Source organism: Chrysemys picta, chromosome 24 (assembly GCF_011386835.1).
Source record: "Chrysemys picta bellii isolate R12L10 chromosome 24, ASM1138683v2, whole genome shotgun sequence".
Lineage (NCBI taxonomy): Eukaryota > Metazoa > Chordata > Testudines > Emydidae > Chrysemys > Chrysemys picta.
The window spans coordinates 7,526,661-7,666,490 of NC_088814.1; the positions used below are offsets into that span (position 1 = coordinate 7,526,661).

Sequence of the window (139,830 nt, forward strand, 5' to 3'; positions counted from 1 at the left end):
CAAATTCCCTGGGAGAGGTGGGTTGTGAGGGAGGAGTGGGGGATTCGCTCCTTTATCTGCCTCAAACAATCGCCGGGCCTGCCCCAGCCAGGCAGCCGCAAACCAGTTGTGGCCTTCTCCCTGAGGTGCTGATCGCGGGAAAGCACTCGTCAGCAGCAGCTGTTGGATGGCAGACAGGGCTGGCTGTGAAGTTCGGAGCTGGGGTCCAGACACCCCACGTTTCAGGGGAGTGGCTGAGCCTGGGGGGATCGGTGCCGGCTGAGTTTTGGTATCATTTGAATTATGGTCCAGGAGTGTCTAAAAGCCTCCCCCCCGTGGCAGGCGCTGTGTGCACCCCTAGAAAGGGGCGGTCCCACCCAAAAGGGGTCACAGTGTGAATAGGCAGGAGGTGGGAAGGGTCATGCGGCAAGACCAGAGTGCTCCTGACTGCCAGCGGCTTTGCTTTTGAAAGCTGACCAGCCCCCGCCCCGGGCTCCGAAGAGCGAAGCAGGGTGCAGGATTTGGGCCCCCCTCGGGGGATCGGGAACCGGGCAGAAGGGTTGGGAAGGGGTGTCACTAGGCCATGACCCCCCCGCTTGTTCCATGTTGCTGAGTGGGAGGGGTTCTTGGCCAGGTGGGAAGAGGGTCCCACGCTGAGTAGGTTGAGACCCACCAACGCCGGGAACAGGGCCGGATTAACATTTTGTGGGCCCCTGTAGCAGGGTGGTCACCCCGCTCATGCCCTGAAGGGCTGGGCTGGGGCAGGGGAAAAGCTAGGCTGATTGGGGGAAACAGCCACAGGTGGGGGCACACCCCAATCAGGCCACAGCCGGCTCTATAAGAGGGCTGAGGGCCAGAGTCTAGAAGACCCACTCTCTCTCTCTCGCTTTTTGGAGAAAGGAGGGTCTGGCTGCCTGGGAGCTGAGGAGGGGCAGAGGGAGCTGGGGAGCTCCAGCCTAGCAAAGCCCCAGGCTGCAGGCCTAGTTAAAGGCCTACAAAAGGGTACCTGGGCTGCAGAGGGGCAGTCCAGAGAGAGGCAGAGGCAGCCGGTCCTAACCCCCTTGCCGATGACGAGTGGTTTACAGACTGCAGTTGGCCGCAGGGAACGGGGGCTAGGTGATGACTGGCAGCAGCCACTGAGGCAAGGTGGGGTTAGACGGTTGGGGGTTCCCCTGGGAGGGGAGACCCAGAGACGGTGGGTTGCTGCTGGGGGCAGAACCCTGAAGTAGAGGGGCACCGGGGTCCGGGAGGGACACGGGGGCCAGCGGCAGGCGAGTCACCGGCCTGCAGAGGGCGCTCCGGGCTGGAAATAGCTAATTCCTGAGGTGACCAGCAGGAGGCACTGCGCCAGTGAGTCTTTGCCCCGCCACAGCCCCCATGGAGGCAATGGAGCATGGCGCGGGGAGGTCAGTCCCCACAGTGAGGGGCCGGCCAGGGGCATGGCTTGGCAGGGGCGGCCCCCTCCGCCCAGCCCAGGGCGAGGGCACTAGTTACAAACCGGCAGTTGCCAGATGCACAGTGGCCCGCCCAGCCCTGTGCTGCCAACATGCCCCTTCCCCTCGGGGGCGGGCCCTTGTCGCACCACACACCCCCACCCCCTGCCCAACATGAACCCCCCTGACTCCCTATGGCCAGAGGCCCCCGAATCCGCTATACCCAGCACCCGCCCCGACCCCCTCCACAAATGCACAGCGCCCTGCACACCACCACCCCTGCCCGGCGCCCCCTGTCCACAGCTCCACCACAACTGCCCAGCACCCCCCACAGAACCCCCACTCCCTAGTGCCCCAACACACACATCTTCCCCGCCCCCTCACAGCCCAGCACCTCCCCCCCCCAGACCACCCACAGACCCACTCCCCCACACCCTGCCTCCCGGCCGCACTCGCCGGCCCTCTGGGAGGCGGCTGTTTCTGCTGGGCTGAGCAGTCAGGGCTGGTCCCAGGGCCGGGAATCGCTCCGGCCACTCGGGAGTGGCGCGATCAGCCAGGCCAGAGCCTGCCCCAGCCAGGCTCCCTCAGGACCCCCTTGCCTGGAGGGGCCCAGCCCCCCCTCTTCTGTCCACCCCCCAACTGGCCAGGCTTCTGCCCCAGTCCCAGGCGGCCCAGGTCCGGGGAGACAGGTGGGGGGAAGCAGAGCCGGCCCAGAGCCGGAGGTGCACTGGGGTCCGGCCGGGGGGCACAGAGGAGCCGGCGGGTGGGGCCAGGGGGCGGAGAGGAGCCCTTGGCCGGTGGGTGGGCAGGCCGAGAGGAGGGTGGGGGGCAGCAGGCTGGCGGGGTCTCAGGGCAAGCAGACCAGGCCGGGGCCCCTTTCTGAGCGTGGGCCTGGTGCCATTGTAAACTACCCAGCATTGGCCGGGATCACCCCTGCAGCCCAGCCCAGGGGCCTCTCCGGGCCCATCTCTGGTTCCTTCAGCATGTAGGACTCTTGGCCCAGGCGAAGCAGCTGCCGCCTTCCTCCCCTGCCCACCACCCGCCCTCTTTGGGAGCTGGGCGAGCTGGGTGGTTTTCACGGCTCCCTGCTCCCCCTGCAGCCTCCCCGGGACAGCGCCAGGCAGCAGCGTAGACTCAGGCTGAGAAAAACCCCTTTGGAGACTCCGGGGGGGAGGGCGAGGGTCGCTGTGGGGTCCTGTCCCAGCCGCACCTCCTGGGCGCAGGTCAGCGACAGGCCTGGCTAGCTGGGGTGAAGGCGCTTATGTTAGTGATGGACGGGACTTGAAAGGCTCAAATGGGCTATGCTTCGAGGGGGCAGCGTAGCCCGGTGGATAGCGCGCCGCCCCAGAGGATGGGGCTTCTGTTCTTGGCTCAGCCACCGGCCTGCCGGGTGACCTTGGGCAAGTCACTGCCCTGTCCTGTGCCTCAGTTTCCCCAGTGTAACAGGGGGCTTGTGATACTACAGTAGCAGAGCCAGCAATGGAACCAGCTGCTGTGTCCCAAGTAAGTCCCTTGACCCCCAGCCACCCCTCCTCTGCAGGGCCCAGGCTGACAGAGGTGGTAGCAATGGCTGTATTAATTATCAGCTGGCGCTCTGTGCCTGCCCGCCACAGACCCACCCCATGCCCACTGAATTGATTGGCAGGGGACCAGGGAAAGCCCCTTCCTGAGTGGGCCCAACAAAATCCAGTTTGGGTTTTGCCCCCTTCTTCCAAGCGGATTCATCCCAATTCTACCTGCCCCACATCCCCATGGAGAGACAGGGAAATCCCGGACTGGACTTTCATTCCCGCCAGGCACGGATTCAAAGAGGCGGAAGTCTCCTGGTGTGGCCGAGGGCAGTCGCTAAAGGGGAGGGAGAGGGAAAGGAGCGACCGTGGGCCGTGCCAAACTGGGATGTACCAGCCTAAGCACAGCCTCTCCCCCTCCTCCTGCCCGGTCCCTCCCCCCAAAAAGCGTTGTGCTTTCTCCATGGGAGTGGGAGGGGGAAGACCTGTATTCGAATCCTGGCCCTGCCCCTCACCCGGTGCATCCCCTTGAGCACCAAGTTCCCTGAAGGTGGCATTAAAAGATACCCATTCTCCAAGCCCCACAAGGGTCTCACAGGACAAGGGTGATTTCCTCGGGGTAGGGGCTGGCTTTCTGCTCAGCGTTTGTGCAGCGCCTTGCACGCTGTGGGGGCCGGGCCGTGACTGGAGCTCCTAGGGGCTACCGCAAGGCACCTAACGACAAGGAACCAAAGGGTGCGTCAGCCCCAGCCCCGCAGGGCAGCCGAGCGGCTCTTACACTGGTCTGCCCCGCTGGGAGGATCTCCCACGGCTGGTGAAGCTTTAGAGCACCTCTGCGCTGCAAGTCGAGATGTGATGGCAATGTGGGCGCTACCCGGGCCAGCTCCAGTCCCCCTAGCCAGGGTGCCCGGCACGCTGCTGCGCTTTGCCGCTATGGAGTGAGTGAGATCAAAGCCGGCTCGGGTCTGTCTCCCATCGCAGCGCAGACAGACCCTCCGGGCAGGATCTGGAGCAGGCGAGAGGCCTGGGAACCAGCCGGTCTCCCGCTGTTTCCTGTCCGCCTGAGAGCGAGACAGGCCAGGCTCGCTGCAGCCGGCCCGTGGCTTCCCACCAGGGCCGATTTTGCTTACGTAAAACGACGAACTGTCTTTGTATGTTGCTGTTGTTTTGGGTAAAGGGGAAGAAAAGCCCAGCCCTGGACACCGAACCCATCTGACCTGCAGGAACCCCGGATCCCATTCCCAAAGGGACGGTCCCAGCCTCTCGCCTGCATTGCTTATCTCACTAGCCAGGGACGCCAGCCACAGGGCACGTGCGGGGTGCACTATGGAGGCGAGGAGGAGGGGTTCTGTTGCCTCTGACAGAGACCACCCGAAACTCATTGCGCCGGTGGGCCGGGGGCCAGCTGCGCCCTCCTCTCCGCACACGCTCTGGGGCTCCCGGTTCGATGGGTGGGGCATTCGCCAAGCAGCAGAGAGAGGTCCCGAGCCTGCCCGGTGCTGCCAACCTAGGGCCTGATCCAAACCCCCTAGTGACTGCGAGGCAGATTTGGTGCAGTGAGTGGTTGCTTTCGCTGCCCTGTGGAGGGGCTGCGGGGCCTGGGGCTGCCCTACCTCGCACGCTTCCTTCAGTGGCCCCTATGGGGCTTTGCATGGGTGCAGAAAAGCCAGGGTACAGGTCTACCTTGGCCATGCTCCCTTTCCTCTGTGCTACCCACTCGGCCCCAGCTCCATCCTGGAACTCCCCAGCACCCAGGCCTGCTGGGTACAGCCACCTGCCCTAGGACCCCTGTGTCCCAGCCTGGCTGGAGCAAAGGGCACGCTGGGCAGTGAGGATCCGGCCTCTTTGCTGGCAGCAGAAAACACTCAGCTTCCCCCAGGATTGGGCCCCTGGAGATGCAGCGCGAGAACTCGCTTTGCTTGGCAAACGGGCCGCAGGGCAGCGTCTTCAGGTGCTAGGGGGCCTGACCGCGGCTCCGGCCCCTCGTTCCCAGCACGGGGGGGACGGGTGTTAAGACACCGTGTAACACGGGCAAAGTGCTCTTCGTGCGCCTGTCCTGGCTGGGCTCTAGAGCAGGGATGGGCAAACTTTTTGGCCCGAGGGTCACATCGGGGTTGTGAAACTGTATGGAGGGCTGGGTAGGGAAGGCTGTGCCCCCGCCCCCTAGCCGCCCCTCCAACTTGCTGCCCCCTGACTGCTCCCCTCAGACCCTCACCCATCCAACCCTCCCTGCTCCTTGTGCCCTGACTGTCCCCTCCCAGGACCCCCCTGCCCCTTATCCAACCCCTCCACTCCCTGCCCCCTTACCATGCTGCTTAGAGCAGCAGGCGCTCACAGCCCCGCCGCCCGGCCGGAGCCAGCCACGCGCTGCACTGCCCAGGAGGAGCAGCGGGCCAGAGCGCTGGGAGAGCGGCAAAACGAGGCTGCGGGGGAGGGGGATCAGCCGGGGAGGGGGGCCAGTGGGGAGCATCCCCGGCCGGGAGCTCAGGGGCCAGGCAGGACAGTCCGGTGGGCCATAGTTTGCCCACCTCTGCTCTAGAGGATAACAGCCTATTGCTGCTGCACGCTGAGGGAGGTACCCTTTTAGGCGTACGTGGTAGAGCTTGACGTTGTGGCACTGGAAATCCCGGGTTCCAATCCCGCTGCTGCCCCTTGCCAGGGTTATTAGAAGAAGGTCATCTAGTGTCACCCCTTCAGATAGCCCCGAGCACAAGGGCCTGGCTAGGGCAATACGAATGGGGCTTCATTAGAACTTCAGTCTTGGATTAGAAAAGGGGAAATTGGCCACATTTCCGCCATCCCCATCCGCCCCAGGGGGGTAAGGAGCCTGCCCGCCTTTGGCGACACGCTGCAGAAGAACCCAGGATTTGTTCTTTGGTTCATTCTCCCCCCTGGTTTTCTACCCGCTGGGCTCGCTGCCTTGCAGCGTCGTCTTCCCACCATCCTCTGCCCCCCGCGACTCCTCACCCCCGAGGGACTGGGCGGCGAGTGCCCGATTGGTGAGCTGTGCGATCCAAACACAGAACCCGACCAGGCCCGGAGCACCAACGCCCCCGGTGACTGACCAGCCGCCCAGCCAACGTGAACAGGGCCAGGGGTGCAGAGGGGAGCTGGGCTGGCAAGTTACAATGGCGGATTTTGAGCGGGCTGCCTGGGGGGGGGACACGTCAGGGCACCCAATCCCCCAACTCTTGGGAGTTTCCTTCCAGCCACCAGCCAAATCATAGGACGTTGCAGCTTCGGGAGCCCCCCAGCCAGCCTGGGGGTGGGTCAGGAAACTGGGCCCAGAGCACCATCCTCGGCTAACGTTCTGGAGCCCCCCGCCCCAGCCACCGACCGAGGGCAGTCCCCACGCAGAGTGCCGGCTCCTCCGTCCCAGCCCAGCGCATTCCGATCAGCTGAGTGATGGAACAGGAGAGTCACAGGCCCATAAATCAGGGGGGCTGCTGGCCAAGGGAATGTGCCGGCCTCCTCCCCGGCCCCCTTCGCGCACGCCCCTCTCCCCCCTTCCTCACTCTAGCGTGCCTTTAGCTTTCCTTCTTTTCCTGCCTCTCTCTGTCTCCTCCTCCCCTCCCTTTCTGTGCCTGTCTCTTTCTCTCTATCTAGGCATTTTCCCTATCACCTTTCCTTCTTTCCTTCCTTTTTTCATTCCTCCCTCCTTGCTGTTTTCCCCCCTCTCTCCCCCCACCCAGAGAACCCCCAGCGGAGCGCTGTCCCTCCCCCCTCCGCTGACGTCCCTTTGGAATCAGGGCTTAGTGGCAGATTCCCACAGAGCAGAAAAAAAACCCACTAAGGCCACCACTAAGTAATCAGCTGCAAAAGCCATCAGCCACCGCTGAGCCAGCCCCAGCATGCGTTCACGTGGCAGTCACAAATAATGCCATATAAGTAGGGGCATTGCCAGCAGATCGAGGGACGTGATCATTCCCCTCTAGTCGGCATTGGTGAGACCTCATCTGGAGGACGGTGTCCAGTTTTGGACCACACACCACAAGAAGGATGTGGAAAAATTGGAGAGAGTCCAGCGGAGGGCAACAAAAATGATTAGAGGGCTGGAGCACATGATTTATGAGGAGAGGCTGAGGGGACTGGGATTGTTTAGTCTGCAGAAGAGAAGAGTGAGGGGGGATTTGATAGCTGCTTTCAACTACCTGAAGGGGGGTTCCAAAGAGGATGGATCTAGACTGTTCTCAGTGGTGGCAGATGACAGAACAAGGAGTAATGGTCTCAAGTTGCAGTGGGGGAGGTTTAGGTTGGATATTAGGAAACACTTTTTCACTAGGAGGGTGGTGAAGCACTGGAATGGGTTACCTGGAGAGGTGGTGGAATCTCCTTCCTTAGAGGTTTTTAAGGCCTGGCTTGACAAAGCCCTGGCTGGGATGATTTAGTTGGGGTTGGTCCTGCTTTGAGCAGGGGGTTGGACTAGATACCTCCTGAGGTCCCTTCCAACCCTGATATTCTATGATGTCTGCTAATGACAAGGTCAACAGTGATTCGAGGATCTGCAGGATTTCAGGGAAGGGATGAATTACTCAGCGTGGGGTTAAGTGACGCAGAATGTGATTTTTTTTCACTTTCACCCAAAGACAGAAAGAAATGATAGGTGCTCATCGAAAACAAAAGGGAAAGTTTCCTCTTAATGAGTCATACATTGGCTGTGGCGGAAAACGGTATGAGGCGTTGAGCTTTTTCCTAACTGCAGAAATATTTTTGGTCCGGTACTTTGAAAAACACTGAAAAATACGTAGCAGAAGCGGGGCCACTTCTGCATTTTCTCCACGTGCCACCAGAGGGCAACTCATCCAGCAAAACCAAAGAGCTGTTTGGAGATTGGGGGGGGGGGGGAACCTCACCAAAGAAGAACATTTGAAAATGTTTTCATGCAAAAATAGGTGGTCCAAATTTTGAATTTTGCAGAAAATTTCAGCCAGTTTTAATGCCCGAAGGGTGGCTTGGGGATTTGGTCGACATTCAAAATTTCAGCAAAAAAATCATGGAACCTGTGAAATTCTCCAACTCGATCTGCTCCCAACTCCCCTCTTCTATAACCTCCAACTGCAAACAAAGCTATTCTTCCGAGGGCTCACATTGCTAGCGATTTCTGGGCACTGATCAACGAAGACACAAATTTGAGCCCATATTATCACTAGGCCATTTATACTTGATTTCCTTTGTTGAAGAATGCAGATTTATCTAGTGGGATCCCGCAGGGGCTAGTCCTGCGTCTGGTACTAGTCAATCCTTTCATTAATGACTTGGATAACGGAGTGGAGAGGATGCTTATTAAATTTGCAGATGACGCCAGGCCGGGAGGGGGCGCTTTTGCACTTTGGAGGGCAGGATTCGAATGCAAAACCACCTGGACAAATTTGAGAATTGGTCTGAAAACAAGAAGATGCAAGTCAATAAAGAGAAGGGCAAAGTACTTCGTTTACAAAGGAAAAATCAAATGCAAAATGGGGAATGATTAGCTATGTGTCGCACTGCTGAAAAGGTCATAGTGGAGCACAAATTGAATATGTGTCACCTGTGTGCTGCAGTTGTGAAAAAGGCGAATATATTCTGGGGTTTATTAACAGCAGCGTCGTATGTAAGACACGGGAGGTCATTGTCCCGCTCTGCTCGGCGCTGGAGTATTGTGTCCAGTTCTGGGTACCGCACTGTAGGAAAGATGTGGCCAAACTGGAGACAGTCCAGAGGAGAGTAACAAAAACGCTCGAAGGTTTAGAAAACTTGACCTGTGAGGAAAGGTTAAAAAAACGTGGCACATTTAGTCTTGAGAAAAAAAGACTGACCGGGAACCTGATCCGTCTTCACATATGTTAAGGGCTGTTACAAAGAGGACCGTGATCGATTTATCTCGCTGTGCACTGGAGGTGGGACAAGAAGTAATGGACTTGATCTGCAGGAAGGGAGATTTCGGTTCGATATTAGGAAAATCTTTCTAACACTCAGGAGAGCTGAGCTCTGGGACAGTGGAGGTTTTTAAGAACAGACTGGACAGTCCCGTTCAGGGATGCTCTAGGATTATTTGGACAACGTCCTTCGCAGCGCTGCGTCTCTGATTCTGCGCTGTGACAGGCATTGACGAGTGAGTTCCCATACAAGCAGCAAACAGCTCCCCCTAGGAGCACTGGGTGAAAACGGGGGCAGGTTAAAAAAATATTCACTAGAAGAGATTTCCATTGAAAAATGCCATTGTGTGGAATAATAATAAAAATAATAATATATGGAGATATCCTATCTCCTAGAACTGGAAGAGATTTCAAAAGGTCACCGAGTCCAGCCCCCTGCCTTCACTAGCAGGACCAACTACTGATTTTGCCCCAGATCCCTAAGTGGCCCCCTCAAGGATTGAACTCACAACCCTGGGTTTAGCAGGCCAATGCTCAAACCACTGAGCTATCCCTCCCCAAACTTTTCCAGATTTTTGTTTCATGGGAAATTTTGGCTTTTTGTTCCGATGGGGAACAAATTGTTTTCTTCGGGACGTTGGCATTTCCTAGGGCGAGGAATTCTGCTTCCCAACCAGCGCTGACGAAGACCAATATTTCGTGGCGTCAGCCGTGACTCAGTGAAGCATTTCTGGACGTGCTCAACTTTCAACCCAGGGGGCAGCCCCAGGCAATCCACTGCTGGGGCCTGGCGGGAAGTGGCCACGCTTCAGATTGCAGGATTGCGGACTGTAAGCACTGCTGAGGACAGCTTAGTCCCCCCCCGGGCACCCAGAGGGCACTGCCATGACTGGTGTTGCTAAATCGCCCACTCCCGCACCACCCTGAGTCAGAAGTGTGTGGGGCACTGGGGGCCCAGCCGAGGGTCAGGGTGTAAGCAAAGCAGAGGAGTTCTGCCTGCAGCCCCAGCACGCGTCCCCCCCCTTGTGGTGCTGCGCCCACTGGAGCTGTGGGAGCTGTGCCGAGGTGAGCAGGCCTGGCCCCTGCTCGAGCAGGTGAGACCATTCGAGGGGAGCCCGGACCTGCTGGTTTTCCTTTCTCCGCAATCTGTTTTCCCTCCTTGCCGGCCCAGACGCTCCCTGGAGCCCTTCTGACATCTCCCGCCCACGCTTCCCATGCCGGGATACTGAGGCCTGTGGGGGGAGCCCCCCCATGTACCCAGGCTGTCAGGCCCCCTCCAGCCCATGCCCCAGCCCCTGCCACCCAGCTAACACGTGGGCGTCTGGAGATGCTCCAGTGTCCTGGCCGGCGTATGTGCCTCTAGGGGGCGCCACCAAAGCTGCTGCAGCCACAGACCCAGGAGGGGCAGAGCAAAGTACGGAGGGGGGAAACCTTGGCACTTAAGGAGCACCTGTGGGGGGGCTAGGCCCAGGCCCCCCATCTACCATGATCTTGTAGCATTTCCAGCCCACCGGTTCTTGGGTCTCCGGGGCCCCTCGGGAACCAAGCTGAGACCCCGGCCTGGCTCTTGCAGGGATCGGCGGGGGGAAAAAATGGCGGCTCCCCCCCCACACACCATGCGTGTGCAGCGAACTCCAGCTCCCCTGAGAGCAAAGGGCTGAGGACACCCACAACCCTCCTCCACCCCCCACCAGTCCAGTCCTGGGATCCCCACCGCCCAGAACTCTGCCGATGCCCCTCAGTCCGGCCCCGCAGCCCCCCGGCTATCCCAGTCCTGGGGGCTAACACACACTGATCTCTGCCGATGATCCTCAGTCCGGCCAAGGGGTCCCACTCACATTCACACCCCGGAATTGAGGCTTCCCAGCTGGATCTGGCCCCGGCCCAGGCACCGGCTCGACTCGGGCTTTGGGGGAGTCCAGCTCCTTTGCCCTGAGGGTGAACCCCCCCATCCCAGGGTGGGCACAGAGACCCCGCCAGCCCTGCCTCCCACTGCCAGGCCGACGCTGACACCTTGTGGGGAGCCCCTGGAACTGCCACACATGTAGGGTCAGAGCTCAGAATTGTGTTCCCAGCGCTTAAAGGATCCCTGCTCACGGATCCCTGCTGGGGGCGGTGGTGGAGGGGTCGCTGACCCTTGGCTTGAACCCGAGCACTCAGCTTGGCTTGCACAGGAACTCACCGGCATCCTCTCTGCTGCCCCCACTCCGGATCCGCAGTGAGAACAAACTGGACTGGCCGGGGAAGCCGAGAGGCCGCACCCCGGGGCAACCAAAGGGACCAGGGACATAGACCCGGCAAGGAAGAGGCCCGTGCGCGTCTGATGGAGCAAGATCAGCAGCCGGCTCAGGCTGGAGGCCCCCACGCGCTCTGCCAAAGCACCTCAGCCCTGCCCCGGACAGAGCCCCCGCCGGCAAAGCGGGCAGCTCTGCCCCCAAGACCCATCAGTCCTTGGCTGAGCCCACTGAGAGGAGCTGCGTGCTCCCGTGCCGCAGCGGCTGTTTGTTTTCCTTCGCTGCCGTTCCTCCCCCGCTGCCGAGATGCCAAGGGGAGTTTGGGAGCCGGGCCAGGCTGGGAGCCTCGCGCAGTGTGTTCGTGTAAACACAGCCGGTCGGTCCGGGATGTTTAATAACAAGGGATCAGTGGCAGGGCTGGGGGATAAGGCACCGGGCCGGGACTCAGGAGAACCGTAGTCATGTCCCTGCTCCGCCACAGACTTGCTGTGTGACCTTGGTCAAGTCACTTACTTCCTATGGCAATTGGGTTTTGCTGCGCTCTTTGGAAAGCTCAGCCTTGATCTCCCCACATCCTTTGATTTGTATTACTAGAGCCCCCGGGAGTCTCCATCCTGGCCCAGGCCTCCGTGGTGTTAGGTGCTGTACAAACCCAACACAAAAAGATGATCCCTGCTTTATCATAAGGTCTTTAGGCCCTTGGTTAGCTCCTGCTCCATTTATGGCCCTTGGTGCGTGTCTCTAGGTGCAGGAGCTCGCCAGGGATGTTTCATTGAAACGTTTTCAGTCGAAAAATTCTGATTCATTGCAACCGAAACTGACGCAAAACGGGGTCGGTTCCACCCTGGCACCCGACTGGAAAAATAAAGCTTTGAAATGAAAAATGGGGGTTTCCTGGTTTGGCAGCACGTTTCGGTTCGAATGGTTAAGCTAAGGAGGCCAAAGACAGGTTTGAAACCAAAGGCCAACGCGAACGAAGTGTTTCAGACTGAGCCAAGCGAAGCCCTTCATCGGCCCAAACCAAAAACAATCGCTCGGGTTTCTTCCAGTTTGCAAAAATTGCTGCCATTTGAACTTTTCGGCCTGATTCACGGTGTCTCCCGTAACGTCCACCCAGTGCCCCGCGCAACGGAGCCCGGAGCTCACCCAGGCCTGCTCGGTGCTGCCGTCAGCGAGATGGGGACACTGAGTCTGAGGCCTGTAAATGTGCCTGCTGATTGGGGGGGGGGGGGGGGGAACAGCTTGAGCGCAGGCGATGGGCCGAGTCGCTGCCCGAGGCCTTTGCTAGGACGTAGTGACCCCAACCCTCCTGCTGCCCCCACAGCCGGGGGCCTGGAAGGATCTTGGGTCACTCCCAGCCCCTCCCGGGGCCAGATTCTCTGCTGGTGGAAATGACGCTGCTTCCTGGCCGTCAGGGGAGTTGCTGCTATTTACTTCTGCAAGGCATTTGTCCCATTCGCATCACGTGAGAGATTTTTTTTCGTCACCCCCAGGTGTCCCCAAAGCAGGAGACGCAGTTACCCAGCCCGTGCCCGTCCCCCAGTACAGTTTGCCCAGTCCCTGGGTTACTGCGGCTTTAAGAGGATTGATCTGCACCCAGGCACTCCGGGGATAGCGGGGGGGGTAGCAAACCCTGCCCGGCTGACTCACTGCCAGGGCCCTGGCAGCTTTGCTGGGTGTTGAGTGAAGTGGGGATTTGGCCCGTCCCCGGAGCAAAGGTTGCAGAGGAGCGAACGCAGCGGCTGTGTCTGAGCGGGCTGGGACCGGCCGCCTGACTGCGGGGAGGATGCCCCTGCCCCGGAGACCCCCGGCCCACCTGCTCCTGGTTTGCCTCTTTGCCAGCTTCCAGCAGGTAAGACGATGGCAGAGGCAGCTGGCGAGAGATCGCAGCATGGGGTATCTGTTCGCTTCTGCACCTGAGACCGGGGCGTCTCCAGACGCGGCCTGGGGCCCGTGGGTTTGGTGCCTTCTTCACCCCGGCTTTGTTATTGCCTTGAGAAGGCATGTGGTCTAGCGGTTAGAGCGAGGGGGGTATGGGCATCAGGACTCCTGGGTTCTATTTCTCACTCTGGGGAGAATGTAGTTTGGTGATTGCGGTGGGGATGGGGGACAAGGGGCATCCGGACTCCTGGGTTCTATTTCCCGCTCTGGGGAGGATGTAGGGTGGGGAAGGGGGTTCAGGGCTCCTAGGTGCTATGTCCCACTCTGGGGAGGAGTATGGTGGGGATCCAAGCAGGACCCTGGGAATCTGATGGAGTCTGGGACCCTGGTGCATCTGATGAAGTGGGTTCTAGCCCACGAAAGCTTATGCCCAAATAAATTTGTTAGTCTCTAAGGTGCCCCAAGGACTCCTCGTTGTTTTTGCTGATACAGACTAACACGGCTCCCCCTCTGAAACCTGGGAGTTAAGATTCCTGGATTGTTTCCAGCTCCAGATAAGGAGTGTGGTCTAGTGGTTAGCGCCAGGGGCCAGGACTCCTGGGTTCTACTCTTGGTTCTGCCCCGATTTGCTCTGAGACGTAGATCTGGTGACAGTTTCTCTGTGGCTCCGTTTCCTCCCCAGTGGTTAGCAGCCCTCAAACTGCGCAGGGCTTCCCAGATGCAGCCGGGCCCCAGAAATCTCCCTGCCCGTGGGCTGCTGGGAGCAGCCTCCGCCTGGTTTCGATTCTGTCTCACAAAGTGGCGTATGGTCAGAGAAATGACGGCTGCGATGTCGCCACCTCCCCCACCTCTGCCCCCCAAGTGCCACCCGCTCACCAGCGCCGCCAGCTCCTCGCTCACTGAGCCTTGGCACTGCTGAGTCTGCTCCAGTCCCCGCAGGGGCGAAATCCTTCCGCTGGGGAACTCGGAGCGACCCCGGGGAAAGCCCGGAGCAGCCACCGCAGCGCAGCTCTGCTGCCCCCGGCTACTCCACGCTAGCTCCCCAAGGGGGCGCTCTCGTGCGTCTACACTGCCTCCGGGGCTGGGAAGGGTCATGCGTGCGGACGGAGCCGCGCCAGCTGTGCTCAGCGAGCTCGCTACGGCCTGGTCCACGCCAGAGTGAGGTCCTCGCTCGCCGCCTTAATAACACCACCCCGGGTAGCGAGGTCAGTGGAGACGCTGCGTTACAGACCGCGACGGTCAGTGGCTGTCGGGAGCTGCCCCACGCTGACAGCACGATCGGCACAAGCACTGCCAGTGAGGACGCGCCCCGCCGCCCCACAGAGCGAAGCGTGGCCACGAACACGCGCTAGCTAGGGCCCGCGCCTTGGGAGAACGACATCCGCACGAGCAGGGCTTTGCCAGTCCAGCTGCTAACCCAACACTAGCCCAAAGGCGCTGATCTGGGCCCCGTCGGGGGCTCACAACATTCAATGCAGTCAGCCACCCAGCCAGTGCAATTATCCCTATTGTACAGACAGGGAAACTGAGGCACAGCGAGACTGAGTGACTTGCCCAAGGTCACCCGGAGTAGCTGTGGCAGAGCCTAGCTAATGCCCCAACCCCGAGCTACCCTCCCTCTGCCCAGGCGTTTCCAGCACTTGGCAACTGAGCAGATGTGGCCTCAGTGAGGGGGACTCAACAGGGCCCCTTGAGCCCCTGATCTCTGTGAGGAGCCCTCCCCCACTACAGGTTAGCAGTAGGGGGTCTGCAGCTGGTTCGGCGCCAGCCCGTGTGCAGAGCGAATACCCTGCACCCCACAGTGTCTCAGGCTCCGGGGCCTGGGTAGCTGGAAGTCCATGGCTTGAGTCATCCTCCAATCCAACCCCTGACGCCCCCTGCTAATGCCCGGCCTGGCTCTGTTCCCAGTCTCCAGCCTCGGCCCGCGGAGAGGCCAGGCGTCCGTCACGGGATCCCCGCAGCCCAGCACCCATGCTGCGGTACATGATGGGGCAGAGGGGGGATAAACCCTGCCACTCACCACCAGTGCCAGGACCGAGTCAGGGGCTAGTGAATCATTTACGACGCGTCACGTTCTTCCGGGACAGCGCTCACGCCCTGATGACGAAGCCCAGAGGCAATTTAGCCCAAGGGATCCCACATCCCAGGACGGGCAGGGTCTTGGCGGAGAGGGGTCCGTGCTCTTCGCGTCTGCTCCATCAGGAAGGGTTCCAGCGTGGTGCATGTATCTGGGGATCGCTCCCAGCACTGAAATGCAGCCACCTCTGGGCCGGATCGCAGCAGTACTTTAACAACCTGCCGCTACACAATTAAGGCCAGAAAGGCAAGGGGGAATTAGAGGAACTAGAAGGGAATTACCCATGTTGGAATTTGGCCAAGACACCAGGGTTTGGGCTCTTATTCACATGAGACGTGCCAGGGAGCTGTAATGGCCAGACGCACTACAACCTCCATGGTACGGCTCATCTCAAAGAAGTCAGATCACATCAGGGTGGGGGGGGGCAAATGGTAAAATGGGCTCCAAAATTAATAATAACTAAATAATCCAGCCTCGTTCTTAACTTGGCCTCCTCCTCTGAGGCCCTCAATGCGTTTTCCAAGCAGCGGGGGCCTCACTGCCATTGCACAGATGGGGAAACTGAGGCACAGAGCGCCCACCTGGCCTGCTCTCACTGATGCTTTCTCTCCCTCTGCAGGTCTCGCCAAAGATTTTTCTCCTCTGCGGGATCTCCTTGTAAGTTCTGTGCGTCCCGGTCCTGCCACTCGGCCCCGTCCCGCCGGCTGGTGCTGCCCCATCTCACTACTGCCCCCGCCTACGGGGCATTATCCTTCCCAGGCAGTATCACTGTGCCCAGCTGTCAAACCACCCGCCGTTACCCCCCCCAGCCACCACGCCACGGTCACAGCCCTGCCCCAGGGGGCCTGCAGAGCTGTTAGCCATAGCCCGGGTGGCTAGCAATCCGGGGTGCTGAGTCCCCGTTCTACTGGGACCCCCTTCACACCACTCTGACAGAGGGAAATGAAAGGGGGCAGAAATTCGCATCGGGATTGCCCCCCTCCGCAGGCCCCTCCCAGGCGCGTGGTGGTGTTGCCTGCACAAAATTCCCTGTTACTCACACACTCTAGGGGCACCCACCCTTACTCAGGGCGTAACCCTCACCCCTTCCTGGATCCTAGCGCGCCGGGTGAAAGGCACCCACCCTTACCCAATTCCTAGGGCTCAGGACGTACTCCTCTGCGGGGTCTTTTACCAGCAAAAGATCCTTACACAGCACTCTCCTACATAACCTCTATTTACTACAATCACCCAAACCAGATGGCACACGCTACACAGACGGTGCTCACCACGCCCAGTAAGACAGATGGACTTTTCTCGCTGGCCGGTCAGCATCAGGTCCACCCGGGGGCCTCCAGTTTCTGCCCGGTGTCGTTGGCAGCGTGTTGAGATCTGGCAGCTCTGGTCTTTGGGGCTGTGTCCTGGAGTTGGTTCCCAAAGAGCTTCCTTTTGGTCCCCAGTTTATATAGTGAAACTTGAGTCCAACTTCGCTATACCTGAACCAACCATTTTACTAACCAATCCTAACAAAATTCTCTAACCAATCCTACCCCACCACCTTAATGAATTGACACCTAGCAAAATGAATTATATAATAGGAACAATCAAAGATCCAGCCAGATCAGACAGACAAATAGGGAAGTGGGGACCCTAATCACAAAACAATAAAGAAATGAGGATTTCACAACCACAACTATAGATGAGTGATTCCTTGCCAGACAGGACGCTATCAAACTAAGTTTTCTTTAACCAGCTTAAGCTCTGTTTCTTTATCTGGTGATAGTGGGTGCCATTAGGACGGGGTCCAGGGGCAGCGCCGGGCACCAGCGCACCAAGCGCGGCAAGCCACGTGGGGCGGCCTGCCGGTCGCCGTGAGGGCGGCAGTCAGGGTGCCTTCGGCGGCATGCCTGCGGGAGGTCCGCCAGTCCCGCGGTTTGGCAGCAATTTGGCGGCGGGTACGCCGAAGGCGCGGGACCGGCGGACCTCCCGCAGGCATGCCGCCGAAGGCAGCCTCAGTGCCGTGCTTGGGGCAGCAAAATACATAGAGCCGCCCCTGACGGGGTGGGGGGGTCTCCTTCTTAATAGCCCGCTATTACAGTGTTTTAATGTCATTTAGATGGACTGTGAGGATGTGACTTCCTGCTTCTTAGCGAACAGCTGCTGCTCGTCTAATCTGGCTGCAAATGAAGGCTTTAGGCCTTACCAGATGGCTCCAGGAAAAGGCCTTAGCCTTGCAGTGGACGGGCGCCACACCCAGCCACTGGCACACACGGTGGATGGGTGGCATGTTGGGAGCATGCTGCCCTGCGGCGATTCGCTGCTTCCCAGGCCAATGGGACAATGAAGGTGATTTACAGCAGCCCTGGGGCTGCTCTAAATTACACCTGGGACCGGGCAGCCCCCTGCTCGGCCCCAGAATAGGGAGACTGCCGAGTGGGCACAAAACCAGCGCTTCCTCTGGCACCGCCACAGATCGCAGACCTGGGGTCACCGGGAATCAGCCTTGGCCCCCTCTCTCTGCTAGGTGTTCAGGAGAGCGCTGCTGTGATGGTCGGTGCTGTAGCCTACGCCCAGGATTCAAGGAGGGGACGACTAACGGGTTCGGGTAAGAGTTAGAGGAGTCCAGGTCTCTCAATCCGCATCGACTCCGGGCCTTCCAGCCCCTGGAGCGGCAGGTGCATGGGGCAGGGGAGCAGAGATCTGGCTGACCACATGGATGGCCCGGGGAAGGGCAGGGATTGCTGGGTCACTTGGGCCCAGCGCTGTGGGAGGGGCCGTATTTCGGGGACTCTGTCCTCCAGAGAGGGGCGGGTTAGGGACCAGACCCAAAGCCCCCGGATGCCAGTGGCCGTCTCACCCCGCAGCCCGTGACCGCACCTGGCCCTGCCCTCTGCAGCCACGTGTCTCTCTCCCCGCAGACTTATCTTCATCATCATGGGCGTGATGATTGGGGGCGGGGTCCTCTTCGTGGTGTACAAGTGCTGCAAGAACTGGGCTGGGCTGGACGAGACGGAGGGCATCGAACCAGCGCAGCCCCACGTCCCACCTGCCCCCAGGACGGCCCCTCCCAGGTCCCCCTCCCTGCAGCCCCAGGGGGATCCCCCGCCCTACAGCGAGGTGGGTTCCGGCTGTCTGCCCGTGGAGCAGTGGGCACAGGCTGTTTGCTACACCCGTTGCCAGCCCTCCACCAGCTGGTGCAGAACTGATTGCCCTAGGGCCCAGCCCTCTGTGCCCCAGCCAGGACTCGCGCGGCTCCCCCTGGCTCTCTACGGCTCGGAGCCCATCAGTGCCCGCTGGCCGGTGGGGGCGTGAGCCCAGGCTAGCATCACGGGAGATGGGGGAGCAGGGCTCGGCTGGCAGAGTTGGCCACTGTCTGGTGCATTGCTGGCTCCCCTGTGCAGCGCTGAGCAAGCCGGCTTGATTGGCTCTGGCCCCGAGTCAGTTTGTTGGCCTTAATAACGTGGCCCATTTCTAGCACCTTCCCTCGCCGGATCCTGCTCTGGCCGGCCCCCTGCTCCGATCCCTGGCCTCAACTCCCCTTCCCGAGCTGGGGATAGAACCCAGGTCTCCCAGTCCACCGCTCCGCTCTACCCACTAGATCATCCTCCCCGGTGACCCCAAACTTCTCTCGGCTGCGGGCTCGTCGGGGCGCCGGGCAGAGCTGTCTGACACTCTTCCGTTCCTAGGTGGCGTTGAAGCCGTTCCTGTACCCGCTCCCTGCCATCCCGCCGCCCTGTTACAGCAACGTCGTCATGGCAGACCCTCCGGCAACAGGCGTTAACCACCAGACCACGCTCTAGGGGGCGCCGCGGAGCTCGCCACCTTCTGGTGTCACCTTGGGGTGGTGGCCATTAACAAAACCACCCCCCCTTCCCGCCAATCTCTCTCCAATGACTGCCATGATAAGCCACCCCCTGCCATGGGGGCACCAGCCGGGCAGGGGCAAGGGCACCGTTGCAGGACATTCCCCAGCAAGGCTGGAGACAAGAGACCGGTGCTAAAGCAGGAGCCCCTCCCCATGGACTCCACCCTGTGCCGCTGACCCCAATAGGGTGGGGGTGGGCGTGAGGTTGGGGGCTGCCGGGGCTGGGCTGGGAGGGTCCTTTGATGCAGTGTTGCAGGGGACAGAGCTCAGGCTGGTTGAAATACGGGCTCCAAGAGGATGCTGACGGAGGGGGCGGCTAGGCCTGCTTTGAGTGGCGTTGTGACCCCGCTTGCCGGGGCCCAACACCACTCAATTATGGCCCGGCTGCCACTCGAATATGGCCTGGCCGCCCGTTTGATGCAGGGGCTGTTGGGCCAAATTTGAATGATGTTGGAACCTGGCACGTAGGGTGGCAACGCCGCTCACATCTGACCCCGGGGCCCCTCTGTCACGCTCAGCCCATCGTTTTTGAAGCCAATGTTGGCAACCCTAATTCAACCCCACAGCTTGGCACCATCGATCATGTGTGGTTTCGGGGGGCGGCAGCAGGGCGGGGACTGTGAACTCACAAATTCTTCTGAGCCCTCCGCAGTGGGTCTTTTGCGTCATGAAAGGCCAGTGGCAGCAGAGCTCCGTGGCCAGTGCTGGATGCTTCAGAGGGCTGAATGCCACCCCTGGGGTATTGTATTGTGCATCAGGCGGGGAGATTCCTTCCTGACCCCCAACAGGGACTCAGCCCAGGCCTTGAAGCATGGGGATCACTGGTCCTCATCTTAGCAAGAATCACTGGGGCAGATGCGCTTCACAAGATTATCACCTGGTGATTCACGTGGGGCACCCAAAAATGGCCGTCAGCATCTGCAACTTCAGCCAGGGAGAGGTCGGGGGTGAGGCAGGCGCTTCCCCATGACTGCCTCCTGCGGGGGTCTTGCATCTTCCTCAGATGGTCCTGCCCACCACCCCCCGCCAGAGACAGGGGCCCGGGCTGGCCTTACCTTGGCACTGGCTGAAGCTGCGGATGCTGACGTCCATTTTTGCGTGCCCCGCTTGACTCACCGGGCGATACGCTTGATAATCAAGCCGTGGGGTTGAACCTCGTTGTCTTTCAAAAATACGGGCTGTGCGTGACAGAGGGGCACCAGGGCCAGGCATGAGCAACGTCACAACCCTGTGTGCCGGGCTGTAACAGCCTTCAAATTGGCTGCATCAAAAGGACAGCCGGGCCCAACTGGAGTGCTGTTGGGACCTGGCCCGTGGGGGTCACAACCCCACTCACATCAGGCCCCTCCCTGTATTTGAAATGGGCTGTTAGCCCCCGGCGGCTGCTCCCGTTGGCTGTTTGCTTGTTCAGTTGCTTGCCCTGTGTAGTCAGCCAACGGGCCAAACCGAGCTTTTATTTATACGTCAAAAACCTGCCTGCGTCTTGCTTGTTGTGTGCGTGCGAGGGCCTGGTCCCACGAGGACCCAGATCAATCCCGTGAACTGCTGGCGTGCAGTTCCTGCGGTGGAGTCTGCAGGGGGCGCCGGTGAGCTGAGGCTCGGCTCCCCCACTGGAGTAGGGGCTGGCCTGTTAAGGGGCAGTGCAAGCGAGCACTGTTGTTGGGGGGGGGGTATAACTGGTGTGGGGCTGAACCTTCCCATAGGGGAGCTGGGCGGTGGAGGGGGGTGGGGAGTGGAAGGCGGCAGAGGTGGGGGCTGGAGGGCAGGTAAGAGGCTCGGGTAGAGGGAGATGAAGCTGGAGAAGAGAGCTCCAGCAGGGTGGGGTCAGTGGGGCAGGGCGGGGGCACAGGGAGGGGACAGGCGCCCACTGCGCCAATGGGAGACAAGGTGCCCAGGAGGTGCTGCCGTCCTTTGGCCCCAGCATTTGCCCCGCCCCGGGCCGGTCCAGAGAGCAGCGCCCGGCTCCTCACGGGAGGGCAATAAAAGCAGCGCCCGGCCCAGGCAATCACGTGGCGAGTTGCTACACTCTGGACTTTGCTAAGTTCCACGGGCCGAGCCCCTGAGCACCCGCTGGCCCTGCGAGGTGGGGGAGGGGGTGAGTCCCAGCCTGGTACGTGGGGCAGGGACAATATAGAGGCGGCTTTAAATCTCCTTTGCCATCGCCACACTGTGGGGCCCAGCTCAGCCCCCGGCAGCAAGGCCGCAGCGGGCAGACCCTGGCCAGACGTGGCGCTCCCCTGCCAGGCCCGGCCAGATGCTCCCCTCAGCCCCCTGGAAGCTGGTGCTGCAGGCCAGGTCAGCGTCGGCGCGAACACCTCTCTAGCGTCCCACCTGTCCGCCAAGCACCGGCCCGTGGGATGCTCTGGTTCCAGGGACCTCATCAGTGCAACCTCGTCTCCCTCGGGGCCAGACTCAGAGCTCTTCAGAGCATTCACCCTGGCGGCGTTTCAAGTGTGGGCTCGTCCGGGATTTCAACTGGGAAGTCTCTGAAAGTCGGGACGGGCTTCCTCAGCTAGGGGAATTATGTAACTCACACACACCCTGGGTGTGGTGTTGTGGCACTGAAACCACATAGAGAGATTCATGAGTTTGCCTACCAGCCAGGTGGCTTTTAGCTCATGCACTACGCTCCAGAGGTCCCTGGTTCGATCCCACCTGCGGACGGACGGGGTCTGTCGGCGTTACACGTGCGTCTAGCTTTTTCTCATGTGAGCTTAGCTCCCCCTGGGATCCCCAAAGTGCCAGCTGAGCCCGCGTCCTTGCTGAGCAGAACATTTTGTGCCGTACTGCCGAGAAACATGGCGCGTCGGGACATAAGCCAACAGCCAGCAGGGCGGAAAGGGAGATCCAGGACCAGACAGTGCCAGGCTACACCCCACAGAGAGGGTGGGGAGTAACCCAGCTGGGACCAGCAGCAGACAACTGGCATGAGCTGTGGCAAGGGCGCTGGTCTCTCTTCCACTTGTACCCACCCAAGGGTGCTGGCACCACCCTCAGCTTTGCCCCCTTTGTTTTTCAGCAGCCCCGAGCTCAGACCTAGCGTGGGTTCCATGCTGGGCAGCTGATGCTCGGTTAGCCATAGACGGGATGGTGAGTCCGAGCTGCAGGTTCCAGGTTGGGCAGCTGGGCTGGCACCAATCTGCCCTACTGTTACTGCAGCCGCAGGACTGGACATGCACACAGGCATCGCCGCCTCCGATTCGGGCATCAAACCAAGCGTTGCAACCTCCGGACCAAGCGCCCGGCCCGGACGCAGCGTTGCAGCCTGAGCTGGGTACCCCCGCCCTCCGGCCCCTGCCACGGGCTGGAATATTGGGGGGGCAGGTGGGAGGAAGGCACCACCCCATAGTCCATCCTTGCTGTGCCGCCCTGGCTCAGGGACGCCATTCCCAGCTGGGGGCCGTGCGACCGAATGCACCCCGTATTCACACCCTACCCACCATTGTCATAATCATTGTACACAATAGGCCTTGTGCGGTATCCTCTGAACGCTAACAACTCGCTGGTCAGTAACGTCCTGGTGAAAGGGGCGGAGCGACTATCGGTACAGTGATGAACGTCAGCTGAAATCAGGATGGAGGCGTGTTGACCAGCCAGGGCTGGGGACGGGGTAAACCAGTTTCTCCAAGCCACAGGACCCGCTGACGCCAGATGTCCTCAAAGCTAATGGGGGCGTGTAGGCAGCAGGTGGCCATTCTTTGGCAAGGAAAGGGGGGCAGCCTGGACCCTCTACCCCCAACAGCTTTTGGTGTCCGTGCTCCGAGAATGACCTTTATCTAGGGGTGACCCTCAGGAAAATGCATTTCAAAGGGTGGCTGAACTATAAAAATGAGGGGCAAAAACACCCCAAGGGATCGCTCCCCAGCCAGCCATGTCCTGCGCTCTTGCACCGAAGACAACCTTTGGGAGCAGATCCTGGCCTGAGAACGTGGTCAGCAGCGTTACAGGGAACCTGGGGTGCGAATTTCCCCTTGAACCCAGCCCAGTTTCAGTCTAGAAAGCGTTTTACCTTTCTTTCTCCTGTAACCATTTCTGGCTTTAATGCCTTCTACTCGTACTCATTTCAAATCTCGCTCTGGTCGTTCAATACACTTATTGGATTCTTTAATCCAAACGAATCCAGGGTTGTGAACTGTTTGAAGGTGGCAAACGGTTGTATACTGAGCCACTCAGAGGGGCAACAGACCAGATCTATCTGGACTGTGCAGGCGAGGGCTGGACAGTGCAGAACGCACGTTTTGGGGGGGAATCGGGGACCGGGAATGTGCTGAGGCCACCCGGCGCGTGGTAACCCAGGCTGGTGTAGCCAGAGTGTGACTGGCGAGGGCTGGCCTCAGAGCTGCTGGACCAGGGCTGTGGCTTTACTCAGACACTCAGGGTGGTGATTGCAATGCACCCAAGGCAGCAGGGCAGGGGTGGCACAGCCCCTCACCGGTCTGGGCTGTCATAGGCCGAAAGCCAGGCTGGGTTTTGTCTCCTCACTCCAGGGCAATGGCCCAGCAGTTGGAGACACAGATGTTCAGGCCTGGGCTGCCACCCGAGCTCTGGGCCCCTCCCACCGCACAAGGTCCTAGGACCCAGGCCCCAGGCCGTGCCCAAATGTCCACCCCGCAATGAAGCAGCCCCTTAGCCCAAGCCCCGTGAGACTGAATCAGCTGGCATGGGCCAGCCGCCGGGGTCTAACTGCCATGTAGACGGATCCACAGAGCCAGCGGCCGGGGGGGAATCCCAGACTGGGGATGGAGAAGCGGGTTTGGGGGTGAGAACGTGTGTGTAGATGAGGCTCTGATCTTCCTTCTCCGGCACGTTCCCGGCCTCAGGGAAAGCGCTGGGGCACGGCGAGGCTGAGCACCAAAGGCCGGAGGTGGGGCAGCTAGTCCATGGGTCATGTGAGCAGGGATGGGGTCTACTCCCCGGGGCCCCTAGGCTGCTTTCTTGCCGCGCTCTCTCTTGAGTCTCTTCTTCAGGAGCAGCAGGTCCACGTAGAGGATGCGGTTGAGGACAGCGGAGGCGCAGATGAGGCCGCCGTGCAAGGCCCCGGCCAGGCCGCAGCTGAAGACATCCTGCCCTGGGATGGGGGACACAAGCGAGGGCGTCGGAGAGCGGAGCAGCCACGCTGCCCCTGGGCCCTCCCGCCACCCAGACACCCCCCACCCCCCGCTCCTGTGACGTCAGGGCTCAACCCAAGAGTAGGGGGTGGGACCCCAGCAGCTCTGGCTGGATCGCCAACCTGCCAGGCCCCCGCCAAGGCCCGCTGGGCCACCCCAATGCCTAGGCCGAGCGGGGTGAGTGCCACCGGCCGGGGCGGGGGGGTGCCGGTGCCGGGAAGGGAGGCTGCCCTTACCCGTGAGGTAGAGGTTCCGGACGGGCGTCTCCGCCCGCATGGTGGCCACGACGGCCGGCGCGAAGCGGCTCACGTGGTGCTCGGCCCCGTACATCTCCCCGCGGGGCGCCCCCAGGTAGTGCTGGTTGGTGAGAGGGGAGGCCGCCTCCAAGAACTCCACCTGCCCACAGGGAGGGTGAGAAAAGGCAGGCCAGGGAGAAACATGGGGCTACAGAACCCCCCGCCGCCAGCCCTTCCAGCCCCCCGCCCTGCCCCTCAACCCACCCCCGCAGCATGGACTCTAGGGCCCAAGTCCTTCCAGGTCAGGGTCCTTGTCCCATTGCCCTTGGACCCCCACTCCACCCGCCTGCTCGCCCGCCCGCTCTCAGGCCGTGGCTTCGCTGGGAAGAGGGGGCTAAAAAGCTGTTAACACGTGAACATCCCAATGCCGACACAGCAAGCTGTGCCTCCCACGTGTTCGCTGCGTGAGGCGGGCCCTCGGCTCCCTGCTATGTACATACGTGTGTGTGCGTGTACGTGTGCAGTGATCTCTTCACAAGCCGGGGGGCTTTGCCTGGGTCCAATGGCTCCCCTGCAGCTATCAAAGGGGTCTCAGGTTGCTTTTCCAAACCGGGCTTTCGGGTCGGGGTTAAGCCTGGGCTCGCCACTAAAGGGGCCCTGGACCGGCTAGTCCACGTTCAAACGACAGCTCGCCTTGTCTAGGTTAGGGCTCTAACACGGGTTCCAGTGTGGACATGGCTTCTGGCCGCCACCCGTCCTTGGGACACGCCTTGAACGGGCTCTAGCAACGTCCCCTCTGCGCCGGCTAATCGCGGTTATCACGAGGTGGCAAACTAGCCTTCGCAGGACCGTCGCTCCCACAATCCCTTGTGGCTTTTCCCCCATCCCATCGAGCTGAGTACGAATCCTCCGCGGCAGTCCCAGGCCCAGAGACCAAGAGATTGATCTGAGAACCTGGACCTGCCCTCACCCACTACGTGCAGGGCCCTGCCTATTTCAACTTGAGCTTTGGGTCCGCCTGAGACCTTCTGGCAGCTAATCCTTGGGCATAGAGCAATGGAGCTGTGGGGCTAATGCTTCCAGGGGCCACTGGTCACAGAGCTACTGGCACTCCAGTAGAAGCCAGCACAGGCCAACTGGAGGAGTCTACTGGGACGTCACCTTGCCACGGAGCTGAGGGAACCTCTCCAAGGCCATGTCCAGCAGCCGCTGGGCGATCTCCATCTTGTAGGCGTGGTAGTCTTCCCCTCTGTTCTTCACACCGGCCCCTGACCACTCTTCGAACCATTCGTAGCGAGCCATGGTCAGGATGGTCATGCAGGACCGGCCTGGAACACCGCCACCAGGGAGAGGACAGGGGAAAGAGCTCTGGTCTCAAACCTCTGGAGACCCTCCTGAACAGGCCCCTGCCCCCACCAACACTCCCCCACTCTGTGATGTTGGGCCAGCCCCCCAAAATGGGAGAAGGACATCTGGAGCCCCCTGAAACGTGCTCAGGGGTGGGGGGGGGAGGCTGGCCGTCCTAGCTGAGCACGTGTGGCCAGGGCGACATATCGCTGGGAGCCACTGCGCTAGGACAGAGCATCGGCCTGAACGAGATGGGACCGGGTCTTCAGCCGGCGTGAACCAGGAACGTGCTTTCTAGCTTAGCCCTGAGCGACTGGGTTCCACCGCGTCACCTGCTGAGCAGGGAGCAGCGCCTCCCGGCTTCCCGGCCCGCGGAGCCAGACGTGCACGAGCCGGGCTCCTCTAGCGTCCTGAAAACCAGAGGGGGAATGCTGGGGCTGGCGCTTGGGCTCTCCTGCCTAGGAGGTCGGGAGATCACCAGAGCCCGAGCACAACACCCCATCTGACGTTTTCTCCAGCCCTCGAATGGTTTGGGTTTGTCCCCAGGACATTTCACCATTGGCCAGGGGCCGGCATGATCCTTAGATCCAGGGGCACCATACGGAGGGTAGCAGGGCTTTAAAGATGGGGCAACAGGTCTGTGTGAGAAGTGTGACCCGTTGGCTACTGGGCAGGGTGGCCAGCAGGTACACAGACGGCTCGGTTTTGCTGGTCCTCGGCCAGGCGGCATCTCCTTGACCTTCCATGAACAGGAACCTCCTAAGTCCTCATTTCTGCCCTGCTGTGTCCTACTCCCCTATGTTTGGGGCATCTCAAGGTTGTGCCATCCCGGCACGGCCCCCCTCTCTTCCCCTCACCCGGCACGCTGCCCCCTGCCCCACTTCCAAGGGCAGATATCCCCCCTGCCCCACCCCCCAATGGTTCCCGGTCTCCGGGTGGGTACCTGGGTGCCTCTGCTGGTACGTGGGGTCCTTGGCTGATGGGAAGGTGATGAACATCATGGGCACGTTCTCACTGACCTCCTCCCTGCTGAGGGCAGCGTAGCGGGTCATCCTGAAAGGACCAGAAAGGGCACAAATGGCACAGCAGGATGACAGACCTCCTGGGGAGGAGGGGAAGTGGGGGGCTGCACCCCATCCCTCTGCACCCATGAGCTGCCCTCGCCACCTACCCCCGCCCCCTCCTGTGCATGGAGTAACAGTGCTGCCCAGTGGGCGAACGTACAGCACCAAGATCCACGGGGCCCTGATCTCAGCTGCGTTCTGTGTTCTGCCAGGGGGCAATTCCCATCACCTCCCGCTTACAAGTGAACTCAGCCGCCAACCGCTCCCCTGGGCCCTGTCCTCCAGGTCTGACCTTGACCCCTGGCATGCGAGCAGCTCTGGGTCACAGCACATGGTAGGGTGAGGGGCTGAGGTCACAGGCACCGGCTGAGCCGGGACACATCTAGCTCTCGCCCTGTCCCGCCACCACCTCCATCTAGTACGGCCGACAAGTCCGCCCAGGCAGAGGGCTGGTCTGCACGACGGAGTTAGCCCCTGCGCCTTGCCCTGGGCGGTGTAATTAATCCACCCCGACCCCCATGCCTAGGTCACCCCTCCTGCCCCCCAGAGCCACCACCTCTCCTGCAACAGAAAAACCCTTCCATCGCTGCAGGGCGTGTCGACACTACAGCGCCACAGCTTGGCTGCTGTCACGTTTCCAGAGCGGTTGTCCCCTAGCGGACGTCTCTACCGCAATCACCCCCCACCACGACCATGTGGACAGACCCTTCGAGCCAGAAGGGAAGCAAAGCGCTTGAAAAGCCAGCGTGGTTTAGTGGGTAGGCTCTGCCACTGACCTCCTGGGTGACCTTGGGCTAGTTGCTTCCCCGCCCCATGCCTCAGTTTCCCCTCCCTCTCTTTGTCTCTCAACTATTTATATCATAAACTCATCGGAGCCCGGACAGTCTCCTCTTACTTGTTTGTACAGCGCCTAGCACAATGGGCCCTTCAGCTGCTATTCTAACATCAACAATAACCACTGGAACATAGAGAGGACAAGGCCTAGTAACGTTCTATGGCTCCGTCCATCTGCCACACTTTAAAGTACAGACCCTGTCTGTCGAATTCAGTCATTAACAGTGCTCCGCTCAGTGTCTTCGGATGAACGTGGGCATTTTTCATTTGCATCATGTTTTCCATGACTACTTCGGTTTCCCCTTCACCTCCCCAAGGGTGCGGCAGGTAAGGGACGCGCAGGGATCCCATCACTCGCCCTTGAAATGCAGCTACCTCTGGGGCGGGGCACTGTTTGCCAGCTCAGCCGCACCGGGCAGGAGAGGAGGAAAAATCCCACCTGGGAGTCTAGGCGGGCGGCTTGAGGGTGGGCAGAATGGAACCAGCCGAGGGTTGTTTCCAATGTAAGCGCCTCTGTTATTCTGTGCCCAGCACTAGGGCCGAGCTCTCGGCTGGGGTCCCTCAGCGCTACCATAACGCAAATTAAAGGCTAGACTCTACCACGACCTGATCCCTTTTGGCCTTAAGATGCTCTACGGTGAAGAGCACCACAGGATCTGTACTGACCGAGGCCTGGGGCCAGGACCCGGGTGTCAGAGATGGGACAGACGGAGAAGCACACCTAGTCCGAGGGACCTTTGGCCTGTCACTTACATCTCGTCCAGATCGTTGTGCAGGTAGATCCAGTAGTTGGTGGATTTGATGCCCAGCTCCTCGGCGGTCCCCTGGAGGCCCACGAAGACCAGGAAGGAGCCCATGCCGTGCTGTACCATGCCGAGCACAGACTGGATCCCTGTAAGAGAGAGCGAGGGGTCGTTAGCCATTGTACCCCAGGCTAACACAGTCTGGTTCTCCCGCACCTGCTAGTGTCTGGGGCACAAGGGGTTCAGAGCCAGCTCCTGCCCCTGTGGTCTTGCTCCCGCTCTTTCGCTTTGGGGTCTGGAGGCCCAGGCTTCAGTTCCACGGGGCCGCCCTAGGACATCCCAGATGTGCCAGGAGCGCAGGACAGCAGCCGCGCCCATCCGTTCTCTCTGTCACCCCACGGACCGCTCATTTGCAGGGGCCAGTCGTCTGCAAGACTGGGCCCTTGCCTGGGCGCCTGGAGAGGGGTGGGGCAGACCCACCTCTGCTGAGATCCCAGGGGGCTGCTCCCCTTTACCTGCTTTGCTCCTGATCTCGGGGGGCAGCAGCGTCCCAAAGGTGTTGAATATCCCAGCATCCGAGATCACTACGGGGGCATAAACCTTCTCCTCCTGGCCCCGCTTCTGCACCGTCACTCCTGCCAGGAGACAAGGACACCAGACCCTAGGAGACGCACTTCCGCCGTCTGGGGAGGGGGTAACCCAGGTGCCCCTGGGGACTTACCCACAGCCGCGCCGCCCTCGGACAGCAGGATTCTTCCCACACGGGCTCTCACCAGCACAGCACCTCCAGCCCGCTGGATCACCGGGATGGCGTGGAAGGCGATCTCGCTGGCGCCCCCACGTGGATACCAGGCGCCGCGCTTGTAGTGGTGCACCATGAGGGCGTTGATGAGGAAGCTGGAGTCCCGGGGGGGAACGCCTGGCGGGGAGGGAAAGTGTCACAAAAAGTAACCACTCCCTCCGCGGATTTCACTCCAACCCCAGAGGCCACGTCCTTGCCCTGGAATGACCCAGACATCGCAAGGCCTGAACCTGGGGTTGCCCTGGATTTGAAGGGAGTAGATATGTGCTCCAACTAATTGCAACCCTATTAGTGAAGAGTTCATTTGGAGACAGGCATTTAGAAGCGAAGTCATAACTGTTGGCAGTTTTGCTAATCAGAATGGGAGGAGAGGAGGAAAAGTAAGTAACTGAGAATGTGGAGATATGTGGATGGACGGCCGTGAATCTAGACAGCGCTGATAGTACAAGTTGATTGAAAGTTAGAAAAGTGCCGATTTAGTAGCGGGTCATTCTCTATGTGTTCTGTAGAAGTTAGTTATCAAAAGTTTAGATGATCCGAGTGTACTTTGGGAGCCGTCCCGGGAAGCTATCCTGGGAGAGACATTTTCCTGACACCTTTACTCCCCGGCAGGGAGGCGTTTGACCAGCGCTGATCTGTCGTGGATGACTCAATACTGGCTCCGAATATTGGTAAATAGCTGGGATGTTCTAAACCAGGGGTAGGCAACCTATGGCACAGGTGCCGAAGGCGGCCCGCGAGCGGATTTTCAGTGGCACTCACACTGCCCGGGTCCTGGCCACCGGTCTGGGGGGCTCTGCATTTTAATTGAATTTTAAATGAAGCTTCTTAAACATTTTAAAAACCTTATTTACTTTACATACAACAATAGTTTAGTTATATATTATAGACTTATAGAAAGAGACCTTCTAAAAACGTTAAAATGTATGACTGGCCTGCGAAACCTTAACTCAGAGTGAATAAATGAAGACTCGGCACATCACTTCCGAAAGGTTGCCGACCCCTGTTCTAAACCTATTGTTTATGTCTGTGTGCGCTTCAATCTAATAAAGTGCGGTGTTAGACAAGAGGACATTTAATCCTTGATCAGACAGAATCGCTGAGTTGGTTTGTTCCTGGAGTGAAATAGTTAAGTTGCCCCTGTTGGGCGTTCTGACAACCCCGGGTAACACTGGTACCCTCAACGCACGCGCCTACCCACTGAGCTAAGGGAGTATCTCCACCAGCTGTAAGGCAGTAGGAGGCTGTTATATTACACCATTGAGGGTATTATATATAACGACACGTTCATTAATCATAACATCACACAACAAATGAATAATAAACGAAACAAACTGTAAAGTAAAATCATAAATAATGCTTATAATAAATGAATAATAAACGAAAATCATTGGCTACATACTCCAGGACAACGGCTCCCCCGTCCCCCTACCCCGCTCAGTCAGTGTATTACACAACCCCACTGACTTCCATGGAGCGGCACCAGTACGGTCAAGAGCTCACCAGGGCCTGGAGAGCTCCTCTGCCATCCAGCGACCCCTGGCGTGGCTCAGCAGTCAGTGGGCACCGCGGTTCCAAGCCCGCTGACCTGGGGCACCCTGCCTCGTTGGGGGGGACCCCTGGGAGCAGGCGGCTGGGGCCCACCTCACCGTAGAAGAAGTAGCTGAGGACCACCTGCAGGTCCTTGTTGGCCGTCAGCCGCTCCACGACCTGGCTGTGGCTGGTGTCCGCCATCTTGAAGACGGGGGAGACCCAGTGAACGAGGCCCGTGCGGATCAGCAGCGTGGCCAGCCAGAGGGGGATCATCTTGAGCATGGCGATGAGGGGCACCCGTGTCGCCGCCACCTGTGGGAAAGGCGAGAGCAACCCACAGTAACGGGCCTGGCAGAGCCTTCTGCCTCCCCCAGGAAGGGAGGGAGAGGGCCCCAGCCATCCCAGAGCCTGAGCGGGAGACTCTCGAGCACAATGGCACCTGTGCATCACAAGGCAGAATGGCCCAGTGGTCAGAGCATCAGACTGGGCCTCAGGGCTCTGTTCCCTGCTCTGAGTGACCCTGGGCAAGTCACCTCCCCCTCTGTGTCTCTGTTTTCCCCACCCAGGCAAGGCCAGGTTCTGTCGCTGGGCGCACGTACAGCACCAAGCACCATGGGGCCCCGATCTCAGCTGGGGCTGCTGCAGCCAGGAGGCCGTTCCGCAACCTCGGCTCTCACCTTGGACAGCCTCATGAACTCCCGGATGGCCTCCTTCTCCGCCGGGAACTGCTTCTCCAGCTCCTCCGCAAAGGTCCGTTTCCCCGAGCGCAAGTGGTAGTCCCGGTCCCCTACCGTCACGCAGTCATAGGGGTCCTCCAGCCGCACCCACTCCAGCTGCCCGTCCGTGAGCTGGTCCAAAGCCACCCGCAGCATGCCCATCGGGTGCATCTGACCCACGTAGTGGATGCCTGCCGGACCAGGAGGGCAAGAGAAAGGGTTAGCCCCGGTGATATGGAGGGGGGCGGGGCTTGGAAGGCGAGATCTTTGGGGGTGGGGCTTGGAGAAAAGCGGGAGATCCGGGCCAGAGCCATAACCCGCTGGGGCTAGCCAGAGGAAGCATGCCCGGGTGCCACGTACTGCACACACGCCACCTCTGTGGCTGGCAGCCGAGCCCACCTACCCCGATGGCGGTAGCCACCTCGGCAGCCTCCCATCCAATTACCGGTCAGACCCCACGCTGCTTAGCTTATGAGATCTGACATGAATCTGGCGGCCCACAGGGGTTAGAGCGGCAGGACAAAAGCGACAGCTGCTAGGGAATTAAGTAAACCAATTAGCCGCCATCCTGCTCTTGGAGTCACCTTCAGAGAGGTGGAGCTGGGGGGTTTTGGTTTGGTTTTGACCTCAGCTAACCTTGTTGTTAGGCCCCGTGTCCCCCACGACACACTGCAGAGAGGGTGTGCCAGCACCGGGGTTGGGGGAATCTTCGCACAACCATCCCCTAGAGAAATCAGACCACCTTCCGACCTGGTACCGATATTACTGCCCACTTGTGGGGCAGGTCCTTATCATGACCTCCCATTTTACAAATGGGGAAACTGAGGCACAGAGCAGGGACGGGACTTGTCCCCCGCCCCCAGGTCATGCAGTGAGACCTTTCCCGCTTTCAAATCCCGCCTTCCAACTCTCCTTTGCTGCGATGCCCACAAAACCCATGACAGAGGTGAGGCAGGCGGTGCCCACTGTGCCAGCCAGTATGGGTCATCAATCCCTTCTGCTCCCCTGTCTGCTCACCCCGGCCAATTGGGGGGGTCCCCGGAAAAATAGGTGCCCCCACGTCTCCGACCCGCTCCGCCTGCCCAGCACTCCTGCTGGGGAGCGGGGGAAGCCCCCGCACCCTGACCCCATTTCCCCAGCAGGTGTGCTGGGCAGGGGAGGGACTGCCCTCCACCCAGGCAAGAAGCTGTAGGGGGGGCCCACAGGCCAAGCCTTGCCCCAAGGAATCCAGCGTCTCCTTTGACGTCATCAAGCAGGCTCCTCCCACCGCTTACCCACGTCAAACTCAAAGCCTTTCTCCTGGAAGGTGTGGCAGCAGCCCCCCGCCTGGTCGTGCTGCTCCAGCACCAGGACCCGCTTGCCGGCCTTTGCCAAGGCAGCTGCCGCGGCCAGGCCTCCGATCCCGCTGCCGATCACGATGGCGTCCAGGTCGGGCGGCACCTTCTCCAGGGCGAAACCTGGCAAGGGATGGCAAAGGGTGAACAACGCCAGAGCCCGCAGGATCCCGGGGGCGTGGGAGGGGAGACCCGTGCCACGGCCCTACTCTGGGGGGACATGGGGTCGCTGCCACCCAGCCCGAAACCCTCTGTCTCATTCTCCTGGCCCCGCTGCGGCTTCTCACCCCAGGCACCCAGGACGATGGGACCCCCCAGTGGCTCTGGTGCCTCTTGCGGGGGGCTGTGATGAATCCAAAGGGGGTTTCTTCACCGAGGCTGCAGGACACAGGCAGAACCGGCGGGTCCCTCTGCTCACCAGAACGCCTGGCAGGGTCTCCCTGGCGGAGACAGCTGGCTACAGCCCAGCGACACAGCCCCGAGGGCCAGATTCCCTCTCCCCAGTGCCGGGGGGGTGTCATTCCTACCAGGGAATCTGAGCCGTAGGGCCGCAGGACCACCCTGCCCTGGTGTGAATGGCTGCAGGGGCCGGAGGGGGGGGGGGCAGGTATGTTCATCTAGGGCCGAGCAACTCAACCTTGCACCGGACGGGGGCAGGTACCCACATAACTTTCGCTAAGTCTCTCTCGCTGGGGTTCCTCCCTTGGGGCTGGCTGGGGCTACGGTGAAAGGATTGCCCTAGTGGGAAGGGGGGCGCTGACCCCGGGATTAACACTTGATCTCCCCGAAAGGGGGTCGGGGCTTCGGCAGGGACGGCGAGCCAGTCTGCTGATGCCGGGGCCCTCCGACGGGTGTCACAAATGAGATTTGGGGACCACGTCAGAGCAGCTACCCCAACAAAGGGCAGCTCCATGACCCCAGTGATTATAAAATACCACATAGAGGCTCCTTGGCTGCCTCAGTTTACCAGGGCTGACCAGACAACCCTGGCAGCTTTCCGAGAGGGGCTGGGCTCCACGCGCTGAGTAGACAGCTTCCCAGAGAGCTGGGGTCTTGCTGGGCCAGCTGGGGGGAGCTGCCCCGAACGAAGTAGGTGCGTGGCCAGCAGAACCAAAGGGCGGAGTGGAAAACGTTTTGCAGCGACCGGAGGTGTGTGGGTCCCCGAGCGCCGGCCAGGGCATGAGGCAGTGCTACTCTCGGCCCCAGCAATCCCGGGAGAGGCTCGGGGAGTCTGCCAGCAGCCTCCGGCTCATCCTACAGTCCCGCTACAAGCCCCACACCCACAGCTGGACTTCAAGGCCTGACGACTGGGTCACAAAAGCCCAAAGCAACCCAGGGCTGGGCGGCCACCTGCTACCGACGACCTCTGACACTTGCGGCCTGGCCCGGGACAGATCAAGACTCCCAGGTAAGACCCACGACCCCGCCGGCCAGAGAGCAGCATCGTAGAGAGACGGCGCTGGGGTTGGACTAGTTGACTGGGCTGTTCCTGGGTGAACTCCTGCCGCCCCCACGGCGGGAGGGCTGGTCTTCTCCCCCAGGCAAGAGCTGATGGGGACCCCCCTGCTAGCCAGGGAACCCCCCGCACCGGACCCAAGCCCCAGACCGACCCAGAGAGAGAGGATTTGATTCGCATTGCCACCAAGGCCCCCTTGCATTGCCAGAGCGTGGCCTCTCGCTCTCTGTGTCTGGGTCCGATTCTAACCCAGGACGAGGCCCAGAGCCAGCCCGACGCGTGAGCTGGAGGGAACACCCAACTCCAGCACGGGAGCGGAGGGAGATGGGAAAAGCCCAGCCCCGGCGGACCGGAATAGACGCAGATTAAACCGAAAAACACAGGCCGAGAAGGGCTCGGTCCATCTGCCGCGGCAGACGAGGGGGATTATCGTGCTGCTGGATAACGAGAAAATAGGGGGCCGGGTTGAGTCAAAGCCACAACGCCAGGGGGCGGGGAGGGAGCGGAGGAAGGAGCAGATGGAAACAAAGGTTCAAAATGAAACGGGGATCGGGGCAGGGAGGAGGGGAGCGAGCACGGGGCGCCCGCAGGACTGTCCGGATGGGCTGTTCGCCCAGACACCGCGAGGCACGAGGGGAGAGCCTGTCGTTCCTCAAACTAGTCAGTGCCTTGGAGAAGTGATGCGGCCCGGCTGAGGTCAGGGCATGCCCTGTCTCTCACCTTGGCTGCCTTGCGCCAGGCTTAGGGGACATTGGAGGACGTCCCTGTGCCAATCTGGTGTCCTGGGCCAGCTCCTGCTTCCATGGCTGGGCAGGTTTCAAACAAAGCGTCTGGCTCTGGGGAGCAGGTCTTTAGGGTCGGTTACCTGAGTAATACTGACTCACACAACTAGCACCTTTCAGCCCGGGGGGACTCGCCGAATTTTACCTGTGGGAACAGTGAATCCATTCGAACAAACACACACTCTGGGGGAAACTGAGGCACGGCGAGGGGGAGTGACTTGCCCGAGGTCACAGAGCGGTGCAGCCGGGAATGGAACCCAGGAGTCCTGATTCCTAGTCCCCTGCTTCGTGAGCTCTTTGGAGCAGGGCCCACCTTTTGGTTCTGGGTCCTTTCTTTGGTGCCCACCCAGCCCGTGCCGGTCCCGCACACGACAAGGGCGAGTGGGTGGAGATGGTGTTGCCCCACATACGGGGGGACAGTCCCTCCGTCCTGGGCTGAGACTGCGCCCCCCCCCCAGACGCCAGCTCTGGGCAATGACTGCAGCACCCCAGAGAGCAGGGGTGCGGTGCGAGAAGTGATCGGGTCAGACCCGCACAGACGTGAGGTGTTTCAGAAGCAGGTTCCTATTGTCTAGATTTACTCACAACTTTGAATATTTGTTTCCTGTTATTAGCGACACACATTTTATACAAAGAGAAATGGGCGCGGCCCCTTTAAGAAAAGACAGGGTGGGGGCACAGTGAGTGAGCTCTTGCGGGGGTCTGAAGCAGGCAGAGGGGGGACTGCTGCCAGAAAAAAGCAGGGCTAGGGGTGGGGCTCAGCCTGCAAGAACCTCCTAAGGACAAAAAGTTTCGCTTCCCAGCGGGAACAAGGTTCTCCTTTGCAAAACTGGGTCTTGTGATTAAAGGGGTGACAAATGCGGAGATTTGTTCTGGGCCCCAGGCTGCAAAACGGAGCTTGCAAATTCTCCCAGGATCTCCTGACTGGGACAGAGTGGCTGTGCGTGGCATGGGCCGATCCAACAAATCTGAGGGGCACGGGCCAGGGAAGTTAGAAAGGGAACGTGTTCGGTGAGTGGGGAGGAAGGTACTGTCCCTGACGTTCCATCTCAGTGATCAAAGTCAGGAAAGGGAAGGGGGCAAACCTGACCCAGAAAAGGCTAACCAGGAAAAAAAAAAACCCACGCAAGAACCGAAAGAAGCTTGTCGGAAGTAGGGCGACCAGATGTCCCGATTTTATAGGGACAGTCCCGGTTTTGGGGTCTTTTTCTTATATAGTCTCCTATTACCCCCCACCCCATCCTGATTTTTCACACTTGCTGTCTGGTCACCCTCGTCGGAAGATGGAGCAGGCAATGCGGCAGCGACACAAGACAAGAGAGTGACTTGGAGCAGATGAAAACGGAACCGTTGAACACGAGGGGACTAAGGGGGGAGAGTCTCGGATCCAGCAGAACCCGCCATCCGTGTTTAGGAACGATTTCACAACAACTCACCAGACCGGTGATTCCGTGCAACAGGCCAGTTCAGTTCCAGACGTCTGGCAACCAAACTGATCATGGATAAAGAGGGGTTATCCCGGGCCGGCAATTCTAGAAGGTGGGCTCCGTGCGCTCAGCCCAGAACTAAACCTCCAAAGTTTTACGGAGAGTCAGAGCGATCTCCCATTGCCCAAAAGGCCGTGTCTACACTGCGAATGCTTTGTTGGTATAACTTTAGACCCAGCATATGCCACCAGAAGGAGTTTTTTCTGCCAGCACAGCCACACCACTTCCCCGAACGACACATTAGCTATGCCCACAGATGCAGGGGCGGCTCTATGCTTTTTGCCGCCCCAAGCACGGCAGTCAGGCGGCCTTCGGCGGCATGCCTGCGGGCGGTCCACGGTCACGCGGATTCAGCGGCGTTTCTGTGGGTGATCTGCTGGTGCCGCGGCTTCAGTGTGCCCGCTGCCCGAATTGCCACCGAAACAGGACCAGCGGACCTCCCCCGCAGGCACGCAGCCGAAGGCCGCCTGACAGCCGCCCCCCACAGCTTGCCGCCCCAGGCACGCGCTTGCTGCGCTGGTGCCTGGAGCCGCCCCTGCACAGAAGCACTCTTCCGCTGCGTCTACACTGGGGTTTTGCTGGCACAGCATGTGGTTTTATCACACCCCTGACCAACACAGCTACCAACCAACCGGTGTAGTGTAGACGTGGCCTAAGGCAGACCCTAGGGACACATTACCTACAAAAGTGCCACCAATCTCTGTCAAACATTAACAAAGGCGGTTCAAGAACTCAGCGAGGGACACCGCTGGATTTCCCGGAGAGTGCAATGGATCTTGATCCCAAAAAAATGGCCTTTGCATCCGAGAAAGCAGAGTCTGCGTTAAAACACCCATCTGGAGTGGCTCGAAGGCAGTCGATTTGGACCAGAATATCAGAGCTGACCTAAAACGGCACTTATGGGATTTAAACGGAGCTGACTTCGGTTGGAAAAAGCCCGTCGCTTGGAAGTGAAGCACCGGCAAAAATTAAGGGCATCTGAGCAACCGAGGCTACTACAAAGAAACGCCTGTTGTGGAGGAAGGAGAAACTAGCAATCTCCCCCCGTTAAAGAGCATAATTGGATACCCCTACATTCACTAGCTTCTCAGGTGGAGCGGGACACTAAAGCAACCGGACGGCTAGAAACTGCCGTGGCAGCTCTCACCCAGAGCGTAAATTCAGGGAATCCCTAAACTAATCCCGCAATAGCCACCAGAAAGGACAAATGCAGCGGAATGATCGGTCAAAACTGCCCACATCAGCGGACAGATGTGATCGCTGCTACCCCAGGCACGTCGGGAAACAGGAGAGGGTCACAACCGGGAGGGGCAGGGAGTGAGCAACCCCCCGGGGAAGTCCGAGGATACGTGCGCCTACTGCCAGCCAGAAGGCGACGGGGGACAGGCGCCCGTGGGACGGTGTCAGAGCCGCCCAGGTGCCACTTAGAGCTCATGCCCTCCCCGTCCCCCGCCCTTGGCACTCTCCCTGGCTCACACTCTACACTTACCCTGCTTCAGGACCTTGTCCCTGACCTTCTGATCCGTGACCAGCGGCCTGGGGGGCTGCAGGGGCCCCCCGGCAAAGGGGTTCCCCGGCCGGCCGAAGAGCCAGGCGCCCAGCAGCCCCAAGGCCAGCAGGCAGAGGCCGAGGACAAGCGCAGGCCACATTGCTGCGGGCTGCGGAGCTCAGCACAAATCCCAGCAAAGGAGGCCGACTGGAGTCTATGTGCTGGGAGGGGAGGCTGGGAGCAGCATGTGGGCGGGGAGCCGGCTTGGCCTCAGTCCCAGCGGATAAGCCAAGGGCTGTTAACCCTTTGCTCAGCGCTGCCTGGGGAGGCCCTGCGGATCCGGCCTGCCCACCCAGTGCCTCCGCTGCTCTCGGATAAACTGATGCAGTGCTCCAGACCAACTTACCCTGAAGACAGGCTGATCCCCCTGTGACGAAGTGGGGGGGTTTCTTGTTTTCTGTGGAGTTTCAATGGTTTGCATGCGGAGGGGGTGGGACTCAGTTTCCCTGGGTGTTACTGGTTTAACGAGGTGAGGGGAGAGGGAGTTTGTTGTTGCAGAGGACCAGAGAGAGAACTTGGGGACCCAGCCGATGGCCGGGAGGATAGATACCCCAGCGACCGGTGACCTGGCGACCTGGTGACCCGGAGCCCCAGCTGAGGAGACACAGCCGGTTCTGGCCGGTGGGCGGACAATGGGCTGCAGAGTGAGGACCCAGTGACCCAACCAGCCGGTTCCAGCCAGAGGACAGAAGCGGGGAGAGGAGGCCCCGGTTTACGACCCTGTTTACCTGGAGAGAAGACAATGGACCGAGGTGGGGCCTGGAGCTCAGATGCCCAGCTGGGAGCAGGGGGGCTCTGGGCTGAAGAGGGGGAGTAGGCAGAGCCCACCTGGATGCAGAGAGACTGGGATGTGCTGGGCTGAGGGAGGCCAGGCCTGAGGCCCTGAGAGTTTCTTGTGCTGTGTTCAACTCTCAATAAACCCTCCTGTTTTATGCTGGCTGAGAGTCCCTCCGGTCTAGAGAACAGGGTGGCATCAACCCCTTCGGGGGTGAAGGCCTGGGGGGTCCAGAGCGAGTGGACTCCCTGAGGGGGCCCATGGCGAGAAACAGGTGTGCTAGGGCTCCGAGAGGTTCGGCTCCAGGAGGTGGAGGGGCCTGACCCCGAGAGAGAGTGGACCCCCGAGAAGGGCTGTCTCACTAACAGGGGCACCCCCCACGGACCGCACGGGGCCAAGAGTGGGCACGATCTGTGAGTCCGTGACACCCCACACACACCCCTTTACTCCTTCAGATACAGTGACACACACACACGCGGCACCGCTGCAGACACTGGCTGTAAGGCGAGCGTGGAGCAGAACAAACCGCGTTCAGCACAGCTGCTCCTTGGCCGAGTTGGGTTTCACCAGGGTCCCCACCTCAGCCCGGGGACTGGTTTGCACCTGTCCACAGGTGCCACTGGCTCTTGGCACCTGCTCACCTCCATGCGGCTGACACGCGTCAACATCAGGCATGAGACCAATGCCCTAGTGTAGCCAAGGCCACGTTCACACACACCTGGCTCCACACCTACTGATGCGCACACACAGCAAGCCCATGCGCACGACTCACTCACACACACACACACACACACACTCCCCTCACCTCCATTCATTCAGTTCCACCCAGCGGCAAACACACACTCTTCCACACATACACACACTCATCAGGTACTCACTAGCAAATGGCTCCGCACAATAACCACCTGCCCCTCTCCAGTGCCTTCCCACTGTAGATCTCCAGGCCTTTTACAGACACGAATATTCATTCAAACCCTTTCCAGTCTCACCTCCCCAGGAGATGAGCCCGAATTATTAACACCGATGGGGAAACTGAGGCACAGAATGCCCAAGTCTCCTCTCACACCAATTTTACAACAGTGGCACTCACTTGGCTTCCTTGGAGGATGCCCCTGAAATGCCTGTGCCAAGGAGGACAAGATGAAAACAACACAGCCATCATGCGTGAGGGGTTTGGTTTTTTTTTAATTTAATAAAAGTAACTGAAAAGTAACAAAAGGAGTTGTTCACTGGCAGGTACATTGGATCAGCTCACACGACCGTAAAAGAAATGTACAGCATCAGGGCTCCGAGCGTCTAGCAACACAGCTCAGAAAGTAACTAGGAATAGAAAAGAGTCTGTACAAAAAAGTCGCTGTCGTTCAATCAATCAGACGAGAAGGGACAGACAGACAGGGGAGGCCGTGGGGACTTAACATTTTAAATTAGGGGCCAGCTCCTCCCCTGGTGTCAAACGCCATTGCTGGCCAAGCCCATCACAGCCCACGGCTACAGGGAACGAGTGGCGCCCGGCCTGTCCACGAGGCACAGCCTGGCAGAAAGCACCACGGGGCCATGCCCACCCCGGAGAGAAACATGTTCTCACAGGGGCATCTACACCCAAGCCAGGGCCCTCAGCCTGCCTGGGCTGGAAGCATCGAGGGGGTGGGGGGCACCTGTGTAACTTCCCCTCCCGCCCTTACCCCATAGCCCTAAAAATGGTCCTTTTGGGGGCACAATCAGGCCTGATGTCATATGCCTCATGGACTGGTCGCCCCCCTCCCATACCAAACCAGCCATCTTGGCATGGCACCCCCATCAGAAGGGGCATTTCAGACCAATGACCCCTCCCTCTGTCAGGATCCAATGCTGCCAGAGGCTAAGCCCCTCTCGCCAGCCCCCCTCGACCCCATGGAGGGGCAAGTGCCTCCCGCCTGCAGCTCCCAGGATCGGGCCCTTTGACCTGCTGGGTGGGAGCGTTGTGGGTCCTGCTGCAAAAAGAGGCTGCCTGGCGAAGTGTGGGGGGGTCTCTTGCCCCCGCAGCACAACCTGGCCAAGCGCTGGTCCAGAATCGTCACACGCCCCTTGGGTCAGGGTCACAGAGGGGACCAGGCCGCAGAGAGGGCTGGCAGGACCCCCGCAGGCTCAGAGAGTCCACCATAAAGCACGGCAGCTCCAACGCTGTAAACACAGCACGAACCATCCAAATTGGCCGGCTTCTAACACGCACGCACACGGCAACGCCGACCCGACACGGACACCACACCGCTCAGCTCTCTAACAAACACGAGTCTAAGACACGGACAGTTCCAGGGAGGGGAAGGGGAACTATCACCACTCTCCAAAAACAAAGAGAAGGGGGGGGGAAAACTTTCCACCTTGCGGTTGTTCAGTAGTTACATCGAATCATTATGAACATGTGTGTTTCAAGGAGTCTAATGGAGACGCTCAGAGCCGGGAGCGGACTAGGAGAGACCGGTGGAAATCAGAGATGGAACACGTCCATTTCTCTTGGGGGTGGGGACAGTGCAGGATAATTCGCTACAGTGTATTTTAGTGACACATCCAGTGGTACATCGTCTTTAAATCCAGTTATTCCCACCCTTCAGTAGGAAACAGAGCTTGGGATAGAAAAGGGGTTAAGGTAAAAACTGTTAGCCGCCGTCCCTGGCTAAGCCCCGCAGAGCAAATGTAAAATTAACACGTGAGTGAGTCGTCATCAGAAGCGACATTCACACGCATTGGTGCCCATTTGCATGCACACGTACTCACGCATGCGCACACACGGAGGGGGAGGAGAGGGCCTCAGTGTCACCAACCTCAACTGTTCAAAAATCATCAGTCCAGCCCCCCCCCCCCCCCCACCGCCAAAAATCAGGAGATTGTTTTTAAAATCTCACGACTTACGACTTTAAAGCCAATCATTTTTAGTTGCCCAAAGGTGTCGGAGCCTTTCAGGGTGGTGTTTCCCCACAAACATGAGGGATAGACACTTACTTGAGAAAAAGCTAAGAGTCTCATAGAATCACCTGACTCCGGGAGCTGGGGATTTGACTAATAAACAAACCATGTGATAAAATGGCGAGAATTGGCAATTGTTTGACAGACACACACACACATACACAAACATGCCCCCGTGGGTACAGACACAAACTCACAGGGACAGACACACACACACACACCCCTGCATACAGACACAGGGAAACAAACTTACCCCCCACCGCCCCATTCTCTCATATAACCCCACAGTCACCTACAGATGCAAACCAGTCCCTGGGGCAAAAAGTCCCGCTGATTCACCCCAAACAAACCAGAACTTTCTGGGCCCGGGCCCGGGGGCCAAATCAACCAACTTGCCCAGCATGCCAGGTTTCTGCTGGGTGCTGAGTCCTTTGGATAATCTAATTGCCAGGCTGTAAAGCCTTCAAGCAAAACATTAAAAACCAACCACAAATAACCCCACCAAAACGCTCCGATTTCAGAGCCTGGTGTTTTCTCTTCTTTACACAGATGGCATTTTTTTAAACTAGGGACATAAACCCTCTCCGCCGTGTTATTGCTACTGTCTTCCAACGGAAATACACCCGGTGGACCGGGTTCTTGGCAAGAGACCTGGGGGTCACTCGCCCAATGGAGGTGGGAACAGAAAGGGGGGTACAGCTCAGGGGGCGCATTTTAATAGCAAGGAAGGGCCGGGGGAGGGACAGTTTGGAGAGCGCCCTCCCAAAGGGGGTCTGCATTGGAATTGGGGGGGTATCACCCCTTCCCAATGGGTGTCTCGCCCTGGCTCCCTCTGTCCCCCCCACACACACACACCATGATGGCCAGCCGGGGAGACCCTAGCAACAACTGCTTTTAAAGGGGCACTCCAGCCATTTGAGAAACAAGAACTTAAGGCCCAAATTTTTACAAAGGGGCCCCAAATTTGGGGTGCCTGACTTGCGATAAATACAGTAAGTCTGGGGAGGGGTCTGGCACCAGAGTAAGGGGGGCCACGGTCAAATCGGGGGGAGGGGAGGTCAGAACTAACACTGACAGCAGTGAATGCTCCACCCCCGTGGAAACCAGGCTCCAGGCATCCCAAGTCAGGCACCCAAAACTGGAAGCATCCCAGCTCCACGGGCAGCCACGGGGCCTGTGCGTGAACTCCCCTGGGTCTGGCTTGCCAGGGGCACACTGCAGCCAGGCCGGTTAGAAACAGGAGACGGAGTTTTGCCTTACGATAAAAAACTCAGCAAATAAAGCAACTGCAAACAGCCCCTTCTTCGTTTGCCTGCCCGAGCCAAGGCCAGGGCTCGGCCTTTGCCCTGCTGCAGCTGAGGCCTGAGGTAGTTGTGGAGACACAGAAACCTGCACTCCAGAGCGGAGGGAAGGACTTGTGGGCAGGGGCCGTGTGGATGGGAGTCAGAAGACCCAGCCACCACTGAAGCCAAGAGGAGACAGCATGGCTCACTGGACCAGGTACCCAGAGATTCTACCCCCCCCAGTCACCTTGGGCAAGTCACTTCCCCATCCCGTTGTGCCTCAGTTTCCCCTCCTGCCACTTGTGTATTGAGAGTGGAAGCCCTTCAGGGCAGGAACTCTCTGTGCATATACAGCACCTTGCACAACAGGCCCCTGATCTCACTTGAGGCCTCTTACGGCTTCAAGAATAATAACGATGTCGTGAGGTTCCCAGGGACTGCGGTGACGTACTGGCCAGCTGTTAGCTAGCGCTTTGCACCGGTCGATCTCAAAGCACTTGACCAAGGAGGGCAACAGCATCGCCATTATCGCAAGGGGAAACTGAGGCCCGGGGCTAAAATCACCTGGGGCAGGTCAGGAAAAGGAGGGCAGGACCAGTTAGCTTTAATATTTGATGGGGACAGTTAAGTCTGCACGTGGATTCGGCTAAAGAAATATGCAAGACGAAAGTCATTACCAAGAAAATAAATAAAGAACCTCCCGCCCCTTGCCGGGTTACTAACAAACCCGTCTGGTGATCAGATCAGAAGGCACCTGTCCTTCCCGCCTCGGCTCTCACACCCACGCAGGCAGACCAGGCTGTACGCTGTCCACACACAACCGCTGCCCCCCTCCTATTTTTACGGATCTTTTTTCGAATGGTTTTTGAGCAACAAACCCGACCCTAAACCGCAGAGCCAGCTGGCCCCCCATTTTCAGGATTACCGCCTCCCCTCCTCCTGCATTTGGCTGAGCGTCTCCGGGGCACCGGTTCAGAAAAATTCCACGAGCAGGGCAAAGTTGCGTTAGTATATAGAACGTCAGACGTGTTCGTTTCTATCTTGCAAAGCTGGGGCGGGGGGCAAAAAGTGGAGCCTACAGCCCTGTGAAAAGTTGGGGTGGGCAAACCGAGGTCTAGGGGTGGCAATTACTCCCCTTATCTGATAGCTTGTGATGCCCCTGGCTGGCTCCATCTATCCAATCATTATGGTCTTTATTTAATGCCATGAGTATTTTGCTGTCACTTTATAAATCCTAAAACCTACAGCTGGGGAATATGGTCTCAAAAGTCTTTATGTTACTTAACTCTCTAGGTTCCACCACATCCCCAAAGCATCTGAGAGCCTCACCTACATTAACAGATGGATTCTCAGCTTGCTCGTGTGGGGGAGTATTAACTTTACCTCATTGGACAGGTGGGGAAACTGAATCACTGAGCCATTAAGTGACTTGCTCAGGCGGCTGGAGCAGAGCCGGGAATCAAACCCAGATGTCCTGTGTCCTACACCAGTGATGTAACAACAAGACCCTCCTCAAGGGTTCTGCCTTCAACCATTTGGACCTTAATGCTATTGATTTTCAGAGATGCCGCAATTCCCCTTCCATAGCCCCACAATCACATACTCTAAGCTGGGGGCGGGGGAGACAGGGCAGCATTTCGGACCGTCGCTGGGACATTTGCAAACGTTCAGATTGGGAGGGGGGAATAATCCATCCGGCTCAGAGCCGGGGGCTTGGTCTGGAAAGTGAGCTGAATTGTCGGCAGTGAGACAGCTGTGCAGTTGCTTGGTGCAGATCTCCCCAGAAGATTCCTTCTGTGCTTCTGCCCCGGGGCTCTGGGTCATCCAGAGCAGGGGCCCACTCCGGACGAATCCATCACGGGTTTTCGGTGGGAGCAGGTGAGGCAGGGCATGGGGTGGCTTCGTCTCTTTCAGGTAGGGCATCGGAACCCTGCTGATTTTTGTATTGTGCTCCGGTGGTCCTGGGAGGGGCCTGATCTACCGCGGCACCAAACTTGCCAGTCGTTTCCTCCGAAATTCTCCCCCCCTCCTCCCCCGGCCAGCCAGCCCCGAAATAACAAATCAGTCTTTGCTGGGGAGCAGCTGTGGATTCTCGGTGGGGAATTAGTGAGTTAGTCTCTAAGGTTTATCCAAGAAGCCCACTGAGCCCATCAGTGGACACGCCTCCTGCCCCGAACCCCAGAGACGGGTTAAGGGAGAATCTGATGCTCTAGCCCAGGGAGGTGATGGGCTCCGAACCCCCCCACACCCTCGTCCCCACCCCGCTGGCCTTGTGGGGAACGATGAAGAAAGCTGGCCAGGAACGCCTCTGTTCCTGAGCCAGTTGGTCCCTGTCGAGATTTCCCCTGGCCTAGGCCAGTGGGGACAGACGCCCCGAGCTGCCTCCAGGCTGCAAAGGGGTCTTGCAGGTTGCTGCTGGAGGCGGTGGCAGGCACCTCTCAGCTCAGGCTGGACCGGGAAGGCGGATGCAGCCTGGGCATGGAGCGGGCAGCTGGGTGAGGAAGGGAGAAATGCGCAGGGATGGAGGGAGGTGCCAGCTGCCATCCCCAGATCTGTGCACCTCCGGCGGCGTGCTTCACGCTGCCCTCCTCATGCCCACCTCCCTCTGCCGGCTGCCGGGATCTGGCCCCAGGCACAGCCCTGGGGCTGGCTTGAAGGGGGACCTGGTGCCCACTCTGGGCACTAAAGTGGCTGTGCTTGGTATCCTGTGCACTGCCCTGCCTTGGGCTGCTCTCTCAACCCTCCCCATGGCCACCCTAACCCTTCCTGGGAGGAAATGGAGGGTCACTGCCCCCCAGCCATGTGTCCAGGGCAGAGAAGGGTCCTCCACTGGGGGTGCCCCTCAGGAATGCCTGCAAGAAACTCTCTAACTCTGGCAAAGTTGGGTAAAACTCTGGGGGAGGGGGGAGGGGACGTTCAACAAGCACCCAGTTCCCTGCCTCACCGCCCCCTACTCTCCCGAAGACAGGACTGGAACGCAGGCAGGGGATCCGGGTTCCTTGGCTTTGAGATGTTGTGGCTTGTGCAGGAGGGAGGGCGGAGGGGAGGCGGGTCAGCAGTGCCCTCTGCGTGGGGGCAGGGTGGGGAGGCCTTCCCTCCCAGCATGTCGTCCTAGTAAACCCAGCTGACGGGGACCCACTGGGGCTCTGCCCGCAGCCTCTCCAGGGCCTCCTGCAGCTGCTGGAATGTCCACTCCAGGTTGTCGTTGACCAGGCTGAGGTCAAAGTAGTGCCCGTAGCCACGCTGGATGCGGCAGCTCTCATCCACCGTCCGCTTCAGATCCGCCTCCTGCCCAGACACAAGCCCGGATGCCACCCGTTAGCCTTGCCCCGGAGCTCTGGGCACAGGGGAGGCTGGGTAATGAGCACACGCCTCCAGGAAGCCCGGGGTCCCGAAAGAGCTTTGCAAAGGTAGGCAGAGGTGCAAATGAGGCAGAGTTCGCTTCACCCACCACTGGGATGCAGCCACCTTTGGTGAGGAGCACAGCTACAGGGATCCCAGTGCTAAGAGGCATCTACCTCTGGGGTGGAGCGTGGCAGCCTTTTATACAGAAATCCTAGAGCTGAGATGCAGCTACCTGTGGGGAGGGGCACGGCAGCCTTTTGAACGCCCCCCCAGAAATGCTACTCAGCCCTTTGGGACAGGAGGTGAAGACGGATCCTGTAATCAACTGAAGACAGATGGGGGACTGAGGGAGGCAGAATAGGATGAATTATAAGCCAGGAAAGGTTCTAGGGGCAGGGACAGCGCCAGGCACAATGGGGCCCATGTGCAGAAAGCATCCGTGGGAAATGTAATGATTGGCAGCTGGAGCGGCACAGCGCCCTCTAGTGCCATGCTGTGGCACTGCACGCAGCACAGGCTGGCGAATCCCAACCTCGTTCTGTCTTCCCCCAGGGGCTGCCCACGCCAGCCCGCCCCTGCTTCGCCACAGCCTGGGTCAGTGCAGCCTGGCTGGTGGGAGCAGGTGGGGCCAGTCTGCCATTCCCTGGAGGCCAGCGGCAGGAGCTGCGTGGGACCACCCGCCGTGCCAGCCATCAGAGCGGGGGTAACAGCCCAGCTCTCCTGGGTGGCTCTGGGAACGGACCGCACCGTGCACTTGGCGAGGAGATCGCCCTGCCGACCCCTCCGGATGGAGAGTCCGACCTGCGGCCACGTTCAGGGAGGCGCTGGAGGGGGAAGCGCTGAGCACCTGCCTCTAAAGGGGCCATGAAGGCCACCAGGAAGCACCAGCGGGGAGGAGCACGCCCTGATCCCAGTGCATGCCGCACATGTGCTTGTGGACAGAGCCATGTGCATACCTGGGCACGCCCCGTGGAACCCGAGCCTGCCCCAGCTCAGCCATCCTGGGTCATGTGGGCCAAGGACAGAGATGAAAGTAAGCCGGTCCAGTCCGATCCGGCGTACCGGCAAGAACCGGTACACAGCCGTCCCGGCAGCAGCCTTTCAATCGCTGCCCGAGCCCCGGGGCTCCCAGCCACCGCCACATCTACCGCTACCATGAGGCTCCGGCAGTGATTTAAAGGGCCCGGGGCTCCCAGCCACCACTACCGCAGCCAGAGCCCCAGGCCCTTTAAATCTCGATTGAAAGGGCCCGGGGATTTAAAGGCCCCGCCTCTTCTGGTTGAGGCCCCACCCCTTCTGGTTGAGGTCCCGCCCCTGCTCAGGACTCCAGCGTACCGGTAAGTCCTTTAAGTTATTTTCACCCCTGGCCAAGGACATGGCGTGGGCCAGGTGATCGGGGAAGGCCCTGTGACCCCAATGTCTCATGGCACCACGTGAGGGAAGGGGGGCTGGACCCCCTGCTCTCGTGGCACCATGTGGGGCTGGCGTGGACTCACCGTGAGCTGCTTCGTGGCCACGCCGCTCTCCAGTGCCGCCTTGTTCATGGCTCGGAGCGTCTCATAGTCCGGGGCTTCGATGAAGACCACGTAGGGGACGAATTCGGCTGTTCTCAGCACTTTCACCGCCTGGATAACACAGAGCCAGGCTGTCAATGTGGGCCTAGGACCAGGGACAGGTGTGAAGGGGGACCATGCAGCCGGGGGGCTGGGAATGGGACCCAGAGCTTTTTCCTGCTGCTCAGAGCCAGCCCTGGCGAGTAGCGACCAATAACTGTTACCAGCTATGGCCATGGGGAGACAGCGTTTCCCGATGGTTAGGCACTAGGCTGGGAACCAGGAGACCTGGGTTCTACCCCTGGATCTGTCACTGACCTGCTCTGTGCCTCAGTTCCCCCTCCCACCGTTTGTCTTGTCAGCTGCATTATAGGGCAGGGACCCTTCCCCTGCGTGTGGGCACCGCCCACTAGGTGTGTGCCCAGGCTCAGCAGAGAGGCCGGGTACTCAGTGGGCCCCGGACTGCGCTCCCCTCCCAGTCAGGGCTGGGGCAGGTGGCTGGGGTGGGTACAAGAGAAGCTTGCCTCGTCTTTGCTCAAGCTGTGGCCATTCTCCAGAGCTTCAAGCCCGAGCTCTAACCTCCCCTCCAGTATAACTAGGAGCTTCCCAGCGGGGCCTGTCCCCGTAGCGCGAACCTGCGGGTTCACATCCAGGATGCACATCTTGCCGGACTCCACCACCTCATGGATGGAGTCGATCTTGGTGCCGTAGAGGTTCCCCTCATACTCCCCGTGCTCCAGGTAGCGGCCAGCCTTGATGTCCGCCTCCATCTCCCCCCGCGACACGAAGCAGTAGACCTGGCCGATCCTCTCCTGGTCCTTGGGCTTCCGCGAAGTGTCTGCCAAGGGGCACGGTAAGCGCGAGTTACAGAACGAGCGGAGAGGGGACCGGACCGGAACCTCAGACCCAAACACCCCCCAACTCCGGGAACCCAGAGAGCCAGTGCCACGCCCTGGGACCCTCCCTGTAATGGGCAGAACCAGAAGCCCAGCTCCAGACACCCCCCAACTCTGGGATCAAGCCGGGGGATCAGCTTGAATCAAAATCGTCATCCAAAACTTGGGAACCAGTCCCCAGCCCTCGCTGTGCGGCTGCTCCGTCTCCCTACACTGGGCTGAGCCAGAACCACACGCCCAAACACCCCCAAACTTTGGGAAACGGTAGATCTAGCTGCCACCTGGCTGAACGGCGTGACAGGGTCGGAAGCCGCCAAGTCCTGCCTTGCGATCTCAGGGACAGCTCGCTGGATTTCAAAGCACTTCCGGGGAGCGGCCCGTCCCACTGCACCCCTCTTGGGGGACTTTGTCGCCTGCAGCCCATCTGGCAGCAGATGCACCCCACGTTCCACAAGTGGAGGATTCATGGCCTGCCTGCGACGGGGGAGGTATCATGCCCCCACCCCTCCAATGACAACAGGCAGAGGGTTTGGAGATCGGGTCAGCAACCTGCCAAGTATCTGGCTGCTTCTTGGATCCCCCTCGGGCCCGGCCACCCTCATTTGCAGTCTCAGCACGGCCTGCTTCCCTTGTTCAGGCCGGGACTGGCACCAGAGCCGGCCGACTCAGAGACTCCGTTCCATGGGCACATGGGGGCTGGGAGGACAGGGTGGGGGGGGTGATTAACCAACCAGATCTCTCTACGGTTCAGTGTTCGGGATCAGATTCGGTCTGACTCTGGTTTCATCCTTATTTAGCACACACACATCCTGGCTCAGTTACAGAGGGATAGCTCAGTGGTTTGCGCATTGGCCTGCTAAACCCAGGGTTGTGAGTTCAATCCTTGAGGGGGCCATTTAGGAATCTAGGGCAAAAATCTGTCAGGGATGGTACTTGGTCCTGCTAGTGAAGGCAGAGGGCTGGACTCAATGACCTTTCAAGGTCCCTTCCAGCTCTATGAGATAGGTATATCTCCATATTAAATAAAAACATCTCACCTCACACAGCCTCCTGCCACAGAGCCCAGGGATGTAGATGGAAGGCAGATGAGGTGCAGGGTGGACTTTTCCCCACCATGGGGTGCTGCTCCATTACAAACAGGCCTACCTGAGCCCTCACCTCCCAGGCGATTCTCCATAGGACCCCCCCGCCCATGCCCATCACACCCACAAGCAGTGGCACAGCGGCAAGCCAATTCCGATGAGCCTGGAGGGCTGGAAAAACCTTGCTGTGCAGGACACGCTGTCCTGGCTCCTAGCCAGGCCCTGGGCCAGCGTCAGTCTGCCTGGCTGGCTCTCCAGACCCTGTGCTGAAGGACGGGGCAGGGGCTTTTCGTCCCCAGGGTCTGACAGCTGCCCTGCCCGGTGCTCCGGGCGCCTTCATTCCAAACCTCCGAGTGCATCCCCCAAGGGCCGGCCGTGCGTGGGGAAGGGATGCCCACACCGGCCGGCCGCAGGGCACGCTAAGAGGACCCAGGGGCGCAAGTCACATGAGGCCAGGCCACGCATCACACTCAGCACCAGCCCCCTCTGGAGCAGGGGTCAGATTAGGGAAAAGAGATCAGGGTTAGCACTGGCTCCAGGGGGCAGAGCGCCCCTCCCCTGCTCCCGGCAGGGGTGGGGGAGGCAGTCTTTACTCACACGGGATGGTGGTCCCGTAGCGCGCCTGGTCCGACATGATGAGCTTGTTCTTCAGGCTGCGCCGCCCGACGCCCTGGGCCCCGATCAGCACCAGGGTTTTCCTGCGGAACGGGGGCATGCGGGCCACCTCCTCGTAGATCAGCAGCTCGTGCCGGTCAAACTCTGGGCAGGAGAAAACAGTCAGCACCGGTCGGGGGACGGGGCAGCATGCAGTGGAAGGGGGAAGGATAATTTTGGGATTCGGAGCAAGATCCGGACTAGGAGGCAGGAGGAGGGGGAAGCCCGCCCAGGGCGTGGGCAGCCTGGGGCCCTCACCTGCATTTTTCGTGGTCAGGTACATCATCCTCTTCTTCTTCTTCCCGCTGATGCTGCCGCACAGGGCACCTGCGGAGAGCAGAACGGACTCGTTCAGCCCGGCGGGAAGCAGATGCTGCCACAGACAACCCCAGCAAGGATCGGGGTGCTGGCCTGGCTGGAGATATTCCCCGGGTTTGGGGTGTCAGGGCAGTGCCACTGCAAACCCCTAGGAAGCAGCCAGGGTTTGTGGGGGCTCATCACCCCCCTGCGGGCACTGGGCACCAGGCTGGGCGCTGGCCTGGCTCAGGGCCCTGCCGTAGGAGACAGGGAGGGTTTGGGCAGCAGGGCACCCCCGCAGCATTCTGGGGATGGGGAGCAGGGCCCTGCGTGCACTGGGGCTGGCCTGGGGCATCCCTGGGCGCCTCCTACCGGATGTGGGGGGGACTTCGAGGTCGCGCTTCACAAACGCCTTCCGCTTCTCCTCCAGCAGCTGGCTTGGGATGAGGCCGGCGCTGCCGCCCTCCACGTGGCAGGCCTGAAACGGCACCCGGGCATGGTGAGCCAGCCAGGGTCCCCACAGCCACCACCCATCATACGGGGGCCCCTTACGGGCCCCACCCCCAGAGCCCCATGCCGGGGGCCCACCAGGGCCTCCACCCTCTGGAGCACCCCTGCCCTAGGGCCACCCACAGCCCAATTTCCAACCCCCTCCAGGGGCGACCCACAGCCCCATCACCACAGCCTCCCTCCCCCGCCCTGGGGCCACCCACAGCTCCCTTCCAGGGAGCCCCACCCACCCACAGCCCCCATCCCCAAACCCTCACCCTCCATACGGCTGCTGTTGAGCTCCATGGCCGCCCTCAGCGCCATCCCTCGATCAAACCAGCAATGACCATGGGGTCCCCTCGTCAGCCCCTCCGTGCCTTGGGGATGGGGGGTGTTCCATGTGGCATGACTCTCCCCACCTCCGTAACCCGTCCCTCCCATCCAAGCCATCCCAGGGTGCAAGGCAGTACCCAGTCACACCAAGCGGTGGGGGATTCGGGACCACCCGGCGGTCCTCACCTGCCACCAGTTGGGGTCGTCCTGGTTGACGATCTGCAGCAGGTCCCCGGCCGTGAATTTTAACCCTGCCTCCTTGCAGGGGATGAGGTTATCGCTGGCCGGGTCGTAGTCAAAGTGGGACTTCACAAACACCTACGGGGAGAGCGGGGCGGGGGGGGGGGGGTCAGCCCCAGGCAGGGAGAGCAGAGGGGCCGAGCTCTTTGGAAAATCCAGGCCCCGCTGGGCTGGGCCGAGCACCTGGAAATCCATTTCCCCACTCCCTGGGACGGGTTGGAGCCGGGAGCGGCTGTGACAACCGGCCCTGCTTGTGAGCTCTGCTGTGAAAAGCCAGGGAAAGCGCGTGACAGAGACCAGCGGGTCTCAGACTGTGGGTCGGGGCCCTGTTGTAATGGGGTCACCAGGGCTGCTGTTAAACTTGCTGGGGCCCAGGGCTGAAGCCAAAATCCAAGACCCACCGCCCAGGGCTGAAGCCGTAGGCACCGACTTCCCATCTTCCCAGTGGGTGCTCGACCCATCCCCTCGCCCTGCCCCAGCCCCACCTCTTCCCGTACCACCCCCATTCCACCCCTTCCCCAAAGTCCCCTCCCCACCCCGCCTTTTCCCACCCCAGCCCTGCCCCCACTCCACCCCCTTCCCCCAAGTTCCCGCCCATGCCCTCCCTCTTCTCTGCCTCCTCCCCCTCCCTCCCAGAAAGTCCTAAGCGCCGCCAAACAGCTGTTAGGCGGCGGGGGGGGGGGGCAGGAAGCGCTGAGAGGGAGGGGGAGGAGAAGGAGGCAAGGCGGGGGGAGCTTGGCTGCCAGTGGATGCGGAGCCTCACAGCACCCACGGAGTTGGCGCCTATGGCTGAAGCCCTCAAACTTCGGGGCCCCCCCAAAGCGGGGGTCTCAGGCTTCAGTTCCCCTTCCTGGGGTCTTGTAGTAATTTTGGTTGTCAGAAAGGGGTCGCGGTGCAATGAAGTTTGAGAACCCCTGACCCAGCCCAAGGAACAGAGCTGGGAGAGACACACCGACTTAGACCGGATGAAACAGCCTCCGGCTCTCACTCAACGACGGGGTCACGGTTATGCCTGGTACACGAGAGGAGCCGAGGACCAGAAATCAGTGACCCAAAATCGGGGTGTCGGATATGAGGCCTAATTGGTGGACCCAATAATGAGGGGGTGAGATAGTCCACCCACCGCTCCCTCTCTCATAAGAGATTGGCTTAGCCAGCCAAGACTGCGCTGCTGTGATCAGAAAAGCAATGCCCTAAACAGCCCCACATGGCTACAAGCGTGCCAGGCCTCGTAGCACCTGGCCAGGCCTCGTACCGGGTTTTTCTCCAGTCATGAGGTTGCAAGTGAAGTCGACCCCACAGAGAGAAGCTGCATTTTCCAGCTTTGCTGTGCGTTCCTCTCTCCTTTTGTGTTTGTCTCGGCTTGTCATCTGAGAAAGGGGAGCGGATTTTATCCAGCCCATCCCCACCAACTTCTCCTGTTGGCCCCGCACGGGACGCTAATCACCACCTTGAACACCGTCCAGGAGACTGTCGGACCTGGGGTAGACTCTCCCCAGCTCGAGGGAACGCTGGAGGGTGTCACAATGAAAGCCTGACTTCAAACCTTACTCTTCAAATACTTCTTTTCTGCACCTTTGCTAAAGGGGGCCCAGGGTTTCCAGCGGGGGTTCGCCCTGGGACTGGCCGGCTGATGTCTTGGTACACCAAACCCTGTCCGAGTCTGACGCTGTTTGATGTTGGGCAGTGACTGGGTTACAGTAACGCCTTGGGCCCACAGTGTCCATCTAGATACCTAGGACAGACCTCAGGGTAAAGCCTCCGTCAACTCCCCATGTGCGGGCCCAGCCGGGCCCCTCCATCGCTCCCCAGACTCTCAGCTATTGATAACAAAGAGTCTCAGTCCAGGGCCGCCCAGAGGATTCAGGGGGCCTGGGGTCTTCGGCGGCAGGGGGCCCCCGTCGCCGAATTGCTGCCGAACCCTTCGGCGGCAGGTCCCGGAGCAGAAGGACCCCCCACCGCCGAACTGCCGCCAAAGACCCAGAGCAGAAGAAGCTCCGGGGGCCCAGGCCCCGCGAGAGTTTTCCGGGGCCCCCAGAGCGAGTGAAGGACCCCGCTCCAGGGGCCCCGAAAAACTCTCGTGGGGGCCCCTGCGGGGCCTAGGGCAAATTGCTCCACTTGCCTCCCCCTCTGGGCGGCCCTGTCTCAGTCTAGCTGTTATGGCTGCAAAGAAAACCTTGGACAGGCGAAAGCCAAGCGGAACTGATTCCTGAGCTTGCCCCGCCGGGAGCAGCGGCCGAGGGGGGGCCCCCACGGAGAGCAAATGTGAAGGGGGACCGGGGGAGCCCCATCGGGAGTAGGAGTGGAGGGGGTGGCTGGGGGGGCCCCACCTGGATCAGGGGTTAAGGGGGGGCTGGGGAGCCCCTCCAGGATCAGGGGTGAAGGGGGGCCCACAGGGAGCAAATGTGAAGGGAGACCGGGGGAGTCCCATTGGGAGTAGGGGTGGAGGGGGTGGATGGGGGGGGCCTGCCTGGATCAGGAGTAAAGGGGGGGCCCCCACAGGGAGATGTGGAGGAGGACTGGGGGAGTCCCATTGGAAGTAGGGGTGGAGGGGGTGGCTGGGGGGGCCTGCCTGGATCAGGGGTAAAGGGGGGGCCCCACAGGGAGATGTGGAGGGGGACTGGGGGAGTCCCATTGGAAGTAGGGGTGGAGGGGGTGGTTGGGCGGGCCCCGCCTGGAGCAGGGCTGGAGGGGGTGGTTGGGGGGGCCCCGCTGGAACGGGGGGGGGCTGGGGAAGATGGGGGAGGACTCTGCCCTGCTCTCCGCTGTGAGGTAACAAGCCGAGACAAGCTCCAAATAGCAAATGGAGACACGGGGGCCGGAGCTCAGTCCATCTCCCGCTCGCCCCTCGCTGCCAGGTGCCTTCCGGTGCCCAGGCCCCGCAACGTATGACGCTGAGGGAGCAGATGCCAGGGCCGGCTGACAGGCCCCCCTTTGTCCTCAGCCGGGGGCGGGGGGAGAGAAACGTGTCCAGAGAGTCAAAGGCAGGTGACGTGTGCTCCTGTCTGCATCGCGCAGCTCTGCCCTCATGCCCTCCACCCCAGCTCCGTTCCTGCCAGGCATTGGCTGGCAGGGGCCAGGCGAGCAGGCTGGAGTGGGGTGGGGCAGGCAGCGCTGGGACAATGTCTTGGATACAGGCTAGAAGGGAAGATGAGCTGCCTGGAGGAACAGGCCCTGATCCCCCTAAATCTCTCCCCCTCACACACTGTGCCTACCCCAGCCAACCCCAAATTCAACCCCCTGCCACGCCTGCTCTGCCCACCCCTTAAATGTATTGTCCACCGCCACCACCATGCCTTCCTCAGCAACCCCTTAAATTCCTCCCCTGCTGTGCTGATAACAGCTGGGCTCTATTCCCAGGCCTGCCATGACTCCTGGTGTGACTCTGAGCAAGTCTCACACACACACGCGCACGTGCCTCAGTTTCCCCCACCTGGATAGCACTTCCTGCGGCCACCACCCAGGCGAGGCCATGCAGCCTGTGCAATGGGAGCGGGGGGGGGGGGGGGGCGCTCAGCGCCTCTGGAACCCTTTCAGTGACACGTTGGGCCCAGCCCTGCCCAGACATATGCCACATGGTTCCCGGGGCAGCCCCGGGCTGGGTGCAGAGCCGGGGTCACGGAGCAGAGCTGGCTGCAGTTCCTGACACTGGGGCTGGAGTTGGCCCAGTGCAAAGCCCACAGGATCGCAGAGGGCGTGAATCAGGGCCGAGCAGGGCCACACCTTTCCCACCCAGCCCGCTGGCTCTCTCAGGGGACGTCTACCCTGCAGCCGGAGTGTCATTTCCAACTTGGGCAGACATCCCCATGCTGGCATTGAGCGAGCTCGTGGGCTGGAAATAGCAGCGTGGCTGCAGCCAACCGTGCGGCAGGAGGGGCCAGCCAAGATCCTCACATAATCCCCTGACTCCAGGACCTGGAGCTTTGAGAAAAAAACACCAACTATTGCAGCTGGCAACACTGCTGCCCAGCACAGCGAGGCCCTGATCTCAGCTGGGATCCCTAAATGCAGCTGTCAGAGAAATAATATTTTTGAGTCGTGTGTGCAGCCCAAAAACACAGCGGGTATTCAGTGGGCACCTCAGTGCCAACGAATGCTCATCCTGGTGCGGCAGAGAACGTTGTCTCAGCTCCACAGCTGGCTGCCAGCCACAGGCCCCTGCCCGGCTATGTTTCATGCACCTCCCTCCCTGTTTCTATTTATTGGACATCTCTTCTAATATTTATTGCTGAGAGATAATCCTCTTTCATTCCACAAAGGGGATGATCATCCATCCCTTTTCCCCCAGCTCCCAGCCAGCAACAGCCGTATCAGCTCATCCGAAGTGCCCTCTTTCTCTTCACACACCTGCCCGCCCACTAACTTCCCGTCTGTCTGTCTGAGCTTTTATCACGACCCCAGTCCCTGCAGCGTCCCCAGCACCTCCCAGATCCAGCAGCCCGGCCCACTCGGAGAAAACAGGGGGTTAGCGCCTCTGGGAGCTCAAAGGTGTTAATTGTTAAATCGAACCTTAGCCGCTAGGGCAGAGAGGGGTTTAAAACTCATCTTGGCTGGTCATGGTGAAGCCCAAGAGCTTGTCCACACTGGAGAAAGGGGTGGCTTGCTAATATGCATTCGCCAACACCTCTTAAAATCCTAGTCTAGGTCTACACTAGCAGAGTCTGGGACTCCCGGTGTACGCTCCCAGCAAAGCACTCCTGGTGTGGATGCAGCTATAGTGGCACTGTCTACACGACAGAGCCTACGCCGGCATAGCCCCCTAGCCCACGCTGATGGGAGGAGTTCTTCCGTTCACCTCTCTGAACTGCGGAGAGCACTCTGTGTTTTGTCTACACTAGGGCTTTGTGCCAGCACGGCGGTACCGGTCAGGGATCACACCTCTTCCCACCTCTGAGCGACACAGCTATGCCGGCAGAAGCCTGGAGTGTAGACAGGGCCCTAGTGCACAGTGAAGGCAGCTGTAGTTTGAACAGGTGTTAGCTGGTCTGGGTCAGTGGTTCTCACTGTCTTCCGTGGGGTTTGATCCCAGCACCAGCCAACCCCCCCCACCCCCAGCCCTGTGGCTGTCACATGGGCAGAGCCCACAGCCCACCTTGGCAGGAGCATGGCCAGGAAGGGAGGGGTCATCGGAGCTGCGGGGACAAGGAAATTCTCCTGGGGCATGTGAGGAGAGCTGGGGATTAGAGAGGTAAACACACACACACCCGCCACTGATGGGATTATCTGCCACCAAATCCAGTACAGACAGAGGGGACAGCGACAACCAGCAAGGAAACACACACATGCTTTCATATATACTCCACAGCTACACTCAAAACCACATACAGGCCTGCATAGTACACACACACACACACACACACACACACACACACGTGTGCCTTCATATATACTACACACACAACTGCACACACAACCACATAAAGGCCTGCATATTACACTCACATACACACCTTCATATATACTACACAGCTACACACACAGGCCTGCGTATAACAAACAGACACACACACACAGAGCCCACATATATACCACACAGCTGCACACATGGCCGCCTATATATACACACAGATACACACACACGCACCTGCATATGTACTACACAACTACACACATGCACACACACAGGCCCACATCTATACTACACACACAGACCTATCTATATACCACACACACACCCCTGCATATGTATCGTCATCTCCCTGTTACACATGGTGAAACTGAGGCACAGAGTGGGGGAGGGACTGTCCCAGGTCACAGAGCTAGCGTGTACCTAGATTTGTGAGCCAATAGGCAACACACGTGCCAGGGGGAGCACACCCCAAACACACTAGCAGTCACACCCCTGCACACCTATCCTCCCCACCTCCCAGAGCAGACCCAAGCCCACGGCACCCGAGAGGCCTGGGACGGAGGGAGCAGGTGATGGGAAGTTTTGGCTCAGACAGGCCAGAACACCGGGCCCTGAGCTGTCACTGGGGTGTCACCAAGCCCCCCCATTCCCTGAAAGAGAGCCCAGCCCCCACCCCAAGGAGAATCCAGCCGGCTGTTGGCCCCTCCCCTGGGTTTATCCAGAGGCCCCTGCAGCCGGGGAAGGCAGGAGAGGCCGGCGCCAGGGCCAAACTTGGTCCAGCTCTATTAAGCCACTGAGCACATTTGAGCTGACAGCTGCTTATTAAATTCTTCCAGTTCCCTGCCCAAGGCGTCCCCACACAAATTCCCTGCTGGCCTTCTCGTGGAACGCTCCCCGGCTGGGGGCAGACCGGGGTCGGGAGGAGGACCAGAGAAGGGTAGGCACATGGAGATTTATAATGAGGTGCAGCAGCACATTTTTCTCAGGCACCCGAGGAGGGGTTATAAACAGGGGGTGCCATGCATATGCCCCATGTACCCAGGGGTGGTATAAAGAGGGGGTGCAGTGCAGCAGCCCCATATACCCCAGGGTGGTATAAAGAAGGGATGCAGTGCTCATATACCTGAAGGGTGGTATAAAGAGGAGGTACAATGCATAAACCCCTGTGACAGCCTGCACCCCATGTTCACCCCTTTCATAGGACTATGATAAATGTTGTACAAAGCATTTGAAAACTCATAATCCGCTGAACATTATTGTTCTGGTAAAATGTGCGTATCAACACAGCAGGCAAAGTTATAAGATTCTACTGTATAACATTACTCTGACGTGCTCCAAGTTAAAGAAATGCAGACCCAGACCAGTTTTTCAGAGACAAAGGCACATTGGCCCCCCACTATTACCTACTCAAGCAGCCATTCTCCAGCGGGGGTGCGGGAGGGGGGAAGAGGTAAACAAGAAATTCACATTCAATCATAGGGACGGTTCAAACGTCACGTCCACAACAGACTGCATGTCACCGTGACTCAGCCAGGATGTTTCTAGCACATGAAATTGAATTATAGAAAAGAGAGGAAAACACCTGACTTCACTCTTCTTCTTACCATCTCTCTGCTGATGCCATCAAGGACTATGCTAGGCAGAGTCCCACCAGCGCCTACTGCTGTAAGCGTTGGGTGAGAAAAACCCTTTTGCTTTTAAGCTCATTTCACTTGCTAAGCTGAGACGTTAGATGGCATTGTTCCCTTTTTATTTTGCTTTGTAACCGATTCTGACTTTTAAGCCTCATGACTTGCAATCACTTAAAATCTGTCTTTCTACAGCTAATCGATTCGTTTCACTGTTTTATCGAAACCAGCGTCTTTGGGGGACGATAACAAGAAGTGGGCATATCGCTTTCCTTTGACGAAACGACGGACTTTGTGTGAGTTTGTTCTGCACAGCGAGCGGACCGGGCAGTGGAGAACGCACATTTCTCGGGGCAAGTCTGGGGCTGGGAAGCTGCTGGTGTTCTGCAGTGTAATGCATGAGTGGCTGGCTAATAGCACTCTGTACTGGTTAGCAGGGAGCGCGTCACACGCTGGAGGCTGTGTGGTCACGGGCCAGGAGTGGCTGCTCACCAAACAGTTCGGAGAACCACTATTCGGCAGCCCAGATCGCACCCTGGGGAACGTCACACCCCCGTATACCCGAGCGGGGGCCCTACCTGCCGGGGCAGGGGAGGCTCCTGGTAACTGGGTAGGATCTTGAGAACCACGCTGCCGGTGGCGTTCTTCAGCATCTCCTGCAGCACCTTGGGGTCGTTGCCCACCTCCTTGCCGTTCACCTCCTTGATGACGTCGCCCACGTGCAGCAGGCCCTGCTGGTCGATCATGCCGCCGTGCAGGATGCGGGCGACCACCAGCTCGCCCCGCTCCACCCGGAAGGTCACGCCCTGCGGGCGGAAGGGGGGCACGCACCTCAGAGCCTGGCCCTGCGATGGCCAGGCCCCCGGAGAATCATGGGGAGCCCTGGAGCCTCAGCTGGGCCCATCGCTGCACCCCATTGCCCCATGGCCTCCCCGCGACACCCAGCCCAGCCCCCCAGCCAGCTGTGTCCGACGGGAGGGTGTGAAAGAGGGTGAGGGGAAGAGGGGAGTGAGGAAGAGGGAGGGGAGGAGGAGAAAACAGAAGAAGAGAGAGGGAGGGGAAGAGAGGGCTGAGCTAGACGGGGAGGGAGGGGGAGTGGGGTTGATGAGTGGAGGATAAGCCCATTCATCTGTTACCCCATAGCCAGACAAGGCTGGGGGCAGAAGGGGGCTGGCCCCCCAGGCCCTGGGGTAGGCAACGACTCTGTGTGACGGTGGAGACTCTGGGAAGGGACCTTCCATCCCCACACACCCCTATCCTCACATCTCCTCCCCTCAGACTTAGCCCCCCCACACACCTCCTCCCCTCACACACACACACCCACATGCCCCATCCCCACATCTCCTCCCCTCACACTCGCACATCCCATCCCCACACACCCCTATCCTCACATCTCCTCCCCTCAGACTCAGCCCCCCCCCCACACCTCCTCCCCTCACACTCACACACCCCATCCCCACACACCCCTATCCTCACATCTCCTCCTCTCAGACTCAGCCCCCCCCACACCTCCTCCCCTCACACTCACACACCCCATCCCCACACACCCCTATCCTCACATCTCCTCCTCTCAGACTCAGCCCCCCCCCACACCTCCTCCCCTCACACTCACACACTCACACACCCCATCCCCACACACCCCTATCCTCACATCTCCTCCCCTCACACTCACACACTCACACACCCCATCCCCACACACCCCTATCCTCACATCTCCTCCCCTCAGACTCAACCCCCCCACACCTCCTCCCCTCACACTCACACCCACATGCCCCATCCCCACATCTCCTCCCCTCACACTCGCACACCCCATCCCCACACACCCCTATCCTCACACCTCCTCCCCTCAGACTCAACCCCCCACACATCCTCCCCACACATCTCCTCCCCTCACACTCACACACCCACATGCCCCATCCCCACATCTCCTCCCCTCACACTCACACACCCTTACACCCCATCCCCACACACCCCATGCTCCCACATATCCCATTCCCCCACCTGCACATCTCCTCCCCTCACACACACAGCCCCCCAACACCTCTGTCCCCACACAATCCCTCTCCCCATACACACCCCCATCCTCGCACACCTCCTCCCCAACACTCCCATCTCTACACCCCCCCCCCGTTTCCCATACACAAACACACCCCTTCTTCCACACACACAAACACACCCATCCCCGCAGCCTCCTCCCCCACACACACCCTCCTCTTCCCCTCCCTGCGGCGATGCTGAGCTCCGGCGCCTTGCCAAGCGTGGGACAGACCGATTAATAGAGCGGCACTGATGCCCTGCTGGGGGGGGGAGGGAGGCCTGGATGGCAGCCGGCGCTGTGGGGGAAGGGGCTGCGGCTTGACCCCGGAGGGGCCTTCCCAGCCTGCTGTGCAGACAGAGCTGGGGGGAAGGGGGCCAGGCCTGCACTGAGCAGCCTGTGTTACTAGAGAGCTGGTAATGATCAGAACCATCCTTCCCGTGGGACGTTCACGCCCCTGCCAGGCTCCCCGTGGGCACCCGGCTGGCTGACAGGAGCCCCACCCCAGCCACCCCCCCCAGGCTCACCAGGTGCTCTGCGGCCGTCTTGCGGATCCCCACCATGCGCACGGCATCCGGCGGCACCGGCTGGTTGTTGAACATGGGATCCAGGAGGGGGCTGGGTGGGGGCGTCTCGTAGCTCTTGGAGGCCACCGAGTCGTGGGTTTCCAGGAGAGACTGAGACCCCAGCGTGAGGGGGGAAAAGGGAGGGATGTTAGCAGGGGAGGAGGGGCTTTGTCCACTGCACGCAGAGCGCAGACAGGAAACAGACTGGATCTCCCCCGGATCCCAGCCCACGCGGCATGGACCAGATCCCAGCCTGTGTGGCACAGACCAGATCCCAGCCAGCTCCAAGCCTGCATGGCACAGACGAGATCCCAGCCTGCATGGCACAGACGAGATCCCAGCCTGCATGGCACAGATGAGATCCCAGCCAGATCCCAGCCTGTGTGGCACAGACCAGATCCCAGCCGGATCCAAGCCTGTGTGGCACAGACCAGATCCCAGCCAGATCCCAGCCTGTGTGGCACAGACCAGAACTCAGCCAGATCCAAGCCTGTGTGGCAGAGACCAGATCCCAGCCAGATCCCAGCCTGCATGTACAGACCAGATCCCAGCCGGATCCAAGCCTGTGTGGCTCAGACCAGATCCCAGCCAATACAGCACACGAGTCTAGATCATGACCAGATCCCAGGCCGCATGGCACAGGCCAGATCCGTACCAGATCTCAGTCAAACTCTAGCTAATGAGGCCAAAACCAGCTCCCTGCCAGATCCCATATCCACCCTGTGGCTGCTTTGCTCCCACTGTCTGTGCTGTTCGCACCCCACCTTCTCTGTGTATCCAACTGCGACCTAGTGTCTAAAGCCCAGACCGGGAGCTCCCAAGGGCAGGGGCGGGGGCTGGTTCTGGGGAGCTATTTGCCCAATTGGCCCCTGATCCCAGGAGCAGGTCCCGTCACGCTACCACCTTCCAGAGGATAAAGCATTGAAAGCAACATCGTCTGGACTATGGCATGACCCAAATCCCAGCTAGAGCCCTCCCACCCCGTACACAGCCAGAGGGGCGTGACCCTGACCAGCCTCCCACCCCCCAGATCCCAGCCGGACCCCCGCCACACACACGCAGCCAGAGGGGCGTGACCCTGGCCAGCATCCCCTCCGCCCTGCAGATCCCAGCCGGACCCCCTGCCACACACACGCAGCCAGAGGGGTGTTACCCTGGCCAGCATCCCCTCCGCCCTGCAGATCCCAGCTGGACCCCCTGCCACACACACGCAGCCAGAGGGGTGTGACCCTGGCCAGCATCCCCTCCGCCCTGCAGATCCCAGCCGGACCCCCTGCCACACACGCGCAGCCAGAGGGGTGTTACCCTGGCCAGCATCCCCTCCGCCCTGCAGATCCCAGCCGGACCCCCTGCCACACACACGCAGCCAGAGGGGTGTGACCCTGGCCAGCATCCCCTCCGCCCTGCAGATCCCAGCTGGACCCCCTGCCACACACGCGCAGCCAGAGGGGCATGACCCTGGCCAGCCCCCTCGCACCCCAGATCCCAGCCAGACCCCCCACCCCACGCACGCAGCCAGAGGGGAATGCTCAGCCCCCCCCAGCGCCCCGCGGCGGCACCTGGAAGTGAGGCTCCTGCAGGATGCCTGCTAGCTCGGCGGCCGCGCTGTTGCTCCCGGCGACGTGGGCGATGTCCTGCAGGATCTCCTGCACCAGCTCCACGTTATTGTCCCTCACGGCCTCCAGCTTGGTCTCCTCCAGGCGCTCGTGAGCCTGCAGCGGGGGATGAGAGAGCACAAACAAACCCCCATTAACCTCGTCCGCCTGGAGCCCCCGGCTGGCAAGCCCCAGACGCCGAGCCCTGCGCGGAAAGGAAGAGACGGGGGAGTTTGTGAGGCCGAACCAGGCCCCCCGCCCCGCCCTGTGACACAGATGTCCGATCACATGGTGCTTAATACCCCAGCATCTGCTCCCAGGCAACAACAGGATGGCGGGGGGCAAGGGGCCCGTCCAGCTGCGCGGTAGGTGCCCGTCTGCGAGGCCAGCCCCACCCAGCCCAGCAAAATGCAAAGGGGGGGGCGGGAATCCGCAGAGACTCGGCCACGCGGCCACACCAGCTGTCACAGCAGCTGATCAGGTCTCCTGGTATCTTGCATGCACCCCCCCCCCCCCTGTATTCCTTGTTCGCCCTATAGTGCTGGGTATGCACACACACACACACACACACACACAGAGTGCTGGTATGCACGCACACACACACAGTGCTGGTATGCACGCACACACACACACACAGAGTGCTGGTATGCACACACACACAGAGTGCTGGTATGCACACACACACACACACACACAGAGTGCTGGTATGCATGCACACACACACGCACACAGAGTGCTGGTATGCACGCACACACACACAGTGCTGGTATGCACACACACACACACACACAGAGTGCTGGTATGCACGCACACACACACAGAGTGCTGGTATGCACACACACACACACACACACACAGAGTGCTGGTATGCACACACACACAGAGTGCTGGTATGCACACACACAAACACACACACACAGAGTGCTGGTATGCGCGCGCGCACACACACACACACAGTGCTGGTATGCACACACACACACACACAGAGTGCTGGTATGCACACACACACACACACACAGAGTGCTGGTATGCACACACACACACACACACACACAGAGTGCTGGTATGCACACACACACACACACACAGAGTGCTGGTATGCGCGCGCACACACACACACACACACACACAGAGTGCTGGTATGCATGCACACACACACAGTGCTGGTATGCACACACACACACACACACACACACACAGAGTGCTGGTATGCACACACACACACACACACAGAGTGCTGGCATGCACACACACACACACAGAGTGCTGGCATGCACACACACACACACAGAGTACTGGTATGCATGCACACACACACAGTGCTGGTATGCATGCACACACACACAGAGTGCTGGTATGCACACACACACACACACAGAGTGCTGGTATGCACACACACACACACACACACACACAGAGTGCTGGTATGCATGCACACACACACACACACACACAGAGTGCTGGTATGCATGCACACACAGTGCTGGTATGCACACACACACACACACGCACACAGAGTGCTGGTATGCACACACACACACACACACACAGTGCTGGTATGCACACACACACACACGCACACAGAGTGCTGGTATGCACGCACACACACACACACAGAGTGCTGGTATGCGCGCGCACACACACACACACACACACACACAGAGTGCTGGTATGCATGCACACACACACAGTGCTGGTATGCACACACACACACACACACACAGAGTGCTGGTATGCACGCACACACAGAGTGCTGGTATGCACACACACACACACACAGAGTGCTGGTATGCACACACACACACACACACACAGAGTGCTGGTATGCATGCACACACACACAGTGCTGGTATGCACGCACACACACACACAGAGTGCTGGTATGCATGCACACACACACACACACAGAGTGCTGGTATGCATGCACACACACACAGTGCTGGTATGCACACACACACAGAGTGCTGGTATGCACACACACACACACACACACACACAGAGTGCTGGTATGCATGCACACACACACAGTGCTGGTATGCATGCACACACACACACACACACACAGAGTGCTGGTATGCACGCACACACACACACACACAGAGTGCTGGTATGCACACACACACACACACACACACAGAGTGCTGGTATGCATGCACACACACACAGTGCTGGTATGCATGCACACACACACACACACAGAGTGCTGGTATGCATGCACACACACACAGTGCTGGTATGCACACACACACACACACACACACAGAGTGCTGGTATACACGCACACACAGAGTGCTGGTATGCACACACACACACACACAGAGTGCTGGTATGCATGCACACACACACACACAGAGTGCTGGTATGCATGCACACACACACACACACACACACACACACAGTGCTGGTATGCATGCACACACACACACACACAGTGCTGGTATGCATGCACACACACACACACACAGAGTGCTGGTATGCACACACACACACACACACACACACACACAGAGTGCTGGTATGCATGCACACACACAGAGTGCTGGTATGCATGCACACACACACACACACACAGTGCTGGTATGCACGCACACACACACACACACACACACAGTGCTGGTATGCACGCACACACACACAGTGCTGGTATGCACACACACACACACACACACACAGAATGCTGGTATGCACGCACACACACAGTGCTGGTATGCACACACACACACACACACACACACACACACAGAGTGCTGGTATGCACACACACACACAGAGTGCTGGTATGCACACACACACACACACTCAAGCCAGCATCCAGACAGGCACACACGGGCAAATACACACACACACACACACACACAGAGTGCCGATATGCATGCACACACACACACACACACAAGCCAGCATCCAGGCAGGCACATGCGGACACACACACACACACTCAAGCCAGCATCCAGGCAGGCACACGCGGACACACACACACAGAGTGCGGGTATGCACACACACACACACACAAGCCAGCATCCAGGCAGGCACACACACCTCCTCCAGACACTAGCCGTCCGGGAGAGGCAGGGGGTGGTCTGGGCAGAGGAATGGTGAATGAAGAGTTCGGGGGGGGGGGACGGTTTCTAGGGAGCAGAAATCTCCCTCTCCTGAGTGCCCCAAGCCCCCTGGGCGTGTGCCTCCGGCACTGCATCGCCAGCCCCCTGCCAAGCTCGGCACCCAGCCCCCAGCGGGACCCTGGCAGCCCAAGCCCGGGAGCAGCCTGGCAATCCAGCCCATCTTTAGCCTGCTTGAATTGGTGCCTGTCCTCTCCCGCTCTGCCGGTGCCAGTGACGGGGGCTGGCAGGGTGGGAGGTTGCTGCCTGGGCACCCAGGGGAGCGATGCACAGACGGGTACTAAAAATAATATTGTCACACACAGACTCACACCCACACACTGGAGCCAGCACACAGGCGCGTGCACAAACACACAGGCTGGAGCCAGCATACAGGCGGGCACCCATGTGCATACACACGTACACACACACACACAGGAGCCAACGTACAGGCAGGCATGAGCGCACACCCACCCACCCATGTAACTAGCATGCACCAAAGCGTAACCAGTCGGCACACACACACACACACCCCTACTCCCAGAGTCTCCCACCCACCTTCTCCCAGTTACACACACGTCACCCCCACCCAATCAACTCGTACGCTGACACGCCACACGTGCGCACACGCCTTGCACACGCACCCACGCTCATGACCCCCGGTTCCAGACCTGTGCACTTTGAGATTGGGCAAGGGACCTGGGGGAGCCCAGCTGCAGCCCAAGGACACAGAGGTGGTGACCCTCTATACCAGTGCGGGGGCAGTAAAACTAGAGCTGGGGCCAGGCCAGACATCAGCTGCTCCCACATTCCCAGCCACACCCAGAAGAGCCTGCCCTGGTAGCAGCTACCCCAGCCCAGCCACGGAAATGGGGGTGCCAGGCAGGGAACACCAGGGATGACTTTGTACCAGAGACGCCTGCGGCAGGAAGATGGGGACAGGGGATGCTGCACTCGATCCGGAAAAGCAGGTTCAAACTCAGCCGCTGCCCCTTCCCCGGCCACCCCATGCGACTGTACCTTAGCCAAGGATCTTACTATTGGACTCTCCATGATGCCGCGGAGGAAGATGAGATCCAGGTCGGCCGCCCCGGTGGAGTTGGGCAGGTCGCTTAGGTTGTCCAGCACCTGCTGCATGGCTGGGGGAAGAAAGGGGGGGTGGGGGAGAAGAGGGCAGGGTGAAAGCAAGAGAATCCCAGCGCAAGGAAGAGGGGCAGAGACGGAGGGAGGAGGAGAAGAAAAAGAAAAAGCCACATGGGCGGACGTCAAGCACGGCTACAAGGCAACGCAGATGCAATCGAGGCCTTTGCCGCCAGCCGGCGTGCCCGGCCTCGGGGCGGTAACCAGCGCTCAAACGGACGGGTGACCTATGCTGCCCCTGACCCGATCCCATCACATAAACCCCCCAGGGTCTGATCTTCCCCCGGCCCACAGATTCCCTCCCTGAGGACGAGATTACGGATGGATCCTCCCCTACCCCTGCCTCTGCCAGGGCATAGAGTTGACCCAGACCCTACCAGCAGGATTCACCCACCCACAGCCTGGCACACTCCCTCCCAAGCTGCGACCATCTTTAGAGAAGAATCAGCCACGTAGCTGCCCGGAATGAGCTGCTCGGGGCGCTGGCAAACGGATGAGGGATGGGGAGGTCTCAGTGACAGCCCCCGCCCCCCCCCCCATCCCCCCAGGGTCCCTGTCCTTCTGAGACACCCTCGGGCCAATGAGGAGTATGTCGTTTCAGGCCAGAAAGGATCATTAGGTCATCTTGTCTGAGCTCCTGTAAACTCCAGGCCATTGTCACCCAGAAAGATGCCCTGAGCCCAATGACTTTAGTTCCACTTTAGCCAGCGCTCGGCAGACTAAACTGTTGTGAGCCCCAGGCAGAGAACAGGAGACCCTGTGGGGCCACCAGAGTCCGAGCCCCCTGCAACCACAGGGAATTGACTAGGTGAGAGACGTCCAGATGAACCTAGCAAGCGACCCACGCCCCGAGCTGAAGGCAAAAAACTCCAAGGTCCCAGCCAATCAGCCCAGGGGGAAAATTCCTTCCTGACCCCAAACCTGGCAATCAGCGTGACCCCGAGATCAGTCAGAGTAAAGTCATCCTGCTTGGGGACCCCTGGGAGAAAGGCCACTCCCTAACCCCCTAAAACGGGGCCGATTTGAGTCTGGCTATTAGCCACTTCATCACCACTGCCCCCTGCCCTGCCCTGCCCCCTCTCTGTAGGCAAATGGCTGATCACCCAGGCAGCCATGAGATCCCCCACTCTCCCACCACCACCCCGACTGGTAACAGGCGACGGCAGGAAAAGGTGCATTTTCCCCTTAAAGAAACAAACAACCGAGAATTTCCCAGCACCACCCAGGAGGGCAGGAGATGGATGTGGCTGTAGAAATGGGCTAGGGTGGAGACTCCGGATGGGGAGGGCGAGCAAGCCGCAGGTTCTGCCATATGCAACTCAGCTGGCCTCCTGCCCTGTCCCACGTGCCCGGCTCGCTCCCGGGTTGCTGAGAAGTGACCCTAATCGAGGAACAGATGCCGCCACGCCCAGGATCCTGTCCCTTTAAGGCTATCGGCACTGGCTCCAGGGCTCCAGGGGCAGGTGGGAAAAGAGAGTTGGTCTCAGATTGGAGCAGAAAGGAGGCAGGTCCAGACTGCACAGTTTGGACTGGACCCCATAGTTCAGATCTGGGGGGTTCGAGTGAGGCCCATCTCCACCAATGGGGGAGCAAAGTGAGGGGAAGGATGGCCCAGTGGTTAAGGCGCTGGCTCTGACACAAACTCCTTGCGTGACCTTGGGAAGGTCACCTAGGGTGTGTCTAAAGGGCAATCTCCAAGCCGAACAGCCCCTTACCCTGGCCCCCGCGAGCCCGGGTCAGCTGGCACGAGCCAGCCACAGCGTCTAATGACAACATAGATGTCCCCTCGGTCTGTCTGGGCCTCGGTTCTCCATCCGTGACCCGGGGATCACGGCACTGCACTGCCCTGGCTCACAGGGATGTGAGGAGGGTAAATATACTGAAGATTGGGAGGAGCCTGGATGCCAGGGACAGGGTAATGTAGGAAGCTGCGCCGCCCCTGATGGATCAGGGCAGGACACCCCCTTGACTCCAAGCACACATCACCCACCCTCCCGGGGTGAGCTCCCCGCCCCAAGCAATAGCCCCGCTGCGGGAGGAGCAGCCCCAACAATCCACCTGGACTCTGCCCAGCAACGATCTCCTTCGGGGGAGTTAAATATTAAACACACTGGAATATTTATAGCAACTTTTTTGTGAAGGGCGGGGGGGGCGGAAATCAGTGGCTCAGGAGGTTTGGGGAAAAGAAATATGAGGCTTGGGCAGAACCTAGGAGGGGTACAAGTGAGCGGGTGGGGTGAGGGGCAATCCTGGATTTGGGGGGATCCCATTAGGGGTTGGGGGAGTTCTGAGGAGACAGCCCAGATTTGGTAGATCCCTTTATGGGGTGAGGTGGGGAATCCAGGGTTCAGGCGGATCCCCCTCAGGAGTTGGAGTGGGGGGTGTTATGGGAGAAACCCTGGATTTGGGGCACCGGTAGGACCGCAGCCTGGACCAGCCGGCTCACTGGAAAACGCCTCGCAATGCACCTCGACTGCTCAGGAACGGATCCCCCTCCCCCCCCAAAACACAAACAAGCCACCGAGGCAGCAAGTGACGAGCATCTGTCCCTGAATGCCCCATCCACCAAGCTCATTAATAAGTGAAACGATGCGGAGATTTGGCTCCGGGCCACTAAGCGCAGCAGTCGAGCGTGGTTGGGGGGCGGGGGTGAGCAGCCAGGCTGGAGTCTGTTTACTGCTCCGTACTGCCCGCGTTCCAGGGGGTGGCGCTCAGCGGATCAGACCCTTCTCCTGGACTCCTGCTGCGGTAATGTGAATAAAAATAATGTTTTTAGAGGCGGGGGGGAGGGGGAGATAAACACATCTGTGTGCAAGCCAATGGGGTGGGGGAACACACGCAGCATTAGGGATGGACAGTACAGATCTGTGAGTCGGCACATGTGCGAACGCACACGCATGCACCAAGTGCCTTGGAGCAGGTAGTGACTTTGTTCTGGGTTCGTACAGCACCTCGCACAACAGGGTGCTAGTGCACGACAGGGCCTCAAGGTGCCAATGGGCAGATGTAGGCGTGCGAATGCACACACATGTAGCTGCACGTGCGAATGTGTTTTTGAGTCTGGGCAGGGATGTGCCTAAGCCAGCGCCCCGGTATCTGCGTGCAGGTGTCTGAACATACAGGTCGAGTCGTGCACTAGCTCCGTCTCCACATGTGTACGTGGGTGGTAAGTGCAAGTGGGTGACAACATGTGTGCTACAGAGCCCGGGTAGAAATGTAGGCACGGGTGCAGGCAAATGTGTGCCCCGCATAGAATATCAGGATTGGAAGGGACCTCAGGAGATCATCTAGTCCAACCCCCTGCTCAAAGCAGGACCAATCCCCAGACAGATTTTTGCCCCAGATCCCTAAATTGCCCCCTCAAGGATTGAACTCACAACCCTGGGTTTAGAAGGCCAATGCTCAAACCACTGAGCTATCCCTCCCGCCCCCGTGCCAAACTCTCTGGAGCCGGACTTCCACACAAGGGAAGAGCAGAGACGTTTCAACGAACACAGGCTGAGAAGCAAGACCCCGCGGCTCAGCACAATGGCGTTTTGACAGTCCTGCCATTAAACGGTTAACCCAGAGGCAGTTCTGAAACAAGCAGCAGCTCTAATCTGCAGGGGTCACCAGCCGGCTAAGGGGTCACATCCTCCCAGCCGTCAGTCCCCATTGCATCTCTGGCCTGGGGAGCACAGGAGCTGCAGGCTTCCAGAGACCGAACTGAGGCCAGCGTGCAGCCGTCGCAGTAACGACATGGCTTGTGCGTGTCAACACGGCGCTGCTCGTGTCGGCGGCACGCCTCCTCACCAGGAGCGCTTGCTTCGATTGTACTGTCCGCGGGGGGCATGGTGGGACGGCTCCCGAAAGCCAGTGACAGTCCTGACGTAAGCAATGCAGCGGCACTCCAAAAAGCCAACACAATCAGGAAAGGGATAGATAACGAAAGAGAAAATATCACAACGCAGCATCTACACGGACACTGCATCGACCTAGAGTCTACCCCACTCGCGGAGGTGGAGTTAGTAAGTCGGCGCAGCGAGGCGGTTACAGCATGAAATTGACACGTTGCCATTTCCACGGTAGCTGCCTTGTGTCGATCTAACTCCGTAGCGTAGACCAGCAATTCTCAGCTGGGGGTCCAGGGCCCCTGTGGGGCCGCGAGCAGGTTTCAGGGGGTGCGCCAAAATAAGCCAGAGAGCAGGGCTGGCGTTGGACTCACTGGGGTCCAGGGCAAAAAACCAAAGCCCTGCCACTCAGGCAGGACCGGCTCCAGGCACCAGCCCACCAAGCAGGTGCTTGGGGCGGCACCTGGAGGGGGGCGGCGCTCCGGCCGGTCGGGGAGAGCGGGGCCCCGGCTGGGCTCACCGCCCTCCCCTGCCGCGCTCCCCACCGGGGGAGCCGGGGGCGGCGAGAGGCTTTTTCGCCTGGGGCGGCAAAAAAGCCAGAGCTGGCCCTGCTCTCAGGACTGAAGCCAAAGCCCAATCCACTTAGCTTCGCGGGGGGCCCTGTGGAGTGGGGCCCTCGGAAATTGTCCTGCTTGCTACCCCCAATGCTGTGGGATTTTTATAGCATGTGGGGTGGGGGAGGCCTCAGAAAGAAAAAGGTTGAGAACCCCTGGTGTAGCCCCAACCAACGTCTCTCACCAAAAGCTCTTAAGCAAAGGACGCAGTCGTGGGGTAATGGAAAGGGGTAAATAGCGGCGTTCCCCAAGGATCTGCACGGGGACCAGTGCTGCTCACCCCATGCAGAAACAATCTGGAAAAGGGGGTGAGCAGCGAGATGGCAAAATTTGCACACGACACAGAATGACTCAAGATAGCCGAGTCCAAAGCAGACGGCGAAGAGTTACAAAGAGACCCCACTGAACTGGGTGACTGGGCAACAAACTGGCAGATGAAATTCAGTGTTGAGAACTGCGAAGTCATGCACATTGTATGGAGAGTTGGGATTACGTTTCCCAAAAGGACGGGGTCTATATTAGCTGTTACCCCTCCAGAAAAAGATCTTGGTGTCACCGTGGTTAGTTCTCGGAAAACACCTGCTCAATGCGCAGCGGCAGTCAAAAAAAGCCAACACAATGTTGGGAACCATTAGGAAAGGGACACATAATAAAAGAGTTGGAATTGGAAAAAGTGCAGAGAAGGGCGATGAAAATGATTAGGGGGCTGGAACAGCTTCCATATGAGGCGCGATTAAAAAGACCAGAGCTGTTCATCTTAGAAAAGAGACGACTAAGGGGGGATACAATACAGGTCTATAAAATCATGACTGGTAGGGAGAAAGTGAATAAGGAAATGTTATTTACCCCTTCACATACCACAGGAACTTGGGGTCGCCTGATGAAATGAATATGCGGCAGGTTTAAAACAAACAAAGGGAAGTATTTCTTCACACAGCGCACAATCAACCCGTGGAACTCCTTGCCAGGGGATGTTGTGAAGGCCAAAAGTATAACCGCGTTAAGAAAATAATTAGATGAGCTCATGGAGGATAGATCCATCAATGGCTATTAGCCAAGATGGTCCAGGACGCAACCCATGCTCTGGGTGTCCCTAAATCTCCCACTGCCAGAATCTGGGATTGTTCGACGGGGGATGGATTTCTTGAAATTGCCCTGTTCTGTTCACTCCCTCTGAAGCATCTGCCTTCGGCCGCTGTCAGAGACCGGATACAGGGCTTGATGGACCCTGGGTCTGACCCAGTGTGACGGTTCTTATGTACTCTGCCATTGCAATCCTGGGCTCCCCAGTACACACAGCTCTGCTGATGTCCCTCAGACCTGAGCCATCTATGGACCTCAGGGTTCCTTGATGATTATCTGCAGCATCTCCTGCTATTCCACCACTATCCCTGAAAGAAAGAAAGCCCCTTGTGTCCACCCGTGCGGTGGGTGTCAAGACTACCCAGGCGCCAGGCTTTCAGCACCAGACACCTTGATGCGTTGATCCTTGGTGGATTCCAAGCCCAGAGGGTGAAAGGCCAAGGAGAGAAACAACCCTCGGCACCCTCCTCTCTGAGGCTGTTGTAGGTACCAGTCTCCAGTCGGGGATGCCAACCCCCCTCTGTCACCACCTCAGGGACCCGCTGAGGCAGTTGCTCCCAGCACTGCATCTGCCCATTTATAAACCACTGTCTAAACACAAGGGAAATTATTCATTTCCAGCCTGCCCCCCAGAGAAACCCCTTTAGTCCAGTGCATTTCAGTGGAGATTTCAGTGGAGATAAGAGACGTGGATCCAATTTTCCTTCCCCCAAATGCCCGTATTAATAACTACAGGCCAACTCCTGCCCTCGGGGATACCCCACTAGAGTCAATGGGGGCTCCCTAGAGTGCACAGAGCCACCCACGGGGCGAGCGATGCCCTGGTCAGCAAAGTAAAGGGCCCCTTCTGGCACCCAGCTCTTGCACTATATATACCGAACCCCCTCCCCAATACAGACCCTGGGGTGAGCCAAGGGCACAGGGAGACCCCAAAACCCTGGTCCCAGTCCCCAAAGCCCCAGTTAGCAACAATGCCTTAATGTGCCAATACAGAGGTGGGGGGAGCTGAACTGACGTGTCCCACCCCCCCAGAGATCAGCTATTGCGTAGCAGGGGGAGGGAATATCCCCGCCCCATTCATCTCTTTGGAAGGGATGGGAAAAGCATGATGGACGGGGACCAACCCCCCCAGAGACCCACCCCCTCCCTGCCCCCCGAATTCCAAGCAGAGCTGCCATCTGGGCAAAGCTCCCAGCCTGCAGCAACCCACCTGCCCTGTGCCCATTCCTGGTGGGCAGAACCTAGATTTCCACCCCTAGGGGAAAGGGGCAGTGGGGAAATGGGGGGGCAGTGGTTCTCCTGGGGGCAGGGTTGACTCGTGCACAGCCCCTGCCCCCCACTCATCTCGGTGCCCCTTTTCCTTCCTTTGCTGGGGGATTAGCTGCTCCGTCGCTGGCCTCCTGTCTTCAGCCCTCCCCCCCGCCAGCATCTCCGACATCTCACGTCGCAGCTCAGCTCGGACCACAGCCCCGGAGGCAGCAGGGAAGGCGGGCGGGGGGAGCCAATCCCCCTCATGATGCCAGAAGCAGCCTCCCCCCCGCCATGGATTCTCCCTACCTTCCCTGCGGAGCTCGGACTCCTCCGAGGAATCCAGCGAGATCCCCTCTAAGGAGACGCCACTGGCGGGGCTGCTGCTCATGGCTGCGGTCAGGGATGCTCCGAGACAGGCTTTTCCACACTGCTGCTCAGAGACGCGGGTACCCGAGCTGGCTGCCACGGCGACCGTCTCCAGATCCCGCTGCCCTGACAGCTCGCCCGCCTAGGCGATGGATGGGGCTGAACCCGACGCTTTTGCAGCGTGGGGAAGGGCGGAGGAGGCAGAAGCCACTGGCTGGAGAGAAGACCAGGCATCTCCCCAAAATGCCAGCCAATCAGCCAGCTCGGATGCCGGCAGCGTGATTGGCACAGGCAGTGCTGGCACCAGATGGCAAAGGTGGGCGAGAGCAGCCGCCTAAGGGGGAGTTGTGACCCCACCAGCCCTGCTGCCTGGAGAGACCAGCCGGCCAATGCAAAGCCCGCCAGTGAGTGGATCAGCACCAGGAACTGGAGCCTGGGGCAGGTGTGGTCCTAGTGGACTTACTACAGGTCTGGGAAGTGGACTCCTGGTTTCTATTCTCAGCGCCACATGTTACCTAATGGATAGAGTAGAGTCCTGGGAGGGCTCCTGGACTCTGTTCTGAGCCGGTGGGAGCATGGCCTAGTAGTTACAGAAGGGGACAAGGAATCAAGGCACCTGGGTTCTACTGCCAGTTATCTCCCACGGGTTCCAGCAGGGAGACTGGGAGTCAGGGTTCCTGGGTCCTACTGCTAGCTCCAAGAACATAAGAACGGCCATATTGGGTCAGACCAAAGGTCCATCAAGCCCAGTATCCTGCCCTCTGACAGTGGCCAATGGCAGGTGCCCCAAAGGGAATGAACAGGCAGGTTCATCAAGTAATCCATGGTCTGTCACCCAATCCCAGCTTCTGGCAAACAGAGGCTAGGGACACCATCCCTGCCCATCCTGGCTAATAGCCACTGATGGACCTACCCTCCATGAATCTGAAAGGAAGGAAGTAGGGTCTAGTGGTTCCAGCAGGGAGCCTGGGAATCAGGACTCCTGGGTTCTATTCCTGTCTTTGCCACTGAGGTTTTGGGCAAGTCACTTCCTCTCTCTGTGCCTCAGTTTCCCCATGTATAAAATGGGGACTAATAACAGACACCCCTCTGAGATCTACGGAGGAGAAGCCCAATACCAGCACTGAATGTTGGTATCATTATTCTGTAGCAGGCTTGGGATTTTTCAGTGAACACCCCCCCATACACACATACAGTAATCAAGAGAGCTGAGGTATGAGGTGCTTTCCCCCCCAGCTGTGCACACGAACGGGCTCGCCCACAGAGACACAACGGGTCCGGCTCTCCAACGCCCCACGCCACCTGCAGTCATTCACATCCACAACGGGAATGACTGACCCCATTTTCCACTGGGACAAACGACTACTCAAGGCAATGGAGAAGAGGTCCAGGGTCCCAGGGCTGGCTGGCTGCATCCCATGGAAAGTGCAGCAGGGAAGGGGTTAACTATGACACCTGGGAGCACTGAAGCTTTGGGAAGGTTGATTCTCCCCACTCCATGCATAGCCCCCTCCCTGTACACAGGCACACACACACACACACACACACACACACACACACACACACGCCACAACCCTACGCAACAAACAACACACATCAAACTGACACCCACGGCTTCTCACCCACCCAACACAGCACATACACACACAAGCACACAGCTCCACCCAACACACACACAATCTTCACACGGTGCACAACACACAGCTACACAAAACTCACACAGAGCCCCATGCAACACACACACACACACGATCACACTGGCCCCCACAGCTTCACACGGCTCACAAATACACACACACAAGAGCCCCACCCAGCGCACACACACAACTGATCATACTGACAACCACAGCTCCACATGATGCACAAACACACAGCTACACAAAACACACACAGCCCCACCCAACACACACCCCCACAGCTTCACACACCCAGCCCCACATGGCCCCCACGCCCCGCTCAGCCCAAGACCCGCCCAGCCCAGCCTGCCTGCAGGGCTCTGCTCCCCCTGCCCCTTCCCTGCCTTTGTCCCCTTCTCAATGGGGCAGGGGGTAAGCCTCATGCCCCCCCGAATTATTAACCCCTTCCTGCCAGCAGGGGCGTAAGGGCGGCGGGGGATGAGCAGTACCACGGGGGAGGGGATGGTGCACCGGGCAGGTGGGAAAGGCCCCGGTCCCAAGTCCCTCCCCAGGGGCCGGGGGCATTGGTGCCTTAACCCCTTTAAGGCGGGCATTGGCACTGGCGCTATTATACCCTCGTTGCCATGGCAGCAGGAAGGGATTACATCCAAGGACGTTAAGCCAGGACGGATACAAATTTAAAGGGACAGCGTCGACCCACCCCACCCCCAGCCTGAGCCCCTCCCGCCCCAAATCACCTGCTCCCCCTCGCAGTCCCACCCCCCGTCCCACTCCCTTCCCACCCCACCCCACCTAGACTAGACCCCATCCCACCCCCCACAGCCTGACCCCATCCCACCCCCTGCCTGACCACTTCCCACCCACCCTGACCCCATCCCACCCCCTGCCTGACCACCACCTCCCCACCCCAGATCCCACTCTAACCCCAATCCCCCCAACCCCCACCCCCTTCCCACCCCATCCAGCCTGACCCCATCCCACCCCCTGCCTGACCACTTCCCACCCCACCCTGACCCCATCCCACGCCCTGCCTGACCATCACCTCCCCACCCCAGATCCCACTCTAACCCCAATCCCCCCAACCCAACCCCCTTCTCACCCCATCCAGCCTGACCCCATCCACCCCCTGCCTGACCCCTTCCACCCCCCGCAGCCTGACCCCTTCCCACCCCACCCTGCCTGATGCCATCCCACCCCCCGTCTGACCACCAACTCCCCACCCCAGATTCCACTCTATAACCCCAATCCCCCCAACCCAACCCCCTTCCCACCCCATCCCAGCTGACCCATCCCACCCCCAGCCTGACCACTTCCCACCCCACCCTGCCCCATCCCACCCCCTGCCTGACCACCACCTCCCCACCCCAGATCCCACTCTAACCCCAATCCCCCCAACCCAACCCCCTTCCCACCCCATCCAGCCTGACCCCATCCCACCCCCTGCCTGACCACTTCCCACCCACCCTGACCCCATCCCACGCCCTGCCTGACCACCACCTCCCCACCCCAGATCCACTCTAACCCAATCCCCCAACCCAACCCCCTTCTCACCCACCATCCAGCCTGACCCCATCCCACCCCTGCCTGACCCTTCCCACCCCCCGCAGCCTGACCCCTTCCCACCCCACCCTGCCTGATGCCATCCCACCCCCGTCTGACCACCAACTCCCCACCCCAGATTCCACTCTAACCCCATCCTCCCAACTCAACCCCCTTTCCACCCCACCCAGACCCCATCCCACCCCCTGCCTGACCCCTTCCCACCCCCAACTACCCCCACCTCACCCCATCCCACCCCCCTGCCTCACCCCTCCCCACCCAGACCCCATCCCAGACCCCTGCTGGACCCGCATCCCACCCATCCAGCCTGACCCCTTCCCACCACCCTATATCTGATCCCACTCTGACCCCATCCCCCACCCCAACCCCCTTCCCAGCCCTGACTGGCCTGGGTGGGGGAGGGAGGGGATGGAGAGAAATGTACCTGGTCTCTATGCAAACCGGCACCCCCACCTCTGCTGTTCCTGACCCCCTGGGCTCTGCTCATCCTATTACAGGGGGAAACAGAGGCAAAGAGACCCAAGTGACTCACACAGGGAGTCTGTGGCAGAGAGGGGCTCCCCAAGTCCCAGGGCCGTGCCTGACCCACAGGCCGTCCTGCCTCATTTTACACAGAGGCCCTGAGACCCCACTCAACCCTCTCTGTGTTTCTCCAGCTGTTTCACCCCCAGGGACCTCCCAGTGTGCGATACAACCACGATGGAGATGCAGCCAGTGCTGGGGTGGAACACAGCTACTGATTAGCAGCTCCCTGCAGCGCCACACAGCAGCACCCTGCTGAAACCACAGGGGGGCAGAATGGAGGCACCTGCCTTAGGAAACAGCCTAGATGCCAAGGTAACACCCCAAGTTTCACAAAGGAAACACAGGACCCTTGAGGAACACAAGTGCCCAGCAGCTCAAATTTATGCACGGGGGTCAGCACTGGCTCTGAGGGCAGAGCGCCCCCTCCTGAGCCCCCTACCACATTCCCCTGCAGCGTCTGGGCTGCTCCTGAGAGGTCTCCCATTCAAATGCGGCCCTGGCTCCACCCTCCACCCACGCTCAGGTGCACAGCCGTGCGCTCACATCCACACTCTGGTGCACGGGCATGCACATGCCCACACTCTGGTGCACAGCCGTGCGCTCACACCCACACTCTGGTGCACAGCCATGCGCTCATACCCACACTCTGGTGCAAAAGCTGTGCGCTCAAACCCACGCTCAGGTACATTGATGTATGCTCACACCCGCACACTGGTGTACAGCCGTGCGCTCACACCCACGCTCAGGTACATTGCTGTATGCTCACACCCACACACTGGTGTACAGCCGTGCGCTCACACCCACGCTCAGGTGCACAGGCACACGCCCCCACAGGCACACGCCCCATGCCAGACGCACATACACGCAGGCATGTGCCCACCTGTTCCCCAAGCCACACACTCCCAGTGCTCTCCTCCAGCCTTGGGGTCTGGCCCAGCCCCGTGGCCCGGGTGTGCCATTAACTGGCTTAGAGCGCAGCCCCAGGATTCCTGCCTGACCTACAATGTAATCACCAGCTAAAGAGAAGAGGTTTAATTAAATGTAAGAGGGTTAGAGGTGGGCAGGTAGGGAGCAGAAGCTGTGCGTACGCACACGCACACACACACACACACACACACGCACACCTTTGCATTTACTAGCATCAAAGGATACGCAGGCCAGCTCGAGAGAGAGAAGCTGCAGCCCAGAGTGAGGGTGCAGCCAGCAGAACCAATCAGGAGCAGGGGGACTGTCCCCCTCACTCACCCAAAGCCCTTCCCCCCATCCCATGGCGTACCCCCCCCCATTCTTCCTGCACTGCTCCTCTCCCATTGCCCCCTCCCGATCTCATCCCCCCCCCTTCAGGCCCCATTCTGTCTTGTCCCCCCCCAGCCTGGGGGGGTAATACACTCCAGCGGGGGCAGATGCTTCCGTACTGCCCAGCCCAGAATCTCCGGGCGGCCTCTTTAATTTCTGCAGCTGCGTTTCCATGGACACCGGCGAGCAGGCGGTGCGGTCGGTCGGTCAGTACCAGCATCCCAGCAAGCGGGTGGAGGGGAAGCGACCTTTGCAGCCGCAGCCGGCCGTACTGATGGCAGAGAAGCTACCGATCCAGCCTCCATCTCGCCTCAGCCAAACCCTGCTGTGCCAGCCCGTGACCGCGGCATCACCTCTACCCCTTCCAGGGGAGGCAGCGGGGGTCAGGCTGGGAGACAGCAGCAGATCTGGCTCCCAGCCACTCGTCCCCTCCAATGAAGCTGACCCACGTCACCTCACAGGGGACGAGCGTTCAGAACAGCCTGGTGTCCTGCACCCCCCCGTCCCCCCAGCCAGAATAATCAGGACCCCCAAAACGCAGCTCTCAGCACAGAAGTCAGGTAGTTCATTTCACATACACCTATAACCCCCATTCCCGTGGCCTCTGAGTGTCTTGCCATCTTTAATGTATTTATCCTCCTAGCCCCGTTACAGATGGGGGAACTGAGGAACAGACAGGCCCGGATTCTTAAAGGTACTTGGGCACCTAATGCCCATCGGCTTCAATAGGAGTTAGGTGCCTACATACCTTTAAAAATCTGGCCTTAAGTGACTTGCCCAAGGTCACACATATAGAATGTGGCAGAGCTGGGGATTGAACCTGAGTCCCAAGCCAGTGCTCTAACCATTGAGCCATCCTTCCTCTTACTTGGGCACTTGTCCCCTCCATTCCCCGCCAGCAGCCAGCTGCTCCTGCAGCACAAGGAACGAACAGCGAGCTTTTTGGGGCACGGACAGCCCCATCCAGTGGGCTTAGAAAGCTTCTGGGGTGCTCTCCCATAACCCCGCTAATAAACCATCCTCCTGACATGAGAGATGAAGCAGACACCGCTAAAATCCAGCTAGACAATCCGAGGGACCTGGCGGGGCAGAGGCGGGAGCGCTGGCGCGGCGAGGGAACTGGCTTTCTGTTATGGGGCAGTCTCCCATCCCAGCTCAGAGCAGGGTCCAGATCTCACAGCTGAGGAGGCGGTAGAGATGGAGTCAGTCAACCTGCCCCTTCTGGGCCAAGCCTCACACACCCAAGAGCTTGTCGTGGGGAGCTCTTAAATCTGAGTCCAAACTTGGCGGCCTGGGCCCATCTCCAGTGTCCACCTATGCTGGGTGTTCGGTGGAGAGCTGCCCAAGCCCCGTGGGAGTTCAGGGGTGGTGAGGGGCACAGACCGAGGGTGCCCTGTGCCCACAACGGAAAGCAGGGCCCGGGCGACGTTTCACAATGCCAGCCCGGAAAGGGCGTCTTACCCAAGTCGGAGTTGGTAGCAGCCACAGGCATCTCAGCAGCTGGCGCGGTTCGGGCAGGGCTGGGGCGTCAGGTGACAAGCGCACCTCTGAACGGGCACACACAGGGATCTATGGAGAGAGGAAAATGTGAAAGCCAGTCACTCGAAGGGGGAAGAGACGGGGGCTAGCGGGAGGGGGCACTGGACACAGCGGAAAGGAGCTATATGGGGGAAGCCTATAGCCCCAGGATGCCGTCAATCTAGCAACCCCTGCGCTACCCCTGCTGTGGGCATACAAGTCCCGTCCGGATTCCTGGCACATCAGGGCCCCGTGGGGAATGCCACCCGACTGCCAGTGGGGAGGGAGGGAGAGGGATAAGGAGACACAGCACATAGTGACCAGCCGCCCGCCTTCAGAGCCACTCTCAGCCCTTTCCCACCAGGGGTCACTGGAGCATCATCTCCACACGCAGGAGCCGAGGAGACGCCGAGTTCACCGGGCACCATGTGCCAGAAGAAGGGATGTTTGCAGTCTGAGGCAGGGGCAGCGGGGAGCTCCCCACCACCACCACCACAGCCAGCACTCCTGCTCCATCCCCCACAGCGCCCCCTTCTGGGAGGGTCTGGAGTACCTGGGAACCCCCCTCCTGCACAGCCAGCACTCCTGCTCCATCCCCCACAGCGCCCCCTTCTGGGAGACGACAGGAACCTTGTCTGCAGTTGTTTCCCTAAAATCCTGCCCGGGACGGGGATTGCTACTGGAACGGCATTCACCCTTTCAGTGCCGGAGGGAGCCCACGCCCTGAAAAGCCACCCGTCACCCCACATTCCCACCCGTCCACGGCAGCGACAGCCTCCCGGGGCCGGTGAACTCAAGGGGGTTAAAAATCTAGTCGGCTCAGGACCCCGGAGCCACAGCAGGCTGCCCTGTATGAGGCCTCGCCCGTCTAGCGCCCCTTGTGGCAGGGAAGAGCCAGGACCCGTCTATGATGCCTGCAAAGGGGGGGCGCATCTGTCCAGGCTGCCGGCCACAGCCAGACCCTGTGGTTCTCTCGGCCTCTCCCAGCTCCGAATCCCGGCCTGGAGCCAGCAGCCGAAGAAGGGATGGCTGAGCCCACAGCATCCTCCCAGGACGGGGCTGCGCTGAGGAAACAGGGCCATGGACAAGCTGCTGGCACACTGAGGAGATGCTAATTCCCCGGTTGCCATAGCAACACTGGAGCGGGAGAACAATATGGAAGCAGTGGGAGCCGCCCGAGAGCCCACCCCTCAAGGTTACCGCCCTTTGGAGATGCTGCCAGGGAGCTGGCTAGGGATCCGAGCTGGTGGGGGAGGACGGGGGAAGGACAGGTCGCAAGGGGAGGGCCCGTGGGCCCTTCTCCCAGTCCAGGACAGGGCCGGTCCCTATGGTGCTAAGTGACGCTGCTCCTGAAGCCATGTGGGCTGCAGGACCACCTCTGCACCTGACAGGCCATCAGGGTCAACTAGAGAGGCCCCGGCGCTGCTGCTGCAGGTGATCCAGATTCACCTGAGCACAGTGTGAACCGGTCAGCCCGCTTCCCTTCCACCCAGGGGCAATGCAGGCCCATCTAACTGCTCCACGCTGCTGGGGGAGATTCCAAAAAGGCTGGTTTGCCCGGCTTTGTAGCCCCCGTGTGCTGGGAGCTAGCCTCCGGGGGCCACAGCTCTCCGCACCCTCCCGCCCACGTACTGCTTGTGAACTCCTCAGGGAAGAGACTCGGCGTCGAATTCCTCCCTGCTTCGGCGACATGCCACCTCCGGTCACAGGAGGCAACATCCAGATCAGCTTCTCCTCCAACCCCCCCCCCATCCCCCCCCCAGCTTTGAAAGGCCCCCGTGGCTGAAACAACCTCTCTACAAAGCCGGGATGGGCACCACCTTCCCCAGGCTGCTCGCATGCGGGCTCTGTCCCCAGCCAGCCTCTTTGCTCCACTCCTGCTGTCAAACTCCAGGCCTCTCCCGCCCCTTCCCCTCCCCCCCCCCCCCCCCCACCACACACACACACACGGGAATGCAGCCATGTGAAATGAACATGCCCGGTCTTAGCAGCTGCCAGAGCATCAATTTCATTCTTTTGGGGCAAAGCGACAAACAGGTCACATTTTGGGGTGTGGGGAAGGAATTGGGTCCTCCAGGCGAGGACACAAGAACTGAAACAGCAACTCAGTTGCTTTCCCTGCTCTGTGCTTTAAGGGTTAACTCTCTCTCCCGCCCCACCCGCCAGATCACAAATCCAGACACCTGAGCCCCTGGGCAGGTGCCTTTGGAATGTTCCCTGGCCAGAAGCCACATGCACATTGGTCTGGGGGCGGGGGGGGGGGGGGGGGGGGGGGGGGGGGGGGAGAGCGGAGCTCAGGAGAGTGAATGGGGCAGATACCAGTTTCAGCCTGAACGCCATGCTGTGCCGGTGGCACTGTGCCCGTGCCGATCTGGACTCTGCCAGTCCGGCATTGCACAAACCTGTGTCTGATCACACCAGCCAACTCCGCTGCTGGACCCAGCCGACCCTAACAAAGAAAACCAGGAAGGAGGGACGAATAGAAACATTATCACTGGCGTCAGTGAGGTGCTCTGGACTCAGAAGGCAGCATGAGAGGAGGATGGGGGATGCTCCCATAGGAGCGTGAAGAGCATCCCGGATGGCCCGTATGAGCTGGAGATGGTTGGTACGAGATAGAGCAGCCATCCGGCAGCTGCCCAGGTTAGCACCTATCTCAGCCGTAGCTGGAGTGAACTTAGACCTGTCCCATTCTGCCCCATCCCTGGCACTGAGTGGAGAGAATCCCGAGTGACAGGCAGAGGGAATCTCCATGAGAAGGATGGAATCGGAGTTTGTTTCATGGAGGGGGTTGCACACTCCAAACCAGGGAATGAGCTCGGCCTGCCTGAGCAAACAGGACAGCAATCCTGCTCCCAGCGAAGGCTCCCGTGTGGCAGCTTGGCTGAAGAAGGATGAGCCCACGACCCGGACTGCAGCATCTTCATGCCTGGGGCCATGAGAAGCTGCGATAGTTCCTGGATCTGGCTGAGCCCAGAGGCTGGGAGCAGGAATCTTGGGGATGGCTCCATCCATGTGGCTTCCTCCTACCGCCCTGGGACGTGCCGCCTGCCCCCCCGGCTGTGGCTGGGAATGAGCCCTGCCACAAGCACCCCACTGCGGTTGGGAGTGGGAATCCTGGTACTAGGCCTATGGGCAGATCCTGGAGCAGGTTGTGAGTCCTGGCACACTTTGCTGCTCGCTAACGCGGCACCTGGCCCTGGGTCCCTGGTGCCTGGATTCTGCTGTGCCTCCTTCGAGACTCGGAGTGGGAGTCCCAGCTTAGGGTGTGAATCTGCAGCCGCATCAGAAAGCCATCCGCATTCCCGGGGTGCAGATGCGCGTTCATTGCTCCGGGAAGGATGCTGACACGACCTCACGGGGCAGGAAACGTCCCAACCAGTGTCGCGATGAGGAGAGAGCACCAAGGGGAGAACACGCAGCCCACACGCCCACTAAGGGCAGTTCAGTGGGCGCAGAGTCAGCAACACACTGGGGGCGGAGGATATCTACAAGGCCACATAGTGTTTTCCGGCTCCACCCGTGAGCGTGGAAGTCAAGGTTCCATCCTAGGTCCCATCCTAGGTCCTATTCCCAGAGCGAGGAAGGAGTGCGGCCTAGTGGTTAGAACAGGGTCCAGGGAGCCAGGACACACCGGTCTCCGTTTCTAATGTATGAATCGCTATTGTCTGTCACTAATTTGCACTGGCTGCACGGCATCCACCTTCATTACAAGTTCACTTTGACCACACACACACACACACACACAGCACTCTCCTGACACACACACACACAGGGCGCTCCCCTGACACACACACACACACATACGCGCACAGAGCGCTCCCCTGACACACACACACAGCGCTCCCGTGACACACACACACACACGCACATAGCGCTCCCCTGACACACACACAGAGCGCTCTCCTGACACACACACCCACAGCGCTCCCCTGACACACATGCACACACACACACACAGCGCTCCCCTGACACACACACACGTGCTCACACACACACACAGCGCTCCCCTGACAAACACACACACACAGCACTCCCCTGACACACACACACACACGCTGACACACACACACAGCGCTCCCCTAACACACACACATGCACACACACACAGCGCTCCCCTGACACACACACACAGCGCTCTCCTGACACACACACACACACAGCACTCTCCTGACACACACACACACACACAGCGCTCTCCTGACACACACACACACACAGTGCTCTCCTGACACACACACACACACAGTGCTCTCCTGACACACACACACACACACAGCACTCCCCTGACACACACACACACACACACAGTGCTCTCCTGACACACACACAGCGCTCCCCTGACACACACACACACACACACAGCGCTCCCCTGACACACACACACACACAGCGCTCCCCTGACAGACTCCAGCCCTGATCTAAGAGGCACTTGGTGGTGACAGGGGGATCCTGCCTCCCAGCTCAGCACTCCCTGAACTGACAACACTGTCTGAGGAGAATCTACAGGCTCCCACCACATCCTCCTCAGCCCGTTCTCAGGGCCATGCTGCCTAGGCCGCAGCTGGGCTTCGGGGCCCAGTTCTTCAGTGCGCTGCCCCTTGTCGCAGCATAGGGGCAAAACACTGCCCCGGGATACTCTCTGCACGCGGGTAAAGGACAGCGCACATTGCAGGGCAGGGGGGAATCCGGCCTGGTGGCTTTCCACTGCCCATCTCTCATTGCGTTTCATTTCTTCCACGTTGCCTCTCTGCCACCCCGCAGCCTCGCCTCTAACCATAGGCCGGGGGCAGATGTTTCTGACGGGCAGATGTCAGCGCAGTGGTCCCAGGATACGAGCGAGACAAGCTGAGCAAGGGAGCGTCTTCTTTGGACCCACTTGGAAAGTACCAGCTTGCGAGCGACGCAGGGCCGTTCTGCGGGGCGGACATGGTGAACAAAAAGCCACTGATTGAGCCGTGCCCAGATGGGCAGCCCTGCTGAATCCAGCCATTCTTCAGCACCCGCGGGGCCCAAAGTGGTGGCGATAGGCAGCGTGGGTGGGTGTGACTGGCAGTGAGCTCACCCCTCGTAACCCCGCCCCCACCCAATCTTGATACCACCCAGGTCATTTGCTCTCATGCGGAACCTCGGGTCCCACAGCCCGGCAGCTGAGACGTCAAACTTCACAATTGGTTCATGATGTGAAACCCACCGACACCCCCCACCCAGCTTGCGGGGCAAGGGGGGACTCAAACCAAGAGCTAGTAACACCCCCCCCCCAACCCATTCAGAAAGCAGCTACTTTGATTATTACGTAACAACATGTTGCTCTTCGACATGCCCGAAGCGACGCACAGCCGGAAGCTGAAATTCGCATCTTTACCTGGGGAGGGACACAGCTGGGGGAGTGAAATCCACCAGCGGAGAAAATAAAATCCATGACCCCTCCCTCACTGCCCCCTCCTCAAAAAAAAATCAGTGTCAACAAATTCAAGAGATGAGTCCCGCAATAGTAGGAATTCTGCAGCCCACACAAAGCCAGAGGCAGGGCTTAATTTGGGCTTGGCAGTTCAGAGCCCCGGCACCTCTGGGCCGGGCACTTCAGGGCCCCGGGGCCACTCTGGGCCAGGCCCTTCAGGGCCCCGGGGCCCTGCTGGGCTTGGCAGTTCAGAGCCCCGGCACCTCTGGGCCAGGCCCTTCAGGGCCCCGGGGCCATGCTGGGCTTGGCAGTTCATAGCCCCGGCACCTCTGGGCCAGGCCCTTCAGGGCCCCGGGGCCCTGCTGGGCTTGGCAGTTCAGAGCCCCGGCACCTCTGGGCCAGGCCCTTCAGGGCCCCGGGGCCATGCTGGGCTTGGCAGTTCAGAGCCCCGGCACCTCTGGGCCAGGCCCTTCAGGGCCCCGGGGCCCTGCTGGGCTTGGCAGTTCAGAGCCCCGGCACCTCTGGGCCTGCTGCATCAGTTATGAATGTAAAAAGAAAAAATTGATTGAGCCCCCGGGGCGCCTCGTTCATTACAAATTAAGCCCTGGCCAGAGGGGAGGAGAAGCCAAGGGGATCCGGGGAGCTGGCTGCCCCCGGGGGAGGCGAGGAAGATGGTCAGAGACGCAGCTCGCTGGGCACCTATTGAAACCACCCGGTCTCGCCCAGCGCCCGACTGGCGGAGCAAGGCGGCATTTCTCCTGGCAGGGATCCAGGCGTGGAAACGCGGAAATGGGGGGGGCGGGGGGGGGGAGGTTTGAAACTGACCCTCTCAGGTGGATGAAACTGGCTGATGGAGTTGGGATTGGTCCTGCCTGGAGCAGGGGGCTGGACTAGATGCCTCCTGAGGTCCCTTCCAGCCCTGAGTCTCTGCTTCATTGCACATCAAAGGGGGACCCCAACAGCAGCCCTGGGGAGGGCGGGGGGAGAGGTCAGTTTAGCAGCTGCCCCCGGATCCCGCAAGGGGGCGGGGGCTCTTACCTGCCCCAGCGGCGCTGCTCCGAGGCCCCGAGCTCGCTGGGATGCGCGGCGCTGCGCGGCGGGGCGGTGCTGGGCTCGCTTCGCTCCTGCCGCTCGCTTGCCAGTCTCCGCGCTGCCTCTGGGGCTCTTAAAGCAGCAACGCCGCTGGAAGGGAGCTGGCTGGGTCCCACCAGCGAGCCGGGGACCGAGCTGGCGGCTGGTCCGTTTCAACCCAGTGGGTTTCAACCGGGGCTCCAGAGACCCCAGTCTAAGATCAGCCGGGTGTGTGAATAACCTGATCTGCCCCCCTCCCTTGCAGATCTGACTTGAGCCAGGCAGGGGCTGCAGGGGGCATCAGTTATCTCCAGCAAACTGGGGGGGAAGCAGGGTGCAAGGGGGGGGGGGGGTGTTTCCAATAGACCATTTTGAAAGAGCACCAGGGTCATTTTTTAGGGGCTGAGGCAGAGGGCAGAGCCAAGGCCGGGCTAAGGCTGTGGGATCGGACGGGCCCTAAGGCGTGGTGGGGTCAGAATGAAGGGGATGCGGCTGGATGAGTGAATGGGAAGCGGGGGAGTGAATGGGGGGATAGGAGAGCAGAGGGTCCATCGAGGGTGGGTGAATGGGGGAACAGGACCGCAAAGGAGTGAACGGGGTGGGGGAGGGGAGGGGATCGGCTCCTTTCCCCCCCAGAATTGGCAGGGAAGCGCTACCCATTCCTGCCCGCAAAGCACTTTGCGATCTCAATGAAGGTGTGCCCCTTCCCTCCCCTCCCCCCCCCCCCCAAACACAGTTTACATGGACAGGCACGGGCCTCAGGACTGGCTCAGGTGGGGAGGATATTACCAGAGGTTCCCCACAATCAGCCCTACCCTACTCCTTGTCCCTCTGCCTGCCCCTGCCCTGGGTACTTGGGGGGGGGCACCAGGAGCCTGCTCACCAGCTGGGGTGCTCGGCAGGCGCCGGGGGAGGTGTGGGGCTGTGGGTCCAGACAAAGGCCGGGGAAGGGATTTCCTCATGGGGAGGCTCTAGGGCCTGGATTCCATTCCCCCTCCCTCCCCCCCACACACACACCAGGGTCCATGTGCCAGTGTAATGTGACCAGACCTTCCAGGCACTGAGCGTGGGGGGGATTCTCTCCTACCCCAGGGAAGTACAAGGGCTTGCTCCCACGGAGGTCACCCTGCTGTGGGACCATTCACCAGCCCGTTCCTCCCCCTCTCATACAGCTGCCCTGGGCCTCAGTGATACCCCTCTTGCCCCCTGGTCATTCACCCCTGCCAAGCAGATGCTGGCCCCACACTCCCTCCCCCCAGCAACCCCCATCCCCGGTGATTCGAATCTCAGCAGGCCCCCCGCTGTGAATGCACAAACACACACACACAGACACACGCACACCCCAGCCATCAGGATGTCCCAGCCCCTGACACCCCACAGCCGTGCTGCCCCCCCCCACCGCCTCCACCCACACAACTGGGTGTCTGCACTCCCCTCACTCCAGATCAAACAGCAGCAAACCAACGGTGACTTACACCCAGATTTATTGTGCTGATCATTATTCACATTAGTCTACCCAGGAACCAAGGGACAGAGAGAGACGGTGGCAGCTGTGGTGTTGGTTGACTTTGAAGCAGGCGGCCCCAAGGGGCACAGGAGGGGGGGAGAGAGGAGAATCACAGAGGGATCAGCGCCGGGGCCTTTTCCTGTTCGCCCCAAGGTGGCTTCCGCTCAGGATCACGCCCTGAAATGACCAAAAAGACTCAGTTAGGATCCCAGGGACCCAGTCGGCACCACTTCCTGTCCAGGATAAAGAGCCACCTGTTAGCTTAGGGGAGTCACAACCCCAGAACTCTCCAGCCAAGAGCCCCACGGCTTAGCCTGGGTTAGAGATCGATACTTGCCCTGCACCCAAACCGTCTCCTCCTCTCCTCTGCTCCTCCCCCCACTCATGTCCCAGGACCCCCAGAGCAGCTCTCTGAGGACGGTGCCCAGCTGTATCCAGGACCCAGCAGGTCTCCTGATTCATGCGGGTCAGGGTCCCCCCCCACGCTGCTTGTGTAAATGTCTTTCCAGACTGCCGTCCCCCTTGCAGGAGGCGGATGGGTCTTGCATCCCCCAAGTTTCACCTCACTTAAAAACTACTTGCTTACAAAAACCAGACGTCAAAATACAAACATGTCCCAGCGCACTAGTACTGGGAAATTGCTGCCTGTCTCGTGTTTACCATGTAATTATCAAATAAATCCACTGGAATATAAATATTGTCCTTACATTTCAGTGTATAGACTACAGAGCCATATCAACAAATCATTGTATGACATTTTAGTTTGTACTGGCTTCGCTAAGTGCTTTTTATGTCGCCTGTTGTAAAACTAGGCAAGTATCTAGATGAGCTGCTGTACCCCCTGGAAGATCTCTGCGGACCCCGAGGGGTACATGTGCCCCTGCTTGAGAACCACTGGGCTAGAGGACCACGGTTTTGGGGTGTGTGAGTCCAGCACTTGGTCCAAGCCTGGGGATACAAATCATATGTCTTAGGAAGTGGGATTTGGATTCCTTGCCCTACGACCTCTCTGCCCTGCCGCTTCTCACATCCACCGCCGCAGCCAACCGCAATGGGGAAACCCATCCGCTTGACGGGTCTGCTGAACCGATCAGCTGTCTCTGGCTGGGTCTGTACAGCGCCTTGCACCTCAGAACCCAGGCCTGGGTGGAAGCATCTAGGCACTGCCATAAAACGAACAGGAAAACAGCAGCTCAGTGCCACCTAGGGTGACCAGATGTCCTGATTTTATAGGGACAGTCCTGATTTTGGGGTCTTTTCCTTATATAGGCTCCTATTACCCCCCACCCCCATCCTGATTTTTCACATTTGCTGTCTGGTCGCCCTAGTGCCACCTAAGTGTACCGAGCCAGCTCCCAGGGTGTGACTGGGGACTGCAGCCCAGACCTTCAGCCCCCTCCCACGCGAGCTAAAGGCATGATCCCTTGGCTGGAAGCAGCAGGGCTTGCTGTCCCTGGGGGCTGCCCCTAGATGGAGACATGGAAATGGGAATTACAGGAGGGATCTTGTCCCCTCCTCCCAAGGGTGAGCAGGTCTGATGCTCTGCTGGGCCCCCCCGAGCCCCGGCCACCACCTCAGAGCAGCAGCCCCCCTCCCTGGGGGCTGTAGGGCTGCAGGAGGTTCTGGTGGGGCAGGTGTGACGCTGGGCAAGTGCAGGCAGAAGCCAGGACCCCTGTAAAGAGGCTTCGCCCCTCAGCTCCACCCTCTGTTACTAACCCGCCAACGGCCGCCCCGCCGCAGAGACGCTTCCTCCACCGTCCTCGGGCCGCTCCTCGGGTTCTCAACCCAACCGAGCGCTCGCCACAATATTTTCATTCCCTCCCCCCTTATTTAACGAGAAGAGTTTGTGGAGTTTATAGCGCTAGACTGAGGAGCCTACTAAGATCTTGGGATGGAGAAAGGAACGAATGGATGGATGTGTATGGGAGAGGGAGGGATGGCGGGTTGGTATGGGATAGCGAGGGATGGAAGGATGAGTGTGTATGGGATAGCGAGGGATGAATGGATGGTGGCTGGATGGTAGGTGTGGATGGGATAGCAAGGGATGGATATGGGATAGCGAGGGATGGATGGATGGTGGGTGAGTGAGTATGGGAGAAAGGGAGGGATGGGTAAGGGATAGCGAGAGATGGATGGTGGGTGTGTATGGGATAGCAAGGGATGGATATGGGATAGCGAGGGATGGATGGATGGTGGGTGAGTGAGTATGGGAGAAAGGGAGTGATGGGTAAGGGATAGCGAGAGATGGATGGTGGGTGTGTATGGGATAGTGAGGGATGGATATGGGATAGTGAGGGATGGATGGATGGTGGGTGAGTGAGTATGGGAGGGAGGGAGGGATGGGTAAGGGATAGCGAGGGATGGATGGTGGGTGGGTGGATATGGGATAGCGAGGGATGGATGGATGGTGGGTAGGTGGGTATGGGAGAAAGGGAGGGATGGGTAAGGGATAGCGAGGGATGGATGGTGGGTGGGTGGATATGGGATAGCGAGGGATGGATGGATGGTGGGTAGGTGGGTATGGGAGGGATGGGTAAGGGATAGCGAGGGATGGATGGTGGGTGGGTGGATATGGGATAGCGAGGGATGGATGGATGGTGGGTAGGTGGGTATGGGAGAAAGGGAGGGATGGGTAAGGGATAGCGAGGGATGGATGGTGGGTGGGTGGATATGGGATAGCGAGGGATGGCTGGATGGTAGGTGTGGATGGGATAGCGAGGGATGGATATGGGATAGCGAGGGATGGATGGATGGTGTGTGGGTGAGTATGGGAGAAAGGGAGGGATGGGTAAGGGATAGCGAGGGATGGATGGTGGGTGGGTGGATATGGGATAGCGAGGGATGGATGGATGGTGGGTAGGTGGGTATGGGAGGGAGGGAGGGAGGGATGGGTAAGGGATAGCGAGGGATGGATGGATGGTGGGTGGATATGGGATAGCGAGGGATGGATGGTGGGTGGGTGGATATGGGATAGCGAGGGATGGATGGTGGGTGGGTGGATATGGGATAGCGAGGGATGGATGGTGGGTGGGTGGATATGGGATAGCGAGGGATGGGTGGGTGGATGGTGGGTGGGTGGATATGGGATAGCCAGGGATGGCTGGATGGTGGCTGGAGGGTAGGTGTGGATGGGATAGCGAGAGATGGATGGTGGGTGGGTGGGTAGGTAGAGGGAGGGGTGGGTGGATATAGGACAGAGAGAGAGAGAGAGAGAGAGAGAGAGAGAGAGAGAGGATATTCCCCTGCAGCCGATTCAGCCCAAACAGGACAAGCTTCTGCTAGTTCCTGAGACTCAGACAATGACACTGACCAGACAGCCTGAAACTGACCACCCAGGCAGCTGGGAGAAGTGCCCAGGAGAGGGTACCAGCGCTGCTGCTCAAACCCTCCCACTTGCAGGCAGGGCCGGCTCCAGGCACCAGCTTACCAAGCAAGTGCGTGGGACGACCACTCCGGACAGGGGCGGCACGTCCAGCTGTTCGGCGGCAATTCGGCGGACGGTCACTCACTCTTCCTGCTCGGAGCGAAGGACCTTCCGCCGAATTGCCGCCGCAGATCGCGATTGCGATCGCAGCTTGTTTTGTTTTGGTTTGTTTGTTTGTTTGGCTGCTTGGGGCGGCCAAAACCCTGGAGCCGGCCCCGGTTGCAGGGGTTGCTCCATGATGTCGCTGAGGAGCCGTGTCCATTTCAACGCTCTGATTTTAGCCTTGCGTCCCTTTCGCGTCACGGTTCTTTCCCGGGGGAAAGCCCCACACCTGGCCCCGTAAGGCTGAACAGGGAGCAGGGTTTATTCAGCGGCTGGGGCCTGGTCTCCTTCCTCTGCGGCCCCTTCAGCTCCCTCCTCACACAGAGGGCTTGATGCCAACTCTAGAGACATGGTCTGTCAGTGCCACCTAGTGGGCACAGTGGGAACGCTGAATGCGAAGGCCCCCGCCCCACCCATGTTCCTAAGCCCTTGGGCATAACACTGTCTTTATGCAGCACTTTTTCCGGGGGTTATCTGGGCACTTTGCAAACAGGCATCGACGCAGCCTCACAACGATCCTGGAGGCTCAACAGTATCGATATCCCCACCGTAGAGATGGGGAAACTGAGGCCCCGAGAAGGGAAGTGACTTGCCCAAGGTCACACAGCAGCCCAGTGGTACAGCTGGGAATAGAACCCAGGAGTCCTGAGACTCCCAGCCCCCTGCTCTCACCACGCTGCTGCCCATTCCGGCACACCCCAAACCTCTCAGTGATATTTCCTGCAACTACAGAGCTCTGAGCCCCCCCCCTCCAACCTCTCCCGTGCATCCGCTGCCCCCCACAACCAAGGCCTGTTGCAGGCATCCGGTGCGCTGTGAGCTGGGGTCAGAACGGGGCTCCGAGCAGGGCAGGGAGACAGAGCAAAAGCCCAGGAACTCTCGTAAAGCCGGACAGAGACACCCTCACAAGAGTGACTTCGGTACCAGCCAGACAACTCGTCCTCCAGCAAAGTAACTGATCTGGAACCAGCCCCTCCTGCCCTCGTCTCTGTCCCCACCCCTTGCTGAAATGCAGCTGCCTCTGGGGTGGAAGGTGGCCAGTTCTCCACAGCTCCTGCCGCACAACAGATTAGAGCAGGAGGTGAAGAACACGATCACCAGAAATTTCACAGGGAGGCAGAAGGTGATCGCCCAGCTCAGAACCCGGCCACCTGGTTCGGGCCTGGCTTGTATGCCCCACCCGAAAACCAGCCCCTCCAGGATCACAGCGCCCCCTAGCGCCGCACCGTGTTCTGTAGGAGCTCAGAGGGTAGCGAATCCCTCTGACTCACCAACACCACAGACCGCAGCTCCGGCTGCCCCCTGATGTGGGATGGGGCTGGCGGGAAGGGCGTCCCTTACTGGCTTACTGGTCTGCCAGTCACCGGACGGTAACAGATGAACAAGTAGGCACGCACGCCCCATTCCTGAGCTCCTTCCCAGAACAGATCTTACCTGGTGGGTTTAGCATCCAGAGGGGTCATAGGGGTCTCCACAGAGCATCCGGCTGCTGGATCTCTTGCCGTATCTAGGGGGGCGGGGGAGAAAAACATGCAGCCAGTCATTGCTTCGGAGATGGCCCTAGGGGAGACAGGACCGTGGGCTGGGACTGGGAAACCCGTCCGTCCGGGAGGCCAGGCCAGAGGCGCGCAGACGACTACCCCCGGCTTAGCCGAGCCACTTACCTGGGCCGCGTGACCATGTTGAGATACTGCTGCAGCTCGTTGTAGAACTGGACCAGGTCCTCCACGGGGGCATCGTCCCCGGGGTACTTGGGGTGCGTGGGGGCAGCGCTGCCCAGGTGCCCCAGGAGCAGGGCCACGCAGCAGGTGAGGGAGAAGAGGGAAGCCCAGCGCCTGCAGGGGGGGACCATCTGGGGGAGGAGAGAAGGGAGAGCGTGCGCCGGTGAGACGAGGCGACGGCCCCCCGAATGGGCTGGGACTGTAGGGGAGGCCAGCGCGGGGCTGGGGAGAGAGAGCTGGGGCACGGACACCACCCAGAGGGAGGAGAGAGACAGGCTGAATGGGGCCCCAGCGTGGAGAGTGCCGGACTGGCCGTGCCAGCGTGGGGACGGGCAAAGGCAGGTGGAGAGGAGCGGGGCGAGCTCGTGCCATGCTGAATGTGAGCCGGATGGGCGGCTGCTCGAGGGGTCCTTGGCGACGGGGAAGAGGGGGATCCAGCCGCATTGCCATAGAAACGGCTGCAGTGGATGCCATGGGTGGAGGGAGGAGAGGGCCGACCCCAGCAGAGAAGCCGGTAGGACCCCAGGACAACAAGGGGGGAGGGGGCGAGCTCTTGGGTTTCTCGACTACTCCAGGGGTGGCGGCTGGCCCCAGGGGAATCAGCAGAGCTCAGGGAGGCCACTGGGAGGCGGTGGGGCTGGAGGACGTGCCAGCCAGCCCTGGAGGAGGAGAGAACCGGAGGGTGCCTGATTTGTCAGGAGATGGTGCTGGCTTGTGTGGGAAATGCACACGCATGCTCTGTACTCGTGAGCGCACGCACAAACATTCACGTGCGCCCTGGGCTCGTGACTGCACGCACTTGCCGTGCACTCACCACTACATGCGCACACACACGCCCAGCCATCCGTGTATGGGCATGCAGACACAGACACACACACGCAAGTACACACGGGAATACTTGCAGGCGCTGGCATACGCATAGCTATCTGCCCCAGCTCACATCTGTGCTCGCACCCCCACTCACAGACGTGCGTCCCCTCGTGCTTGCACGCTGGGATGCGCACGCCGACACCCGTACACACGTACGTTCAGACATGCTGACACACGCATGCTCACACACACACAGACGCACTCACCCATTCACACAGACCTGGCCAGACACCCAGCACCACACGCACAGACATTTCCATCCCCCCCAGCTCCAGATCCCAAACCCCTGCCGCTCCCTCCATCTGTCCAGGGGGGAAACGTCACGTTTGGTGTCCGAAGGCAGCCAACCCTCCCGCCAGGACCCACCAGCTACTGGCACTCTGGCAAGCAATGCCCCCAGCCCTGCTGCCCCAAATCCGCCCTCTGCTCTTCCTGCATTGGTACTGAGAGAGGGTGTGGGAGACCCCCCGAGCCAGTCCTCCACCTCCCAGCCCCGGGAATCCCAGGGCACTCTCCAGAACTATGGGGAGTCTGTGCCGCAGATGTGCATGGCGCTGTACGGCACGAACGCAGATACGCTCCCCTGCCCTAGGCAGAGGGCACCAACGCTGGGTGCTGGCAGGCTTGCCCGCTGCATGTTGGGGAGGAGAGGGCAGAGACCCATTCCTCCCTCCCACTGAATCCCCCCGCACCCCAAGTCCCAGCCCCGTGTGCTTACCCTGATCCAACGGGGTGCGGTGCAGAGGTGCAGTGCGACACAGGGGTGCTGGTGGCCTGGCTGAGTCCCTCCGCGGTCTGCACTGCCGGAGCCAGCTCCGGAGGTTTATATCTCCCCTTACACCCCCCGCAAGCCCCCACCTCCCGCCTGTCCCTGCGTCATCGCTTCCCTGCTCTGGGCAGATGCTCTGATGTCACCCTCCGCTCGCGCCGCCCACCCCTGCCGGGCAGTGGGTCGAGGTCCCCCCTCCCCAAGCAGTCTCCCTAGCACGGTGGCTGTCTCTTCCCTTTGCTTAATTCTGGGGAGGAACCAAGAGCTATGAAGGGGGCGCCCAACAGACAGACACAGGGCGATCCAGGATCCCCATGCCCCCAAGGGGTGAGATCTGGGCTCTGCGGGGGTCTCCGGCTGGGAGAGGATCTCAGCTCTCCAGAAGATGCCCATTGCGATGATGTGCTAAGGGCGGACTTGCCCTGACATCTCCCTGGGGGAGGGGCCACTGGAGACACCCCAATGTGCCCCCTCTCCTCCCCCAGCCCAGCTCTGGGACCCCACTCACCTGGGAAGGGCGAGCTCCCATGCAGAGGCAGGGAGGCCCCCATGACAGGCTCCTGTGTGGGAACAGGTGTCCATTGTTCAGCGCCTGGGGAGGTGGGGTTAATATTTCACCAGGTCAGTCGACCCTCCCAGCCCCCTGCAGAGAACTGCCTGCTCCCACCGACCTCCTCCGAGAGTCAAGGGGGACGAGGGGTCCAGACCTTTCACCGGGGAGAAGGGGACCGACAAGATCCCCGGGATGGGCCAGAAGGTGTCTGGCCCAAGACCACCCGGTAAGTCAGCGGCAGAGCCCGGCCTAGAACCCAGAAGTCCTGATGTCCCATCCCCTGCTCCCACCACCAGCCCCCTCATTCAGTTGCTTCATTGACCCAAGGGGCCTTGTGTTTGCAGAGGGGTCTCTCCCCCCAGCGCGCTCAGCCCACGTGGGAGCTTCCCTGCATGTGCATGGAGAGAACGGTCAATTAAGGCTCGGGGTGGGGGACGGGCAGGGGGTAGTGGGGCCATAGATTACATTACCTTAGAATAAAACAAAAGCCCCAGGGGAAGCCCCGCTGGTCTCCGTCAGAGACAGCCTGGCAAATGGGACTCTGCAGCCAGCCCCAGTGCAGGAGGAGAGAAGAACGTAAGAACGGCCACACTGGGTCAGACCAAAGGTCCATCTAGCCCAGTGTCCTGTCTTCCGACAGCGGCCAATGCCAGGTGCCCCAGAGGGAATGAACAGAACAGATCATCATCAAGTGATCCATCCCCTGTTGCCCACTCCCAGATTCTGGCAAACAGAGGCTAGGGACACCATCCCTGCCCACTGTGGCTAATAGCCATTGATGGACCCATCCTCCAGGAACTTATCTAGTTCTTTTTTGAACCCTGTTATAGTCTTGGCCTTCACAACATCCTCTGGCAAGGAGTTCCACAGGCTGACTGTGCGTTGTGTGAAAAAATACTTCCTTTTGTTTGTTTTAAACCTGCTGCCTATTCATTTCATTTGGTGCCCCCTGGTTCTTGTGTTATGAGAAGGAGTAAATAACACTTCCTTATTTACTTTCTCCACACCAGTCATAATTTTATAGACCTCAATCATATCCCCCCTTAGCCGTCTCTTTTCCAAGCTGAAAAGTCCCGGTCTTATTCATCTCTCCTCATACGGCAGCCGGTCCATCCCCCTAATCATTTTTGTTGCCCTTTTCTGAACCTTTTCCAAGTCCAATAGATCTGTTTTGAGATGGGGCGACCACATCAGCACGCAGGATTCGATAGCCAGCAGTTGCAGAAGGAACCTGGCATCCGTCAGTGGGTACTTTCCTCCAGCAGGTGGCACCCCAGGCTAGTCACAGCCCGGGCAGACCTGGGAGCCCGCAGCCAGGCCAGGGGCGCGGTGACCGTTCCCAGGGGCTGGGGAAACCCGGCCCCCGCAGAGTCAGACCCGGCAGGCCCAGATTTGGGTGTTGGAGGCCGAGGGCCGTGGAAACTCTGGGTTTGGAGCTGGTGCAACCACGGCTGGAATCCTGCGTGCAGTGCCGGGGCCCACAATTCAAGGACGCCGGCAAACTGGAGGGGGGTCCGAGATTATAGTGCCGGAGCTCCTGGAGTCCCTCTCTTTAGCTGAGCAAAGAGAAGGTGAAAGGGGGGGGACTATCCCAGCCCATCCGTACCTCCAGGGGGAGCCACACGTTGATAACGGGCTCTGCAGTCGAGCAGGCAAAGGTCTAACATGGCTGGGAGTCAAAACTGGACCCTGGTGCCATTTTACCTGGGGTGCTGCCCCTCCAAGCAATACCCCACAGATCTGGGTCTCCCCTCCCTGGAGAACCGCCACCCTCTATTCCCACCTTGCCTCAGCCTATGGGCTACTGCCAATCGTCATCTAGCCCCCTTTCACTGGGGCCGATTGCAGTCTGTATAAGCCAGTCATCATAGCCAAGGGAGGTTTTGACCTGCTGCCTTTCCCTGCAAGCCAGTACCTCCAGGGGCCTTGTACAGGGCCCTTCAGCCTGGGGAGTTGCTGGCCTGGAGCTCCCCAGCTCCTCTGGCCTTTCCCCAGCCCTGCTCCACTCCAGTCCCCTTTACTGGGTGCATCTCCCTCCTCAGCTAGAGGGGGGCTGCCTGCTCCTGGCCCCCTGCCCTCTTATAAGGGCCAGCGGGGCCCTTATTTAGCCAGCCCAGCTCTCAGAGCTGCAGCCATCCCCAGGGCTTGTACCCTTCCAGGGCCAGAGCGGGGCGACCACCCCTCTGCAGTGCCCAGCGTGGAACAAAGCCAAATCCAGGGACACGACTCCTCCCGAAAATCTGTGGGGAGGGTGGGGCTGTAACTACACTCGTGAGCGGGGGGGCCATGGGCTGCATGTTTCTCTCCTTTCCCTGTCCTCTCCACGCCCACGTGGCTGGCGCTCAGCGAGGTCGAACCCTGCACCAACGGAAGGGGGAGGTACAACCAACACACACACACACACACACACACACACACACACACACACACACACACACACACACACACACACACACACCCTGCCATGGGATGCTGCTCTGCCGAGGGCAGCTAAAGGCCACGGCCCCACAAGGAGGAAGCGCACGGGCAGGTGTCCAGGCCTGGGGTGTGGGGCACCCCTAGGGCTTAGCCTCCACCCCCCATCACCCCCTTTTCCTAGCCCTGCTCTGACCCTTCCTGCAGGCTCCCCCCACACCTGCTGCAGCCAGGTGAGGCTGCCTCTGGAGGGGATCTAGTCACTTCCGAGTGAAAACGCCTCCAGCCTGCCAACCCTATTAACTCAACACTGAAACTGAAAGAGCCATTCAGTGGTAATGAAGCCATTTAACAGGCATGTGCCAACCCCCAGGGATACACTGTCCGTTTCTGACCAAAACACTTGTGCGTGACTGCGATATTTACTCAGAACATGCTAGTCTACAGGACCTTTCGTTTAAAATTTGCTTTAAAAATACTTCGTTAGTGAGTGGCTGAAGATGATAAAATTCCATCTCTAAAAAAAACCCCTTGCATAGATTTTTAGATGCACAATCTGAGGATACCGCGTTAGCCTTAAATGCTTGGAACGTCAGACATCGTTTTTTAAATAAATCCTTAAGGACCACTCTTATCTAAATACACATGCGAGCCCGGGCTGCCGTCGGGCGTGCGGCACCAGTTTAATAATACTGCATAGGGCCCCATAAACCCTAAGGACGGCCCTGCTATCACGGATGTGCAGGGTGACCCTGGGCAAGTCGTTTCCCCTGTCCAGGCGTCTGTCTCCCCTTTGCCTTAGTTATTTAGACTGTAAGGACTTGGGGGGCAGGACCTGTTTGTGCCACACCCGCTGGGGCCCTGACTCTCCGGCATCACAACCTCCCAGGGAGGGACAGCGCTGCCGAATCTTGCGCGGCTGGAGTCCAGGGATGCTGAGAAAATCTCCGCTTTCATAGTACCAAAAAAGGCAGTTTTTAGACCTTACGGTTAAGAGAAAGCCACGGAAACGTGACGTGAGGGCGACACGCGGGCTCAGCAAGCGAACCAACCGATCCCACAGCTCGTGTTTTGGTTAAAAGTCTCGTGCTTTTTCGAGACGGTCCTGGGATTTCGGGGGCCTGACTGGTGATCGTTGAGCGCTCGGAGTCGGGGACACTGGCAGACGGCACCTGGGTCACAGCTGACAAGGGCAACATTGGGGACATGGAGAGCAGGAGGTCAGATCAGTGTCTCCAACTCCCACACTTTCACTGCAGACCTCACAAGCGCTGGTGCCTCTCTTAAAGCCCCAGCTGCTGGAGTCATGTGATGAAATGCAGCTATTATTAACAGTAAGTATGTTTCTAGCGCTTGTGGTTGCAGAGAAGAAGCGGAACACGTGACACGAGCTCAACCGCAGGGCTCAGAACTCAGAGGGGCACGTCATCTATCTACGCAGCCCCAGATCCATCTATCCCCCTACACACCCATCTACCTACCCAGCCCCAGATCCATCTATGCCCCTACGCACCCATCTACCTACCCAGCCCCAGATCCATCTATCCCCCTACACACCCATCTATCTACGCAGCCCCAGATCCATCTATCCCCCTACACACCCATCTACCTACCCAGCCCCAGATCCATCTATCCCCCTACACACCCATCTATCTACCCAGCCCCAGATCCATCTATCCCCCTACACACCCATCTATCTACCCAGCCCCAGATCCATCTATCCCCTACACACCCATCTACCTACCCAGCCCCAGATCCATCTATCCCCTACACACCCATCTATCTACCCAGCCCCAGCTCCATCTATCCCCTACACACCCATCTACCTACCCAGCCCCAGATCCATCTATCCCCCTACACACCCATCCATCTACCTAGCCCCAGATCCATCTATCCCCTACACGCCCATCTATCTACCCAGCCCCAGATCCATCTATCCCCCTACACACCCATCTACCTACCCAGCCCCAGATCCATCTATCCCCCTACACACCCATCTACCTACCCAGCCCCAGATCCATCTATCCCCCTACACACCCATCTACCTACTCAGCCCCAGATCCATCTATCCCCTTCACACCCACCTATCTACCCAGCCCCAGATCCATCTATCCCCCTACACACCCATCCATCTACCCAGCCCCAGATCCATCTATCCCCCTACACACCCACCTATCTACCCAGCCCCAGATCCATCTATCCCCCTACACGCCCATCCATCTACCTAGCCCCAGATCCATCTATCCCCCTACACACCCATCTACCTACCCAGCCCCAGATCCATCTATCCCCCTACACACCCATCTATCTACCCAGCCCCAGATCCATCTATCCCCCTACACACCCATCTACCTACTCAGCCCCAGATCCATCTATCCCCTTCACACCCACCTATCTACCCAGCCCCAGATCCATCTATCCCCCTACACACCCATCCATCTACCCAGCCCCAGATCCATCTATCCCCCTACACACCCACCTATCTACCCAGCCCCAGATCCATCTATCCCCCTACACGCCCATCCATCTACCTAGCCCCAGATCCATCTATCCCCCTACACACCCATCTACCTACCCAGCCCCAGATCCATCTATCCCCCTACACACCCATCTATCTACCCAGCCCCAGATCCATCTATCCCCCTACACACCCATCTACCTACCCAGCCCCAGATCCATCTATCCCCCTACACACCCATCTATCTACGCAGCCCCAGATCCATCTATCCCCTACACACCCATCTACCTACCCAGCCCCAGATCCATCTATCCCCCTACACACCCATCTACCTACCCAGCCCCAGATCCATCTATCCCCCTACACACCCATCCATCTACCTAGCCCCAGATCCATCTATCCCCTACACGCCCATCTATCTACCCAGCCCCAGATCCATCTATCCCCCTACACACCCATCTACCTACCCAGCCCCAGATCCATCTATCCCCTACACACCCATCTACCTACCCAGCCCCAGATCCATCTATCCCCCTACACACCCATCTACCTACCCAGCCCCAGATCCATCTATCCCCCTACACACCCATCCATCTACCTAGCCCCAGATCCATCTATCCCCTACACGCCCATCTATCTACCCAGCCCCAGATCCATCTATCCCCCTACACACCCATCTATCTACCCAGCCCCAGATCCATCTATCCCCCTACACACCCATCTACCTACCCAGCCCCAGATCCATCTATCCCCCTACACACCCATCTATCTACGCAGCCCCAGATCCATCTATCCCCTACACACCCATCTACCTACCCAGCCCCAGATCCATCTATCCCCCTACACACCCATCTACCTACCCAGCCCCAGATCCATCGATCCCCTACACACCCATCTACCTACCCAGCCCCAGATCCATCTATCCCCCTACACACCCATCCATCTACCTAGCCCCAGATCCATCGATCCCCCTACACACCCATCTACCTACCCAGCCCCAGATCCATCTATCCCCCTACACACCCATCTATCTACCCAGCCCCAGATCCATCTATCCCCCTACACACCCATCTATCTACCCAGCCCCAGATCCATCTATCCCCCTACACACCCATCTACCTACCCAGCCCCAGATCCATCTATCCCCCTACACACCCATCTACCTACCCAGCCCCAGATCCATCGATCCCCCTACACACCCATCTATCTACCCAGCCCCAGATCCATCGATGCCCTACAAGCCCATTTAATCTATCTAGCCATCCCCCTATTTGTCTGTCTATCCGCATGCATCCATCTCCATAGGCACCTATCTAATCTCTCTATCTACCCCTCACTCCCCATACACACCCATCTCTCTCTCTCTCTCTCTCTCTCTGTTAATAGGTTGGTGCTGTGGGAGGTGACAGCCCCCGTCCAGCCCTTCCACCCATCTGACCTTTCTTCTACCTCCGGGTTCCCGGCCCTGCGGCCTTTGCTGGGGAGAGACAGAAACACTCTAGGCGTCGGTGGTTTCCGTTCAACTTGCTCTTTATTATGGAGGCAGAGTTCAGAGACTCCACTGGAAATATATGTATATAAACGACGTACAAAATAAAATCAACCCGATTCGGGGGGACAACGAGGGGTCGGGACCCAGCTGCTCAGACTGGCCACGGCACACAGACATCATTACAACGACAACCCAGAGAGGCCCCCCGCCCCACCCCACCCCACCCCCCAGGGCCCACATCCATCCCTGTGACCCACGGGGCGTCCTTAGCACCGGGCTGTCCTCAGGCACTGTGGTGCGGCCTCTCCAGGTGCTGTACGGGGGGCGGGGGGAGGTCTTGGTGCCTCGGAGGGGGCTGCGGTGGGGTTGGGGAGGGGGCCGGAAAAGGGGGGTGGGGGGGAGGAGGGAAGACCTTCTTCGCAGAGAGATTTCCAGCTCCTCAGGGCTCAATTAAAAACGCAAATGACACCATAAGACTTGGGAACATTTAAAAAGAGGCCATGGGGGGCGGGGAGGGGGGAGCCCGTCACCATAGGTAGGAGTCCTCGTACCTGCCGGAGAGAGTGGGGAGTTAGACACTGGGGCAATGAAAGGCAGAGCCCCCCCTCCCCACCCGCCCCCTCAGCCTTATCCTCGTCTCTCCCTCCGCCCCACAGAGCAGCCAGTCGCTGACCCCCCTGCTCACGGCAGCCCCCCGCCCCAATGCCGCCACTGGGATACACTTCCCCCAGCCTACGGGGAGGGCAGGGCCGGCCTGGGAGTTGGGGAGGGGTTGGGGCATACGGGGACCACCCCTCCCTGTACCCCAGCCTAGCCTTCCCCCCAAACCTGTACCACTCATGTAGGACCCGAGCCATGGAGTTCGAATCCGGATTCCAAGTCCCTTCACTGGGCGGGGGGTCCGGTCTGGGAAAGGGGCGGGGGTTGATCCAGCCCCTAAGGACCATCGGCTCCAGATCTCCACTCAGATCTAGGGTCCCACAAGCGGCCGGTTCCCAGGGGTGGTGTAGGACAATGCGGGGCACTCGGACGACAGCATGGACTTGGCCCCAGTGCATCCCCTGCCATCCTGGAGTGTGTGTGTGGGGGGAGTGCCGACTTTGGAGCGAAGGGAACCCCAGAGGCCGGGAGCGCGCTCACCGCGATCTGCCGGTGTGGTCGCTGCTGTCCCCGAAGATCAGCTCAGACATCAGGGCCTCTGGGCTGGATCTCTTCCCGTACCTGGGGAGCAGTTAAACAGAGCACAGGGTTCACGGACGTGGCCTGGTGGAGGGAGGCCCCAGAGTCCAGCCTCTCCCCAGCTACTCGGAAAGGCGGGAAGGGGCACAGATGGGGGGCAGACGGCATCAGTGAGAGTGGAGTGTGCCAGGACACCGGGAGGGGGGGCACAAGGCATGGGGGGTGTCTGAGTGTGCAAGGGGGGTGTGAGTGTGTGGAGAGGGCAGTGGGGGGTGTCTTAGTGTGTGGAAGGGGCTGGGTGGGGGGGGGTGTAAGGGAGGGGCCTGGCAGAGGAGGGTTTCAAGCAGCCCCCGCACGTTTGCAATTAGTGTGTATTAGCCCCTGGCTAACAGGCCCCCACGGGGCAAACTGTGTTGATGAAGCTGGTGCCTAATGTGCCGTTTCATGGCTGCCATTTTCGCTGTGCTCCCCCAAGGACCCCCCAGGGGCCGGGGGACCCAACAGACTGCCTCTTCCACAGGCTACGCTGGGAAATTATCCAGGGCAGAGGGAGAATGAAACTCACGATTCTCGCTGGAGTGAGAACACGGAGCCGGGAATGACACCGCAGACCCAGATCTGGCTGGGACCGGGGGCTCGGGGAATAAACGCCTGCCCCATTCAGACACACACCCACACGGGGGAAAAACCCAGGCAACGTCGTGCACCAATTCCCACATTTGTGCATAATTGCCCGTGCTCAAAAAGACACACAGACGCACAACCACCCCCAGAGCGCAGACTTGTGCAGAGACACCCGTGCTTGTGCACAAACATGGCCCCTGACACGGCAACCCCTGGGCACAAACGCGGACTCTCCTGCCCAAAACCCAGGGAGATTCCTGCCCAGCCAAAACACACCCACGTGCAGAGCACAAACACCCACGTGCCCAAACACACACACATACAGACACCCGCACCGGCCCAAACGCACAGACTCGGGCACAAACGGTGTCCAGACACGCCTGCCCAAGGCGTGCACAAGCACGTGCACAACACATAAACGCGTGCACAGCCCAACCCGCACACACGCACCGCTGCCTTGTCACTAGGTTAATGTAATGCCGCAGGGCGGAGAAGTATTTGGCCATTTCTTCCGGGGAGGCGTCGTCTCCGGGGTTCTCTGGTTTGGGGGGGTAGGCCTCCACCAGCGCCCCCAAGCAGAACAGCACACAGAGGGTCACGGCAACCAGCATGGGCCAGAGCTTCACAGAGGCGACCATCTGAGAGCGGGGCAAAAAAAGGAGTGAATATAGAGATCGCCCCTTCCACCCTCTCCACTGCCCCTGGCTGTGCAACATGGGGAAACACCCTGGCAGCTGCGTTTCTATGGGGAAGGGGTTGCTGCCCATCCGAGGATACAATAAAAGTGGTCCTGAAAGTGTGGTGTAGGGCACGGGGCACCCGCGTAGGAATCAGGAGAGCTGGGTGCTGGTCCTGGCTCTGCCACCAACCTGCTGGGTGACCTTGGGCAAGTCACTTTCCTTCTGGGGGCCTCTTTCCCCTCCCACCCTCTGTGTGTCTATTTCGATTGGAAGTCCTGCCTCTCAAGAGCCTGCCCTTGGTTGCTATCCTACAAATAACAATAGGAATGGCTGTCCAGCTTCAATCATGCCCCATCCCCTAATGGGATACTGATCCTTCCCAGTTCCTTAGAGGACGGAGGTCAGACTAGATGATCATAATGGTCCATTCTGACCTTAAAGTCTATGAGTCTATGAGTCTATGAGGACTGCTTGCTCGTCCTCTGAGACTTCCAGCCCAGGGGACATTTCCATGTACCAAGAAGGGGGACAACCCATTGGTCCTGTTCTTCCCCTGCAAATGCACAGGGCAGCTGAGTTACGGAGTCTGTTCCCCCTTCCGATTCCTGACCCGCGGTTCCACACAGGGCCTGAGGTTCATCCCCACAGGTCAGCACGTCCTGGGCGGAAGTCTCCTCCCAAGTGGTGAATTTGGCCTGCTGTATCACTGCATAGAAAGCTGAGGTTTTAAAGGAGCCTGAATGAAGTGCCCGGCTCCCTCTGGCATCCCATAAACAAGTCACTTTTCCACCACCCCAAAGCAGCCAGCTCTGGGGTGGAACACAGCAGCTGTTAACGCTAACAGCCTGATTCTGTTGTCACCTATGCCACCGTCACAGCATTAACTTCCAGGGCATTACTGCCGACTTTACGCCAGTGCAGCGAAGGTCAGCCTCTATTTCCCATCTGTATTACAGGGGGATGAACACCAATACACTGATCTTTGGCATAGCGCTTTGAAGCTAGACTCCAGAGCACCGTATGCCTTCATTTATGCACCCAGGCTTATAGAGACGAACGCCGCATTTAGGACCAGACGCTGAGCTCAGGTACGCCGCTGCAAATCAGCCACAGAAGAGAGTGAGTTACACTGGTCTAAATACACACCGATTATTCTGTGTGCAGCCGTAGAGTTGCAGTGTTATTTCTGTCACACGCTTTGCACGCCTGGCGCTGTACAGATAAAAGAGATGGGGCCCTTTTGTGTCTGTGCCCGCTGCACACGAAACCGGATGTGCGGGCTCTTGGCTAGCTATGTAGTGCTATTGGATGCGTGTGCGATGTACATTCGGAGCGGGTCTCCCTGTGCTGTGTTTCTCTGCGGATGACCTACTGTAAAAGGGGCAGGGGGGGGCACTCCATGCTCGGTCAGAGGCAGCCTCTGCATGTCCATAACCAGAATTGCTTTGCATCCTAGCCAGACGCGGTACTAGAATGCACCTGCTGTGACAATGTCCTATGGCATCAGTCGCCCATTATGTTACATCGGCCGAGCGCTGTGCTACGAGGGCTGTTTCTAAGCCCCCCCGTGGTTCTAGACGATGGCGCTGAAATCAAGTGTTTAAAAGAAACTCAGCAGAGGCAGGCTTCACCCCACTGATTCTAAGGGCCTTACGGCAGGGCTGAACTCACGCTTGTTTCCCTTTAGTGAGCTCAAAATCCATCTAGATGTTCCCCTGACCCACTTTCCTGGAAATGTGAAGAGACGGATACTCACCCCCCCACACACACCCGAGAGGCTGTATCGCCCTCCGCTGACAGCCCCCCTCGCTCATCAGACACGGGGAATAGCGAACTGAGACCCAAAGCAGGAGAGATTTCGGGGTGGGGAGGGGGAGGGAAAGCAAGATGCCCCTCAAGCCCTCCTCTTTAGGAGTCACCCCCGTTCCCTCCACCCCGGGCTTTCCTTATTATTATGATTTGTATTGTGCTAGCCCTGAGCACAGCCCAACACCCCCGTTGTGCCAGGTGCTGTGCATTATTACGTTAATTACGGTAGCACCTAGGAGGCCCAGGACCCCAGAGTGCCAGGCGCTGCACATTATTAGGTGTATTACGGTAGCACCTAGACAGCCCAGGACCCCAGAGTGCCAGGCGCTGCACATTATTAGGTGTATTACGGTAGCACCTAGACGGCCCAGGACTCCAGAGTGCCAGGCGCTGCACATTCCCACGCTGCTTGGCCAGTAACTCCCACAGCCGTCCCTGCCCCGGAAGCTGATGGGAGTGAGAGACGTGGGGCCGACCCCCACCCCATTGCCCAGTCGAATTGGGATGGCCCCAAACAATGGGGGTCTCTCTGCTTCCCTTGGGGAGGCCATGCCGCCACCCACTACCTCCCTCTTTGCTCAGCTTAGCCCTGACAGGGGGCAACCTGTGTCCCCCCCCCAGCTTCCCAACTCCAGGGGAAGTGTCTGGCCCCAAGCTAAGCCCCTGGCCAAGCTACTCACCGTGGGCAGGCGTCGGGGTGCAGGAGGTGGAGAGAGCTGCGGGCGTCAGCCGGATGCGATGGGAGAACCGGGAGCTTCCAGTCCCTCTTGCTGCTCGTACGGTTCTGCCTGCGCTTTATAGCCTTGCTGGCTTGGGGAAGTAAGGAAGGAGGAAGGCTCCTCCCTCACCCTCTCCCCCCCCCCCCAGCATTCGCTGATCAATGTGCTGCCATCAGCCACTCCTGGTGCCTCCCCAAGGAGAGCAGGGGCCATGCCAAGGGAGGGGGCACTGGGCTGAGTCCCAGGGAGACTGGCTGATAAGTTTCCCTTTGTAAAGGACACGGGGTGGGGGGAGAGAGACGGTTGGAGCCTGCGGTGGGACTGACTCCACCGTGGCTGGGTGCTGCGGGCGGGCACGGATCGGAACAGGAGAGGGTGGGGGTGCTACAGTGTTTGGACTCAGGAGTCCAGGGGGGTGTAGCACCGAGATTCATTCGGGATCCCCTGGCAGAGTCGGGGGGCTAGCCCCAGTGTCCTGGCCAACCCCCCACATCTTCTCTGCATCAGATTCCCACTGTCATCCCCGCTGGATCCTCACGCCCTGTCCCAAACTGTTATGTAGCGCTGATAAACAGCCGCCGTGTTCCAGCCCAGCGGTGGCTGCACTTCAGTGGTGGGTGAAGCGATTCTGGTTGGGCGATGGCGTGGGCAGAGTGTGAAAGGCCCAATCTGTAAGGGGGTCACTCAGGCAGGACCGACCACGCGACAACATCTGTAGAGAGAGATAGAAGACAATGGAAGGAAGGAATTGGGATGATAGATGGACAGCAAGATAAATGAACAGAGACAGACAGCAGTCAAAGTAGATTCTCTGTTGACCAATATATAGCTCGGGGGTGGGCAAACTTTTGGCCTGAGGGCCACATCTGGATATGGAAACTGTATGGCGGGCCATGAATACTCACAAAATTGGGGGTTGGGGTGCAGGAGGGGGTGAGGGCTCTGGCTGGGGGTGCGGGCTCCGGGGTGGGGCCAGAAAAGAGGAGTTCAGGGTGCGGGAGGGGGCTCCGGGCTGGGACCAAGGGGTTCGGAGGACAGGAGGGGGATCAAGGCTGGGGCAGGGGGTTGGGGCACGGGAGGGTGTCAGGGGTGCAGGCTCCGGGCAGTGGCTTTTCGTTGTGGGTCTCTACAGCACCTAGCACCAGCCAGAAACTCAACCCTTGTGTTCCCAGAATGCCAGGACTGGAGGGTGTTTCCACGTGACACTACAAACTTAGGAGCGCTCCAGAGCATGGAGTGGGGTCGGACAAAGGTTTTATTGCGAGGGATTTCAACTGCAAGCTCTTTGGGGCAGTGGCTTTTCGTTGTGGGTCTCTACAGCACCTAGCACCATGGGGGCCTATTTGGGGATCTCTCGGTGCTAGAATAATAACCGGGGGGGGCACTTTATTCACCTGGCATGAAGCCGTGGGGGAGCTACGCCGGGGTCCCAGCCGAACGCTGCTAGCCCCTCAGCCCTGCACCACACCAGCGCGTATTCTGTATGTGCCACGTATTCCGGAACTGTCTTCGAGGCATGTGACCGGTGCCATTTTCCAACCCCTTCGCCTGGCAAGCCAAGCTTGACACAATAACCTGAATCCAACCGGTCTGGCCTGGAGGGAGGGGGAAAAAACCCTAAATCCCCTTTTCTACATCAAACCCTTCCCTGACTGGAAAAATCATATTTCTCCTGTCCTGCCGCGTGCTGTTCCAAAGGGGAAATTCCCCCTCCCCGCTGGGATGAGGCATCAGTTTGGCTCATGAGATCTGGCCCCTTGATCTTGTCCATGAACCCAGACTGCCCATTGCCCGCTCCTGCATGTCGGAGCAGCGTCCCCTGCAGGACGGGCAGATTCGACATTTCGGGGCCAAAGGGAAAGATTTGGGGGAAGGGGAGCGGTTTGCAGCTGCTTGGGACTTGCAGTGTTAGCCTGGGTCCGCAGTGCAGTTGGACAGCCGGGGCAGCTGGGCACGTCTCAACCTGCTGCGATCACGCCTCTTCGTGGCAGTTCAGACACCCCTGCGCCGTAGCCCAGACCGGGCTGCAGCAGTGGGCAGAGTGCAGGTGACACGGGCAGAGGTGAATGCTGAACACCACATGGTTTGTCCCCACCCCGATCTACACAGGTCGGGAGCTAATCCCGTCTCACTCCACACAAGGCTGTTTGGGGGACAGTGCCAGCAGAGGTGGCGGGGGGAGGCAGGGACGGCTATAAATAAACAGCCGTGCGGACGTAATGACTCAGCGGCGGAGGAGAAAGGACAGGAACATAAAAGGCAAACTCTCCTCAATGGCTTACGTAATGCAAATGGTTATGACACTGGATTCAATTTCCGGCTTTGCCGCTGACTCCCTGGGTGACCTTGAGCAAGTCACTTAGACCCAGATCCTCAAAGGGATTTAGGTGCTAAATGCCCATGGGAGTTAGGTGGCTAGACACCTTTGAGAATCCGGGCCTCAGTCTCTCTCTCTTTGCCTGAGGTTCCCCAATGGGGATAAAACCATTGCCTTTCTTGAGGGGGGGGGGGGGTCAGCATAAATCCATTGATGCTGAGGGATATGCTTGGAGTCACGTCATCAACATGGAAGAAAGGGTCCGGGGCGGAGACGTTAGACAGAGTGAGCAGCCTCCGGGCTCAGCCGTGCTGCACGCTATTCAAACACCTAGCAAGAGACCGTCCCTGCCCCCAAACAGCTTCCAGATGAAATAAATGAGCCAGACACAAGCGCAGACAGGGAAACCGAGTCACGGAATAAAGGACTTGCGCCAGGCCACACGCTCAATGAGTGGCAGAGGTGAGACTAGAACCCAGGTCTCACTACACTGCCCTAGCCACTGGACCACACTGCTGTTTGGGAAAGCCCGGGGAGAAATTCACTGGGGATCTGCCCTGGGTATTGACCCAACCGGCCATGACACGGGAACAGAGCTGGCCCGCTCACCTAGCCAGCCACAGGAAATATTTACAGGACACACGGCGCAGTTGCCTGACTCCTGCGGCCTGAGAGCTGGCGTCTGCCGTGCAGGGGAGCACACGGTCAGCGCCTGGAGCATGGGCCACCTCCCTAGCCCTAGAGCCTGGCTGAGTGACCCCCTCCAATAACCCAGCACCTGGGACAGTCGTCTCAGGATGGCCAGCTCTGCACAGCCAGGTGTGCCCTGGGGGAGAGGCCTCGGGGGTTCCCCTGAGCGCTCAGCACAGGGACGGCAGGGGAGGGGGAACAGCCCCCTGCCACACCATCCTTGCGACGCGCTCTGCAGGCAAAGGCACGGAGCCCCAGCGCCAGGGAGCCGGCGGGTCGCTGCACAGCGGGACGCTCCCTGGGCGTCAGGCCATGTCCTTTGATGGATTCATCCCTGGAGCCGGCCCAGTACACGCTGCGCCTTCCAGCAGGCTCCGCGCCCGCAATCTGCCAGCCGAGCCGCTCTCCCCGTCCCCCTGGCATGGCTTACGCCGAGCTGGAAGCCAAGGAGAGTCGGGGACTGTTGCAATCTGCCTCCCGGCCCGGACCCCTGCAGCATCCCCCGGGCCAGCCTGTGCTGCCGGGGGCCGCGGGGACTTAGCCAAGGAACCGCAGCACCCAGATCCCCTGCTGTGCCAGAGCTCAGGGAAGACAGGGCTGCTCCTGGTCCTCGGGGCTGCTTTAGTTAGAGCCACCTCCGGGCTGCTCTACCCTATGCCAGCTTGCAACGACCCCATACAGACCATTCCTCTTGCCACAGACTCTGCACTGTCTCACACACTGGAGAAATCCCTGCCCCCAGCTACCCAGCTCTGGACTGGGACTCAGGCGAGGTGGGTTCTAGTCCTGTCTCGGCTGCTCAGTGAGCTTGGCTGAATCACTTCCCCCTGCCCTGCCTCAGTTTCCCCATCTGTGAAATGGGGAATCGCGATCCTGTCCTCCTTTGTAAAGTGCTGTGGGCTCTAGGGAGGGAAAGGGCTGCGTGAGGCGATTGTAACTGGAGGCGAGGAGCTGCCCCTCGGTATCCGGAAGGCTGCTCCGTTACAGTTCAAAGGTCTCACCCCTTGGGGAGCTGCTAGCACCATGACTGGTGATAGCTGAACATCTCCCCCCACCCCAGCTGCCAGCTTAGGATAACCCCAGCCCATTATTAGCAATCGTTATTACAGCGGTGCCTGGAGACCAGACCAGCTGGGACCTCCTTGTGCCAGGGGCTGTACAAACCCAGAGTCCCTGCCCAGCACAGCTAACAACTGGGGCAGGGGAGAGAGACAGAACAAGAACCCCCAAGCTCTTCCATAGCTCTTCCCAGCAGTAGATCTCAAAGCACTTTACAAAGGAGACCAGTGTCATTATTCCCGTTTTTACAGATGGGGAAACTGAGGCAGGAGGCTGCCATGACTTGCCCAAGGCCACCCACGAGGCCAGTAGCAGAGCCAGGAATAGAACGCAGGTCGTCTGAGACTCAGTTCCCATGGGTTGGGACCTTGCCCTAACACTATGTTTGTTGGCAGTCCGCTCTGGGCCTGGCACTCCCACTCCCTCCAAGCGTTTGATAAAAGGTCATTTAAAAAAAAGAACCGACATAAAACAAGCTCCAATTGATTTACACACACACACACACGTGTGCAACCGCACACATGGCCAGCTCAGCCCCATAATTAGAAAGGTGAGTAATTAGTTAATTAATCACCGCTCCGCGATCGGCTCTCTCATTAAGACTCTGATTATTCTCCCGGAAAGTTTCCTGGTCCAATCAATAGTCATCAAAGCCCCTTTATGGACTGATGAGTTGCCCTTTGCAGCTCCGTTTCATTAAAACCCAACGCGGAGGTGGGGGGGGGGACTAATTCTTTATGGATTTGGCATTAAGAGCAAGGGGCTGGATCTCGAGAGATTTGCCTCCTTCCCTCTCAGGCAAAATTCTCATTGAAGTCCCAGGGGCGTTTTCCCTGAATATGGCCCAGCTAACACACTGGCACGTTTATAGCCCTTCTTATCACAGAAACTCAAGGTGACGTACCGTCATTCCCTTGTTATGATTTATTTGTATTTTATGAATTCCAAGGAGCCCCCATCAAGGATCCGGCCGCCCCAGACAGACAGCAGCAAGGCAGCTCCTCCCCATCCCCTTGAGATTGGTCAATATCATTCCCCCCCGCCCCGGCTGCAGATGGGTAAACCGAGGCACAGAGAGGCTAAGCTGGGCATTTTTCAGACGTAGACCCTGGTTTGGGGAGCCAATTGGAGCTGGCTGGTCTCTGATTTTCAGAGGGTGCTGAGTACCCACAAGTCCAGGTGGGAGCTGCGGATGCTCGGCGCCTCCGAGGAGCAGGCTAATCTGGGTACTGAAAAGCACCCAAAGCTGGTCCCACTTCTTCTCCATTCATGCCCCCTCGGGCTGTGTCTGTGCCCGGATCACTGTCACCTCCAAGGCGCCGCTTGGCCACTTAGCTCACGGCAATAGCAGCTCGGTGTCTTCGAGCCGACGGTCCTGCCTTCAGTCCTCACAGACCAGCACCCGACTCCTCTGGGAAATCTCCCACCTTCGCTAATGCTGCCCCACTCCGGGTCTGTCTTTACAGTAGCGTTAGCCCAGGCTCTGACCTGGGTGCTGCCCCTAAACCCCCCTCCCGTCCACACAAAAACCCCTCCCACTAGCTGGCCCGGCTGCGGGGATAGAGAGCCCCGGGGCTGCTTTCACTAGGGCCGGTAACCTGCCCTCTTTACAGCCAGGATGCTGGCTAAACCCTCGAATGCTGATAGTCCTCCAATGCCTTCCCACAATTCCCCCCACGTGCCCAGAGGGACAGACAAGTTCATCCACAACTTTCACTTGGAATGAACGACAGAGCGGCTCAGCTTCCAGTGCAGCACAAAGCACCATGGGATATGTCCTCCCCCGAACGTCTAGCAGCACACGTGGGGGCGTGCAGCATGGGCGAGGACGCACACGCCCTCGGGCGGGGCTTTGCAGCGTGGTCTGTTACACCCCCGGGCACGGCTCACCTGGGTGCTCAGACCCCGGGGCCGATCATCCGGGCTGCCTGGAGCAACAACGCACCCTGGCTGTAGCAACAGTCAGAGCATTGGCCCAGCTCTCTACCACCACGTCGTTTAACCTAAAGCAGGTGTGGCACCAACTGCTCGCACCAGAGTCGTGCCTCGCTGGCTAGATGATGGAGTCTAGCCTTTGCTGCGGCGGTGGCTTTGGTGCGGTCAGACCCCGGCATGTCAACGTAGCACTCGACAGATGCTCCCCTGCGGGGTCGGTCTCAGGTTTCCCTTCACCCTGTTTCCCGAGGAACGCCAGCCCCCGCCGGGAGCGCCACCCCCGGGCGCACGCCCACACACAAGCCCCAGCACCTTCTTTCACGGCTACCTTCCATCGCAGGGCAGCAGCCCATGCGCAAAGGAAGCACAACCAAGGGGGAGGCCGTGCCGCAGTTGAGTGGCGTCACGACCCCGGATGCCAGGTTGCAACACCACTCAAATCTGCGGCAGTGCTAAGAAGTTGCGTGTGTTAAAAGTTGTGGTTTCCACACAAAAACCACGCCCCACCGTACTCTTACAGCCAATGCCGGGGACTCCATCACCTCCCTAGGCTGCCTGGTCCAGTGCTTACCTGTCCTTATCCTTGGGACGTTTTCCCCACTATCTACCCTAAATCTCCCTTGCTGCAAAGTCAATTGATTCTTGTCCTACCCTGGGTGGCCACAGAGAGCAATCAATCAGCGTCCTCTTTATCACACCCTCTTAGGTATTTGAAGACTGTTATCTTGTCCCCGCTCGGCCTTCTCTAGACTAAATGTTCCCCTTCCTTTCAACCCTTCTTCACAGGTCTCGTTTCCTAACCCTCGTGTCAAATGATTCCCCACAGGCTGAGTTGGAAGTGGGGAAAGAGCTAGACAGACCAGAGTAAAGAAAAGAAAAGAAAAGAAAAGGGGGAGAGACACAGAGAGAAACAACCGCAGGAACTTTTCCAGTGGGAATCCTGAGGTGTATAAAGATGTATCACTTTGCTGGTACCAAACGGAGCTGAGTTACCATTGCTTAAGCCACACAGCGCGGATTACGCGTCAAACTGCGCCTTGCTTTCTGTCCGAGCTCCATCGAGAGCCTGTCATCTGAAGCGGGCCACCTAGAAGCCCCTTCCCTGTCCTTGGTGGGTTATGTACCCAGCCCCTGGCAAACTCCAGGCTCAACCCTGAGCCAATGCAGTCACCAGGGTGAGCTGTGGTAAAAGCAAAGGGCTCCTGGGTTCTCCAACCAGCTCTGGGTGGGAGTGAGGACTAGTGTTCAGAGCAGGCAAACGGAAGCCAGGACTGCTGAGGTCTATTCCCAGCGCCGCGTGGTCTAGTGGCTACGGCAGGACACCTGGGTTAGAACCCCAGCTCCACATGGGAGTGATGTCTAGTGGTTAGAGCAGGGTCAGATTCCTGAGGTCTAGTCCCATCTCAACCCTTTCTGTGCCTCAGTTTCCCCGTCTATAAAACAGAGGTAATGATACCAGCCTGCCCCCAAGTGGGGTTGTGAGGTTTCATGAATTAAAGTTAGTAAGAAACTTTGAGACCCCTGGACTGAGGGCAGAGAATTATTACGCACGCCAGCCCAAACCAAATTATTTCTTTATTTCCTATCCCATCATTTTAAGCAGACAGAAGCGAATACTCATTGCCCTCTTCAAAGGCCCTGAGGGGGTTTCTAAGGGTCGAGGCAGCCTGAGCCACGCTGATACATCAGGACCCAGATCAGGACGCAAGACACATGATACCGAGAGCTGATGTGAGCGCCTGACAAATCGCATCATAGATATCAATTACCAGCCAGCAGCTCTGACAAAGAGACGTTAAAACCCCCACCAAATAAATAACGCCGTCGCTTTGCCACAGCGGTAACCCGGAGGTGAACGCTTTTCCCATTTGCTCTAATGGCCCCAGGCGGGGAGCTGAGATTTAAGACATTATATCTCCTCTTGAAATCAACGAGAGATTGGGAGCTGGGGCCATGCGGAGCGCAGCTGGAAATAGACTGAGAGGCAGATGCCCTGCAGAGGGGGGTTCAACAGATACCGCCGCTGTCCTCCACACACACATAGTGATAGCCGGGTGTCTTGGTGTGGGCGCACGTGGGAGCAGTGTCTGTGCACATATGGGTGCGAATGGGAGGGGTGAACAATTGCGAGTCTCTCCCCCACACACCTGAACATGGACACGCACAGCCATTCCTCCGGGCCCATCCGCTCAATCACCCTCGGGTGCGCCTGTGCTGTGACACACACTTATACACTCCCTTATGCACGCTCGCCCTCCGCTCTCAGCCATTCGTACCCATTCGCTCACACCCACTCACAGCCAGGCATGCTGACACGCACGCTCCCAAGCTTTGACACGAACCCACTCAGCTCCCGATCTCTGACCTCGCACACATCCCAACGTGCTCACTCGGACGCTCACACTCACCGTTCCACCCGCTCGGGCACCGTCTCGCACACGCACTTTTGCACGCCGTCGGGCGTGAAACCGCTTTGCACGCGCCGCTTCCTCCATCACACTCAGCAAGGAGGTGTTGAACGCCCCAGCCTGGGGGAGCCGAGATATCGAAGAGACCGGAAGGACTGGGTCGGTTGCCCGCCAGAGCGGAAGGAGAGGGGCCTGGCCTCCAAGCTGTTCTCCGCTCAGAGGAAACAGGGCCACAGACTCAGGAGGGGTCAGCGATGCATCCTTGCCTAGCTGCCTGGGCCGGCCAATGGCATTCACAACACTCACCTGGAAGGTGGTTGAGCCCTGACGAACTCATCAGAGAAGCGGCAAAGGGATTGGGCCCGGCCCCAGGAGCAGGCGATAAGTAAGTTCAGGGCCCGTCCAGGTCAGAATCGGGTCTCCGGTTCTGATGCACCATTTCCAAGCGGGGCAGCTGGTGCCTCGCTTCCCACACCAGACCTCCGCTGCCCATCCACACTGCTTAGTGTCCCAGCACCCCTCTGCCTGCCTCTGCCGCTTGGGGGGACAGGGCATCATTCCTTGCACACACCGGGCTGTCCCTTGGAGGCACGGTCCCGCTACTTGTCAGCCGCCCTTCGCCTCGGCTGACAGGCGCGTCGCTGCCCCCCGACCCTCTGTCAGGAAGGATTTGCGGGCCCGGAGCTGGCCTGTCAGAGCGACTCGGAGAAGGGAGCAGCCTGTAGGGGGGCAGGGGGCAGTGTGGGGGGTGAAAGAACATGTGGATGTCAGAGGAGGTATTTGGGGAGGGACATAAAGGCTGGTTGGCGGGAGTCAGACCAGGAGCAGTGGGTCAGCCGGAAACCCTGCCCTGATACTCATCATGGGGCTGGGAATCATACAGCACATGCCTGTATAAAGCCAAAAGTCCTGCCGACCTCCAGTGCAGAGAGATTAATGCTGGGGTCCTGGCCACATTCAAAGGTGGGTAACGTCCATTCAGCCTGCCATAACCCCTTCCCAATCTCTGATTTCAACCCTCCTGAATTCTTTGCTCCCTGCCCTAACCTAGTGCGCAGTGTTCCTGTGAGCTTTTAAACAGCTGCCTAGTCCCACCCCAGAGGTAGCTGCCTTGCAGGTGTAGGCACACATGGGACTTGATCGTGTAAGGCTTTGTGTGCCAGCTCACTGGGGTGGCACAGCTCTGCGACCAGGTGGTCCCGACCTCTCTCACGGCGGCTGCTCCCCTGGAAGGTGAAGCCCTGCATCCCGCACCTTGGCCAGAAGCTCTATAGCATGGGAGTGAAGTAGAGGCACCTGGGGCTGGCATGAGATAAGGGGGAGCTGTGAGCCCTCCTGGGCTGTTCTGGGTACCCAGAGAGTTCCTGTGTCGGAGAACAGCTGGGTTCTTCTCAGGGCGCCCGGGCCATCCGGCTGGCACAGCCCCCACAGCCCCACAATGGGTGCTTAGGTCGGATCAGGGGGGAGGGATAGCTCAGGGGTTTGAGTATTGAGTAAACCCAGAGTTGTGAGTTCAATCCTTGAGGGGGCCATTTAGGGATCTGGGGCAAAAATCTGTCTGAGGATTGGTCCCCCTTTGAGCAGGGGGTTGGACTAGATACCTCCTGAGGTTCCTTCCAACCTTGATCTTCTATGATGGCCACTAATCAGCAGGGTGCAGGGCTGCTCCCACCAGTGCTGCGTCTGCCTTTCCCACACTCGCCATCGCCCGCCTGTCATCTGGTGCCACCGCGGCCCCTGCCAGCCCTGGTATTTCCGCTCCTCTGACTCGGAGCCGGAGCCCTGCACCTCGGAAAGGTCAGGCGCAGAGAGGCCGGCTGCCTGGTGAGGAGTGACCCTCCCCTCACCCCGGAGGAGCTCCGGCGCACAGCGGGACCTCACACCAACCTACAGCCCAGGGCTGAAACCTGGCCGGCCCTGGGACCCCTGAGCTACTGGCACACCCCAGCACATTCACTCACACAGCTAGGCTCACACACATTCATTCATACACACCCCTATGCTCACAGTCACACACTGGCGGTCGCCTGCACATTCCCACCGCCCTGCACCAACACAGATTCACACACACTTGCTCTCAGACACACACACACTTTGATGCTTTCACACGCCCAGACACACAGCCCTGTACACCCCACCTGTCTATCGAGGGTCTCACTGCAGTGCATGGCGTGCCGTACCTGAGTGTCACCCACAAATCAAGACAGACGCACGCACCCCCTGTAGAATCTCACACTCCTCCCTTAGTGCACAACCAGCCGTGCCCACACGCGCACCCTGCCCAGGCGGCCTCAGTCACACCCCTGCCCCCGGAGGCTCGGACTGGCCCTAGGGTCTGTGCATCGGAGAACGGAGCTGGGTGCCTGCTGCAGGATTTCGCCGTGCAGCCGGGAAAGTCAAATAGCCCCCTCTCCCCCCTCCAGCTCAGGGCAGGGAACCTGGGCTCTCCGCCTCACACCCGGGGCGGAAGGGGAAGTTTTACGCCTTGGCCCAGCAGCTCCGAGGGGGGTGGGGGGGAGAAATCAGGCCCCTGCAGCCAAGGGTCTCTAAAGCCAAGGCCAAGACGACGCTGGATCCCCACTGCCCCAGGCCTCAAAGGCCAGCTTTGATCAGAGCCGCCACTCCCGGCTCCCCAGAAAGGCAGAGCATCCTCTCCCTCCCCCGAGCCCCCCTGATCTCCAGCCAGTACCTGCCCTTCCCCTGCCCCCGGCCCAGGGAAGGCTGGTGCCCTGCCGGCCGCAATCAGAGCTTATGACCCACCCCGAGACGCTCCCCTCCTGCCCTCGGCCTTGCCAGATGCCCACGTCACAGGCGAAGCATCGAACTCCCGGGCTGCCGGCCAGCCGGAGCCAGGACGGGGCTAGAAGTCAAGCAGAGATGGCACGCTCCTGTGGCAAGGGCAAGGGAGTGTGGAGAGGAGAGAGTCGTCCAGGTACCAGCTCTCACTCCCATCACGGCTTAGCCGTAGCCACAGGCCGGCTCGCCCTGGCACGGCTGCCATGGGACCGGCTGGAAACCTGGATCCCACGCCTAGAACCTGGGATTGTTTGCTGGATCATGGCCCCGCTTGGGCCCTGTGGCCTCTTAGACCGAAGGGACACTGAGACCTGAGGGTCTCCTACAGCAGGGCCCCTTGGGGCTGGGGGGTCTCGGCAGCAGGGTCTGGAGTCGGTTTGAGGGGCTCCTGGATGGGGCCTCTCAGATTAGAGGGTCCCCAGGCTCAGGGCTCTCAGAGTGGGGCTTCCCCGGATGAGGGTCCTTCTCCCCACCAGCCCAGACTGGTGGATATGGCCGGTGAGGAGCAGGCCGGTGGGGGGGAGCAGAGCTCCCAGCTCCCAGCCGGAGAGAGGGATGGAGACAGCCAGGGAGGAAGGAGAGAGGATGGCCCACACAGGCAGAGAGACGGGGCTGGAGGGGGGATACACAGGGAGCACTGGGGTGTCGGGACAAGTGCCTGTAGCGGCTCTGCGCCCCAGCCCTGCACACACCCCCTGCCAGGGAACATGGAGGATGTTCCCGCCGTGGCCAACACGCCTCATTTCCTCTCTTTGTTCAGGGCACTGCTGCAATTAGCCACACGCCTGAGCCAACGGCTCCCCGCAGTTACCCAGCAAGCCCCCAGCCACAGGAACTAGCCACAGTGGGGGCAATGGCAACACGTGGGGCCTGGTCCGCAGCTGGGGGTCCTGCAATAATAAATAATCCTCAGGTCACAATGATACAACAGGTTCGATTCAGCCCCCAAAGCCGTGATGCGATCGCCTGCCTGGGAGACGCGCTGGTGGCTTTCCACTGCAGCACATGCCAGGCTGTTCTCGAGTCCCTCCGGGCATCCGTGGTGTCCTTTGCTGGGAGGCAGAGAAAGGACGTCCAGTTCCCCCCGCAAGCTCTCTTCCACCTCCCTCGCCTGGCGCCCGGGGACCGAGCTGGCTCGCTGCCCCCGGCTGGAGCTGGTGACTGCCTGGGCGCTGCCAGCTCTGGGAAGCGGACACAATCCCCGGCTGGTTTCTCATGCGCTCTGGAGTCGGTTTGTTTTTCGGAAGAGCCTCTCAGAAGCGGGAAGGACGCGGCGTCCCCAAAGCAGAGACGAGGACAGCGGCGGGGACCGCGGGAGACGTCCCGGCAGGCGGTGCTGAGAAGACAGGCAGCGAAAAAGGGCAGAGTGCGTCCCGGGGGGCTTCCTGCTCTGTCCAGGGGTGAAAAGGAACCCAGGGGTCCAGATCCGCAGCTGGTACAAATCCACAGAGCTCCACTAAGTCCGTTATTATTCCTATGACAGAAGCCCTGAGGCCAGGTGCTGGCCCCCGACAAAGAGACAAGACAGAAGGGGAAGCAGAGGAAAGCAACATGACCAAGGTCACCCAGCAGCTCAGTGGCAGAGCTGGGACTAGACCACGCCCAGTGCACTAGACCATGACGTCTCCCACAGCCAATGGTGCCACACAAGCTAGCTTAGGTGCAGACCTGGCCCCCAGTTGGCACAGTATTCGAGCACCTCCCAGTCTTTGCTGTACTCCTTCCAGGCCCCGTGGAGGGCAGGGCAGGGCTGTTCAATCAGAGAGGTGAAGGGCCAGATTTCCAAAGGCGCCTAGTGGGACTTTCCAAGCTCCCTAAGCAGGCCAGTTCCTCCGTTCCATTGAGACCGATGGGAGTTTGGTGCCTAACCTCCTTAGGTGCCTGGAAAATCCACTAGGTGCCTAAATACCTTGGAACATCTGACCCTGTGGGACTTGTCCAAAATCACCCAGGAACCCTGCAGTGGAATTGAACCCAGGTGTCCGGCTAGCACCCCGCCCCCTCCCCACAGGACGATGCTCCTTCTTTGCTGCTTGACGCCAGCTAGCCCGGCCCACGAGCAGTTAGCCATTCGCAGGTCGAGAAGGGAACAGGTCCCCAGGGATCCCCCAGCCGATAGATCTGGGCTGTCAATGTCCATAAGTCAAAATGCCCTTTAAACCCACCCCAAGGAGAGTCTGTCCCTCCCCAGCAGGGCTGACCTGGCATCGGCAGGCACAGCGGGACCTCTGGGCACTGGACGGACCCTCCCTTTTCTGGGGGTGCCACCCCACCTCCTCTCTGCAGGGAACTTCATGGGAAAGTTGGCTGGCAGGGCCAGCACCTCCCGCCACTGAACCCCCCCACCCCCACCCCATTGACTGAGCAAGAGAGAACTCAACCCAGAGGCGGGGGGGCACCTCTTTCCACCCCATGCAGAGGCAGGGAAGGGAGCCCCGGCCCACGGGCAGAGCTCTCGCCATTTGAGGAAGGTCTGGCACTGGATGCCACCTCGAATATTTCCAATCCATTTCCTAAGCCATCAGGGCCGCCGGCTGGAGAGCGGCGGGGGGCACAGGCCGGGGTCGGACGTGGGAGGGAGAGGCGGGAGTGCGGTCAGATCACTGCACACGGCGTCACGCTGCTCTGCTAAGCCGACGGGCTCCTCACCGGCCGCCTGCCAAGCAGGGGATGGATCTGCTGGCACGGAACAGCCTTCCCGTGCCCTTTGTGAGGGCCCTGCCGCTCCGCACGCCCGCCTGCCCCCCACCCTAGGGACCTGGCTCAGCGTCGCGCCCGTCACCGCGCGTGGCGTTTAGGTGAAATCACCTGCTTCCTCGGGTCACTTTCAACTCCCGGGAAATGTCCCCCAATGATTCACCCTGGCCAGGACACGGGAAAGCCACACTCCCCCCCACAATCACCGCCCCCCCAGGCCTCGCACAGGACGCAGCGCACAGCAGGGTGGGACGCGGGGGGAGTTTTAATGAGGAGGCGACTGGCGATGCTGGGACCTGCGTGTTCCTTCCACAGAGTCTCAGGTTGTTCCGCTCTGCGGCTGCACCCGAGGCCTGAGCAGCTGCTGTCCCAGGCCCACAATCGCCCCCTGCAGATTCGGTGACGCACCCCCATCCTGAGCTGCAGCCACCCTTCCCCACCCCCATTCCTGTCCTGGGATCTGCCAGGGCCCCTCGATCCCGACTCCCAGTCCCCCCCACAGCTCTGCCACGGCCCCTCTATCCCGACTCCCAGTCCCCCACCCCAGCTCTGCCAGGGCCCCTCTATCCCGACTCCCAGACTCCCCCCAGCTCTGCCAGGGCCCCTCTATCCCCCGACTCCCAGTCCTCCCCCCACAGCTCTGCCAGGGCCCCTCGATCCCGACTCCCAGACTCCCCCAGCTCTGCCAGGGCCCCTCTATCCCGACTCCCAGACTCCCCCAGCTCTGCCAGGGCCCCTCTATCTCCTGACTCCCAGCCCCCCCACAGCTCTGCCAGGGCCCCTCGATCCCAACTCCCAGTCCCCCCACAGCTCTGCCACGGCCCCTCTATCCCGACTCCCAGACTCCCCCAGCTCTGCCAGGGCCCCTCGATCCCCAACTCCCCCTCCTAACCCAAGTCATTGCATCTGGGGCCCACCCATCGCGCTGGGAGCGCACCCGAGCTGGGGGACTAGAGCTGAAGGCTCCCCCGGCCCCCCCAGAGCTTTTCAGCCCAGGGACCTCGCAGAGGCACTCCGAGAAATGAGGCAAAGTTATTTCCGCGGCCGGACCAAATCAATGATCTTTTCTCCCCTTCGGTTAAGTCATTACGTCCTAATCTGAGGCAGAAGCTCAATCAATAGGAAGAAGCAAACGCGCCCACGGGAGGAGGGAAGGCCTGGGAGGGGAGCGTGATTCCGAGGGGCCGGAGGAAGCAGGAGCTGGGAGGCAGCACCGACAGGACGGGGGCAGCTTCATGCTGCGATACCCAAGCCGGGTCTACACTTAAAAATTCGATCGACCTCGCCACGTCGCACAGGGCTGTGGAAAAACCCCCGCCCTGAGCGCTAGGGTTAGATGCCGCCAGGTTGATGGAATAATTCTTCCCTCAACCAGCTACCGCCTCTCGGAGAGGTGAATTAATTGCACGGATGTTGTGAAGACCAAGGCCACAACAGGGTTCAAAAAAGAACTAGCTAAGTTCATGGAGGATGGGTCCATCAATGGCTGTTAGCCAGGATGGGCAGGGCTGGTGGCCCTAGCCTCTGTTTGCCAGAATCTGGGAGTGGGCGACAGGGGGTGGATCACTGGATCATTGGCCGCTGTCGGAAGACAGGACACTGGGCTAGATGGACCTTTGGTCTGACCCAGAAGGGCCGTTCTTATGATGGAAAAACCTTCCATGGATGTAGGAAGCGTCTACCCTATGGGGCTACTGCAGTTGCCCTTTAGCTTTCCAGCCATAGATCTCAACGCTCTTTAGAAAGGAAGCTCACTGCCGCTGACCCCATTTGACAGATGGGGAAACTGAGGCACGGAGCGAGCGGGCATTACTTGCCTGAGGTCACACGGACAACTGGTCGGAGGGGAAAAAAAGTCGACCGAAAAGCTTTTTCATCAAACAAACCCATTTCTTCAAAATTCTCCCCAGCAAATGGTGACGTTGGAGGGGAAAAATGGAAAACCCAAGAAATTTGAGCTAAAAACTAAAATTAAAAAAAAAAATTAACATTTCGATCTGGAAATGTGGCTGTGGGGCCTCATGGGATCATTGCCTTGGCTGTCCTCTTTCCTTTCACTTCCCGATGAGAGCGGTTGGGAATAGTCCGGGGGGACATTGAAAGTGAAAGGCTGGTAACAGAGCGGCGGGGGGGGGGAGGGGAGGTGGGGCAGTGCAGGGGTGTGCTCTGCAAATGGCACCACAGCTCTGCTGACGCCCCTACTTCCCCCTTCCCCCCGCTCCTCCAGGCCTGACCCCCCTACTGCGACCTCTGTCCCACTCCGGGCAAGCCCCCTGCTCCTCTCTCTCTTCTCCCGCCCCCCGCCCTTCCCTGCAGCCCCCCCCCCGCCCTGAGCCCCACACTGCACCTCCATCCCACTCCGGGCAAGCCCCCTGCTCCTCTTCCTCCCCCCTCCCCCGCCCTTCCCTGCAGCCCCCGCCCTGAGCCCCACACTGCACCTCCATCCCACTCCGGGCAAGCCCCCTGCTCCTCTATCTCTGCTCCGCCCCCCGCCCTTCCCTGCAGCCCCCCCTGCCCTGAGCCCCACACTGCACCTCCATCCCACTCCAGGCAAGCCCCCTGCTCCTCTATCTCTGCTCCCCCTCCATCCTGCCCTGCAGCCCCCCCTGCCCTGAGCCCCACACTGCACCTCCATCCCACTCCGGGCAAGCCCCCTGCTCCTCTCTCTCTTCTCCCGGCTCCCCCCTTCCCTGCAGCCCCCCCCCTGCCCTGAGCCCCACACTGCACCTCCATCCCACTCCGGGCAAGCTCCCGCTCCTCTCTCTCTTCTCCCGGCCCCCCTCTTCCCTGCAGCCCCCCCCCCCCCCCCCCGCCCTGAGCCCCACACTGCACCTCCGTCCCACTCCGGGCAAGCCCCCTGCTCCTCTCTCTCCACTCACTCCCCGTCACACGCTCACAGAGCTCTAGCAACACATCTAAGTCCTGACACACAGACGCCCCCACCCCCGGCCCCCCAGCCCTCCAGCCGAGCCTGCCTGGAAAGCCACCAGCAATGCCAAACCGGGGAGTGGCAGGACGGGACTGTCAAAACTCATCTGGCCTCCAGGATTCAAAGCAACCAAGGTCTCTGGAAGGGACAGACTGGTGCACTTGCTTATACCGGGGCTGCCAGGGGGTCACTTTCAATGGCTTTTTATTAAAAAAAACACCCCACTAAAGCCTGAAATCCAGTCTATCCGAGCCCCTCACAATCTTTAATGCATTTAGCCTCAAACCCCCCAAGGGACATGAGCCCGAGGGGAAACTGAGGCACAGCAAGGCTAAGAGACTTGCCTCCGGTCACACATGAAGTTTGTGGTGGAGCTGGGAATTGAAGCCCGGCCTCTCAAGCCGGAGGCAAGTGCCCTAACCATCAGGCATCACTGCCCGCGCGGGTTCAGTGGGAGCCATAAGATGTTACCCCAGCAATTTACATCCCAAGCAGGCAGAGCAGCTCGGCGTGTGACAAAGACATCAATCCATTTCCTGGCGCATGTCCCCTGCTACCACCCCCCACGCCCAGCGGAAGGGCTAATGCACCTGCAGAGACCAATAAAAAGGTTTGTGCCCTATGAAGCGGCATCTGTTTAAACTGAATTTGGGCTGCAATGTACACAGCGGCAGCGGGGGTCTGGCTAATTCACTCCCTTATCTTGTTTAAACACGCGCCAGGCCCCAAATTGATCGGTTAAGGAGGTTCCGGGCCAAGGGTATTTTTTCCACACAGATTAAACTGATTGCTATTGATGTCCGTTAGCCGAAGAGAACGTCTTCCCTGGGGGTTTATCTTATCGCCGCATCAGCGTCAGGGTGGGAGTCACACCCCCAGGCAGGTGGAGCAGAATCGTGAAGGGTTCAATGCACCACAACGGAGGACCCTATTTTCCGAGGACCTCGGATCCTAATGAAGCCCGTCAATCAGGAGCGGACGCTTTAAATCGCTCGGCACGTTGGGGACACCCATTGGTGTCTGCAGAGCTTTCGGAAAGCTGCCCTTTCTTTCCCCTTGAAATTTCCCGAGAACATGGTTCCGTTTGGCACAAAAAAGTGGCCATTGGGGGAGGGTGACTCGGTTTAACAGCCAGGATGGAGCGAATGAAACAGGGAGTAGCTACAGGCCAGAGAAGCATTTGGAAGATGAAGGAGGAAGCTCAGAGCTGCCATCCTCAGACACCCAAAACCTACTGGCCCAGAAAGACACTCAAAGGAGCTTGGCCTCCTTCCCCATCACGCGCTCCCCAATCACTGGCTTCCCAAGTGAATCTGGTTTCCATTGGGGTGGAAGTTACAAAGGAATCAATGGATCCACTCGCGCTTACACCCGCGGAGGATCCGATCCCTGTTCTCATGATGGAAGCTGGTCAGAAAACAGATTTTACATCCTGGGAAACATTTGACGACGGGGGGGAGAATTCACCTGGTATTGGGCCCAAAAAGCCCAAACGTCCACACTTTTCATGAAACAAAATTCCAAACCAAAGCCGACCTCATTTCCGGGCAATTGAAATGTTTTGTTCGGATTTCGACTCCTAGGGGCGCCCGTGTGGTGAATACGTTTCCAAATGAACAGGCCAAACTTTTCTCATTCCACAGGCCTTTGGACATTTTCTAAACGTACATCCCCACGAACTTACATCAGAACCGACATGATTTTGCGAAACAAAACAGAAAATCCAGTTTAATCAAACGAGCGTTTTCCAGGGCAAAACTGCTGAGATGAACATTTTCCAACCAAGCTTGGGCCCGGCTTTGGAGACCTGCTCAAGGCCCAGTCCCAACAAACGTCTGGAGGAGCTGTCAGACCCTGAAGCAAACCCCTGGGGAATCTCCAGTCCGTCCGCAGAGGGTGAATCTTGCTGTGCCAGTGATTTCCGTAGAAGTTTGACTTGATTAAGAATTGAGCAAGAAGGATCCGCAGCTGGGAAAGACCAGCGAGGTCACTTGTCTCCTACAGGGCAGTTCCCTGTAGCATCTTCTCCAGAGCCAGTGACGGCAGGGTCCCACCAGCCCCTCTGCACCTGTGTGAAACGTCCAGGGATGCCAGGAATTAGGGTCTGGCTGGTTCCAAGCCTTGCTTCAGCCCAGCCCGACTCCTGGCTCCAGCCTTTGGCATGTTCCTGGCCTCTGACCACCACTGCTCCGACCACTAGGCCTGACCACCCATGCCCCGGTCCAGGACGGGGAGTAAGTGGGCTGGGCTACTGCCCCCATTGCCATGTGAATCTGGAGGCAGGGCACAAGGGAGGGTCCGCAGGGTTAGGCTGGAAGCAAACCCCAGGGGACATGCCATCCCAGCCCGGGGGGGCCGCCATTCCAACCTATGCCTGTGAAGCATCACCTGGGACACCGGGCAGGGAGCCCCAGCCCTTGCCTCTCCTGCCGCCCCCTCTCTGCACTGCTGCCGTGGGGCAGAGTCAACTGGCCCTGATCCTCCGCTCCCACCCCCGTCCCTGCTTGTCCGTCTCACTGGGCCTCCCGCCACTCACCCCACGCCCAGCCAGCGGCAGAGCGGAAAGGGACGGAGAGCCCCAGGGCCTTTGCTCAGCCAGGAGTAATCCCAGGCCTTGTAACGCACAATCACAGCCCCATCTCCTTTCTCCAGGTCGGGGGAAGGGACATCTGCCATCCAGCCCCGAGCCTGTGGGCCACAGGTGCTGAGGGAAGGTATCGAGAGCCGGGAAAGCTCGGAGTCACTCCTGATCAGTGGGCAGGACTTGGTGCATGAGGCTCAGTGCTCATGGATCTGGGCGTAGCGGGGGGGACTGGGTTGAAATCAATAAACCCCCCCCAATATTCCCCCGGGTCCAGGTCCGCTTGGCCTGGGAGGGGCAGGGCCCAGATAGGGAAATCCAGACAAAGCAAGGGCACCAGGGACGTCCAAGGGTGCTCCAGGCTGTGAAAGCATCGGTCGATGGCACTGGGTACCGGCGGCAGCTGGGCACGCTGCCACCCTCTTCCCGGCTCCCCCAGCGAAGCCAGTTCACTGCCGCAGCCCCAGCCAAGCCCCAGCTGCCAGTTTGATGTGCAAGGTGGGCACTGAACCGGCTCAGACCTCTCCTGCCCATTTGGAAGACGGGTGGCAAGAGACGGGGTGCGGAGGGCGGCCCCGCCCCAGGCACACCACCGAGCGTCAGGAGGTGGGACCTTCCCGACCCCAAATCTCTCCCACTGAGGGCGCGGACTGCACCAAGGAGCTAGGATGGAGGGAGCTCTTGGCCACCACGAGCCACCGAGCTGCTCCATCCAGGACCCCAGCCCTGGACCTAGGGCACGGTCCCCTCCCCGACTGCAGGACGATGGTGCTTCAGCAGGTGGCGCTCTTCCCTCCTAGTCAGCAATGACCCAGTATCCCTTGCTGTCAGCTGCTTATGACATCCTTCACTTCCTGTCCTAAGCGGGCTGCTGCCCGGCGGTTAAAAAAGCCAGTCTGCTCCACCCCAGCAGCAGCTGCATTCCAGCAGCGGCTGAGGCCATGAGGCGCTCCGGGACGCATGGCCTTCTGGAAAGGGAGTGCCGGGGGGGGGGGGGGGGGGCTGCTCAGCCTTGTAAGGGCTTCCCCTGGATCCAGAACCCGTGAAATGAAGCTATTAGCAGCCTTTCGTTAGCAGCCAGTCCATTAGCCTTTATGGCCTCATTAAACAGCTGCCCCTGAACGGTAGGTTCAAATCATTGTCCCCAGTGACACCAGCCTGGCCTCCTACCCCACCCCCTATGCTGACAGCACCCACGTGTCACTCCGAGCCTCAGACATCCCTTGATAAGGGGGTTCTCTTTGGGCCCCCTAATGTCACTCCGGGCACGGACGCGCCGGCGGGGCTCCGGGGCAGCGCCAGCCCACGGTTTGTGTCGTGCGGATTCCTGATGGTCCCGTCAGCAGTTAAGCTAATTAGAGAGAGACGCAAAGGCAGCGGAAAAGGCTTGTGTTCCCCCACGGCAGTGCCCCCTCCTTGCCCCCCCCCAGCATGGGAAAGCGGCTCAGGGATAAGAATGCGCTCTGCAATTAGCCCCTTTTGTTCACGGCCTGTGATGAGCCCCGGGTGACTGCACCTTGGGGAGCGCCCCCCCCCCAGCCTGCCCCACCTCTACAGCGCCCCCTGCTGGGAAGAGATTAGCAAGCCACCACTTCCCAGGCTAACACGAGAAGACAACGGAGAGATCCGGCTCCCCCCCTGCCCTCCCCGAGGTGCTTCCTGACGCGGCGTGATCTTTACCAGCGTCTCCATCAAAGCAGGCACTTTCCGCCCCCAGATCAAACTCCGCCGGGGCTTTCCGTGCCGGAGAGAGATGGGAGGCCCTGTCTCAGCCTGAACTCCTTAATCCGAACTGATGGCAACCGTTCAGCCACTCACGCCATCCCCCCCACCCGCTGGCTTCGCACTCCCACTGAGCCGCTCCCCCTTCGCCCCGTGACTCAGGACGGCTTCCCCGGGGTGGGCTTCGCTTCCAGGGCCCCGGGCTGGCCGGGAGGGGGCCCCAGCTGCCAAGCGTGTGTCTCACCCCCAGCGGCTCGGGGGACAGAGAGGGGAGCCCGAGTGCAGAGGGAAAGGAGCCATGTGGGAGTACCTGGAGTCACCCCCCAACACTAATCTACCCGGCGTGGCAAACACATGGGCTGTAACATTCACATAGAGCCTGGGATCGAACCCACGTCTCCGGCGCCAGGGCCACGCTCCCTCCCAGATCCCAGCATGATACTAGAGACAGGCCCGCACCAGAGCTCCAGGTCCATGCAGCCCTGAGCTGAGATCTGGGCCTTGCTCCACCTGCACGGTGTGTGTCTGGCACCAGGCCCCTCCCGGGGCTCTGGTGAGATTTCCCATCCCTGCCCCGGACGCAGGAGGGAGGCTCACGCTTGTGTCCCCCGCATCTCCGGAGCCGCCAGCCCATTTCCAGAAGGAGGTAATTTCACAGCGGGGCAGGCTCGCTGCTTAACAAGCCCCTGATGGGATTAGCCGACGGTGACTCAGGCGCTGGAGGAGGCGAGCGAGACGGCGCGCCGGGGAACGGGTAAATCAAGCAGCCGCTGGCCCCGCCGGGCTGGGTGCTTGGAAGCAGATCCAAACCCACGCGGGGTTAACAAAGATGGAGTGTCACAGCCTGGGTACTTCGCCCTGAGCATCACCCCATCCCCGTGCCCTCAGCTCCTTCTGGGACCCCAATCCTGAGGTCGTCAAAGCCAACAGGCCAGATCCTGAGAGGCGCTGGGTTCCCATAGCTCCCACTGAACTCCATGGCAATCAGACGGGGCCATTAAAGTCTAACCCAGAGGGAGCTCTAACCCTAACCCTAAGCGGTAACCCCCTCCGGCAGGTGAGCGGTGTCACGGGGTCCCCGGGCGATGCTCCCTACGAAGCCAGGCAGGACTCTGGGGAAGTCTCCTCTCTGGGAGCAGACTGTCTTCAGGGCAAGAAGCTCACACGGCTTCCACCTTCCTGGGTCTGACCTTGGAGCATTCAGCATCCTCCGCCCCTCCGTGCGCTTCCCACAGCGAGTCCGCCCAGGCGGGGTCCTGGGGAAGCCAGAGGGTCCTGCCCCCCACTTCGCAGTCAGACGTGACTCTCAGCCAGCCAGTAAAACAGAGGTTTATTAGATGATGGGAACACAGGCTAAAACAGAGCTTGTAGGTACAGAGAACGGGACCCCTCAGCCGGGTCCATTTTGGGGGGCAGTGAGCCAGATACCCACGTCTGCACCTCACTCCACATCCCCAGCCAGCCCCAAACTGACTCACCCTCCAGCCCCTCCTCCTCTGGGCTTTGTGCCTTTCCCCGGGCAGGAGGTCACCTGATCGCTTTGTTCTCCAACAACTTTAGCCATCCCCTTGCAGGGGGGGAAGAGCCCCGGCCATCAGTTGCCAGGAGACAGAGTGTCGGCCATTTATGCACACTGGCCCTTTGCTCTGCAACAATCTCACCCCCTAGAGACTTAAGAAATGCATAGGGGAAACTGAGGCACCCACCCAGTATTCAGAGGAAACATTAAGAACAGTCCCACTTCGTCACAAGCTGTCACAGTGCCGGGAGAGTACAGGGGTCGAGGGGACACACAGCTTTCCCACCTTCCCACCTGTTTGGGCCTGGCCAGCGCCCACAGAGGGCTCCAGCCCTAGGCCGACCTGCCTGGATGGTCCTTGGGACTCCAATCAGCACCTGATGAACGAGTTGGGGATGGAGAGACAGAAAGATGATGAGGGGCCCATAGCCACCTGCCCAAATCAAACCACACTAAGACCTCATCTGAGTGACACCTGGCCCCTCTCCCTGCCTGTCGAACTCAGCCCTGAGACAGTAGCGTGGCCGGGCAGAGGGACACGGGGTTGGTTCGCAGCTCGGCCTTGCTCCGGACGGGAGGAAAGCGCCATCTTAGCCAGATCAGTGGCGAGGGGACAGGCCGGCCCCCAGCGAGGGGAAAGCGAACGTCCTGCCGCTTGGCTAAGCTAACAGCTGGCTGCAAACCCCAGGCGGGATTGATTTTTCGATTCCATCCAGGCCGCGTCTTTCCTGAGAGCCCCGGCAGTGTAAATAACACGGCCCGTGGCCCTGCCCCTGGCCTGTGTTGACACAGAGCCGGGCCTAATCCTCTCGAATGACTTACAAATGTCAGACAAGCCATCTTAATGCGCGCCGGGCGACAGGAGGGGGGTGAAGCTGGCTAACCAGGGCAGAGCACTCAGCCGCCCCAGCTCACGCGCTCGGCTCCGGAGCCAACGCTGTTGACACGAACTGGCGCTGCGGTGACGGGACCGGGCAAAGGCGGCTTCCGCGCCATTTACCAGAGAGGCTGTAAAAAGCAATTTTCCAAAGGTCGCCGAGCGGGATGGAAAAGCTTCTCTGGATGGGGCCCAAGGAGGGCACAGGGGGCGGGCGGAGGTGCTATCCTGGAGCTGGGCAGCCTTGGCGCCAGGCATAACTGGGTTCGCTGGCCTGTCTCCCCTACTGCTCAGGGATGGAGTAGCCTGCCCCGGGGAAGTCCCTTCCTGACCCCTGCCAGGGAGTGGCTGGCTCATGCCCTGAAGCAGGGGGATTGATAGCTCTGCTGAGCACGTAGCTGAATGTCAAGTTGACCACGTCCCCAGAACTACGTACCTCGCTCTCGCCAGGTCATCGTCCTGATCCCCGGCTGCTCTCCGGGCCCCGCTGGTGAGCACCGCCCGCAGCCTGCGCTCCGGGACTCAAGACAGATTCTGCTTTCCAGCCTGGGGCCTTGCTGCACTTCACCCGGATTGGAAATCATTTCAAACAGCACTTCACGAATACAAGCCAGCTCGTTCCTGTCCACACACACACACACCCTTCCTTCCTTCTCTCTGGCCCCACACGTAACATTGGCCATCTTCCTTCTTCCAAGGCACGCAGGGAGAGTCAGCCCTGGGGGCAGGGGAGACGTGGGGAACTCCACCACCCTGCCCTGGGGTTTGCTGGTGGAGGGTGCTGCGTCCTTTCCTCAGCCACATGGGCACAGCAGGGACCTGCTCCGCCCACGGCTAAACCAGAACACAATGAGCACCGCTTAGACCCACAACCTCCGTCAAGGGCTACTACCCGGCTCCTGTACGAGACAGAGGGGATCACGGATAAGCCCATAGGAACAGAGGCAGAAAGGGACGCCCTGAATCAGTTGGCGATGCTCTGGCTAAACCCCCGTACCCCACCATCCTCTGCCACCCACTTTGGGCGCGACGCTGGCCCTCTGCCGCGCCCTGGTTGAGAGGAGGGTTTCGGTTAAGTCCCTTGCAGAGAGGAGGGCCAGGAAGGTCTGAACCGCCCCAGGTTCTGAATCCAAGGTTGGGCTCAGGTCCCATCTCTAATCCCAGCCCCACGGCCAGCAGCTGCGAAGCAAGTTTACAAGGTTGAGCTCCCTCTCCGTTGCTGTCCAGCGCTGGGCTATAAACTCCCCCAGACGCTGCTCTCTGAACCGGCGCCGGTCGAGGCACTGTTGCCACCGGGAGCCATTTCTCTTTGCTGCAGCCACAGATGTTTTCACAGCTGCACAGAGTTTAGGGTGACCAGATGTCCTGATTTTTAGGGCCAGTCCGATTTTTGGGTCTTTTTCTTATATAGGCTCCTATTATCCCCCACCCCCCATCCCAATTTTTCACATTTGCTGTCTGGTCACCCTAAGAGAGCTTCAGGCTAGAAGGGACCATTAGTTCATCCTGCACAGGACAGGCCATTGCAAGTCACTCCGTTACTCCTGCTCTGCCACTAGCCTGCTGTGCAACCCCAGGCGAGTCACTTCCCCTTGGGGTGCCTCAGTTTCCCCATCTGTACAATGCAGATAAGGGGCATTGGGAGGGTCATGGCATGGTTTGCAAAGGGCGTGGAGATTCTTGGGAAGGCGGTGCTCGCCCGGGTGTAGCGGACAGCCGGGATTGGAAGAGGAGGTAACCACTCTGCTAACTGAATCCCAGCACTATGCTCTCAGGTGTGAAGGGAGCAGGACGGGAGTCTTGCCCACCAATGGACCAGATGTGTCTATCTGTTGGTGCTGAAAGCCAGAGGGTGGCTGGTGCCTCCCCTAGACAAGGGCTGCCCTAACTTGTACTCCTGTTCCACCAACCTTGCCGGCAAGGGTGGCTCTGGGTCACTCGGCTGCTCCCCGCCAGCCCTTCACGCCGCCCCAGGGAGACCGAAGTGGAGCTTCTGTGCAAACAAGGAGCCACTGAGTTTTATGGCCCAACGCTTCTGAGAGCGCGGCGCTAAAACCCTTCTCCCCAGCCCCGGCTCCCTTATCAGTGCCACGGGGCGACATGCAGCCACTTAGCGGCTGTGTGCCAGCCTGGTGTTTGTTCCCCCGCTGTAATGGCCTCCGATGCATCGCAGCTTCCTTTGGGGGGGGGGGGAGCCTGGCCGGAGAGGGGGCCCGGGGAGGCCGAAGAGCATTTGGAGCCAGGCGCACCGGGGCCAGGGAAGGAAGCAAGCGACGTGCCGGCCTGGTTCTTGTGTCATGTCTCCTCAGCTAAGCCAGCCCTGGGAGGGGAAACTTTGAGCGACGGGCCTCATCCGCCGGGACAGTTGGCTGGACACGGGGCTCGTCCCAGCAGGGATCAGGGGAAAGGGCTGATGGCAATGCGGCCCTTTGTCCCCCAATCCCTCTGGTCTGCTAGGGGCGTCCTGGGTGGGCAATGACCCAGGATGCCATGTGTGGGGTAGGAACCCAAGCTCGCCTGGGGGAGGTATCCCAGACTCTTGCCAGGTGCCCCATTCAGTGCAGCTCAAACACGAGGCAGGTGATGCCGGAGTGAACATGCCCAACTGGCGTAAGGGGCCTTAGCTGCTCCCCATCCACCCGTGGCCTGTGTGTAGACGTGGCTACAGAGCGCTTAGAAAGGGGGTGGAGGGGTTGGTAGCTAACACTCTCCCTTCAGAGTCCAGTCCCACTTGCGGGCTAGAGGTGCCATCCTGCAGAGACACCCTGAAACATGAGCGCCTGACCCTGGAAGATCTCAGGGGGCTTCCCCCCAGGAGCCAGGCTCCTCGCTCTGATATCAGGGGCTAAGTCCAGTCCGGGTGGTTCATTTACCGGCCCCGACGCCCCTCGTGGTTTTAATTCATAATCACGCCTCGCTCTTACCTAGTGGTTTCCATCCCTCGCTCTCACCAGGCTGTCCAAAGAACTGAACCGAGGTCTCCAGCCCTGCTCCGCTGGCTTGGGGTTAACACACTGAGCTGGGACCCAGGGGACATATGGCCGCCTCTGCCCCAGATTCTTTGTCCGACCTTGGGCAAGTCCCTTCATCCCCAGTGCTTGAGTTCCTGGTCAGCCAGCAAGGCGCCTTCTGCAAGAGAAAAGATACCATTCCTCACCAGGTCAGACCCCAAATCTCAGCTCTCCTGCCGTGGGGAGGTTAAAGGGCACGCATCCCTCTGGCAGGCTGCAGCCGCAGGGCTGAGGGGCAGTTTGAAGCCAGCAGCAAGGGGGTGATGGGAACCCACTGATCATATTAATTACAGAGCAGCAGGGCCTATCAGGCCCCTCAGTTGTTGTTTGCCATCACCTGAGCTGCAGGTGGACAATTAACCTTCTCAGGACACCCCAGCCCTGCCCCCCCATACCTATCCCTCGTTTCCTCCAGCCCTGATCCCATATCCCTCCCTCCCCTCCCCTAGCCCTGCCCCCCATACCTATCCCTCGTTTCCTCCAGCCCTGATCCCATATCCCTTCCTCCCCTGCCCCAGCCCTGCCCCCCATACCTATCCCTCGTTTCCTCCAGCCTTGATCCCATATCCCTTCCTCCCCTCCCCCAGCCCTGCCCCCCATACCTATCCCTCGTTTCCACCAGCCCTGATCCCATATCCCTCCCTCCCCTCCCCCAGCCCTGCCCCCCATACCTACCCCTCGTTTCCTCCAGCCCTGATCCCATATCCCTTCCTCCCCTCTCCCAGCCCTGCCCCCCATACCTATCCCCCGTTTCCACCAGCCCTGATCCCATATCCCTCCCTCCCCTCCCCCAGCCCTGCCCCCCATACCTATCCCTCGTTTCCTCCAGCCCTGCTCCCATATCCCTCCCTCCCCTCCCCCAGCCCTGCCCCCCATACCTACCCCTCGTTTCCTCCAGCCCTGATCCCATATCCCTTCCTTCCCTCTCCCAGCCCTGCCCCCCATACCTATCCCTCGTTTCCTCCAGCCCTGATCCCATATCCCTCCCTCCCCTCCCCCAGCCCTGCCCCCCATACCTATCCCTCGTTTCCTCCAGCCCTGATCCCATATCCCTCCCTCCCCTCCCCCAGCCCTGCCCCCCATACCTATCCCTCGTTTCCTCCAGCCCTGATCCCATATCCCTCCCTCCCCTCCCCCAGCCCTGCCCCCCATACCTACCCCTCGTTTCCTCCAGCCCTGATCCCATATCCCTTCCTCCCCTCCCCCAGCCCTGCCCCCCATACCTATCCCTCGTTTCCTCCAGCCCTGATCCCATATCCCTTCCTCCCCTCCCCCAGCCCTGCCCCCCATACCTACCCCTCGTTTCCTCCAGCCCTGATCCCATATCCCTTCCTCCCCTCCCCCAGCCCTGCCCCCCATACCTACCCCTCGTTTCCTCCAGCCCTGATCCCATATCCCTTCCTCCCCTCCCCCAGCCCTGCCCCCCATACCTACCCCTCGTTTCCTCCAGCCCTGATCCCATATCCCTTCCTCCCCTCCCCCAGCCCTGCCCCCCATACCTACCCCTCGTTTCCTCCAGCCCTGATCCCATATCCCTTCCTCCCCTCCCCCAGCCCTGCCCCCCATACCTATCCCTCGTTTCCTCCAGCCCTGATCCCATATCCCTTCCTCCCCTCCCCCAGCCCTGCCCCCCATACCTACCCCTCGTTTCCTCCAGCCCTGATCCCATATCCCTTCCTCCCCTCCCCCAGCCCTGCCCCCCATACCTATCCCCCGTTTCCACCAGCCCTGATCCCATATCCCTTCCTCCCCTCCCCCAGCCCTGCCCCCCATACCTATCCCTCGTTTCCTCCAGCCCTGATCCCATATCCCTTCCTCCCCTCCCCCAGCCCTGCCCCCCATACCTACCCCTCGTTTCCTCCAGCCCTGATCCCATATCCCTCCCTCCCCTCCCCCAGCCCTGCCCCCCATACCTATCCCTCGTTTCCTCCAGCCCTGATCCCATATCCCTTCCTCCCCTCCCCCAGCCCTGCCCCCCATACCTATCCCTCGTTTCCTCCAGCCCTGATCCCATATCCCTCCCTCCCCTCCCCCAGCCCTGCCCCCCATACCTATCCCTCGTTTCCTCCAGCCCTGATCCCATATCCCTCCCTCCCCTCCCCCAGCCCTGCCCCCCATACCTACCCCTCGTTTCCTCCAGCCCTGATCCCATATCCCTTCCTCCCCTCCCCCAGCCCTGCCCCCCATACCTACCCCTCGTTTCCTCCAGCCCTGATCCCATATCCCTCCCTCCCCTCCCCCAGCCCTGCCCCCCATACCTATCCCTCGTTTCCTCCAACCCTGATCCCATATCCCTCCCTCCCCTCCCCCAGCCCTGCCCCCCATACCTATCCCTCGTTTCCACCAGCCCTGATCCCATATCCCTTCCTCCCCTCCCCCAGCCCTGCCCCCCATACCTACCCCTCGTTTCCTCCAGCCCTGATCCCATATCCCTTCCTCCCCTCCCCCAGCCCTGCCCCCCATACCTATCCCCCGTTTCCACCAGCCCTGATCCCATATCCTTTCCTCCCCTCCCCCAGCCCTGCCCCCCATACCTATCCCTCGTTTCCTCCAGCCCTGATCCCATATCCCTCCCTCCCCTCCCCCAGCCCTGCCCCCCATACCTATCCCTCGTTTCCTCCAGCCCTGATCCCATATCCCTTCCTCCCCTCTCCCAGCCCTGGCCCCCATACCTACCCCTCGTTTCCTCCAGCCCTGATCCCATATTCCTTCCTCCCCTCCCCCAGCCCTGCCCCCCATACCTATCCCTCGTTTCCTCCAGCCCTGATCCCATATCCCTTCCTCCCCTGCCCCAGCCCTGCCCCCCATACCTATCCCCCGTTTCCTCCAGCCCTGATCCCATATCCCTTCCTCCCCTCTCCCAGCCCTGGCCCCCATACCTACCCCTCGTTTCCTCCAGCCCTGATCCCATATCCCTTCCTTCCCTCTCCCAGCCCTGCCCCCCATACCTACCCCTCGTTTCCTCCAGCCCTGATCCCATATCCCTTCCTCCCCTCCCCCAGCCCTGCCCCCCATACCTATCCCCCGTTTCCACCAGCCCTGATCCCATATCCCTTCCTTCCCTCTCCCAGCCCTGCCCCCCATACCTACCCCTCGTTTCCTCCAGCCCTGATCCCATATCCCTTCCTCTCCTCCCCCAGCCCTGCCCCCCATACCTACCCCTCGTTTCCTCCAGCCCTGATCCCATATCCCTTCCTTCCCTCTCCCAGCCCTGCCCCCCATACCTACCCCTCGTTTCCTCCAGCCCTGATCCCATATCCCTTCCTTCCCTCTCCCAGCCCTGCCCCCCATACCTATCCCTCGTTTCCTCCAGCCCTGATCCCATATCCCTTCCTCCCCTCCCCCAGCCCTGGCCCCCATACCTATCCCTCGTTTCCTCCAGCCCTGATCCCATATCCCTTCCTCCCCTCCCCCAGCCCTGCCCCCCATACCTATCCCTCGTTTCCTCCAGCCCTGATCCCATATCCCTTCCTCCCCTGCCCCAGCCCTGCCCCCCATACCTATCCCTCGTTTCCACCAGCCCTGATCCCATATCCCTTCCTCCCCTCTCCCAGCCCTGCCCCCCATACCTATCCCCCGTTTCCTCCAGCCCTGATCCCATATCCCTTCCTCCCCTCTCCCAGCCCTGGCCCCCATACCTACCCCTCGTTTCCTCCAGCCCTGATCCCATATCCCTTCCTCCCCTCCCCCAGCCCTGCCCCCCATACCTATCCCTCGTTTCCTCCAGCCCTGATCCCATATCCCTTCCTCTCCTCCCCCAGCCCTGCCCCCCATACCTACCCCTCGTTTCCTCCAGCCCTGATCCCATATCCCTTCCTTCCCTCTCCCAGCCCTGCCCCCCATACCTATCCCTCGTTTCCTCCAGCCCTGATCCCATATCCCTTCCTCCCCTCTCCCAGCCCTGGCCCCCATACCTACCCCTCGTTTCCTCCAGCCCTGATCCCATATCCCTCCCTCCCCTCCCCCAGCCCTGCCCCCCATACCTATCCCTCGTTTCTCCAGCCCTGATCCCATATCCCTCCCTCCCCCCCCCCAGCCCTGCCCCCCAATACCTATCCCTCGTTTCCTCCAGCCCTGATCCCATATCCCTCCCTCCCCTCCCCCAGCCCTGCCCCCCATACCTATCCCTCGTTTCCTCCAGCCCTGATCCCATATTCCTCCCTCCCCTCCCCCAGCCCTGCCCCCCATACCTACCCCTCGTTTCCTCCAGCCCTGATCCCATATCCCTTCCTCCCCTCCCCCAGCCCTGCCCCCCATACCTATCCCCCGTTTCCACCAGCCCTGATCCCATATCCCTTCCTCCCCTCCCCCAGCCCTGCCCCCCATACCTATCCCTCGTTTCCTCCAGCCCTGATCCCATATCCCTTCCTCCCCTCCCCCAGCCCTGCCCCCCATACCTACCCCTCGTTTCCTCCAGCCCTGATCCCATATCCCTTCCTCCCCTCCCCCAGCCCTGCCCCCCATACCTATCCCTCGTTTCCTCCAGCCCTGCTCCCATATCCCTTCCTCCCCTGCCCCAGCCCTGCCCCCCATACCTATCCCTCGTTTCCTCCAGCCCTGATCCCATATCCCTTCCTCCCCTCCCCCAGCCCTGCCCCCCATACCTACCCCTCGTTTCCTCCAGCCCTGATCCCATATCCCTTCCTTCCCTCTCCCAGCCCTGCCCCCCATACCTATCCCTCGTTTCCTCCAGCCCTGATCCCATATCCCTTCCTCCCCTCTCCCAGCCCTGCCCCCCATACCTACCCCTCGTTTCCTCCAGCCCTGATCCCATATCCCTCCCTCCCCTCCCCCAGCCCTGCCCCCCATACCTACCCCTCGTTTCCTCCAGCCCTGATCCCATATCCCTTCCTCCCCTCCCCCAGCCCTGCCCCCCATACCTACCCCTCGTTTCCTCCAGCCCTGATCCCATATCCCTTCCTCCCCTCCCCCAGCCCTGCCCCCCATACCTACCCCTCGTTTCCTCCAGCCCTGATCCCATATCCCTTCCTTCCCTCTCCCAGCCCCCGTTCAGCCACAGCATCTAATTAGCAGCAAAGTGATGCCACCTGTGTTCCTGCTGCTCTCCAACGGGGCCGTTTGCTGGGCCCTTGTTCCCCTCAGACGCGTGCCGGTCTCCAGCAGCCGAGGCGAGCCCGTTTCTGGGGCAACGGGCCGGCAGCGCACCTGGCACCGCGGCGGAGCTGGAAATTGGATTTGAAGTGGCTGCAGGTTGCAGCCCCGGGACTCGCCAGGCAGAGACCGAGAGCGTCTCACTCTTCCAGCTGAGCGGCCTTGGGGTGAAGTGGCATCCACCCGCCCGTCCCCTTTACATCGGAGCCAAGCCTTTTGGTTTGGGGGTTTAAAACCAGAGGGCCGGTGCTCATCATCCCCCTGAACAGAGGGGGAAACTGAGGCCCACAGAGAGGCGGTGACTTTACCCAAGGTCGCCCAGCAGGCCAGTGGCAGATCTGGGGTCAGAACCCGGCGCTGAGGAGTCAGAGATGGGAACCTGAGCTAGACGGACCTGGGGATCTCAGCCACTCTGGCAAGTCCCATGTTCCTCCAGCCACGAGGCTCAACAATGCATCAAGCCCTGTTCATTCATTCCTTAATGTCTGTAAGGAGCTGGGAGATCTCGGGTGGAAGGTGCTGCATCGACATGACGCGTGAGCTACGGAGGAGCTGCTCGTTGTGGGATGGACAGGGAAGAAATGAACCGAACCATAAAACTC

At 59.8% G+C, this 139,830-nt stretch overlaps 5 protein-coding genes across 11 annotated transcripts; 1 reads left to right on the plus strand and 4 right to left on the minus strand.

Moving 5' to 3' along the window:
* The first annotated feature begins 12,795 nt into the window (after positions 1 to 12,795).
* TMEM92 (transmembrane protein 92) lies at positions 12,796 to 18,746 on the plus strand. The gene is made up of 5 exons (XM_008162759.2): positions 12,796 to 12,861; positions 15,587 to 15,624; positions 17,471 to 17,551; positions 17,865 to 18,063; positions 18,633 to 18,746. The coding sequence occupies exons 1-5, from the start codon at positions 12,796 to 12,798 to the stop codon at positions 18,744 to 18,746; spliced, it is 498 nt and encodes a 165-aa protein (XP_008160981.2).
* A 4,075-nt stretch (positions 18,747 to 22,821) lies between these two features.
* On the minus strand, positions 22,822 to 37,978 carry LOC101937097 (all-trans-retinol 13,14-reductase-like). The gene is made up of 11 exons (XM_005301982.4): positions 37,743 to 37,978; positions 32,469 to 32,651; positions 31,156 to 31,385; positions 30,595 to 30,790; positions 28,865 to 29,062; positions 28,659 to 28,778; positions 28,154 to 28,292; positions 26,446 to 26,555; positions 25,317 to 25,483; positions 24,156 to 24,315; positions 22,822 to 23,879 (listed from the first exon to the last, which is right to left on the minus strand). The coding sequence occupies exons 1-11, from the start codon at positions 37,900 to 37,902 to the stop codon at positions 23,734 to 23,736; spliced, it is 1,809 nt and encodes a 602-aa protein (XP_005302039.2). The 5' UTR covers positions 37,903 to 37,978; the 3' UTR covers positions 22,822 to 23,733.
* Positions 37,979 to 43,768: 5,790 nt separating this feature from the next.
* MPP2 (MAGUK p55 scaffold protein 2) lies at positions 43,769 to 87,336 on the minus strand. 6 transcript variants are annotated; one of them, XM_042844491.2, is made up of 13 exons: positions 87,221 to 87,336; positions 80,725 to 80,832; positions 67,000 to 67,100; positions 62,828 to 62,980; positions 61,230 to 61,379; positions 59,246 to 59,473; positions 51,636 to 51,767; positions 51,000 to 51,105; positions 50,589 to 50,657; positions 50,274 to 50,435; positions 48,334 to 48,536; positions 47,642 to 47,770; positions 43,769 to 46,088 (listed from the first exon to the last, which is right to left on the minus strand). In XM_042844491.2, the coding sequence occupies exons 2-13, from the start codon at positions 80,753 to 80,755 to the stop codon at positions 45,912 to 45,914; spliced, it is 1,641 nt and encodes a 546-aa protein (XP_042700425.2). In that variant the 5' UTR covers positions 80,756 to 80,832; positions 87,221 to 87,336; the 3' UTR covers positions 43,769 to 45,911. The 6 variants fall into 6 exon arrangements, with proteins under 6 accessions (XP_042700425.2, XP_005302001.2, XP_065433434.1 ...); XM_005301944.4 differs by having other exon boundaries at positions 66,982 to 67,100; XM_065577362.1 differs by lacking the exon at positions 87,221 to 87,336 and adding an exon at positions 87,008 to 87,115 and having other exon boundaries at positions 66,982 to 67,100.
* A 1,399-nt stretch (positions 87,337 to 88,735) lies between these two features.
* Positions 88,736 to 96,238, minus strand: LOC112058848 (pancreatic polypeptide-like). 2 transcript variants are annotated; one of them, XM_024100801.3, is made up of 4 exons: positions 96,155 to 96,238; positions 93,951 to 94,138; positions 93,721 to 93,793; positions 88,736 to 88,937 (listed from the first exon to the last, which is right to left on the minus strand). In XM_024100801.3, the coding sequence occupies exons 1-3, from the start codon at positions 96,173 to 96,175 to the stop codon at positions 93,730 to 93,732; spliced, it is 273 nt and encodes a 90-aa protein (XP_023956569.2). In that variant the 5' UTR covers positions 96,176 to 96,238; the 3' UTR covers positions 88,736 to 88,937; positions 93,721 to 93,729. The 2 variants fall into 2 exon arrangements, with proteins under 2 accessions (XP_023956569.2, XP_065433736.1); XM_065577664.1 differs by lacking the exon at positions 96,155 to 96,238 and adding an exon at positions 95,596 to 95,711.
* Positions 96,239 to 102,590: 6,352 nt separating this feature from the next.
* LOC101951082 (peptide YY) lies at positions 102,591 to 107,682 on the minus strand. Its single transcript, XM_005301945.4, has 4 exons — positions 107,537 to 107,682; positions 104,818 to 105,005; positions 103,705 to 103,785; positions 102,591 to 103,115 (listed from the first exon to the last, which is right to left on the minus strand). Exons 2-4 carry the CDS (start codon positions 105,003 to 105,005, stop codon positions 103,091 to 103,093), a joined length of 294 nt encoding a protein of 97 aa, XP_005302002.1. The 5' UTR covers positions 107,537 to 107,682; the 3' UTR covers positions 102,591 to 103,090.
* Positions 107,683 to 139,830: the final 32,148 nt, after the last annotated feature.

Bases quoted from the DNA above. Each gene is read 5' to 3' on its own strand.
- TMEM92 (XM_008162759.2), top strand. From the start codon at position 12,796: ATGCCCCTGCCCCGGAGACCCCCGGCCCACCTGCTCCTGGTTTGCCTC. The intron at 12,862-15,586 runs GTAAGACGATGG...CTCCCTCTGCAG, and splicing joins TCTTTGCCAGCTTCCAGCAG to GTCTCGCCAAAGATTTTTCT. The intron at 18,064-18,632 runs GTGGGTTCCGGC...TTCCGTTCCTAG, and splicing joins ATCCCCCGCCCTACAGCGAG to GTGGCGTTGAAGCCGTTCCT.
- LOC101937097 (XM_005301982.4), bottom strand. From the start codon at position 37,902: ATGTGGCCTGCGCTTGTCCTCGGCCTCTGCCTGCTGGCCTTGGGGCTG. The intron at 30,791-31,155 runs GTGAGAGCCGAG...CCTTTCCCACAG, and splicing joins AGTTCATGAGGCTGTCCAAG to GTGGCGGCGACACGGGTGCC. The intron at 26,556-28,153 runs GTAAGTGACAGG...TGGTCCTTTCAG, and splicing joins CACAACGATCTGGACGAGAT to GATGACCCGCTACGCTGCCC.
- MPP2 (XM_005301942.5), bottom strand. From the start codon at position 74,267: ATGAGCAGCAGCCCCGCCAGTGGCGTCTCCTTAGAGGGGATCTCGCTG. The intron at 48,537-50,273 runs GTGAGTAAAGAC...GCCCCTTGGCAG, and splicing joins CTACGGGACCACCATCCCGT to ACACTTCGCGGAAGCCCAAG. The intron at 47,771-48,333 runs GTTCGCGCTACG...TGTGTTATCCAG, and splicing joins TCCTGGATGTGAACCCGCAG to GCGGTGAAAGTGCTGAGAAC.
- LOC112058848 (XM_024100801.3), bottom strand. From the start codon at position 96,175: ATGGGAGCTCGCCCTTCCCAG. The intron at 94,139-96,154 runs GTGAGTGGGGTC...CTCCTCCCCCAG, and splicing joins TGGGAGCTCGCCCTTCCCAG to ATGGTCCCCCCCTGCAGGCG. The intron at 93,794-93,950 runs GTAAGTGGCTCG...CCGCCCCCCTAG, and splicing joins AACATGGTCACGCGGCCCAG to ATACGGCAAGAGATCCAGCA.
- LOC101951082 (XM_005301945.4), bottom strand. From the start codon at position 105,005: ATGGTCGCCTCTGTGAAGCTCTGGCCCATGCTGGTTGCCGTGACCCTC. The intron at 103,786-104,817 runs GTGCGTGTGTGC...ACTGCTCCCCAG, and splicing joins AACCTAGTGACAAGGCAGCG to GTACGGGAAGAGATCCAGCC. The intron at 103,116-103,704 runs GTGAGCGCGCTC...TCTCTCCGGCAG, and splicing joins GACCACACCGGCAGATCGCG to GTACGAGGACTCCTACCTAT.